General features: G+C 42.5%; 1 long non-coding RNA gene and 2 other non-coding genes across 4 annotated transcripts; 2 read left to right on the top strand and 1 right to left on the bottom strand.

Moving 5' to 3' along the window:
- Positions 1-13541: 13541 nt before the first annotated feature.
- LOC121983501 lies at positions 13542-13647 on the top strand. The gene has a single exon (XR_006112550.1). It is a non-coding gene; the product is annotated as a small nucleolar RNA R71 (small nucleolar RNA).
- Positions 13648-19933: 6286 nt separating this feature from the next.
- On the bottom strand, positions 19934-20039 carry LOC121983577. Its single transcript, XR_006112613.1, has one exon. It is a non-coding gene; the product is annotated as a small nucleolar RNA R71 (small nucleolar RNA).
- Positions 20040-36414: 16375 nt separating this feature from the next.
- Positions 36415-105122, top strand: LOC121982886. 2 transcript variants are annotated; one of them, XR_006112312.1, is made up of 3 exons: positions 36415-36428; positions 38372-38434; positions 104876-105122. It is a non-coding gene; the product is annotated as an uncharacterized LOC121982886 (long non-coding RNA). The 2 variants fall into 2 exon arrangements; XR_006112311.1 differs by lacking the exon at positions 36415-36428 and having other exon boundaries at positions 38302-38434.
- The last annotated feature ends 39057 nt before the right edge of the window (positions 105123-144179 follow it).

Raw genomic sequence — 144179 nt, 5'->3', positions numbered from 1 at the left:
CTAACAATAGTGTAGGAAGCTAACGATTTGGGGGTGCCGTCTATCCAACCCCCCTTCAAGCCGGCCACCGATCCTCCAACACATTGGACTATCGTAAAGCATATATTAAAGTACCTAAAAAGGACTATAAATTATATGCTAGTTTACCAGGTAGATGATTTGCTCCCTGTGAGTTACACAGATTCTGACTTCCAATAAGATAGGGACGATAGTAAGTCAACCTCAGTGTATGTGTTTACTTTGGGAGGTGGAGCCATAACATGGAGGAGTGTTAAGCAAAAATGCTTTTCGGACTCCACCATGGAAGCTGAGTATGTGGCAGCTTCTGAGCCAGCCAAAGAAGCTGTATGACTTAGAAACTTCTTGATGGACTTAGATGTGATTCCTGATTTACCCAAAATTATCACAATTTATTGTGATAATAGTGGTGCAGTAGCAAACTCGAAGGAACCACGAGCCCATAAGGCAAGTAAACACATTGAGCGCAAGTACCACCTGATACGAGACATCGTAAAGCGAGGAGAAGTTGTTGTCGCCAAGATTACTTCAACAGATAACTTGGAAAATCCTTTCACTAAGGCCTTTCCAGCGAGAGCTTTTGATGGGCATGTTAAGGGGATGAGAATTAAATGTATGGCAGCATATATGGCTGAATAGTCTTTTAGTATAAGTGGGAGATTGTTGGGATGTATACTATAAGCCTAGCTTTTGTATGAACATCTGTTTTTAAGATATTTTGAAATGAGAATCATTTTGATCAAATGTCTGCATTTTATATTTATATATATGTCAATGCAGTTGTCCATTTAATTTATATTGTAGATAACATGGTGAGTGGTGCCACACAGAAAATCATGTTATCGGTTCCTTATAAATTATAAATAGTAGCTCACAACCAAGATGGATAGGGACAAACCATTGGAAAAGTTGTAGTGTAATTTGGTATTAGTTTGTCTTGACTATATAATTACACTAGTACACTATGTGTGTATTGAGCAGGACCATTTGAGGTTGTTTGATTTATACTTGTTGAGTCCTACTCAGAATTTTGTTCTATTTTCCCTGTACAAAAATTTGTATATGTACAGAACTTTTCCTAGCAACCCATGTACTCTATAGAAGTTAAACTTGGATTGCAAATGAAACTTAATATTTTTAATCCAAGTTATTCTTCAAAAGTTAAACTTGGATTAGAAACGGAACTTAACATTTTTACTCCAAGTTCAATCCATGTGTTCTTCAGAAATTAAACTATATTACAGAAGTTGATTAAATATCTATTTAAAAGATTGGCTTCCAGGTTAAACATAGCGAGCCACTCGACCTTCTTGGGTATGGGATTAACCACCACTTCGTAGACAAAGTCTTTCAAAGAAATTGGATATTTACACTTCTTACAGCAACCTTAGGTTTAACTATAGAGACCATAATAGAAACACAAAATCGAAACACAAAATCGATAGCCTCTTGTGTTGGTATTTCAGGATCCATACAAAGAAAAACTAAACTAGTTCGTAGCAGAATAAATAATTAGTTGTACCTTTCCTTGTCGCTAAAGACCTCTTGATCTTCTGCTGTATTCCTCTCCTCCTCTTGGACGTCGTGTGGGCGATGTTCTACCAAGACGAAGACACCCGACCTTCTCTTTCTTTTCAAAGCTTTCAGCCACCAAAAAATACAAAGTGAAGAGGCCTCCTTCTTCTTCTTCTTCTCCTCTATGCAACCGCCCACAAGGTGAAGGTTCTTCTCCAAGTACCGCCGGCCCTTATGAAGAGGAAAGGGAAAAGAGGGAAGAGCCGGCCACAAGAAATTAGAAAAGGAGCATTGGTTGTATTTAGAGAGCATCCCCTCCTCCTCTTTTATAATCTTTGCTAGCGGCTAATAAGGAAAGCTTTTAATAAAATTTCTTTTTATTTGCTATTGTAGATGGTTACAAAAAAGGAAAGATTTTAACAAAATTAAAATCTCTCTTTTAAACCATTGTAAATAGCTTTAAAAGAAAAGATTATAACAAAATTTTATTTTAAACAAAATCTTCCTTTTATTCCTATAATGGTTTTCTCTTCTTGTATGGCTGGCCCCATTCTTGGCCACCAAGCATGGCTTGGCTGGCCCATATCTTGGGCACCAAGAGGGCTTGGTCGGCCCCTTGCTTGGGCACCAAGCAAGGATGTGGCCGGCCCCTCATTTGGGTAAGAAGGAAAATCAAAACAGGTGAACGCAAGGCTTTATAGAGGCTACAGTAGGGACCAAGAGGAGGAATTGGTTTTGGCCTCCCGATGAGCTTAAGTTTCCTGTATTCAACCTGAACACCCAACTCAAGTTCATCAATAATAACTCATACCACTAAAGAGCTATTATTGAACTACCACACAAATCCCATATTACATTATGGGCTCCTTCTTATCATGAGTGCATTAATCTCCCTGTCTTTAAGATATCGAATGCCCATTAATTAAATGAGTTACTGACAACTCATTTAATTAATATCTTGCTTCAAAAGTAGTACCACTCAACTTCATTTTCATGTCAGACTAAGTCCACCTGCTATTTACATGACAATCCTTATGAGCTCCTCGAGAGGACATCATCAACCGAGATAACTAGGACACAGTTTTCTTCTATAATCAACAACACACCATATAAATAATATTATTTTCCAACTTATCGGGCCTATTGATTTAACGAATAAATCTCACCCATTGATAAATTAAAGAAATAAATACTAAGTATATGCGTTTGTTATTATATCAGGATTAAGAGTACGCACATCCATAATAACAGAGGTTATGTTCTTTTATGCAGTCAGTATAAAAGAAACAACCTCAAATGGTCCTGCTCAATATACACATAGTGTACTAGTGTAATTTTATAGTTAAGATAAACTAGCACAAAATTATACTACAACCATTCCAATGGTTTATCCCAATCCATCTTGGTTGTGAGCTACTATTTATAATTTATAAGGAACTGATAACATGATCTTTTGTGTGACACCACACACCATGTTATCTACAATATAAATTAAATGGACAACTGTATTTTACCAAATTCAGACATTTAACCAATGTTATTCTCATTTCAAAATAAATGTTCATATAAAAAGCTAGGCTTTTAGTATACATCCTAACAATCTCCCACTTATACTAAAAGACTATGCTGCCATATATGTTGCTATACATCTGATTCCCATCCCCTCAACATGCCCATCAAAACTCTCGCCTGAAAGGCCTAAGTGAAAGGATCCAGGTTATTTGCTGATGCAATCTTGGCGATAACAACTTATCCTCATTTTACTATATCTCGTATTAGGTGGTACTTGCGCTCAATGGATTTACTTGCTTTATGGGCTAGTGGTTCCTTCAAGTTTGCTACTGCACCAATGTTATCACAATAAATTGTGATAATTTTGGGCAAACCAAGAATCACATCTAAGTCTATCAAGATGTTTCTAAGCCATACAACTTCTTTGGCTGCCTTAGAGGCTGTCACATACTCATCTTTCATGGTAGAGTCTGAAACGCATTTCTGCTCAACACTCCTCCATGCTATAGCTCCACCTCCCAAAGTAAACACATACCCCGAGGTTGGTATACTATTGTCCCTATCTGATTAGAAGTCAAACTTCGTGTAACCCAAAGGGAGCAAATCATCTTCCTGGTAAACTAGCATATAATCTCTATTCCTTCTCAGGTATTTTAATATATGTTTTATGGTAGTCCAATGTCCCTATACTGGATTACTTTGATATCTGCTAACCATGCCCACGGTAAAACAGATATACGGTCTCGTACATAGCATTGCATACATTATGCTTCCTACAGTCAAAGCATAAGGAACTGTCTTCATGTCCTCTATCTCCTTTGATGTTTTAGGACACATCTCTTTAGATAAAGGTACTCCATGTCGAAAAAGGTAGAAAACCTTTCTTGGAGTTTTGCATGCAAAAACAAGCTAGGATAATATCGATGTATGAAGCTTGGGATAAGCACAACATTCTTTTCTTGCGATCCCTTATTACTTTGATCCCAAGAATATGTCAACATTCTCCCAAATCCTTCATATCAAACTGCTTGGACAACCATACCCTTACTGTAAGCTAGAGCTCTAGAGCCAATCATTTGATGATTGTATTTTGGACTGGTTGTATCATATTCTATATAAATAAAGGCATTTATTTTTGGTTATTATACTTACTTGTATTTGTGCCAAATAAACTAAGTATAATAACGTCCTTGAGTAGAAGGTTCTTACCTATATCAATCGATTGGTTGAATCGATAGTGAGATGATATAGGGAACACTACTCTAAATCATTCCTAGTTAAGTATTAACATTCAGGGACAATGTTAATGCAATAAGACTAGCATGTAGGACAACTCGATGACTTGATCTCACAAGTCATGGATATAGAGATATCAAGTTGACACATGGGTATACATTAGAGAATGTATACTGAATGACCGCCATGAGAAAGTATCATGGATCGTTATATAAGTGTCATATACTTTCTCATGTGGCTATTAGTATGACTACTAGTCCTTAGACCTGAAGTCACCATGGTTCCCTATATAAGGAATTATGTATTTTAGTTTCGTCAAACGTCACCCGTAACTGCGTGGACTATAAAGGCGATTACTGGGTATGTAACAAATTATGCGGAGGGATGTGAGTGATGTAGATGAGATCTATTCCTCCTATATGACGGAAGAGACATCGGTATTCTTGATAGAGTGAGACCACGAAGTGCATGGCCATGCCCAAATGAGTCAATATAGGATATTGAGCTCATTTGATTTAGTGAGTCTACTTGGAGTTCAAGATTTAGATTGATTAGAGGATGACACGGTCTATGCCTCACATTGATTAATCTAGATGTCTAGGATAGAAGGACACTTGTCATATATTGTGAGGAGTCACAATTAGTAGTCACAAGGTGATGTTGGATCTCAACATTTCTTGTAACTTGGGTAGCAATGATGTATTGCTAGATGCCGCTCATTGCTTATGTTTCTAAAGGAGTTTAGAAACATTGCCAACGTTACAAGAACCTATTGGGTCACACACAAAGAACAAGTGGATGGAGATTGGGTTCATATGATGAACCAATTGGATTAGGTTCATATGATGCACCAAAGATTGGATTCAAATTAGACTTATTAAGTTAGACTCAATTAGATTCAATTGTTGAATGAGTCTAATTTAAATTTGATTCATTGAGTCAATTTATATTAATGAATTGAGATTCATTAAATTAAAATTGACTTGAATCAAAGGTTGAATTTAACTCAACAAGGAAGAAAATTGGTCAATTTTTACTTGACCAAATGGAAGTTGAAACATCAAGTTTGACTTGATGCATTGCCACATCATGAAGGTTGACTCATCCTACATGCCATGACTAACATTGCCACATCATCTCCACCTCATGAGGTATGCCACCTAATGGAGGTTACACATCTCATGCCATTTAATGTGGCCGGCCACATTAATGAGGGAGGTTACATGGTGTGGCCGGCCACACTAATGTAGTGTGGAAGTTTTTGTTTTTGTGCATTGATATGTGCATTCATTCTATGATCTTCTTCCTTGGCCTTTCTTCCTTCTTTCTGTGGTTGCCGTGAGCTTTCATAAAAGGAGAAGGTGGTTGAGTGAGTCCAAAAGAATAAGGAAGGGTGAAGGTCACAAAGGAGGATACTACTTCTTGAGTGTATGAGATTTCTTATGCATCCTCTCTTTTTCTTCCTTTCAAATCCTACTCGAGAGCCCTAGAAAGTGATAGCACACTTGGGGTGCTCTCTTCTCCATCCTTGAGTGTTAGAGAACACTTCTTGTTCGTGTGGATATCACTAGAGAGTTGTCTACGTTGGCAACTTCGAGATCCGGCGTACCTTGGACTTGCGGGATTTGCGAGGGCACGCTTCAAAGGTATAAAATGTTTTCCCTTTGTAGATCTACTGTAGATCAAAGTTTAATACTCATACTCATATTTTCGAAAGTTTTTCTTCGCACGAGATCCAGTGGCATGGGTGATTCGGGGTTTCCGCGACGCGAAAAACGGTTTTCGTGGCCCGAAAAACCCAACAGTGGTATCAGAGTCACGTGCGAAAACTTGTACGAGTTTAATTAATATTTTTATGAAAAATATGCATACTGTAATATTCTGTGAATTTCCTAATTTTTATGATTTTATGGGTATTTTTCTCGTAGAAGCGAAGCACAAGTGTTTTTACACTTGTAGGCTTCGACTTCCGAGAAGAATTTTCCGAAACGGCAATGTTTCGACCCAAATCATTTTGGGACAGCGGACTTAGGCGCTATAGGATCGCTTAAGAGCAACTCGCGATGGTTAGATCACGGGTAGGGGTACTGCTCCTAACCCCGCAAGGGGATTTGCTCCGTGATTGCGTCCGAAATCGCTAATCGGGACCGCCGGGAAAAATTTACTCATAAAATCTGTAAAATTATGAAAAAATTACAGAAAATTATGAAAAATATATAATTTTGAATTATATATTAATTTTGTGATATTCATGGCCCAAATGACCCAAATTAGATTTGGAAATTGTGTTGTAATTCATAATACGGCCTGCGTGCCGTTATGTGATATGCGTGCTATATTTATCTTATTTTTATTTATTTTATTTTTCGCGACCTGCGCGTCGTGCCTCCTTTTTATTCTGGTTGTAAATTAGATTTAGACTCGAATGTAACTCGAGTTTCAAAATTGTAATGTAAATTTTGAAGCGGTGGAAGGTCCACACGAGACGGAGTTACGAGGAGGGCGCGAGCAACACAAGGTGGTCAAACGAAGAAACTTGAGAAGCTGTTGACCTTAGGCTGACCATCCGATCTTCTCATTGGCTTGAGAAGATCGTAGTAGGGCCATGACATAATCACAAAAATATTTGATTAATTATTTAGTTAATTGTTTTGTGTGTATGTAATGCATGCTAGTTAATTAAGTAATTAATTAGTGCCTTACGATTAGATTAGATCTAAGTCGTGCACATGATGCACCCTTCGATTAGATTAGATCTATCGAGTATATGATACACATCATCGTTTAGATTAGATCTAAATCACGTCAACTCGTAATGCCTACCATGCCGTGATACCTACCACTACCTCGATCGCATGTTGTTGTTGAATCTGCCAAAGCAGAGCAACACATACTATCTTGGTAGGGTACGGAGGGACAATCTTGGTCCCGCCTATCAACGCATGGGTGAGTACAACTCAATTAGATTGAGTATTCCTAGTTAACTCAGTTGGATCGAGTAAAACTATAGGCATTCTTTCAACAGTTGGAAAGATAGGTCAAAATCACATATATATTAACTCTCGGGCGTATTAGCCAAAGCTAACTCGAGTTTTAATATAAATGCGGATATTGATCCTATAAACAAGAGTTGCATAGAGATGTAATTGGTAATCGTTACCTACCGATCATACTAAGTCTTGGGCGTATTAGCCAAAGCTAATTCAAGGGTTAGTATGATGTGGATCTTGTCCCACATGAATTATAGAATTCAATGGGAGCATCATTTAGTTAAAGGCCTAATTAAATGATTAAGAATATGATACTTATTTCTGCATTTATTTCTGTTGTAGAATTGCCATGACATCAAACATGAACATCTTCTCTCTGCGTTCTGTCCTTAAGAAGGACAAGCTCAACGGAGCAAATTTCCTGGACTGGTACAGGAATCTAAGAATAGTTCTCACTCAGGAACGTAAACTGTACGTTCTGGAGCAGCCCATTCCGGAGGCTCCTCCTGCCACTGCCACGCGAGCAGACCGAGATGCATACAAGATGCATCAAGATGACGCATTAGATGTGTCCTGTCTTATGCTCGCGACCATGAACTCTGAGCTTCAGAAGTAACATGAGTTGATGGGCGCTTACGATATGGTTGAACATCTTTGTCACCTATATCAAGGACAAGCAAGGCACTGGAAGAGGAACTCCAAAGAATACCTGGAAGATCTTAAGAGAAAGAGAAATAAGATTTCTACTTCAGGTATACATGTTATAGAAGTCAACCTCTCTATTTCTTCATCGTGGGTATTAGATACCGGATGTGCTTCGCACATTTGTACTAATGTACAAGCGCTGAGGAATAGCAGGGCATTGATGAAGGGTGAGATAGACCTACGAGTAGTCAATGGAGCACGGGTTGCTGCTATTGCTGTAGGAACTTACCATCTATCTCTTCCCTCTGGGCTTGTACTAGAATTAGATGATTGTTGTTATGTTCCTGCCTTGACTAAGAACATAATTTCAGTTTCTTGTTTGGACAAGAAAGGATTTTCGTTTATAATAAAGAACAAATGTTGTTCCGTCTATTTAAACGATATGTTCTATTATAGTGCACCTCTGATAAACGGACTCTATATTCTAGATCTTGAGAGCCCTATCTATAACATAAATACTAAGAGGTTCAAGTCAAACGACATGAACCAAACCTACCTCTGGCACTGTCGCTTAGGTCATATAAATGACAAGCGCTTATCCCAGCTCCATAAGGATGGGTTGCTGGACTCATTTGATTTAGAATCATATGAGATATGCGAGTCATGCCTACGAGGCAAGATGACCAAGACTCCCTTTAGTAGGCACAGTGAGAGAGCGACTGATTTGTTAGGACTCATACATAGTGATGTATGTGGCCCTTTCAATGTCGCTGCTAGAGGTGGTTATAGTACTTCATCACATTTACTGATGACTTCAGTAGATATGGTTATGTGTACTTGATGACACATAAGTCTGAATCCTTTGAAAAGTTCAAAGAATTCAAGAATGAAGTACAGAACCAGTTTGGCAAGAGTATTAAGATACTTCGATCCGATCGAGGTAGAGAATACCTTAGCCATGAGTTTCGTGACTATCTAGCTGAGTGTGGGATTTTATCCCAACTCACTCCTCCTGGAACACCACAGTGGAATGGTGTATCCGAAAGGAGGAATCGTACCCTATTAGATATGGTGCGATCTATGATGAGTCACACAGATCTTCTGACATACCATTGGGGCTATGCTCTAGACACGACAGCTTTTATACTCAACCGAGTTCCATCCAAGGTCGTGATAAATACACCATATAGGATATGGACTGGGAGAGAGGCCCAGGTGTCTTTCATGAGGATTTGGGGTTGTGAGGCTTACGTTCGACGTCAAGTCTCAGACAAATTAGGACTCAAATCCGACAAGTGCTATTTTATTGGATATCCCAAGGAAACTAAGGGATATTACTTCTACATTCCCAGTCAGCACAAGGTAGTTGTGGCAAAGACTGGGGTCTTTCTAGAAAGGGACTTTGTTTCTAGAAAGACTAGTGGGAGCATGTTCGATCTTGAAGAAGTTCAAGATCCGAACAATAGCACTGATGCCTCGATGGAAATTGAACTGGAACCACAAAGTGTTGTGGATGATGTTGTCCCACAAGGAGTTGAGGAACAACAACCAGTTCATGTAGACATACCTCTTCGTAGGTCTGATAAGGTACGTCGTCAGCCTGAGAGATACTCATTTCTCTTGTCTGACCATGATGACGTTATGCTCGTAGAGGATGAGCCTACCACCTATCAGGAAGCTGTGATGAGACCAGATTCCGAGAAATGGCAAGAGGCCATGAGATCCGAGATGGAATCCATGTACACCAACCAAGTTTGGACTTTGGTTGATCCACCTGAAGGGGTAAAACCCATAGAGTGCAAGTGGGTCTTTAAGAGAAAGACTGACATGGATGCACTTTTCTATAAGGGTCGCTTAGTAGCTAAAGGTTTCAAGTAGATTCATGGTATTGACTATGATGAAACCTTTTCTCCAGTAGCGATGTTTAAGTCCATTCGGATCATGCTTGCTATTGTAGCCTATCATGACTATGAGATATGACAGATGGATGTCAAAACCGTGTTTCTGAATGGAAACCTACTCGAGGATGTGTACATGACACAACCTGAGGGTTTTGTAGATCCACAGCATACTAGCAGAGTATGCAAGCTGCATAGGTCCATTTATGGACTAAAGCAGTCTTCTCGGAGCTGGAATCTTCGATTCGATGATGCAATCAAACAGTTTGGTTTCATCAAGAATGAAGATGAACCTTGTGTCTACAAGAAGGTTGTAGGGGATATAGTTGTCTTCCTCATATTGTATGTGGATGGCATACTACTCATTGGGAAGGACATCCCTATGCTTCAGTCTGTCAAGACCTGGCTAGGGAGTTGCTTCTCAATGAAGGACTTAGGTGAGGCATCCCGCATTCTAGGGATACAGATCTATAGAGATAGATCTAAGAGATTGCTTGGCCTAAGTCAGAGTACATACATTGACAAGGTACTCCTACGGTTTGCCATGCAGAACTCCAAAAAGGGATTTCTGCCGATGTCACATGGCGTGAGTCTTTCGAAGACTCAAGGACCCTCTTCTAGAGAGGAGAGAGACCGCATGAATCAGATCCCTTATGTCTCAGCCATAGGATCGATCATGTACGCCATGCTATGTAGTCGACCTGATGTCTCGTATGCTTTGAGCATGACGAGCAGATACCAGTCAGATCCAGGTGAAAGTCACTGGATAGCGGTCAAGAATATTCTTAAGTACTTAAGAAGGACTAAAGAATATTTCTTGATATATGGAGGCAATGATGAGCTAGCTGTAAAGGGTTACAGTGATGTTAGCTTCCAGACCGACCAGGATGACTATAGATCGCAGTCGGGGTTCGTGTTTTACATTAATGGTGGTGCTGTGAGCTGAAAGAGTTCGAAGCAGGACATAGTAGCTGATTCTACAACAGAAGCCGAGTACATTGCTGCATCAGAGGCAGCAAAGGAGGCAGTTTGGATCCGTAAGTTCATCACTGAACTTGGGGTGGTTCCTAGCATTGCTAACCCCATTGAGCTCTATTGTGACAACAATGGAGCTATAGCACAGGCGAAGGAACCTCGCTCACACCAGCAGACCAAACACATACTACGGCGCTTCCATCTCATTTGAGAGATTATCGAGAGAGGAGATGTGAAGATTTGCAGAGTACCTACAGAGGCTAACATCGCAGATCCCTTGACCAAGGCTTTAGCACAGAGGAAGCATGATGGTCACACTAGGTCATTGGGGCTCAGAGCCTACACTGATTGGCACTAGTGCTAGTGGGAGATTGTTAGCTAGAGCCCTAAAGCCAATCATTTGATGATTGTATTTTGGGTTTGTTGTATCATATTCTATATAAATAAAGGCAAATGGTTTTGGTTATTATACTTACTTGTATTTGTGCCAAATAAACTAAGTATAATAACGTCCTTGAGTAGAAGGTTCTTACCTATATCAATTAATTGGTTGAATCGATAGTGAGATGATATAGGGAACACTACTCTAAATCATTCCTAGTCGAGTATTAACATTCAGGGACAATGTTAATGCAATAAGACTAGCATGTAGGTCAACTCGATGACTTGATCTCACAAGTCATGGATATAGAGATATCAAGTTGACACATGGGTATACATTAGAGAATGTATACTGAATGACCCGCCATGAGAAAGTATCATGGATCGTTATATGAGTGTCATATACTTTCACATGTGGCTATTAGTATGACTACTAGCCCTTAGACCTAAAGTCACCATGGTTCCCTATATAAGGAATTATGTATTTTAGTTTCGTCAAACGTCACCCGTAACTGGGTGGACTATAAAGGCGATTACTGGGTATGTAACAAATTATGCAGAGGGATGTGAGTGATGTAGATGGGATCTATCCCTCCTATATGACGGGAGAGACATCGATATTCTTGATAGAGTGAGACCACGAAGTGCATGGCCATGCCCAAATGAGTCAATATAGGATATTGAGCTCATTTGATTTAGTGAGTCTACTTAGAGTTCAAGATTTAGATTGATTAGAGGATGACACGGTCTATGCCTCACATTGATTAATCTAATTGTCTAGGATAGAAGGACACTTGTCATATATTGTGAGGAGTCACAATTAGTAGTCACAAGGTGATGTTGGATCTCAACATTTCTTGTAACTTGGGTAGCAATGATGTATTGCTAGATGTCGCTCATTGCTTATGTTTCTAAAGGAGTTTAGAAACATTGCCAACGTTACAAGAACCTATTGGGTCACACACAAAGAACAAGTGGATGGAGATTGGGTTCATATGATGAACCAATTGGATTAGGTTCATATGATGCACCAAAGATTGGATTCAAATTAGACTTATTGAGTTAGACTCAATTAGATTCAATTGTTGAATGAGTCTATTTTAAATTTGATTCATTGAGTCAATTTATATTAATGAATTGAGATTCATTAAATTAAAATTGACTTGAATCAAAGGTTGGATTTAACTCAACAAGGAAGAAAATTGGCCAATTTTGACTTGACCAAATGGAAGTTGAAACATCAAGTTTGACTTGATGCATTGCCACATCATGAAGGTTGACTCATCCTACATGGCATGACTAACATTGCCACATCATCTCCACCTCATGAGGTATGCCACCTAATGGAGGTTACACATCTCATGCCATTTAATATGGCCGGCCACATTAATGAGGGAGGTTACATGGTGTGGCCGGCCACACTAATGTAGTGTGGAAGTTTTTGTTTTTGTGCATTGATGTGTGCATTCATTCTATAATCTTCTTCCTTGGCCTTTCTTCCTTCTTGCTGTGGTTGCCGTGAGCTTTCATAAAAGGAGAAGGTGGTTAAGTGAGTCCAAAAGAATAAGGAAGGGTGAAGGTCACAAAGGAGGATACTACTTCTTGAGTGTATGAGATTTCTTATGCATCCTCTCTTTTTCTTCCTTTCAAATCCTACTCGAGAGCCCTAGAAAGTGATAGCACACTTGGGGTGCTCTCTTCTCCATCCTTAAGTGTTAGAGAACACTTCTTGTTCGTGTGGATATCACTAGAGAGTTGTCTACGTTGACAACTTCGAGATCCGGCGTACCTTGGACTTGCGGGATTTGCGATGGCACGCTTCAAAGGTATAAAATGTTTTCCCTTTGTAGATCTACTGTAGATCAAAGTTTAATACTCGTACTCATATTTTCAAAAGTTTTTCTTCGCACGAGATCCAGTAGCATGGGTGATTCGGGGTTTCCGCGACGCGAAAAACGATTTCCGCGACCCGAAAAACCCAACACTTACGTCTGACAACACACTAGACACTGTCTGTGTAAGAGGAGGATCTTTTTTGAACCATTTTGAAACAATGCTATCAATCTTGGCCACCAAATGTTTGAACTCCTCATTCTGTGACTTGTGGATTTCAAAACTCTTAGATGATTGAATTGTATTTTGTTTGACAGTCTCTCTTGCATTTATGGCTTGCACTTCTTAAATTTTTGAAGGAGATTCCATCCAACTTTTTCTTGACCATTCATGGAGGTTCAATGCTACTTGATCAATCAATGTATATGCTTCATCTACACTCTTGTCCATAAAAGAACCTCCAGCTGATGAATATAAGAAACACTTATTTGAGAAAGAAATTCCCCTATAGAATATGTGCAAGGTCAGTCATTTCTCTAAACCATGATGAGGGCACTATCTTTGAAGACTCTTAAATCTATGTCATGCTTCAAATAATGATTCCCCATATACCTGAGCAAAATTTGTGATACAATTCCTCATGTAAATTGTTCTACTTGGAGGGAAAAATGATTCAAAAATTGCTTCTCCAATTATTCCCAACTTGTGATGCTTTGAGGATTGAGAGAAAATAACCAAGTCCTTGCTTTATCCTTGATACTAAAAGGAAATGCCATCAACTGAACTACATCTGCTGACACTCCTTCACAATTCACCATATCACAAAGCTCTAGAAATGTCTCGAGGTGCAGATAAGGACTTTCTGATACTTCTCCTCTAAATTTGTGACCTTGTATCATAAAAATTAACTCTGGGTCTAGTTAGAAATTTTATGCTTCAATATGAGGTTGCACAATGGGAGACATAAATCTTGCAGAAATAGGTGCCGAGAAATCCCTTAAGGGTTTGCTTGACATGTTAGTGCTCATCGATATTCAAGAAAAAAAAATTTTGAGTAAACAAAAATGAAGAATTAAAGTTAAGAAATAAAATTCTATATGAAAAACAAGAAACAAAATGCAATATTTTTTTTGAATTATGAAAATGGAAAAACAAAAACTATTCACAACTCTAGATTAACTAAATTTCTAATCTACTAATGTTAATGCAAACAGTCCCCAGCAACGACACCAAAAACTTGTTACATTTTCGCAAGTGCATGGATTCGTCGTCAGTAATAAAGATTATCGATCCCACAAGGACTGATTATAAGCACTAGCAATGGTTCACTTAGGATTAGCTAAAATATCGATGGTTGTAAGTTATCTAAGGAAAAGAGATTGGGAAGCAGAAACGAGAACTAGTGAAAAGAGAGTAATTAACTTGGTTTATGAAGAGTTCTAGGAGTGCGGTTTCATTATGGTGGTATTGATGTATCACATTCTATCCTTTACTCATTGTCCATTAACATGCATTCGCCGAAAGCTAAAGAACCTATCCTTAAGTACTAAATAGAGAAGATCTCTATGAAATCTTGTTACGGTTAATCCTTATCACTAGGGCGCCTCGGTAGATCACAAGAACGCAACTCTAATTGGTGACATTAACGATAGAAATAAGGGCTTGGTTTGGTCTCTTACTTGTGGAGAAGTTGCCTATCCTTCAAGGAAATACCCTAGATGCATGTGATGTTAGCTAGAGCCAATCATTTGATGATTATATTTTAGACTTATTGTATCATATTCTATATAAATAAAGGCATTTGGATTTTGGTTATTATTACTTACTTGTATTGGTGCCAAATAAACTAAGTATAATAATGTCCTTTAGTAGACGGTTCTCACCTATATCAATTGGTTAGTTGAACCGATAGTGAGATGATATAGGGAACACTACTCTTAATCATTCCTAGTCGAGTATTAACATTCAGGGACAATGTTAATGCAATAAGACTAGCATGTAGGTCAACTCGATGACTTGATCTCACAAGTCATGGATATAGAGATATCAAGTTGACACATGGGTATACATTAGAGAATGTATACTGAATGACCCGCCATGAGAAAGTATCATGGATCGTTATATGAGTGTCATATACTTTCTCATGTGACTATTAGTATGACTACTAGTCCTTAGACCTGAAGTCACCATAGATCCCTACATAAGGAGTTATGTACTTTGGTTTCGTCAACCGTCACCCGTAACTGGGTGGACTATAAAGGCAATTTCTGGGTATATAACAAATTATGCAGAGGGATGTGAGTGATGTAGATGGGATCTATCCCTCCTATATGACGGGAGAGACATCGGTATTCTTGATAGAGTGAGACCACGAAGTGCATGGCCATGCCCAAATGAGTCAATATAGGATATTGAGCTCATTTGATTTAGTGAGTCTACTTGGAGTTTAAGATTTAGATTGGTCAGAGGATGACACGGTCTATGCCTCACATTGACCAATCTAGATGTCTAGGATAGAAGGACACTTGTCATATATTGTGAGGAGTCACAATTAGTAGTCACAAGGTGATGTTAGATCTCAACATTCTTGTAACATTGGGTAGTAATGATGTGTTGCTAGATACCGCTCATTACTTATGTTCCTAAATGGGTTTAGGGGCATTGCCAACGTTACAAGAACCTATAGGGTCACACACTAAGGATAATTAGATGGAGATTAGGTTCATATGATGAACCAAGAGGATTAGATTCATTTGATGAATCAAATTGGATTAAGAGTAATCCTAATTGGGCTAACTTGAGTTGGACTCAAGTTGATTCATGTGTTCAATGAGTTTAATTTAGATTATGACTCATTGAATCAATTTAATTAAATGAATTAGATTCATTACATTAAATTGGCTTGAATTAAATGGTTGGATTAGATCAACCATGAGAGAGATTAAGTCAAGTTTGACTTGACTTGTGAGGAAGAGGAAGAGTTAAGTTTGACTTGACTTTATGCCACATCATATGTGACTTGGCATTAAGTGGCCAATGATGAAGTGCCACATCATCAAGGCACATGTGTGTGCCACCTCATGGAGGTTACATATTCCCTCTTTGATGGCCACTTAATGCATTAATGAGGGGAGTTACACAAATGATAGTGGCCGGCCACTTGATGGGAGAATGAGGAGTTTTTCATTGGGTGAGTAATTCACATTCACTCCTTCTTCTTCCTTGAGTTCTTCTTGCTCTCTCCCTCTCCTCTTCTTGTCGTGGCCTATCAAGGTGCTAGCACACCTTTGTTTAGGTCTTCTCCACCTAAGTTGTTCGTGTGGATACTTCTAGAGGACCGTACGCTTGACGGTCTAGAGATCCGGCATTTTGGACGAGCGGGATTCGTGTAGGGCGCGCATCAAGGGTATATACATCTTAGCCTTTGTAGATTTAGTGTAAATCGAAGTTTTCTAACTCGTACTCGAAATTTTTCGAATTTTTCGAGTTTAGTGTAGATTTTTCTTTTTCGAAGTTTGGTCTCTTACTTCCTTGTGAAGAAATTGTCTCTCCTTTCAAGGAAATACCCTAAATGTCTGTGAACGGGTTACCCCTGTCACTAGAGCTCCTCGGGTATATGATCTAGGATACTCTCTCTATGAGGTTAGCAATTTCTACACAATCAATTAATACGATATGGAAATCTAGAAACAAGTCTCATGCATAGTAGTTGAAACAAAGCAAGCGAAATCATCTAATGAATAAAGGCATAAATATGAGTCTTACATCAAAACCAATCCACAACTACTCCCTAATTCTAGAACAAGGAATCTACTCCATAGACGCCAGAGAAAAACCCAAAGACATGATGTAATCAAGCATATAATCCTCAAATAAGAAGAGAGAAAGAGAAAGGATGCTTATCCAACGACAACGAACGATCTTCGGATCCAATCCTTTGCTTCTGGAATTGATGTGTTAATGAAGGATCGCTGGATGGAGGTCCTGGATGGCGTGGAACGGCACTAAGGCAATTCTCCCTTTAACGGCTCGCCTCCCCCCAAGGAGAAGGGTTAGAACCTTTTTTATATGCTAGGGCAAGGCGCCGCGGCACGACCGTATAGATGTGGCACGACCGTGCCTTCTTTTGTCTCTGGCCGCACTTATGGTCGTGCCAATTGGCACGACCGTGTGGATCTGGGGCTCTGCTCCTGGGACACGACTGTGCAAGATCGCACGACCGTGTATGGCTTGGCTGCTGGTCGTGGGGGGCTACGACCGTGCAGGTTTACACGACCATGTATGGATCCACCTCTATTTGGCCGCACGACCGTGCTAGAGTTGCATGGCCGTGCACTGTCCTTCCTTTGTTTGGCCACACGGCCGTGAGAAGTTGCACGACCGTGTTCTCTGCCTCGTTCCGGTGCGTTGAAAATCGTTGTTTTTGCTCCAAAAGTTGTCCCTGTCAATACAAAACCAAACAAAGAACAGATCTCCGAACAAAAGAGTATTTATGATGAGTATATAATAAAAGAGACGATCATGCAAAGAATATATACGCATAAAGCAAGTGTATGTGCATTAAAACATGCATAAATGATCTTAATATTTACGCACATCATTTGGAACCTGATGTGCGTAGATTATATACTCTTTTATGCATGTTTTTACGCACATTTACATACTTTGAGCATGCTTGATCTATGCACTTTTATACTTCCAGCTTTCCTTTTAGCATATTTACTCTTTTGGTTCGGAGATCTGCTTTTTGTGCATTTTCTGTACACAGGAGTCGAAATTGGTGAAGATTATGCGTCCTCGGGCAAGCTTGGAAGGAATTGAAGGGAGAGAGCATCAGGCCGTGTACCACACACGGCCGTGTAGTTTTAACAGGAAGGGAAGAGGACATGGCCGTGTGAATCTCACACGGCCATGTCTTGATTTGAAGAAATTAGAGCAGATGCCTTACATGGCCGTGTGAGGTTTCCAGAGGCCAAGCAGGTGGTGGCCGTGTGCACCACACGGCCGTGTAGCATTTCCAGAGAACAGAAGGGTCCTGGCCGTGTGAGTCACACGGTCGTGCAGCTTTGGCAGAGAAGGAACTGGACATGGCCGTGTGAATCTCACACGGCCGTGTCACGGGGCCGTGTGGCGCCCGATTTCCTCCTCTATTTAAACCCTCCTTCATGAATTGAAAGGGGATCTCTCCCCCTTTGGGAGAAGGCAAGATTTGGTGGTTTCCTCCCATTCTTGGGAGGATTTCTGGGCGATTCGAGGGGAGTTCTTGACGATTTCGACTCCGGAGCGAGGATTGGATCCGAAGACGAGGCTTCTTCGTAGATAAGTTTTCTCTTTCCCCCTTTTCTTGGTTTCTTGGATTGGGGATTTAAGAAATACTTGTAATCTTTATTTCTTCGGGTATTCTTCCTCGATTCATGGAGTAGATCTTGTATTCTAGGATTAAGGAAGTATTTGTATGATGGATTGATGTAATCTCTTATGGATTTGCCATTTTCTTGTTTCAATGACATTGTCTTACTTGTATCAATTAGATCTTGAATGATTAATGGTGATTTGTGCTTAATTCTCATTCTTGATTGATTGTTTGGATTTCTTGTGGACTTTGTAAAGATAAACTCCTAATCGATCATCCGAGGGATCCACGTGACAGGTGCAAGTCCGTGTAAGGACGTTTGAGAGATAATCTTGAAGAGGAAATAGGAATATTCAAGAGAGTAGGATGGATCTTGTGATTAGTTTCTTGTATCTTGATAGATTAATAAGTTGTGGGCTTCTATGTTGATATCCGAGGAAGGTATAGTAATAAGTGCGCTTCTGTGTAAGGACAACGTAGGTTCACGTCTAATTGATCATATTTAGATACATTTCTCAGTCCTTAGCCGGTTATCTATTGCAAGAGAGAACCGGTAACTTTCTACAAGTGTTTGGCAATTGAGGGATAAGAATTGGTGAACCATTTACATTCAAGAAATCTTACAAAGAAATCGAAACTCCTAGAATCTCCCTTTATCATAACCCAAAACACTAAACTCTTGTTTGTTGATCTTTAATATTAGATTTGTTTACCTTCACTTTGCATTTGAAACAATTGGATAATTGTTTAGCTAATTCGCATTGAGACATTTCTAGTGCTTATTCCAGTCCCTGTGGATACGATAATCTTTTATATTACTTGCGACATTTCCGTACACTTGCGGAGCGTAACAAGTTTTTGGCGCCGTTGCCGGGGACTGCGTTATAACATTAGGAATTATCAATTGAGTTAGACTAAACATAACATTTGTTTTCCTTTCATATTGCATAGTTGTAACTAATCATTAGATTTCTGTTTTTACTTTCTTGTATAACTTTTACTTCTTGTTAATTCTTTTTGTACAAATTCAATTCTACATTTTTGATTCTTTTATTCTTTTCTTTTTCTGTTGAATTGTCATTTGCTATCTTGTTCTTGTGTATGCGAAGATCTAACTTTGCAGAATTTTGACCCTGAGATTGACAGAACTTTCCATAAAAGAAGAATTCTGCAAAGGCAAATTGAAGAACAGGAACATTTGAACATGGCGAATAGACCACTCAAGGATTATGCAGCACCTTATGCAAGAGGTTTTCGATCTAGTATTTCAAGACCTTCAGTGGAAGCTAATAACTTTGAGATCAAACCCGCAATTATATCTATGGTGCAGCAGAACCAATTTGGTGGAGGACCTCATGAAGACCCCAATCAACACTTAGAGGTCTTTTATGAAATATGTGGTACCATGAAAATGAATGGAGTTCCTTCAGAAGCAGTTAGATTATTATTATTTGGGTTTTCTTTAAGAGATAGGGCAAAGCAATGGCTGAATTCTTTGGCCCCTAATAGCATCACCACTTGGGAGCAGTGTGAGCAACAGTTTCTTGATAAATTCTATCCACCAAGCAAAACAGCTCATATGAGGAATTTAATTGCAAGCTTCAAGCAAACTGACTCAGAATCTCTTTTTGAAGCATGGGATAGATATAATAGTATGCTCAGACAATGCCCACATCATGGGTTGGAAAGATGGTTAGTGTTGCACACTTTTTATAATGGTATCAACTATCATACTAAAGTGTCCCTTGATTCAGCTGCTGGAGGGGCACTTATGAATAAAAGTTTAGATGAAGCTGAAGAAATTATTGACAGTGTAGCACAAAATCATCATCAATGGGCAAATGAAAGAAGTGGTGGCTATTCTTCTGTAAACCCAACAATTAAAGCATCAGGGAAGTTTGATGTAGATGCAGTCACTCTTTTGTCTGCAAAATTGGACGCTCTTACAAAGAAATTTGAGAATATGGGGACTAGTGCTAATATGGTCAATGCTATTAGTACATCTTGTGAAGTATGTGGGAGTTCAGAGCACTCAAATGACTCATGTCCATTGGGAGCTATCACTGCACAAATCAATCAACTGGAACAATGTGATGCAATCATGAGTTACAATCAAAGGCAGAACAACCCATACTCAAATACTTATAACCCTGGATGGAAGAGTCATCCCAATTTTTCTTACAGAAATAATCAAGATCAAGGACCATCTATGGGGGCAAGACCAAATTTTCAAGCTGGGCAACAAAATTTTCAACATCTATCTTCTCAAGGCTTACCAAAGTCAAATATTGAAAAGATGCTTGAAGAAATTATCTCAAGTCAGAATGAAATGAAGCAAGATTTAGCAAAGCTCATTCAGAGAATGGATAATTCTGAAAAGCATCAAAAGATCCAGGATAGTCAAATTGCCCAACTAGCTTCCTCATCATCCAGAGCACAAGGACAACTTCCAGGAAAACCTGATGTGAATCCTATGGAGCATTGCAATAGAATTGAGCTTAGGAGCGGACGGACCTTGGGAGACTCCCAAGGGATACAAAAAGAAGAAGAGCTCTCTCCTCTTATACCAAATCAGATTCAAGCTAATGAGGAGAGTACCATTGAGGTTGAAGAGACTCTTCCACTGAACCATCAGAGCAAAGCTGTCCCTTTTCCTCAGAGACTTACAATGCTCAAGAAAGATGAAGAATTTGGCAAGTTTTTAGAAAAAGTTAAGGAAATTTGTGTAGAGGTACCTCTTATTGATGCTATTCTTCAAATGCCTAGATTTGCCAAATTCCTGAAGGATCTCATGTCAAACAAGAGAAGAAGAGGAGAGGTTGAGACCATTGCGCTTAGTGAGGAATGTAGTGCTATTTTGGAGAAGAACACTTCCCCAAAACTAAAGGACCCAGGGAGCTTTTATATTCCTTGCAACATAGGAAAAGAATTTTTTGAAAAAGCTTTTTGTGATTTGGGGGCAAGTGTTAGCCTCATTCCCTATTCAATTTGTAATAAATTAGGTCTCAAAAACATTAAACTTACTACTATGGCACTTCAACTTGCCGATCATTCCTGCAGGTACCCTTTGGGTATTATAGAAGATGTGCCAGTAGAGGTGGATGGGAATGTTATTCCCACAGATTTTGTCGTGTTGGACATGGAAGAGGACCCCAGGATTCCTATCATATTAGGAAGACCTTTCCTTGCTACAGCTGGAGCTATAATTGATGTCAAAAATCATAAGCTTTCTTTGGTAATTGGTAAGGATAGGTTGGAATATGATTTATCTAATATCTCTAACCATGTCTCGTCTCTTTTAAATGCTTGTAGCAGGACAAGCATTTATAAACTTGAGGAATGGAATTTCCATCCTCATGGAAGGCCACCAAACGAAGGAGACAATGTGGTGGAAGATGTTGGGAGAAGATCTCCCAACAAAAACGAAAAGTATATCTGTCCTCCAAGGGCGAGGAAAAGAAGTGAATAATCAAGTTTGGTCGAGCTAAAGACCTTAAACAAGCGCTTCTTGGGAGGCAACCCAAGGGTTCTTTTAGTTAGTTTTGATTTGTATTTTAATTTCTTTTAGTTTGATGCATTCTTTTGATTTTGTTTTCAGGTTAGGTGCAAAACAGAGCCCAGCCGTGTGCTATACACGGCCAGGCAAAGGTTGCAGAGAAGGGAAGTGTTTGGGCCGTGTCATCTAGACACGGCCGTGTAAGATATCCCGAGGAGAAAAAGGTCTAGGCCGTGTCCCAGACACGGCCGTGCGAAGAAACCCGTGAAAGAAGAGGTTTAGGCCGTGTCCCAGACACGGCCCGTGTCCGGAATCCAGAGAAGAAAGAGAAGGGGGCCGTGCACAGACACGACCGTGCGATGAGAAATGAATATGGTCGTGTGATATCACACGGCCTGATCCACATCTTTTTAGGGAATTAGGGAACGGGGTGTGGGCGGCACACGGCCGTGTACCGCCGCTCATTCCTCTTTCCTATTTTCCCATTTCTAAAGGTTTAAACTACTTCTTCTAATTTTTCTTTCTCATTCTTCTTAAGGAGATTTGATTTTCTTCCATGGAAAACGTGATTGAGGAGATTTCGGCCACAAGAAAAGGGAAGGAGAAGGTTGTTGCAAGAAAGGAGAGGAATGTTTGCTTTAAAGGTATTTCTAATGACTTTGGTATTGTTTTCTCTAGTGATGAGCAACGGTATAGATATTCTTCTTTATGTAAACGACCTCTTTTAGGCACTAGGTTTCTTGATGTTGAAACTTTAGAAACTTTGGGGTTTAAGGATGATTTAGTTTGGTTATTTGAAATGATAGGATGGAGTGGTTTAGTGAACATAAAATATCTTACTTATCCTAGAATTATTTTTGAATTTTTAAGCTCAATAGAGGTTGATAATGTTCAAGGTGGGGGAAAGTTTAAATTTCGTTTGTTTAATGAAAGTTATGAATGGACATTGGGAGATTTTAATACTTGTTATGAATTGCCAAAGAATGATGTGTGTGTGATTTTGCCCCAATTTGAGAATTCACATTTTTAGCAATGAAAATGATCATTTTTCTTCCCTGATTTTCCTGATTTTCCACCTCCTCCACCATATTGATTTCATCGGGACGATGAAAAGTTTAAGTCTGGGGGGGTGTCATGTGCTGTTTAGTTTGGTTTTCAGTTTTTAGTTTTTGTTAGTTTTTCATGTTGGTTCTTATTTTCATTGCTTGTTGCTTTATTTTGCTTGTTTTTGAAATAATCATGGCAAAAAAAAAATATTTTGAGAACATCAAATCTTCACTTATATGCTTTCTTGGATTCAAGTGAAATGTTAGCACGATTATTGTCTTGATTCATGATGTTCGAATGATGCTAGTAGTAAACTTTGTGTAGTTCTTTTTTCTATCTTGGGAAGCATTAATAAGCTAAAAATCTTATGGTGGTGAGTTTTAGTTTTGGTTCAACCTTAAGGATTTTATCTTCACTACACTTGTGCTTGATGCTTGAATAGTTGATGTCATTGAAATAGTCATGATTCATCTTGTTTGCTTAGTACTTGGTTTCCATGGTGATTTCTCAACTTTCATTTTGGTTACTGGATGAGGCTCAAATCATTAAAGCTCATTTGGAAAAACCAAAATATCCCAACATGTGTGCTAAAAGTACATTTGTGAATAAGTTTTGCACAATGCAAACACTTATAAAAAAAATAATAATAATAAGGGATATAAAAAACAGTTGTCATGAGTGGAATCTAGCAAGTCACCCCTTTGAGAATGAGTTAGGTTACTGGGGAAATGACTGCTTAGCTTCCCTTGAGATTGAGCACACCTTTGAGACCTTGGGTTAGTTGAGAAATATGAACCAAGTGAATGGTGAGTAAGTGCCTATCACTGGTTACTTGTCTTTCACTGGAAACACTAGGAATTCAAATTTGATGACGACTTGACTAGGACATGGATTGAAACTTGAAGGGTGTTGAGTTACTTTTACACTGTGCACAAGATTCTTATGCTTGAACCATACTTTACTTGTTTCCATGATCACGCTTGTTAATGAAACTTTTTGATAGAGTTAGGAAAGTGCACTAGGTTTTATGAATGTGTTGTAGAACATATGAATTTAGACTGCATCATTTTGCATGAGGACAAGCAAAGGTTTAAGTCTGGGGGTGTGATGTGCGTAGATTATATACTCTTTTATGCATGTTTTTACGCACATTTACATACTTTGAGCATGCTTGATCTATGCACTTTTATACTTCCAGCTTTCCTTTTAGCATATTTACTCTTTTGGTTCGGAGATCTGCTTTTTGTGCATTTTCTGTACACAGGAGTCGAAATTGGTGAAGATTATGCGTCCTCGGGCAAGCTTGGAAGGAATTGAAGGGAGAGAGCATCAGGCCGTGTACCACACACGGCCGTGTAGTTTTAACAGGAAGGGAAGAGGACATGGCCGTGTGAATCTCACACGGTCGTGTCTTGATTTGAAGAAATTAGAGTAGATGCCTTACATGGCCGTGTAGATCTACACGACCGTGTGAGGTTTTCAGAGGCCAAGCAGGTGGTGGACGTGTGCACCACACGGCCGTGTAGCATTTCCAGAGAACAAAAGGGTCCTGGCCGTGTGAGTCACACGGCTGTGCAGCTATGGCAGAGAAGGAACTGGACATGGCCGTGTGAATCTCACATGGCCGTGTCATTGTAACAACCCAATTTTTCCTATTTCGAGTTTCAAATGTCCATAAAAATATTTGGAAATGCTTTTAAAATATTCTAGAGATTTTTAAAAAATTTTAGAGTATTTTTATGTAATTTTTGGAGTTCGTTTGGTATTTTTACCAAGATGAAGAAGTTTTAAAAAAAAAGAAGAAATATGTTGAAGCCAGGTTTTGAACCCACAACCTCAACCCGAGCCGAACCTCAGCCGAAACCAGCCCAACAAGTAGAGCTACACGATTTTTGTTAACCTTATATGGAGCGAAATATATATATGCAGTAGCTGGAACGTTTGAAATAAATTGGAGAAAAAGGGGCGCGGCTGAGAATCGAAGCACAGACCTGTGGCATCGAGCAAAACCCAACGGACCAACTGCGCCAGCAGTCAGTGTTAATCAAATATGTAGCGACAAATATATAAGCTATAGTTGTAATAGGAAACTTAGTTTTAAAAAGACCTAAATTTTCTTCCCGAGCCCTAAACCTCTCCTCTTCTCACGCGACGGCGCGACTCCTTTTCGGGCGGAACCGCAGCAACTTTGGAGCTTCTCTCCGGCGGCTGGCGAAGGCTTCTTCCGGCGAATCTTGTTCATCCGAGCTCTCCTCATCATGGAGAACACGCAGAAAGGAAGGGATCGCCGAGATCTCCACCTTCTCCAAACCCTAGAAGCTTTAGAGTTCTCTTTTCCCGTCGGTTGTAAGTCCAAGCAAATCACGGTGAGTTGCTACTCACCTGCAGTAGGATAGCTCCGAGATTTGTTTTCCTTGCTGCCGTGATTTAAGGATTTTGGTTTTATGCAATTGCCGTGAGTTTGATTTTGGAAAGCATGCTGTGAAATCGCTTGTGTGTTTGCTGCTGTGACTTTCAAAGAAGGGAAACAAATTGCATAGTGTAGGCATATGGTCTGAGTTTTCCCTGCCGTGGCACTGGGTATACAAAATAGTTAGGTTTTTGGTTCCTTGCCACAGTACTAAGCAGAAGTGTGTTAGTCTTTTTGGTATATTCAGTAGACGATCAACATGAGATAGCTTGGGATAAATTTTGAGCTTGTAGTTGTTTTCCTTCTCACTGTTAGCATTCGGTTAGAACCTTTAATAGAGTAATTAGTTAGTAGAGTAATTAGACCTGCAGTTTCATTTCTGTTGCTTTATAAAAGTACAATCTTGAACCAGTTTTACATAGGTTTGTTTAAGATTCCAGCAAGCTTCACAAAGGCTTAAATTCCAACAAGTTTCAAATTAGTTTGTGCCACAAAAGGGGACATGAACAGCCTTGGAGTTTACTGTTTTGGTTTTAGTTATGTTTAGTATTCCAGTTTTAGTTTTGTTTGGCATTGCAGTTTTTCAATTGTATTGCAGTTTTAAATTTAAAGCATTCAGTTTAGTTTGTCATAGATTTATTAAGCATTTTAGCGCAGATTTGTATTAGTCTTATATGCAGATTTTCTAGTTTTCATTTGCTATTATTGAGCATGTGCAGTTTTAATTGCTATGAGTTAAGCATGATCAGTTTTCTTTATTACTAGATACACATGAGCAGTTTCTTTGGTTTTATTTGCTATTTTGATAAGCATGAACAACCATGTATTCTAGTGGGAAAATAAGAGCTCTATCAAATTCTTTTAGAAGCATTAACAAGTAAAAAGAAAGAAAAAGAAAAGAAAGAAAAGGCCAAGGCCTTAAGTAAATCTCAAAGTCAAGACTTTAGAGATTTTGGCACACAAGATGCTATTAAAATGCCAAGGCATTTAAAGAAGAAGTAATTAAGTTAATAAGTATTTTACTTTTAAGAAGAGGCTAGTACCCGACTTCCAAGGTTGTCGTTAAACAAATTCAGGTGTCCAATTCCAAGGTCTTGGCCCTGGTAGACCAAGGTCTGCTCTTTTAGGATTGGTGGCTCGCTACCCCAACCTATTAGGGAACGCACATAAGATGGTACTAAGCCTGGGCCCAAGAGAAGTTGATTATTATTTTCAAGTATTAAAGTATAAATTTTAAACAAGTGAAATAAAAGAATAAGATTAGAGTAAATGAAGTAAGTTTCACTTTGTTTTAAAGATCAGCAAGTTTAGCTTTCTTTTATGCTAGCAGCTTTTACATGTTTAGTTTCTTACATGTTATTTATTTGCTAGTTGATGAGCATGTTTTGCTTTATATGTTAGCATTCCAGTCAGTTTGCTTTCTTTATTAGTTTATGAGCATGAGTAGTTATACATGTTATCTTTTCTGTTAGTTGATTTCTTTGCTATTTATGAGCATGAGTAGCTTTACATATTAGCATTCAGTTTTAGCATGTTTTTATTTGTATACATGCATATCGAGTTTTTGTGAGTTAGATAGCGATCACTAAGCTTTATGCTTATAGACTGCACTTTCTCCTACTGCAGATAAAGAAAAAGGAAAGTTAATATGAAGGAAGGCGACAAGGAGATGCAAGAGGGGTGTGTGATATCTGCACTATGGAAGTCCTAAGGATCCTTGCGAATAAAATAAATTATGATTTGTTCTTTCTGTTAAATAAGTCTTTATGTGTTAGGAAAATTTGATAACTGTTTATAAGGACACTTGATACTGTGTTTGCTATTTAGTTGTGGTTGTGGATTAGTTTTTCTTTATTGTTGCTGAGTTAGATTTATTATACTGCGTGGTTGATTGTTATGTGTTCCAGCCGCTTGTGGCTGAGTATATATACTACATGTATTGTTGAATATGGTCACCGGTACAGGGGAGACTCTGCCGAAATTTTTCGGTAGGGTTTTCATGTGGTTTTTAATCACACCGGTTAAGTAGAGTTAGTAGTTAAGTAACGGTCATCCTTAGAGAATAGTAGTAGTAAGAAGGGTGGTCGTTACAGTTGGTATCAGAGCAGTGATCCATTCTCCAGCATCACACACACATCAGCATCATTCTTGCCGTCTTCAAGTAAGAAAGTATTTAAGTTTTCTTTCTTATGTTTTCTTTATTATTAACTGCAGTATAGAGTAGTTGTTTCTGAATGCTTAAGTAAGATAGAAGATTTTGTTTCCCTTTTCTATATTCATATATAAGTATGATTAGAAGGGTTAGAGAAGCTATCAAACCTTTTCCTCTGCATAATTAGATGTCAAGAAGAGGACGTCCCCGTACCGTTCATACTGAGGACTGAGTTTAGGAGAGCGAAGAGCCCAGAACCCTGGGCCTATTCTCTCTGAAGTTGTTACTCAACTTCAGAGACAAGTAGCGAGCAGCAGCAAGTGATTGTCAATCTAATGACCAATCAGAAGTCAGCTCCTCCCACTCCCCCAACCATTAATGTGGAGACCCCAGTGGTGACTGAAGTCCTATCGGTAGTCCTAGAAGTCGCCACAACACCTAGAAGACAAGAAGCATACCTCATCCAATGGCTGAAGCTGAAACCAGAAAGATTCTCAGGCATGACTGAGCCCTGGGATGCCCAGGCTTGGTTCAAGACATTTGAGAGCACAATGGAGCTTCTTGACTGACCAGAAGTCGAGAAGGTTGATACCATTAAGTGTGCCTCTTTCTGCCTATCTGGAGATGCTTGTATGTAGTGGGAGCAAGTTAAGAGTAAGAGAGCAGTCAACCAGATGAGCTGGGTTGACTTTGAGATACAGTTTTACTAAGAGTTTTTCCGCCAACGGATCACCAATAAACATTATGAGCAGTTTATAGAATTTAGACCAAGTGACCTACTAGTAGAAGAAGCGGTTAAAAGATTTAACAGGCTAGCTCACCTTTGCCTAGAGTTAGTAAGTACAGTGAAAGAACGAGTCAGACTGATGCTCCTATTGCTGAGACCAGAAATAACACCTAATGTGAGTAGTGAAACTCACCGACCATAGATTGGTGAAGAGCTGGTCAGCAGGGCATTAGTGAGCACTATCTGAACAGCAACAAGGCACAACAAACGCAACACAAGCTAGTCAAGATAGAAGACAAGACAGGGGGGAACAGAGAACCCAATCAAGTAATCAGAACTGGAAGGACAAAGATAACAAGAAAGACCCAAGCAGGAAGACGTTCGGGGAGTCTGTGAATATCCAGAGGTATTTTTAGAAGAACTACCTGGACTATCTCCCAACAGAGAAGTAAAGTTTGAAATTGAGTTGTTTCCTGACACCAGCCTAATTTCAAAAGCTCTGTATTGAATTTCTCTAGTAGAGCTAAGAAAGTTACAAGAACAAATTCAGGAGCTACTTGACAAGGGTTTCATCCGCCCTAGTCATTCACCTCGGGGAGCTCCAAAGTTGTTCATTAAGGAGAAAGACAGATCTATGCGGATGTGCATAGATTTTAGAGCGCTGAGCAAAGTAGCAGTTAAGGACAAGTACCCTCTTCCCAGAATAGATGATCTATTGGATCAGCTAAAGAGGGCAATAATGTTCTCTAAAACAGACCTGCGTTTTGGGGAACCATCAGTTGAAAGTGAAAGGAAGTAATGCACCCAGAATAGTTTCCAGGACCAGAAATGGACACTACGAATTTGTAGTCATGCCTTTTGGTGTCACTAATGTACCTGCAGTTTTCATGGACCTGAAGAACAGAGTGTTCAGAGAATACCTTGACAAATTTGTCATTATATTCATCGACGACATTCTAATCTATTCCAGAACCCCAGAGGAGCATGACACACATTTAAGGATAGTACTGCAGACTCTTTAGCAAAAGCAACATTACGCTAAGTTCTCAAAGTGCGAGTTCTGGTTAGATCAGGTGGCATTTCTAGATCACATAATTTCTAAAGAAGGCATTCAAGTGGATCCAGCCAAAATAGAAGCAGTCAACAACTGGAGTAGACCCAAGAACGCCAGGGAGATTAGAAGCTTCCTTGGTTTAGCTGGGTACTACAGGAAATTTGTGGAGGACTTTTCCAGGATAGCCTCTCCACTAACAGCCCTCACCAGAAAGAACAAGAAGTTTGAATGGTCAGATAAATGTGAGCAGAGTTTCCAAGAGCTCAAGAAGAGACTGACCAGTGCGCCTATTCTGATTGTTCCAGAAAGTGACAGGAGTTTTGACATCTACAGTGATGCTTCCAAGATGGGCTTAGGAGCTGTACTCATGCAGGAAGGAAAAGTGATAGCTTATGCTTCCAGACAACTCAAAGATTATGAAAAGAACTACCCCACTCATGATCTTGAGCTAGCAGCTGTGGTCTTTGCACTAAAACTCTGGCGACATTATTTGTATGGCGTTCAGTGCAGAATTTTCACAGACCATCAGAGTCTTAAGTACTTCTTCACTCAGAAGGACTTAAACATGAGACAACGTAGGTGGCTAGAGTTGGTCAAAGATTATGACTGTGAAATCCTCTACCATCCAGGCAAAGCTAATAAAGTGGCAGATGCACTAAGCAGAAAATCCAGTGCATCCCTGATGTCTTTGTCATCATTAGCCCTACCACTGCAGAAGGAGTTGTCAGATTTTGGAATGGAAATTATTTATGGGCAACTCTCTACATTGACCTTAGAATCAACCTTGCTTGAAGATATACAGAAGAAGCAAAGTGAAGATCCAGATATCCAAAAGATCAAGCAAGGGATACAAGAAGAAGGAAATTCAGAATTTCGAGTATCAGACAATGGAATTCTTTATCAAGGAAGTCGCCTGTGTGTTCCCAATGATGAAGAGCTGAGAAAGAAAATTTTAGAAGAAGCTCATAGTACACCTTACTCCATGCATCCTGGTTCTACCAAGATGTATCAAGACGTGAAACAGAGATTCTGGTGGTTTGGACTCAAAAGAGATGTAGCTAAATATGTCAGTACCTGCCTGACATGTCAGAGGGTCAAAGCAGAACACCAGAGACCAGGAGGAGTTCTACAGCCTCTTCCTATACCAGAGTGGAAGTGGGAAGACATATCCATGGACTTCATAACAGGTCTCCCAAGAACCACAAATGGATATGATGCGATATGGGTGATAGTGGACAGATTGACCAAGTCTGCTCATTTTCTAGCCATCAAGGTGTCCCACTCTATAGAGCAGTTGGCACAGCTGTATGTTAAAGAGGTGATCAGACTTCACGGAGTTCCTAAATCTATTGTTTCTGATAGAGATGGGCGCTTCACCTCTCCCTTCTGGGAGTGTGTTCAGACTGCACTAGGCACCAAACTCAAGTTCAGCACAGCCTTCCATCCTCAGACTGATGGACAGACAGAGCGAGTAAATCAGATTCTAGAAGATATGCTCAGAACTTGTGCACTAGATTTCAAGGGAAGTTGGTGCAAGTACCTATGCTTAGCTGAATTTGCCTACAACAATAGCTATCAAGCCACTATCAAGATGGCACCTTATGAGGCGTTGTATGGCAGGAAATGCAGATCACCCATTTGCTGGCAAGAAGCAGGTGAAAGAAGAGAGATGGAAGTGGAACTGGCATTCAGACAGAGCTGATAGATGAGACTACTCAGGCTATCCAGAAGATCAGACAGAGGATTGAGACTGCCCAGAGTAGATAGAAGAGTTATGCTGACACACGCCGTAGGCCACTTGAATTTCAAGTAGGGGATTCAGTGTTTCTCAAGGTCGCTCCTATGAAGGGAGTGATGAGATTTGGCAAGAAGGGCAAATTAAGTCCTCGTTATGTAGGACCTTACCTGATCACAGAAAGGATTGGGAAAGTAGCTTACAAGCTGGACTTACCACAAGACATGTCAGCAATACATAATGTATTTCATGTCTCCATTCTAAAGAAGTGTCTTCACGACCCGAGCCAAGTGATTAAGCCTCAGTCAGTGCAGATCCAAGAGGATCTTAGTTATGAGAGCAGACCTACACAGATAGTGGACAGAGCAGTCAAGAGATTGAAAAATAAAGAAGTACCACTAGTGAAGGTTGTCTGGCAGAACCAGAAGCACGAGGAAATCACTTGGGAGCGGGAGGACAGTATGAGACAGAAGTATCTAGAGTTATTCTAAGTTCGAGGATGAACTTTTTATAAGGTATGGGGGATTGTAATGACCCAATTTTTCCTATTTCGAGTTCCAAATATCCATAAAAATATTTGGAAATACTTTTAAAATATTCTAGAGATTTTTAGAAAATTTTAGAGTATTTTTATGTAATTTTTGGAGTTCGTTTGGTATTTTTACCAAGAGGAAGAAGTTTAAAAAAAAAAAAGAAATATGTTGAAGCCAGGTTTTGAACCCACAACCTCAACCTGAACCAAACCTCAGCCGAAACCAGCCCAACCAGCAGAGCTACACGATTTTTGTTAACCTTATATGGAGCGAAATATATATATGCAGTAGCTGGAACGTTTGAAATAAATTGGAGAAAAAGGGGTGCGGCTGAGAATCGAAGCACAGACTTGTGGCTTCGAGCAAAACCCAACGGACCAACTGTGCCAGCGGTCAGTGTTAATCAAATATGTAGCGACAAATATATAAGCTATAGTTGCAATAGGAAACCTAGTTTTAAAAAGACCTAAATTTTCTTCCCGAGCCCTAAACCTCTCCTCTTCTCACGCGACGGCGCGACTCCTTTTCGGGCGGAACCGCAGCAACTTTGGAGCTTCTCTCCGGCGGCCGGCGAAGGCTTCTTCCGGCGAATCTTGCGCATCCGAGCTCTCCTCGTCAAGGAGAACATGCGGAAAGGAAGGGATCGCCGAGATCTCCACCTTCTCCGAACCCTAGAAGCTTTAGAGTTCTCTTTTCCCGTCGGTTGTAAGTCCAAGCAAATCACGGTGAGTTGCTACTCACCTGCAGTAGGATAGCTCCGAGATTTGTTTTCCTTGCTGCCGTGATTTAAGGATTTTGGTTTTATGCTATTGCCGTGAGTTTGATTTTGGAAAGCATGTTGTGAAATCGCTCGTGTGTTTGCTGCTGTGACTTTCAAAGAAGGGAAACGAATTGCATAGTGTAGGCATATGGTCTGAGTTTTCCCTGCCGTGGCACTGGGTATACAGAATAGTTAGGTTTTTGGTTCCTTGCCACAGTACTTAGCAGAAGTGTGTTAGTCTTATTGGTATATGCAGTAGACGATGAACATGAGATAGCTTGGGATAAATTTTGAGCTTGTAGTTGTTTTCCTCCTCACTGTTAGCATTCGGTTAGACCCTTTAATAGAGTAATTAGTTAGTAGAGTAATTAGACCTGCAGTTTCGTTTCTGTTGCTTTATAAAAGTACATGCTTGAACCAGTTTTACATAGGTTTGTTTAAGATTACAGCAAGCTTCACAAAGGCTTAAATTCCAACAAGTTTCAAATTAGTTTGTGCCACAAAAGGGGACATGAACAGCCTTGGAGTTTACTGTTTTGGTTTTAGTTATGTTTAGTATTCCAGTTTTAGTTTTGTTTGACATTGCAATTTTTCAATTGTATTGCAGTTTTAGATTTAAAACATTCAGTTTAGTTTGTCATAGATTTATTAAGCATTTTAGCGCAAATTTGTATTAGTCTTATATGCAGATTTTCTAGTTTTCATTTGCCATTATTGAGCATGTGCAGTTTTAATTGCTATGAGTTAAGCATGATCAGTTTTCTTTATTACTAGATACACATGAGTAGTTTCTTTGGTTTTATTTGCTATTTTGATAAGCATGAACAACCATGTATTCTAGTGGGAAAATAAGAGCTCTATCAAATTCTTTAGAAGCATTAACAAGTAAAAAGAAAGAAAAAGAAAAGAAAGAAAAGGCCAAGGCCTTAAGAAAATCTCAAAGTCAAGACTTTAGGGATTTTGGCACACAAGATGCTATTAAAATGCCAAGGCATTTAAAGAAGAAGTAATTAAGTTAATAAGTATTTTACTTTTAAGAAGAGGCTAGTACCCGACTTCCAAGGTTGTCGTTAAACAAATCCAGGTGTCCAATTCCAAGGTCTTGGCCCTGGTAGACCAAGGTCTGCTCTTTTAGGATTGGTGGCTCGCTACCCCAACCTATTAGGGAACGCGCATAAGATGGTACTAAGCCTGGGCCCAAGAGAAGTTGATTATTATTTTCAAGTATTAAAGTATAAATTTTAAACAAGTGAAATAAAAGAATAAGATTAGAGTAAATGAAGTAAGTTTCACTTTGTTTTAAAGATCAGCAAGTTTAGTTTTCTTTTATGCTAGCAACTTTTACATGTTTAGTTTCTTACATGTTATTTATTTGCTAGTTGATGAGCATGTTTTGCTTTATATGTTAGCATTCCAGTCAGTTTGCTTTCTTTATTAGTTTATGAGCATGAGTAGTTATACATGTTATCTTTTCTGTTAGTTGATTTCTTTGCTATTTATGAGCATGAGTAGCTTTACATATTAGCATTCAGTTTTAGCATGTTTTTATTTGTATACATGCATATCGAGTTTTTGTGAGTTAGATAGCGCTCACTAAGCTTTATGCTTATAGACTGCACTTTCTCCTACTGCAGATAAAGAAAAAGGAAAGTTAATATGAAGGAAGGCGACAAGGAGATGCAAGAGGGGTGTGTGATGTCTGCACTATGGAAGTCCTAAGGATCCTTGCGAATAAAATAAATTATGATTTGTTCTTTGAGTTAAATAAGTCTTTATGTGTTAGGAAAATTTGATAACTGTTTATAAGGACACTTGATACTGTGTTTTCTATTCAGTTGTGGTTGTGGATTAGTTTTTCTTTATTGTTGCTGAGTTAGATTTATTATACTGCGTGGTTGATTATTATGTGTTCCAGCCGCTTGTGGCTGAGTATATATACTGCATGTATTGTTGAATATGGTCACCGGTACAGGGGAGACTCTGCCGAAATTTTTCGGTAGGGTTTTCATGTGATTTTTAATCACACCGGTTAAGTAGAGTTAGTAGTTAAGTAACGGTCATCCTTAGAGAATAGTAGTAGTAAGAAGGGTGGTCGTTACAGTCATGGGGCCGTGTGGCACCCGATTTCCTCCTCTATTTAAACCCTCCTTCATGAATTGAAAGGGGATCTCTCCCCCTTTGGGAGACGGCAAGATTTGGTGGTTTCCTCCCATTCTTGGGAGGATTTCTGGGCGATTCGAGGGGAGTTCTTGACTATTTCGACTCCGGAGCGATGATTGGATCCGAAGACGAGGCTTCTTCGTAGATAAGTTTTCTCTTTCCCCCTTTTCTTGGTTTCTTGGATTGGGGATTTAAGAAATGCTTGTAATCTTTATTTCTTCGGGTATTCTTCCTCGATTCATGGAGTAGATCTTGTATTCTAGGATTAAGGAAGTATTTGTATGATGGATTGATGTAATCTCTTATGGATTTGCCATTTTCTTGTTTCAATGACATTGTCTTGCTTGTATCAATTAGATCTTGAATGATTAATGGTGATTTGTGCTTAATTCTCATTCATTATTGATTGTTTGGATTTCTTGTGGACTTTGTAAAGATAAACTCTCACTCGATCATCCGAGGGATCCACGTGACAGGTGCAAGCCCGTGTAAGGACGTTTGAGAGATAATCTTGAAGAGGAAATAGGAATATTCAAGAGAGTAGGATGAATCTTGTGATTAGTTTCTTGTATCTTGATAGATTAATAAGTTGTGCGCTTCTATGTTGATATCCGAGGAAGGCATAGTAATAGGTGCGCTTCTGTGTAAGGACAACGTAGGTTCACGTTTAATTGATCATATTTAGATACATTTCTCAGTCCTTAGCCGGTTATCTATTGCAAGAGAGAACCGGCAACTTTCTACAAGTATTTGGCAATTGAGGGATAACAATTGGTGAACCATTTACATTCAAGAAATCTTACAAAGAAACCGAAACTCCTAGAATCTCCCTTTATCATAACCCAAAACACTAAACTCTTGTTTGTTGATCTTTAATATTAGATTTGTTTACCTTCACTTTGCATTTGAAACAATTGGATAATTGTTTAGCTAATTCGCATTGAGACATTTCTAGTGCTTATTCCAGTCCCTGTGGATACGATAATCTTTTATATTACTTGCGACATTTCCGTACACTTGCGGAGCGTAACAGAACCCTAGTGAACGCCGAAGAGCTTGAGTCTATCAAGAAGCTTCCTCATTCCATGTAATTCCCTCGCCTTGATAATACTATCTCTATTTTTCTATTAATATGCAATCTCTAAGTCAGTGCCCTGTCATTTTCTTCAAATATGCCACATTCGGTATGACTCTAAAAAAGATGTATCATCGCCACATTTGATATGAACTCTAAAAAAGATGTATTATCTCTTAGACTACTTGCATAGAATGGGATTTATTGCTCCCAATCTAACGAGTATTGTGAGAAGTCAGAAATATCAGCGCCTTATTTTCATGAATTTTGCTCTAATTTGTTGCAAGATATCTCTAGAATTTTATTAGAATATAATTTGGTGTTGTTTTTATTGTTAAATCTCTTTAATTTGGTACCTGTATAACATATTTATTACAATTTTTTTACCTTGCTTGGTGCTTATGATGCAAATCGTGATGTTGCTATTGTGGTAAACATACTGACGATGATGAAACATATTTTTGGATTATAATTTAAAAATATAATTAGAAACTAGAGAGATCAGATTCAGGAGGAAGTTGGAGGGACATTCTCCTTCATATCATATATCCACTACGTAAACATTATGTTAAAATTCAGTATGTTTTTTTGTAACATTTCATATTTATTTAAAAATATTATTGCTCTAATACAAGAAGAACCCCTTTTCAGCATGAGCGCCGTCAGCGATAAGTCCAGTGAGGGTTCTGAGCATCATCGACTCCTTTGTTGTGTGAACTGCACGCGGGAGATACCCTCTCTCTACATCCAATACTCATCCGGCAACATCCATTTGATGAAATGTGTAAGCAAAGCATACGATAAGATCGTAGCCACCCACTTCATGGAAATCATTCCCATGACGTTGTCTTTCCTTTTTTATTTCTTTCTCACAGGAATACTGCAGGGCCATTGCTGATCCCTACATCGAATGTGAATTTATGGTAGGCGGATATCTACTTCTAATTAGCATCATACCAACAAACTGTTCGAAGTGTTGCTTTTTAAGAACCTGTGTGAACTTAGATGCTTTCCCTGTTCCCCTTATTATCTCATTGTCTTGCTGATCCACATTATTGCCAAGCAGCAAGTCTTCTTTTTTGTTTGTGATTTCTCTTATATTCTATTTAATCTCTCTCATTTGAAGAAGATGGGGATTGCACACCATAAAATCATTCCATTGATATTTGTTAGATTTGTTATGTTGTCTATGTTACACCAAATTTGGTACATCCCAATAATGACTGTTAGAAAGTATCATCAATACTTTGGATTTTTGATATGATAGCTTTATAGGATGTTACTTCTGCATTCTGGTTTGTAACTGTAGCCTTTTAATGTAGATAATTCTGATAGATTTGATCCTTTATAAGAGGATAACCTATTTGCATTTGCTGTTTAACATACTGAACTTATGTGGTGATGATAAGGTAAATCATTTTGTATGTTTGTTTGTTTGAATTGGATAAATTTCCATCATTTACTGCTCTATACTTCTTACATAGCAGCATGCATGCTGCATCTTTAATTAGTTTCATCGCATCCTCCCAGTGTCATCATCTAACATTGTTTTTTAGAAAAATGCATGTTCCTGGATCCGCCACTGGTGGTTATTGTAGGTTTATTCATCCACCTTTTGCCCTAGAAAGTAGAACTAGAAGGTTTATAGTTAACATTTGGCTAAATGTAAGTTGCTGACGTCAAACACTTATCTACCAAATATCATTGTGTTTGTATCCTCTTTTTGTTAGCAAACTACCTGTCCATTTCTGTAGTTGTATATTTTTACTGTAGATCTAACAAAACCCATGACTGACTAATGCCAATGGTGAAACTTCATTTTCCATAACCTTGCTTCTTGGTAATAATAATAAAGTATATCATTTCTAAATGACTTTCACTTGGCTGCAAAAGGAACATATAGATGTTGAAAAACTTGGAATCTGTATCAATTTATAGGTTTCGACTTCCAAGTATAATTTATTGTACAAAGGAAAAAACAGACCTTTTACTTCCTGTATATCCATCATAGACCAGAATGCACATGGTTTCATGGGTTTGATACCTTTGTTCCAGTACAAATATTGGAGTCGTCTATCCAAGTTTTTTGAAACTATTGAAGCAATAATTTTCATTATGTTTAATATAATTATTTTGATTCTTCATGTTGATAGTTTTGCTAAGACAGGTGAAATGCAGGAAAAGCTGTTGAACTAGTGATTGAATTACTTATATGGATGTGCATACAAAATTTAACTGGTCTACCGAAGACCTTGACAATAAAAGGCAGGCATTATCTCTTAAAGAGTAGTGAAGCTTTTTTAGATTCATCCACACACATTATGATGTCAATTTTGACATGCGGAAAGGTGATAAATTCAGTTGTAGCAAATAATTTCAGTTAGTGTAAATTTTCACCAACTCTGTCATTGTTCTGGTTGCAGGTAATTATTGAATGTTATATTGGGAAATTTGGTATTTATGTCTGTTATTTTTCTGGGAACTAGGTTTCTTCTTAAGTTATCATTTAACACAGTCAGGTTGGTTTTTATTAATCAATGCTTATATTAACAATTTTCCTTTACCCTTTCCTTCCAAGTTGTATTGTGCTTTATTAGTTTGTTTGCATTTATTTCCTATATAATATAACTGCATTTATATTAGTCATATTGTTGTTTGGTAATCCATTCTTATTAGGTTTTCTTGTTCTTATAATCCCAATATTCAAATGTGAAAATCATTTATCTGTTTATGCCTTTGGCAATCCATTCTTATGGGATTTCTTTGTTCCTATAATCCCAATATCCAGATGTGAAATCATTTATCTGTTATGCCTTCACATTCGTGAATATTTGCATGTACTCAAAAATGTTATTCTTCTCTTCAGCTACAGACAAATCCTTCTGGCAGTTCTTATCTCCACTTCAGGTTGTATTTGATCGCAATGTTGGTGAGTATGAGTACAGCTCTGCTTCCCTGAACTTGCATAGTAAACTATTTGTAGAAAGATATTTTTGTTATATGAGTTGCATTTGTATTTCTTACCTATTCTGATGTTCTGTAGCGGTCTGGGAATTCACGTCTTCTGTTCTTTACATTATTGGCCTACTTGTTCTATCATCAAATGCACTGGCTTTGGGAGGTCTGCAATCTAACACTAAACATAAAAAAAACTTGATTTCTACTTTCTTCATTCTGATTTGTGTATTTTGGTGATGAATGATTTCATGACATAAAACATCGTATACCTGATGATCCCGTTCGGAAACTGAGTCGGATGAAGGCGGGCCATGGGGTACTGGAAGTTGACGGAAAGTCGCTGAAGCATTGGATCTACCTGGTACCCCCTAGGAAGGTTCGCACGGGCGGCTGACGAAGGAGGATGACCTGGACGATGACGCTATTGCTCTGCGCACACTCAGACGAGCCCACAAGTCGTTAGAGACCAGAAACCAGGGAAAAAGTCCCGGGTCAGGCCCTCCAACGCTCAAGTCAGGTACTTTTTCTCCAGAAATCACAGAGAAAAGACGAAAAGTAAAGACTAGTGAGAAATGACGAGTGAGCGTACCTGCATAAGGGACAAAACATCCCTTTTTATACTGCAACGGATGTCTCTGGGACTTGGCGAGTGTCAGGGAATGTCGGCTGTCAAGCTTTGTTTGGCAGTGATTGACACGTGGCTCTTCCTAATATTCCCTGACACATTGATTGTTCTCTGACATTCTCTGACAAGCGGTTACGATTCCTTGACTTGTTTGTCCTGTATTGCCTAAGCGCTAGGTCTGCGTCATGACCTGCTTCGATCCACTGCTATTCATGGCTTGTACTGTTAGGGTGTATACTAAAAGCCTAAGCTTTTGTAAACATTTGTTTTGAATAAATAATCACATTTGGTCAAATTATCTACATTTATTTGTAATTGTTCAATTAATTTATATTGTAGATAACACAGTATGTGGTGTCACATAAAGAAGATAATGTTATCAGTACCTTATAAATTATAAACAGAAGCTCACGACCAAAATGGAAAGGAACAAACCATTGGAAGGTCGTAGTGTAATTACGTATTAGTTTATCTTAACTATATAATTACACTAGTACACTTAAAGTGTATTGAGTAGGACCATCAGAGGTCGTTTCTTTTATACTGTCTTTATAAAGGAACAAAGATCTCAATTATTATGGAAGTATGTGCTCTTAATCCTAATATAATAACAAGCACATATATTTGAGATTTATTGCTTTAATTTATCAATGGATGAGATTTGGTTTGATAAATCAATAAGCCCGATAAGTTAGGAAATGATATCACTTATAGTGTGTGTTGTTGATTATAAAAGGAAACTGTGTCCTAATGATCTAGGTTGATAATGTCCCCAAGAGGAGCTCATAAGGATTGTCATGTTAAACCCTACAGGTGGACTTAGTCCGACATGACGATAAGGTTGAGTGGTACTACTCTTGGACTAAAATATTAATTAAATGAGTTGTCAGTAACTCACTTAATTAGTGGACATTCGACATCTTAAACACAGGGAGACTAACACACTCATAATAAGAAGGAGCCCAAAAATGTAATTTGGGATCGGTGCGGTAATTCAATAATAGTTCTCTAGTGGAATGAATTATTATTGATAAAATTAAGTTGTGTGTTCGGGGTGAACACAGGATGCTTAATTTTATCGGGAGACCAAAACCAATTCCTCCTCTCGGTCCCTATCGTAGCCTCTTAGTTATAGAGTACTATACTCACCTTCATACCTATGGTGTAGGGGCCAGCCAAGCTAGCTTGAGAACCAAGCTAGGGCCGGCCAAACCTTGGTCTATGGGTGGCCGGCCCTATTAAATTAAAAAAGAATTTTAATTTTAAAATTTTCTTATGTGGAAGATATAATTTATTGGAGAGATTAAAAATTAAAATATCTCTTTTATAAGTTTCTACAAAAGATTAAAGAAAGAGATTAAATCTCTTTCCTTATTTGTAGATTGGAAGGATATTTTATTTTTCTTCTTTGTAAATTATTCACATGTTAAAAAATTTAAATTATAGAAATATCTTTTTATCAACCATGAAGGGATTTTAAAAGGAGATTTTATTTTTTTTAAATTTCCGAAGACAAATAAGGAATTTTAATTGTTGATTGAAAATTGTCTTGTTTGCTCTCCATGAGGTGGCCGACCATGACATGATCTATTAGGAAATTTTATTTATTTTTTCTTAATTAATTCATGTCAAGGAAATTTTATTGTAATTAAATTTCCTTATTTGCCAAAGCTAAGGATTATAAAAGAGGGGGTTTTGGGTGCCTTCAAGGTGAACAACCTCTATTAATTTCTCCCTCTTTTCTTCCTTCGTGTGGCCGGCTCTTCCCTTTCTCTTCTCTCCATCCTTGTGGCCGAAACTCTCTTCTCTCTTGGAGATCAAGGTGTGGCCAGATTCTAGCTTGGAGAAGAAGGAGAGAAAGCTTGCATCCCTTCGAGCATTGGTGGTGGTTTCTCTTCATCCTTGGAGGTGCTCTTGTTGTGGTCGAACCTTGCAAGGAGGAGAAGAAGGTGCTTTGGTGGTTCCTCATCTCGGAAGATCATTGCCCACACAACGTTCGAGCTTAGAAGAGGAATACGGTAGACTACCTAGAGGTTTTTGTTTGCTAAAGAAAAGGTATGCTAGTATTTAATTTCCGCATCATACTAGTTTTTATTTCTTTGTAAAAATACCAAATACAAGAGGCAAGTGATTTTAGTATTTCGAATTAGTTTTCAATGTTGTGTTCTTTTGTTTTTCTTTTCTTTGTGATTTGATTGTTCCTTTTGGTTGACCTAAAGTTATTTAAGGAAATTAAATATTAGCTTTCCTTAAAAGGCTTTGTCTAGGCGGTGGTGGTTATTCCCATATCCAAGAAGGCCATGTGCCTCGCCATGCAGTCCTGGAAGCCAATTTTGGAAATTAATATTTAATAGAATTAATAACCTAGGTGATTTGGATCGAACGTGTTAAGTTCCGCAAGAGATCCAAGTCTAAACCTAAAAGAACAAATAAATTAAACTTAGGATCAAACGTGTTAAGTTCCGCAGGCGATCCGAGTTTAATTTAAAAGAACACATGGTAGCTAGGAAAAGGTTCAGACCTTTGTACAAAATTTTTGTACAGTGGAACCATTAGGTTTCCGAGTAGCAACCAACAATTGGTATCAGAGCTAGGGTTTTGCCTCTGTGTATTTGGTATTAGTTTAATTATGCACATGTCATACATAATTTAGGCAGGTTAATAGTAGGATGTGCTAACTTTGTGGATGCAGGATCCAACTATTATGACTTATAGTTTTTATGTGTGTGATTGGACCCTTGGACATGTCAAGGGCATTTATTATGTGTGCATGATTGTATTATAAAATACAGCAGGAGTTGTATTTAGTTTTATTAGGATTTTATTTTTTGATCTAGATACATGAATATTCCTTCGAGGAATATAGGATCAAAAAATGTAAAATTCTATTTATGTCGCAGATCGAATCTTGGAAGGCGTGGAACCTTTTGAGAACCAAAGGCGCAGCGGAATAAGGAGCAAGATAAATGCGACAACTAGACCCGGTGGCGGTGGCCAAAAATGGCAGTAGCTAGGGATGACAACACACGGAGGACAACTATAGATAAAAGTCATAATAGTTGAAAATTAGTTTTTCTATTTATTGCTTTTATACTATGTTGTGTGTGCATGTTAGTATACAGTTTTAGTAGGCTAGCATAGTCAAAATTCCTCATTTCAAATAACTAAGTGGGAGAGGGATTTTAAATAAATTCCACGGTCTCCATTACTCGTTTGTAAGTGATGCAAACAAACTTGCGCGTTGGCTTTGAGTGTCTTCCTCCATATCGGATGAGTTTGTTTGTGGATCACTAGAACAAACTTCTATTTTGGATGACTATAGGAAGTTAATTAAAAGTGTGTGACCTTCCCCATCGGAAGGGGCACAATCTTATTAATGGACTTAGTGTCAAGTAATGGTATACACTTAACATGTCTAATAGTATCCTCCCCATCAGAGTCACTGCTATTATTCGTGTGACCAAAGGAAACCAACTATTAATTTTATTTGTCAAAAAGTTAGGTTGACAAGATAATAAAATTAATGGGCTAAACCCTCCTTTTACAAATGTTGAATTTGTATACGTCCACACTATCGTGGCATACAAAATTCGCGGTGTTTTGAGGTGTTGGTTAATTTAAAATAATATTGTTTGAGGAATCAATATTATTCTAAATTTAGAGTTCTGACCAAATGTTATTTGTGATTCTTAGGATGACTTTCAACCCACTGGCCATCATACTAAAAGAGAATAGACTTACTGGTCCTAACTACATAGATTGGAAAAGGAACCTAGACATTGTTCTTACTACTGAAAGCTATAAGTTTGTACTGACTGAACCTTGCCCTGATACACCCAATGGTGAATCTACCCAAGAGGAGATTGAGGATCATAGGAAATGGGTAAAAGCAGATGAGATGGCGCGGTGTTACATTTTGGTTTCAATGTCAAATGTATTGCAACATCAGCATCAAGATTTACCAACAACCTATGATATTATGAACAGTCTCAAGGAACTCTTTGGTCACCAGGATCGGGCCTCTAGGCAAGAAGCCATGAGAAAGATAATGACGGCCACCATGCAAGAGGGTACTTCTGTGAGGGATCATATCCTAAAGATGATGGCTTATCTGAATGAAATATAAATCCTTGGAGGAGAAATTGATGGGGAAACCCAGATCGATATGATCCTCCAGACGCTACCTAGAAGTTTTGAGCAATTTCGCCTGAATTACAATATGAATAAAATGGTATATTCATTGGCGGAACTACTGACAGAACTTCAGGCAGCAGAAGGTTTGTTTCGTCACAATTCTCAGATTCACTATGCTGAAAATGGTTCTACTTCTAAACCGAAAGGAAAGAAGAAGAAGAAACAAGTTAGCTCAGCAAAGAAAGTGAATAAATCTCAGAGAACAGGACCTAAAGCTGGAGTGAAGAAGCCGAAGGGCAAGTGCTTCATCTGCAAGCAGTCAGGACATTGGAAGACGGACTGTCCTCGTAGGAATCAAAACAACAAAGGTATATCTCATACTCTGGTTGTTGAAACATATTTAACAGCGTTATCTACCAGCACCTGGTGTGTAGATATAGGAGCCACTGATCATGTCTGCAATTCTTTGCAGGGGTTCCAGGAAACCCGACGACTATATGAAGGGGAGATAACCGTCTACATGGGCAATGCTACCAAGGTGGCGGCTGTTGCAGTGGGAGACGTCTACTTATCTTTCGATAGAAATAGAAAGTTGGTTTTAAGAAATTGTCTTTATGTACCTAGTTTTAGAAAGAATTTAATTTCAGTTTCTAAACTATTTTTGGATGGATATTCTGTTTATTTTAATAACAATGTTGTTATAAAGAGAAATAAAGTGATTATCTGTTCTGGTGCATTAGTTGACAATTTATATACTTTAAATCCAATTTCTCCCGCAAAGCAAAATATGGAAATTTATAATACATCTTCTAACACTAATAAGAGAAAACAACCTTCGGAAATGAACCAAGCATATCTTTGGCATCTAAGGCTTGGTCATATTAACTTAAGTAGGATTCAAAGGCTTATAGCCGATGGACTCTTGGGTTCATTAGAGTTGGAAAATTTTCCAACTTGTGAATCTTGCTTGGAAGGTAAAATGACCAAGAGGCCTTTTAAGGCCAAGGGGTATAGAGCCAAAGAAGTGTTAGGATTGGTTCATTCTGATTTGTGTAGTCCTATGTCTATCCAGGAGAGAGGTGGTTTTGAATATTTTGTCTCTTTTATAGATAATTATTCAAGATACGGATACATTTACCTAATGCGCCGCAAGTCCGAGTGCTTTGATAAGTTCAAAGAGTACAAGGCTGATGTGGAGAAACGACTAGGTAAAAGTATCAAGACACTACGATCTGATCGTGGTGGCGAATACCTCTTAGGAGAGTTTAGGAATTACATATCAGAGGTCGGGATTCAATCCCAATTGTCCGCACCTGGTACACCCCAACAGAATGGTGTGGCAGAACGAAGGAATAGGACTTTTATGGAGATGGTTAGATCGACGATGAGTTATTCAGAATTACCAAATTCATTTTAGGGATACACTATGGAAACAGCAGCGCACATTCTGAACTTAGTACCTTCTAAATCAGTATCTTCTACTCCCACAGAATTGTGGAATGGACGAAAACCCAGTCTAAGACATATTCGGATTTGGGGTAGTCCAGCACATGTCCTAAAACCAGATGCTGATAAGTTAGAATCTCGTACAGAAGTTCGCGTGTTTGTGGGTTATCCCAGAGGAACGAAAGGTGGTTTATTTTATAGTCCTAAAAACCAGAAGGTCATTGTTAGCACCAATGCCTAGTTTTTAGAAGAAGATTATATAATGGATGACAAGCCCAGTAGCAAAGTTGTTCTAGAAGAACTTAGAGAGGACACGTCTACTTTAGTACCAACAGTACAAGATGAAGTACCACAAGAGACTGCAACACGTGTCACACATGATACACAACCACAGACGGTGCCTCGTCGTAGTGGGAGAGTTGTGAGGGAACCCGAGAGATTCATGTTTTTGGGAGAGTCTTCGGACTTGATCCCGGGTAAACATGAACCTGATCCCCGAACATATGACAAAGCACTCCAAGATATAGATGCAGCATCTTGGCAAAAGACAATGAATTCTGAAATAGAGTCTATGTACTCTAATAAGGTCTGGGAGCTTAAACACCAGTATGGTGTAAAGTCATGATCCAAGTGGATCTACAAAGGAAAAGAGGATGACGGGAAGGTAGAAACCTTCAAAGCTAGGCTTGTTGAAAAAGACTCAGAAAGAGGGAATCGATTATGAGGAGACCTTTTCACCGGTAAGCCATGCTTAAGTCTATCCGGATACTCTTATCCATTGCTGCTCATATGGATTATGATATTTGGCAAATAGATGGCAAGATAGCTTTCCTTAATGGAAGTCTTGAAGAGAACATCCATATAAAGCAACCAGAAGGGTTCATTGAAAAAGGCAAAGAGCATCTAGTGTGCAAGCTCAATCGGTCCATTTATGAACTGAAGCAAGCTTCAAGGTCTTGGAACATCCGGTTTAATGAAGTAATCCAGTCATATGGATTTATTCAGTGTCCGGATGAGTCTTGTGTATACAAGAAGTGTAACAGAAATTTGGTGGTATTTCTTGTACTATACGTAGATGATATTTTGTTAATTGGCAACAATGTCAAGGTATTATCGGACGTAAGGGTATGGTTGTCCAAACAATTTGATATGAAGGACTTAAGAGATTGTGCACATATTCTTGGGATCAAAGTTATAAGGGATCACAAGACAAGAATGTTGTGTCTATCCCAAGCTTCATATATAGATACAATCCTTGCTCGTTTTAGCATGCAGAATTCAAAGAAATGTTTCTTACCTTTTAGGCATGGAGTAGTGTTGGTTGCTACTCGGAAAACCTAATGGTTCCACTGTAAACAAATTTTGTACAAAGGTCTGAACCTTTTCCTAGCTACCATGTGTTCTTTTAAATTAAACTTAGATCGCCTGCTGAACTTAACACGTTTGATCCAAAGTTTAATCTATTTGTTCTTTTCGGTTTAGACTTGGATCTCCTGCAGAACTTAACACGTTCGATCCAAATCACCTAGGTTATTAATTCCATTAAATATTAATTTTCAAAATTGGCTTTCAGGACTGCATGGCGAGGCACATGGCCTTCTTGGATATGGGAACAACCACCACCGCCTAGACAAAGCCTTTTAAGGAAAGCTAATATTTAATTTCCTTAAATAACTTTAGGTCAACCGAAAAGAACAATTAAATCACAAGGAAAAGAAAAATAAAAGAACACAACATCGAAAACAAATTCGAAATACTAGAATCGCATGCCTCTTGTATTTGGTATTTTTACAAAGAAGTAAAACTAGTATGATGCGGAAATTAAATACTAGTATACCTTTTCTTTTGCACAAAAACCTCTAGGTCTTCTACCGTATTCCTCTTCTAACCTCGGACGTTGTGTGGGCAACGATCTTCCGAGATGAGAAACCACCAAAGCACCTTCTTCTCCTTTCTTCAAGTTTCGGCCAAGCACAATGCTTCCAAAAGATGAAGATCTTTTTCCACTAACCAAGCTCCAAGGGATGTAAGTTTTCTCTCCTTTTCTCCAAGCTAGAATCCGGCCACCACTTGATCTCCAAAGAGGATGTGAGGTTCGGCCACAAGGATGGAGAGAAGAGAAAAGGAAGAGGCCAACCACACCAAGGAAGAAAAGAGGGAGAAAATAATAGAGGTTGTTCACCTTGAAGGCTCCCAAAACCCCCTCTTTTATAATCCTTAGCTTTGGCAAATAAGGAAATTTAATTACAATAAAATTTCCTTAACTTTCCTTTACATGAATTAATTAATAAAAATAAAATAAAATTTTCCAATTAAACATGTCATGGCCGACCACCTCATGGAGAGCAAACAAGACAATTTTCAATCAACAATTAAAAATTCCTTATTTATCTTCGGAGATTTAAAAAAAAATAAAATTTCTCTTTAAAATCCCTTCATGGTTGATAAAAAGAAATTTCTATAATTTTAATTTTCCAACATGTGAATAATTTACAAAGAAGAAAAATAAAATATCTTTCCAATCTACAAATAAGGAAAGAGATTTAATCTCTCTCTTTAATCTTTTGTAGAAACTTATAAAAGAGATATTTTAATTTTGAATCTGTCCAATAAATTATATCTTCCACATAAGAAAATTTTAAATTTTAAATTCTTTTTTAATTTAATAAGGTCGGCCACCTAAGCTTGGGTTCAAGCTAGGGCCGGCCACCCATGAACCAATGGTTTGGTCGGCCCTAGCTTGACCCACAAGCTAGCTTGGCTGGCCCCTACACCATGGGTATGAAGGTGGGTATAGTACTCTATAAATAAGAGGCTACGATAGGGACCGAGAGGAGGAATTGGTTTTGGTCTCCCGATAAAATTAAGCATCTCGTGTTCGCCCCGAACACACAACTTAATTTTATCAATAATAATTCATTCCACTAGAGAACTATTATTGAACTACCGCACCAATCCCAAATTACATTTTTGGGCTCCTTCTTATTATGAGTGTGTTAGTCTCCCTGTGTTTAAGATGTCCACTAATTAAGTGAGTTACTGACAACTCATTTAATTAATATCTTAGTCCAAGAATAGTACCACTCAACCTTATCGTCATGTCGGACTAAGCCCACCTGCAGGGTTTAACATGACAATCCTTATGAGCTCTTCTTGGGGACATTATCAACCTAGATCACTAGGACACAGTTTCCTTCTATAATCAACAATACACACTATAAGTGATATCATTTCCCAACTTATCGGGCTTATTGATTTATCGAACTAAATCTCACCCATTGATAAATTAAAGAAATAAATATCAAATATATGTGCTTGTTCTTATATTAGGATTAAGAGCACACACTTCCATAATAACTGAGTCCTTTGATCCTTTATAAAGTCAGTATAAAAGAAACGACCTCTAATGGTCCTACTCAATACACTCTAAGTGTACTAGTGTAATTATTTAGTTAAGATAAACTAATTCCTAATTACACTATGACCTTCCAATGATTTGTTCCTTTCCATTTTGGTCGTGAACTACTGTTTATAATTTATAAGGTACTGATAACATCATCTTCTGTATGTGACACCACATACTATGTTATCTACAATATAAATTAATTGAACAACTACAAACAAATGTAGATAATTTGACCAAATGTGATTCTTTATTCAAGATAAATGTTTACAAAAGCTTAGACTTTCAGTATACACTCTAACAAGTAGCTCTATCTAAAGAAATGTCTCCGAAGACATCAAAGGAGATAGAGGACAAGAAAGTAATTCCTTATGCTTCGGCTGTAGGAAGCCTTATGTATGCAATGCTGTGTACGAGACCTGATATCTGTTTTACCGTGGGCATGGTTAGCAGATATCAGAGTAACCCTGGACAAGGACATTGGACTGCGGTAAAGAATATATTAAAGTATCTGAGAAGGACTAGAGATTATATGCTAGTTTACCAAGCAGACGATTTGCTCCCTATGGGATACACGGATTCAGATTTCCAATCAGATAGGGACAACAGTAAGTCTACATCAGGCTATGTGTTTACTTTAGGAGGTGGATCCATTGCATGGAGGAGTATTAAGCAGAAATGCGCTTCGGACTCAACCATGGAAGCTAAGTATGTAGCAGCCTCTGAGGCAGCTAAAGAAGCAGTATGACTCAGGAACTTTCTAATAGACTTAGATGTGATTCCTGGTTTGCCCAAAATCATCACAATTTATTGTGATAATAGCGGTGCAGTTGCAAACTCGAAGGAACCACGAGCCCATAAGGCAAGTAAACATATAAAGCGCAAGTACCACCTGATACGAGATATCGTAGAGCGAGGAGAAGTTGTCATCGCCAAGATTGCATCAGCAGATAACGTTGCAGATCCTTTCACTAAGGGCCTTCCAGCAAAAGCTTTCGATCGACATGTGGAGGGAATGGGAATCAGATGTATGGCAGAAGATATGACAGCTTAGTCATTAGTATAGTGGGAGATTGTTAGAGTGTATACTGAAAGCCTAAGCTTTTATAAACATTTGTTTTGAATAAAGAATCACATTTGGTCAAATAATCTACATTTGTTTGTAGTTGTTTAATTAATTTATATTGTAGATAACATAGTATGTGGTGTCACATATAGAAGATAATGTTATTAGAACCTTATAAATAATAAACAGAAGCTCACGACCAAAATGGAAAGGAACAAACCATTGGAAGGTCGTAGTGTAATTAGGTATTAGTTTATCTTAACTATATAATTACACTAGTACACTTAGAGTGTATTGAGTAGGACCATCAGAGGTCGTTTCTTTTATACTGACTTTATAAAGGAACAAAGATCTCAGTTATTATGAAAGTATGTGCTCTTAATCCTAATATAATAACAAGCACATATATTTGATATTTATTTCTTTAATTTATCAATGGGTGAGATTTAGTTCGATAAATCAATAAGCCCGATAAGTTGGGAAATGATATCACTTATAGTGTGTGTTGTTGATTATAAAAGGAAACTGTGTCCTAGTGATCTAGGTTGATAATGTCCCCAAGAGGAGCTCATAAGGATTGTCATGTTAAACCCTGTAGGTGGACTTAGTCCGACATGACGATAAGGTTGAGTGGTACTACTCTTGGACTAAAATATTAATTAAATGAGTTGTCAGTAACTCACTTAATTAGTGGACATTCGACATCTTAAACATAGGGAGACTAACACACTCATAATAAGAAGGAGCCCAAAAATGTAATTTGGGATTGGTGCGGTAGTTCAATAATAGTTCTCTAGTGGAATGAATTATTATTGATAAAATTAAGTTGTGTGTTCGGGGCGAACACGGGATGCTTAATTTTATCGGGAGACCAAAATCAATTCCTCCTCTCGGTCCCTATCATAGCCTCTTAGTTATAGATTACTATACCCACCTATACCCACCTTCATACCCATGGTGTAGGGGTCGGCTAAGCTAGCTTGAGAACCAAGCTAGGGCCGGCCAAACCTTGGTCCATGGGTGGCCGGCCCTAGCGTGAACCCAAGCTTAGGTGGTCGACCCTATTAAATTTAAAAAGAATTTAAATTTTAAAATTTTCTTATGTGTAAGATATAATTTATTGGAGAGATTAAAAATTAAAATATCTCTTTTATAAGTTTCTACAAAAGATTAAATAAAGAGATTAAATCTCTTTCCTTGTTTATAGATAGGAAGGATATTTTATTTTTCTTCTTTGTAAATTATTCACATGTTGAAAAATTAAAATTATAGAAATTTCTTTTTATCAACCATGAAGGGATTTTAAAAGGAAATTTTATTTTTTAAAAATTTCCGAAGACAAATAAGGAATTTTAATTATTGATTGAAAATTGCCTTGTTTGCTCTCCATGAGGTGGTCGGCCATGACATGATCTATTAGGAAATTTTATTTATTTTTTATTAATTAATTCATGTCAAGGAAAGTTAAGGAAATTTTATTATAATTAAATTTCCTTATTTGCCAAAGCTAAGGATTATAAAAGAGGGGGGTTTTGGGTGCCTTCAAGGTGAACAACCTCTATTAATTTCTTCCTCTTTTCTTCCTTGGTGTGGCCGACTCTTCCCTTTCTCTTCTCTCCATCCTTGTGGCCGAAACTCTCTTCTCTCTTGGAGATCAAGGAGTGGCCGGATTCTAGCTTGGAGAAGAAGGAGAGAAAGCTTGCATCCCTTCGAGCATTGGTGGTGGTTTCTCTTCATCCTTGGAGGTGCTCTTGTTGTGGCCGAACCTTGCAAGGAGGAGAAGAAGGTGCTTTGGTGGTTCCTCATCTCAGAAGATCGTTGCCCACACAACGTTCGAGGTTAGAAGAGGAATACGGTAGAAGACCTAGAGGTTTTTGTTTGCTAAAGAAAAGATATACTAGTATTTAATTTCCGCATCATTCTAGTTTTATTTCTTTGTAAAAATACCAAATACAAGAGGCAAGCGATTTTAGTATTTCGAATTAGTTTTTGATGTTGTATTCTTTTGTTTTTCTTTTCCTTGTGATTTGATTGTTCCTTTTGGTTGACCTAAAGTTATTTAAGAAAATTAATTATTAGCTTTCCTTAAAATGCTTTGTCTAGGCGGTGGTGGTTGTTCCCATATCCTAGAAGGCCATGTGCCTCGTCATGCAGTCCTGGAAGCCAATTTTGGAAATTAATATTTAATGGAATTAATAACCTAGGTGATTTGGATCGAACGTGTTAAGTTCTGCAGGAGATCCAAGTCTAAACCTAAAAGAACAAATAAATTAAACTTAGGATCAAACGTGTTAAATTCCGCATGCTATTCAAGTTTAATTTAAAAGAACACATGATAGCTAGGAAAAGGTTCAGACCTTTGTATAAAATTTTTGTACAGTGGAACCATTAGGTTTTCCGAATAGCAACCAACATGTACGCCCCGACCTGTACGTCAGATCTGTTTCCCGACCTGCTTCTCTTTACCGTTATCCTTGTCTCGTATGTCCTGATCTAAACGCTAGGTCTATTTCCCGACCTGCTTCCGTTTACTGCTATCCTTGGCCTGTATGTCCCGACCTGCACGTCAGGTCTATTTCCCGACCTGCTTCTATTTACCGTTATCCTTAGCTCGTATGTCCTAATCTGAACACCAGGTCTGTTTCCCGACCTTCTTCCGTTTACTATTAACCTTGGCTTGTACGTCCTGACTTGCACGTTAGGTCTGTTTCCCAACCTGCTTCCGTTTACTATTATCCTTGGCTTTTACGTCTCGACCTGCACGTCAAGTCTGTGTCCAGACCTGTTTACTGCTATCCATGGCTTGTACGTCCCGACCTGCACTCCCGGTCTGTGTCCAGACCTGTTTACTATTTATTGCTATCCACGGCTTGTACGTCCCGACCAGCATGCCCAGTCTGTGTTCAGACATGTTTACTGTTTATTTCTATCCACGACTTGTACGTCCCGACCTGCACGCCCGGTCTGTGTCCAGACCTATTTACTGTTTATTGCTATCCACGGCTTGTACGTCCCGACCTGCACGCCCGGTCTATGTCCAGACCTTTTTACGATTTACTGCTATCCATGGCTTGTACGTCCCGACCTGCACGCCCGGTCTGTTTATTCTACGCCCAGAACCTTCTTTCCTTTACCCTTGGCTTATGGGCTCCATCCTCAATTGTACCTGGCCTGTGGGCCTTGTCCTTGACCGCTATCAGGGCTGGCCCATGTCCGACTTAAACTCCCATCCTTGGACCACCCCACCAGTTGAGACTTGAACCCTGGTCCTGTAAACTTGACTTTTGACTAGCCACGGAGGCTAGACTTCTGACCTCCACATAAGCCTGACTTTTGACTTCCACGTAAGATTGACTTCTGACCTCCACGTAAGCTTGACTTCTGACCTCCAGGGAGGCTTGACCTTTGACCATCATGTGATCTTGACTCCTAACCACCTCACCTTACTGACCCCACGAACATGCACCGTATCACAAGCCTCCCCCTCAAGTCTAGTCGAAGGAGGCTCTAACCCGACTGACTAGACTCATCTTTGTGTTACCTGACCTGGCTCCCGCGTCCTCCTCAGACCTGTCTTTCATCTGTACTCTACCAAGCTTCCCCCCATCCTGGGATATGAACGGGCTCCTTCTATGAGTAAGCTGCCTCCTTAACTTCCGAGCGCACTCTCTTCTCATAAATGTCACACGGTTCCCCAAGCGTTGACTTCAGTTTTGAGAAAATCCCTTCACCTTCTCCTTCCTTATAAAAGTTTCGAGCCTCTCTTGCCTCAAATTATCCGCTTGCTAACATAGTGTCTTGCCTTCATGGAACCCCCGACAGAACCCAGCGAACTCGCTTCTTTACTTCGGCAAACTTCCCATCTACTGGAGTTATCAGCTCAGAAAGAAGAAGCCTCACTTTAATAGATTGCAGCCCTAACGGAATTACTGGCTCAGAAAGAAGAAATCTTGTTGGAGATGACTGCAAGCAGAGATCTCCAAGCGTCCCTTACTCATGAAATGGAAAATCTCTGGCTAGCCGCCAAATCCAGAACCCGAACTGAGGTTGCTCTTAAGCTGAAGGCTCAATCGGACTTCCAGAGCCAGGTGCACTATATTATTTATTTGAAGATGAAGCATGAAGATGAGGTGGCTCTCCTGAAAGAGGAAGGACGGATCAAAGATGAGACTATCGGGCAACTGAAATGCGCCATCGATCTTATTAAGGAAGATTTGACTAAAGTTCGGGCTCATCTGACTAGGAAGGATCAAGCCTCTGGCGCTGGTAGTCATGTGAACCTCTGAAAAATGTACCTCTGATTTAAAAAATGTACCTTTGATTTAATGGAATAAAACTTGTTTCCTACGTTCCACTCATGGCGTAGCCCCACACTCTATTGCTCGGGTATCATCATGCTTTTATAGAACACCTGCGTGTCTCTAATATTTCTAGCTATCAAAACTAGCAAAAATAATAAAGATATCTCGCTTACCCCATCTTCCTTTTACCTCGTAACATATGAGCCCTTGGCAAAAGCGAACGAGACGCTTGATGATGTACCTGCGAAATTTCATATTTAGCAAGAGCCCTTGAAATATGACTTACTGACCAGTCTGACACGATTACTTAGCTTGATGCATTCTGCGTTGGCGAACATAAGGAGTATTGACAGAGAAAATCATTGCACCGACCGAGAAAGTCGTTGGTCATGAGACCATGCTCACTTATAACTCGCACTAGGGCGAGAGTCTGGGACAGCCGACCTGGAAGGTCGTTGGGCGTGAGAGCCTTGCTCACTTATAACTCGCATTAGGGCGAGAGTCTGGGACAGTCGACCTGGAAGGTCGTTGCGCGTGAGAGCCTTACTCACATATAACTCGCACTAGGGCGAGTCTGGGACAGCCGACCTGGAAGGTCGTTGGGCGTGAGAGTCTTGCTCACTTATAACTCGCACTAGGCCAGAGTTTGGGATAGCCGACCTGGAAGGTCATTGGGCGTGAGAGCCTTGCTCACTTAATTCACACTGGGCGAGAGTCCAGGACAGCCGACCTGGAAGGTCGTTGGGCGTGAAAGTCTTGCTCACTTATAACTCGCACTAGGGCGAGAGTCTGGGACAGCCGACTTGGAAGGCCATTGGGCGTGAGATCCTTGCTCACTTATAACTCGCACTGGGGCGAGAATCTGGGACAGCCAACCTGGAAGGTCATTGGGCATGAGAGCCTTGATCACTTATAACTCTCACTGGGGCTAGAGTCTGGGACAGTCGACCTGGAAGGTCATTGGGCATGAGAGCCTTGCTCACTTATAACTCGTACTGAGGTGAGAGTCTGGGACAGCCGACCTGGAAGGTCGTTGGGCGTGAGAGCCTTGCTCATTCATAACTCGTACTGGGGCGAGAGTCTGGGACAGCCGACCTAGAAGGTGATTTCCCGACCATGCACTTCAAGGGAGGCTGCCCTTCTCCGAGCGTATTCTTTAGATATAAAATGCCAATCTTTTGCCATTCTAAAAACTATCAGTACAGAACTTAAGGAAGGCTTAGCGGCCTCTTCCCGGTCTGCCCCTTCTGCTTCACAGACGGTTCCGTCCGCACCACAACCTGCTCCACTGGGGGCAGCTTAGGAAGAAGCTTCTGTTGGTGCAGCGGGAATCGGCAAGAGGGGGTGAATTGCCTGGTTACAACCAAGAGGGTTGTTAATCCAGGACGATGAAAGGCTCAGTAAGAAAACTCCTTCTTTGAAGGCGGAGAAGCCTTTTACACTTTGAGAGCATAGAGGTTGCTTAAACAGAGATTACAAGAGTTGGTTTTTCGTATGAAATCGTTCGAATTCCTTGTACTGTAAAGCTGCTCGAGACCCTCTTTATATAGGGGTTCTAGAGCTTATCGGATGACCTGATCTTCGAGATCAGGTTTTTGACTCGAGAGGGATCAGTCGACCGATCCCCAGGTTCGGTCGACCGAACTTGCTGTATCTTCCCAGGTTTCCGTCCAAGTACAGTCTCTGTGGATCGAGCTTGGGTTCGGTCGACCGATCGACCAACGGTCTTCAGCTGAGTTGGCCCGATCAATCTGCTTGACTTAGTCTCTGGATAGACTTCGGTTCGATCGACCGATCAGAAGGTTCGGTCGACCGATCAGCTCCCCAATGGTTGGCTTCTTGACGTGGCTTTTGACGTGTCACCAACAACTGGCCTCGGATGCAGAAGGGTTCGGTCGACCGATCAGGGGTTCGGTCGACCGAACCATTGACAAGTCAACTTCCAGTTGACTTGTTCCGGTTCGGCTCCTTGGGTGATTGTAGCCTACCGGAATAGGGCTCACCCGAACCCAATTCTCGGCCTTCTCCTCGAGCAGGCTTCCTCCCCGTCTTTACGTCCCTCGAACGCCGCGCACCGTCCTTCGGACGCACCGAGCCCGTCGGCTCCCTTCCCGTGTCGTCCTTCTCGCCAGCTTCGTCTTCCGCTCGACTTCCTGTACTCCTAAGTTCCTGCACACTCAGACACAGGGATCAGACAAAACGCATGACCTAACCAACTTGGTTTATCACATCAAAACTACCACGGGGTTTAACAATCTCCCCCTTTTTGATGTGCATCAACCAAGTTCAAGTTAGGGGTAAACCAAACAAATAGTAATTTAAAGAAAATTACTAAACTAACAATTCAGGCATAAATTTGCAATTTTGAACTAAATTGCAACATTAAGATATATACAAAAAAAAATTTTAAATTCCCCCCAACTGAACTTTATCTTTTATTCTCCCCCTTTGATCACAGCAAAAACGGGGACAAAAACATTTTCAATGAAAATTTCCTATAAGTGTTCAATATCCAAGAAAAAAAATTTTCAATGTTAAACATTTTCTAAGTGTCAAAATATTTTTCAAAATGCAACTAAAAATTTTCTAAGTTAAAAAAAATTCTAAACAAATTTCTAAGTCCCAAACACTTTTTCTAAGCACTATTCAATTTTATTTTCAATGCTTTTATCAAAACGTTAATTAAACAGTTCATTTCTAAATTTGGCTTCCAGGTAGTGGTGAGGCACTAGGCCTTCTTGGTTATTGGAGCAACAATCACTTTCTAGTCAAAGCCGCATTAGGAAAATCAATGTTTAATTTTCTCTTTTGAAGCCTTTAATTTTAAAGGATTAATTAAGTATGGATTTTGGAACCTAATAAAGGTTCCTTCCTACTGGGTTAGTCAGATACTTAGGGGGTATATAATTTCTTAGTACTTTTCTAAGTTGACCCTGATGGTTTCTAATGTACCAATTTAATTTTCCATAAATCTTAATTTTTTAACTTGGAAATTTCTTTAAGCATGCATCACTTTTAAATTTTCCAATTTGATTTTTTAATTTTATATTTTCTAATTGTAAAATCTCATTTTCCAATTTTAAATTATCCAAACTTATTTTTAAATTGGCAATTTCTTTTTTTGATTTGAATAGATCTTTAGACAAAGCTTTAATAAACTCAAAAGACTGTTTAGGGTTTAGGGCACATACCTTACTTAACTGTTTGTCGGTAGCTCCCCCTTCATCGCAGCTTTCCTCTTCTGTCTCTCCCCCTTGATCAATGCTCATCTCTGAGTCTGAGTTATCTTCAAAGAGGTGGTTGGCAACCAATGCTAGTTCCGAGAATTTTTCGACTTCTGACTCGGAAGATGAAGAGTCGTCCCATGTCGCATTCAAATTTTTGTGCTTGGAGAAATTTGGTTTCTTGTAATTGGTCTTTGTCTTCTCCTTTTGTTTGCACTTCAATTTTGGGCAGTCCTCCTTGATGTGCCCTTCTTCGTTGCAATTGTAGCAACGGACTATCCTTCTCTTTTGACGATGTTTACTTGACTGCAATCTAAATTGGTTAGATTTAAAAAACTTGTTAAATCGTTTTACCATTAACGCAGCTTCGTTTTCGTCAATCGTCGCTTCGGAGTCGGGATCGTCCTTTTCAGCTTGTAGGGCAATGTTGATGTTCGACTTTTCTACTTGATTTTCTATAATTCGATATTCGTGAAGTTTGAAAGTTGAAAACAAATTTTCTAAACTACTTACCTCAAGATCCTTAGAGATGTAGTACGTATCTACTAAGGATGCCCATTCTGGAGTCCTCGGGAAGGCGTTGAGCGCGTATCGGATGGAATCCCAGATCGTTACTTCTTCTCCAAGGTTGGTTAGTTGCGTGATCAGTTCTTTGATCCTTGCTTGGAGCTGCGCTACCTTCTCACCTTGGTTCATCCGGAGGTTTGTCAACTGGTTTTGGAGGATGTCGCGCCTAGCTAGCTTCGCTTCGGATGTACCCTCGTGAAGCTCCAGGAATTTCTTCCAGAGATCTTTCGCGGAGTCGTAACTTCCGATCCGGCTTACCTCCTGAGGTGGCAGAACACTAAGGAGGTGGAATTCCGCTTTTCCATTGGCAACGAAGTCGGCTTGCTCCTTCTTGCTCCACGTGTTTTCTTCTTTGTCTTTAGGAGCTGCAAAACTATATTTCATAGTAATTAAAATATCAAAATCTGTTTTAAAGAATACCTCAATTTTTCGCTTCCATGTAGCGAAATCTCCGTCGAACTTCGGGGGATGGATGTTTGCGCCGGCCATTATTCTAATCTTTGTGCTTCAGATGGCGGTTAGTCCCTCTGAGGCTGTTGGGCTCTGATACCACTTGTTGGTGCAGCGGGAACCAGCAAGAGGGGGGTGAATTGCCTGGTTACAACCAAGAGGGTTGTTAATCCAGGACGATGAAAGGCTCAGTAAGAAAACTCCTTCTTTGAAGGTGGAGAAGCCTTTTACACTTTGAGAGCACAGAGGTTGCTTAAACAGAGATTACAAGAGTTGGTTTTTCGTATAAAATCATTCGAATTCCTTGTACTGTAAAGCTGCTCGAGACCCTCTTTATATAGGGGTTCTAGAGCTTATCGGATGACCTGATCTTCGGGATCAGGTTTTTGACTCAAGAGGGATCGGTCGACCGAACCTGCTGTATCTTCCCAGGTTTCCGTCCAAGTACAGTCTCTGTGGATCGAGCTTGGGTTCGGTCGACCGATCCTTTTGTTCGGTCGACCGATCGGCCAACGGTCTTCAGCTGAGTTGGCCCGATCAATCTGCTTGACTCAGTCTCTGGATAAATTTCGGTTCGGTCAACCGATCAGAAGGTTCGGTCGACCGATCAGCTCCCCAACGGTTGGCTGCTTGACGTGGCTTCTGACGTGTCACCAACAGCTGGCTTCAGATGCAGAAGGGTTCGGTCGACCAATCAAGGGGTTCGGTCGACCGAACCATTGACAAGTCAACTTCCAGTTGACTTGTTCCGGTTCGGCTCCTTGGGTGATTGCAGCCTACCGGAATAGGGCTCACTCGAACCCATTTCCCGGCGGCCATCTCCTCGAGCAGGCTTCCTCCCCGGCTTTACGTCCCTCGAACGCCGCGCACGTTCTTCTCGCCCACCGGGTGTACTCTTCTGCAGCTCTCCCGTCCTTCTGACGCACCGAGCCCGTCGGCTCCCTTCCCGTGCCGTCCTTCTCGCCAGCTGCGTCTTCCGCTCGACTTCCTGTGCTCCTAAGTTCCTGCACACTCAGACACAGGGATCAGACAAAACGCAGGACCTAACCAACTTGGTTGATCACATCAAAACTACCATGGGGTTCAACAGCTTCCTCAGTTCTTCCCCTAGACGTGGCTCCTGTAGAAGACCTAGCCACTGTGGAGCAGGTCGAAGAAGAGCGAGCCGCATCTCCTCCGCCCACCAAGCTCCTACGACTCCAACGCAAGAGGAAAAGGGTTACTCCGACAACTTCGACGTCACCTCCGCTTCCTTCTGGCCATCGCCCATCAACCGCCTCTCACTCTTTGGAGGCCAAGACCGCTACCCCCATCCGGGAGACAACCTTGGGATCAGAGGTTCCCATTATGTCGCCTCAAATATCAACCTTGACCCCCGGTCAGGATATAGCTCCCGATCAGGCCTCTTTTCCTGCTCAGGCCTCCTCTCCCGGGCAACTATCCCTTCCTCTAATGGACCAGCTTGGGAGTTCTGCAACTCAATCTGCTTCCCTTCCGTTAACTGCTCTGACCTCTACTTCTCGATCTAGGGGGAAAATTCACAAGAAGTATGCCTTTACTGTCTCTTGGCGCTTACTCTCTTCCACAGAGTCTGGCGCTGTCGAAGAAACTACAGGAGAGGCTCCTCCCCCTATTGCCCTGGTTGAACTAGAGGGCGATTTAGCAGCGTCCTGGCGATCTGGCAATTAGAAGTTTTGGAAGAATCCTCCGATGGAGGGGCTGGATCAAGCTGCTCGCCAGATAGTTTCCGTAAGTTTTCTTGTATCAAGGATCCTCTGCTGGAATCTCTTGTAATCCTTCTTCCTATATCTAACGCAGGCCTGCTCCGCCAATGTGAGTGCCATTCAATACGCCTCCCACTTGCAGAGGGAGAATGAAGTGTTAAAGGCTCATCTTGAGGAGTTAGAGTTGTCGCTAACTCTCCGCGATCCCCTCAACCCGACCGCTGGGGACTTAGTGCATTATCTTCGATTGATTGGGGAGTCTTCAGAGTCTGCCCGCAACATTTCTCATGCACCTTTTGACAAAATAAAGACTTTGAAAGCGGCTCTGCAGACAAGCGAGTCCAAATTGGCTTCTGAAGCAGAGAGGCATCGCTCTCTGGTGGTGGAGCTAGATGCAAAGGACGCCCGGTTGACGAGTCTGCAGGAAACCCGGGAGGCCCTTCAGAAGACTTTAACTGATGTCCATGGCCAACTGGCCTCCAGTTCAGACCAGGAGAAGGCCCTTCACAGCCAGTGGGAGGCCAGCCAAGCGACCCTTAAATCAATGCAGGCCGACCTTTTGAAAGCTCAAGAGAATATTTCCTAGGGTCAACAAGATTTGACTTTGGCCTGAGCTGATGTGGAGAAGGCCAGAGCTGATACGGAGAAGGTCTGGCCAAAGCTCCGAACAGGCACTTCAAGGGGTTCAGCTTCAACCCATATTGGCGGAGAGTCCTGCATGTTTCTTCTACATCCTTGATCAAGTTCACAGCTAACGGGGACTTGATGAGTATATCATCCACATAAACCTCCACATTGCGCACGATCTGCTCCCGGAAGATTTTGTCCATCATTCTTTGGTATGTGGCTCCGGCGTTCCTGAGACCAAAGGGCATAACAGTATAACAGAAAGTACCGTCAGCCGTAATGAAGCTAACCTTTTCTTGGTCCTCCATCGCTAAAGGTATCTGATGATACCCTTGATACGCATCCAGCATGCAGATCCTCTCGCAGCCTGCCGTGGAATCCACCATCTGATCAATCCGGGGCAGAGGATAGCAGTCCTTTGGACTAGCTCGGTTGAGGTCTCAGAAGTCTATACATACCCTTCATTTATTGTTGGGCTTCTTTACCAAAATCACATTGGAGAGCCAGGACGGGAATTATACTTCTCGAACATGGCCTGCCTTCCTGAGTTGGTCCACCTCAGCTCTGATTATTTTGTTCTAGTCGGCCGAGAAGTTTCTTTTCTTTTGTTTGACAGGATGGAAGTCTGGTAATAAATGTAACTTATGCTCGGCTACTTCCGCCCTAACCCCAGGCAACTCTTCTGTAGACCAGGCAAAAATGTCCTGGTTACGAATTAAGCATTGAACTAACTCTTCCTTGAGGGGAGAAGGAAGGTCGCTTGCCAAGCGGGTCACACTCTTAGGACACTCAGCGTATAGTTGCACCTCCTCCTAAGGGATGGGTTCTTCAACCATAGGCAAAGGCTCTTCTTGAACAGCATGAACGCCCCCATCCTGCATCCTTTGATTTTTCCGAGCCTCCACCAGGACCATATCAATATAACATCGGCGAGAGACCCTTTGCTCTCCTTTAACTTCGCCGACCTGCTCGCCAACGGGAAATTTGATTTACTGATGGAAGGTTGAAACAGCAGCCCTAAATTAATGCAGGGCGGGTCTTCCCAAAATGACATTATAAGAAGAAGAGGAGTCCACCACTATAAAAGTGCTCCTCCTTGTGCGCACCAATGGCTCGGTGCCCAAAGATATGGCCAGCTTAATCTGACCCATTGACTTCACCTCATTGCCTGTAAATCCATATAGAGATGTGGTACAGGCTAGAGTTCAGTAACATCAATCTGCATCTCCCCGAATGCAGTCCTGAATAGAATATTGACCGAGCTCCCAGTATCAACAAAAACCCGAGCCACTCGGCTATTGGCAATGATGGCTTTGATGATAAGAGCATCATCATGAGGTAGCTCCAGACCTTCCAGGTCTGCAGGCCCTAAGCTGATAACAGGCCCAGCAGCCTGCTCTTGACTGTATCCAACCGTATGCACTTCTAAGAGACGCACATGGGACTTACACGCTCTCCCCGAATCACCATCAGTTGGCCCCCAGATATCATGCCAATCTCTCTGACGGCGGCATTGCCTCTATTCTCAGCCTCCCGTGATCCTTCTGTCTTTTTCCCCCGACCAGGTTGATGCGTATTGGGTCCAGCTAAGTCAGGGCGGGATTGCCCAGCCGGTCCTGTTGCGGCTGCTTGTTCTTCCATCATCTTGATTACTTGAGGGGCTAGCTCGGGCGGCGGTAAGCCTAACTCTGTAGCCCACTTAGAGTCCCGAGAAAATTAGAAACAATGATTAGTATCATGAGTTCGAGAACGATGGTAAGTGCAATACCGATTGTTCCATAGCCCTGATCGGGGAGCATGCACGACTGCAACTTGGGGAGCTGGTCGGATCTCCGGCCTAGGATGGAAGGCAGGTTTGGCTTCCCGGGCGCGCGGCAAAGGTTGAGGAGGTGGTTGAGGCACTCTTCTTTCTGGCTTGTTGGTAGAGGGAGGTGGTCTTTCGGCTTTCCTCCGAGTCGCTTGTGCTTCTTCCACTTTGATGTAGCAGATAGCTTTTTCCACCATTTCATCAAAATTCCGAGCGGGATTTTTGATGAGGTCTCTGAAGAATTCACCTTCCCCTAATCTGTGAGAGAATGTGCTCATTAGAATCTCTGAAGTGGCAGTGGGGACATCCTGGGCCACTTGATTAAAGCGGTTGATATAACTTCTTAAGGACTCGGTCGACCCTTGCTTCAGAGCGAAAAGACAATGATCTGTCTTCTGGTACTTTTTACTACTAGCAAAACGATGCAGGAAGGCCGTCTTGAAGTCCAAAAAGTAGGTGATGGAACCTTGAGGTAGTCCATCAAACCACTTTAATGCCGAGCTAGCTAAAGTGTTCAAGAAAACTCGGCACTTAACGGCATGACTGTATTGGTGCAGCAGGGCTGCATTTTTAAATTTTCGTAAATGCTCTTCCGGGTCTTTGCTCCCGTTATACTCTCTGATGGACGGACCTGCCTGTCTTGCCAGAAACATCAAAATTTAACACATCGACCTATGACTCTTCTTAGAACATTTATAGTCTCATGTCCTTTTGATCAATGGGGCATGGATATTGTGGGACCATTTTCGATGGTACCAGGTCAAAGATGTTTCTTACTGGTGGTGGTAGATTATTTCTCTAAGTGGGTGGAAGCAGAGGCCTTGGCCAGAATCACAGAAGATGTCATCATCCAATTCCTATGGAGGAACATTCTTTGCAAATTTGGTATTTCTCACAAATTGGTGTCAGACAATGGAAGGCAATTTCAAGGGCAAAAAATCCAGGCCTAGTGCAAAGGGTTTGGCATAACACAGGCCTTCACATCAGTAGCATATCCACAAAGCAATGGTCAGACTGAGGTGGTCAACAGAGAAATAGTACGAGGTCTGAAGGTTAAGTTGGATCATGTGGGAGGCAACTGGGTGGAAGAGCTGTCAAGCATCCTATGGGCTTAATGTACAACACCTCAAGAAAGTACAGGTCTGATGCCATTCCATCTGGTTTATGGCAATGAAGCAGTCGTACCCATAGAAATCGGAGTGTCATCAGTAAGGAGGACATTATATGATGAAGGAAACACAAAGCGACAGTTGGCTGAGCTGGATCTCATTAGCGAAACCCGTGACAAAACATCGGCTCGGCTGGAGGCTTATCGACAAAGAATGAGGCAGAATTATAATAGAAGAGTGATTCCTCAATTCTTTGGAGAAGGAGATCTGGTCTGGAAACAAATCAAGTCTGTGGGGGACGTGGCCAAATTAGCACCCTAGTGGGATGGACCTTACAAAGTCATCAAAAAATTATTGTCCGGGGCTTATTACTTACAAGATGAACGGGGCAAGAAGCTAGAACGATCATGGAGCGCTAATTACTTGCGACCTTACAGAGTCTAAAGGAGCATGCAAAGAAGAGTAAGCCGGGTTGTAAACCAAGCTGTCACCTACCCGACAAACCAAGATAGCAGACCGGGGAAAAGCAAATCAGAAAGAACAGGGAGAGGATATGAAAGCGGAAATTGTCTGTCCTAATACTTTTTGTGGCAAAACTAAGCAATTTTAGCAAAAGTAAGCCTTGGAATGCAAGCGGAAAAATAGAAAAGTAATTTACAAGAAATTGTTAAGTCATTATACACATGTAGTCAAGGAGAATCATTTGAAAGGAGCAAAAATCTCATCCAGAATTTCCTTTAGTATCCGGTCGTGATCTAAAAATTCAGGAGGAGTTGATTTCAAATAGTCTTGTTCATAAAGTTGTCGTAGGGTCCCGACCGCACTATATATAACAGAGGTGGAGAAACATTGCCCAGCTTGTGTACAGAATTCCGGAGAATGAAGGTACAAAGCGCGGCTTTTTTGACAGCGGTCATTCTCTCCTTCTTTGTAAATGGCCAGGGCTGTCAATGCCCCTTCCGCAGTAGCCCGAGCCTGAGCAAGTTCATTTTGGGCGGCTAGTAGTTCTGCTGCTTGGGATGTCAATTGGGCCTCCTGGGATTTTAGCTTCTTGTCTTGCTCCTACGCTAAAGTCTCGGCGGCACGCAGCTTTTGAGCCAATTGGTCCATAGCTCGCTGATACTCCAAAGTTTGTTGGTCCATGAGTTGCTGGTGCACAACCTCAACTTGGCTTTTTTCTTCCTTGAGGTCCTTAAGCTTTTGGTCAGATATCGTCAAGGATACTTCCAGACTATTCTTCTTTTTGGTTAGAGCCTTTACATCAGATCACAGGGCGTGACTGGCCTGCGCAGGGTTATTCAATTGAAGCTCTAGTTCAGTTACCTTGTCCTGCAGCATCTTATTTTGACGATGAACAGCGTGGAAGGACTGATTTACTGTCAAAGACTCTGCACAGGCCTGGGACATAGGAGAAACATCTGATAAGGATGAGGAATATAATAGTTGTAGGAAATGATCGGGGAAGCTGACCTTGATATATAGCTCAGAAAATCTATCCATCTGGACGAAGGGCGGCAAAAGTTCCATTTGATGCCTACTTTCTTCCCACACAGTGGCCAGGCGACCTTTCATAGTCAAGGTACTGGTGGGAACATCACGCTAGGACTGTAGCCCAGCTAGAAGGAGAGGTGGTAAGATAATGAAGAGGAACAGGAGGCGGTGGTTGGGAAGGCCCCGCAGCTGATCCAAAAGGTCCAGTAGCCGACCCAGAAGGAGCTGAAGGGGGCACGGGAGATGGCTCCGGCGGTGAGGTAACTGGGGAGGAACAAGGCGATGGGTTGACCTTGGTGCTCTGAGGCTGCTGCGAGGTAGAAGGTTGAGCTGGCGGAGAAGGTGGAGCTGGCGGAGGCTCAACCGAAACTGTGGAAGGATCAGGAGAAGCAGCTGCTTGGCTTGGGACAGAAGTCGGGGCTGCAATGGGAGGCGAAGGAGAAGAGGCGGTTGCAACAGGGGGAGACGGAGAAGGGATAGCGGAAGGGCCTGAACCGGGCACCGAAGGAGGGGCTTGACGGTGAAATCTTTGAGCTAGCGGTTGGTCGTCCGAGTCAGAATCATCGGAAGGTAGCAGAGCCCTACGTCGAGAAGGAGGGACATCCTGATTCAAGCGGTCATTTATAGAGCGTGCTTGACGAGCCGTCTGAGAAGCCTCTCTAAAAGCAGGGCTGGCGTAGGGAACGTTGCCTGATCTTGGACCTAGGCCTAGACCAGGGATATAAGTAGCTCGGGGAGGATTGACCGATTGAAGAGGAGTCGGGGTAAGCGGTCGGGCTGTGCGTGGGGCCCGGGGGCGAACAGGGGTAGCCGGCCGGGGTGAGCGGGCAGTCCGAGGACGAGTGGGACGAGCAAAGGAAGCAGGGTGGACAGCAAAAGAAGCTTGGCGAGGAGGTCGGAGTCGAGGATTTGCTGGGGAAGCCCCACCGACCGAGGTCGAAGACGAGTAGGGGAGGGATCTTCTTTGTAAAATAGCTCGACCATGCCTCATGATTTCCATGTCACTCAAAGGAAGAGGCTGAACCTCTGAGGTACGGGTTGAGACTTCAGCTGCATAGGATAAAGTAGGAGGTCAGTTACAATAGGAAAAACGAAATGCTTAGGAAATGTTAACATAACTGAAAGGGAAGCTTATGTTGGGTTTTTCAGGCCGCGAAAACCGCTTTTTCGCGTCGCGGAAACCCCGAATCACCCTAGCCAACGGATCTCGTGTGAAAAAACTTTCGAAAATATGAGTACGAGTTTTAAACGTCGATCTACAGTAGATCTACAAAGGGAAAAAATATTTTATACCTTTGAAGCGTGCCCTCGCAAATCCCACAAGTCCAAGGTACGCCGGATCTCGAAGTTGTCAACGTAGACAACTCTCTAGTGATATCCACACGAACAAGAAGTGTTCTCTAACACTCAAGGATGGAGAAGAGAGCACCCCAAGTGTTCTAGCACTTTCTAGGGCTCTCGGGTAGGATTTGAAAGGAAGAAAAAGAGAGGATGCATAAGAAATCTCATACACTCAAGAAGTAGTATCCTCCTTTGTGACCTTCACCCTTCCTTATTCTTTTGGACTCACTCAACCACCTTCTCCTTTGTGAAAGCTCACGGCAACAGCAAGAGAAGGAGGAAGAAAAGACTAAGGAAGAAGATGAAGCAATTAACCACACTTAATTGCCACAAAATAAAAACCCACACCCAAGAAAAATGTGGCCGGCCACACATGTAACTCCCATTCCATTTAATGTGGCCGGCCACATTAAATGAAAATGGGATCTGTAACCTCCTTGACAACTTGGAGATGATGTGGCTACCATGTAGGATGAGTCATCTTCCATGAAGTGGCAATACATCAAGTCAAACTTGATGTTTCAACTTCCCATTTGGTCAAGTCAAAATTGACCAATTTTTCTTCCTTGTTGAGTTAAATCCAACCTTTGATTCAAGTCAATTTCAATCTAATGAATCTCAATCCATTAATATAAATTGACTCAATGAATCAAATTTAAATTAGACTCATTCAACAATTGAATCTAATTGAGTCTAACTCAATAAGTCTAATTTGAATTAATCCGAATCCAATCTTTGGTGCATCATATGAACCTAATCCAATTGGTTCATCATATGAACCTAATCTCCATCCACTTGTTCTTTGCGTGTGACCCAATAGGTTCTTATAACGTTGGCAATGTTTCTAAACTCCTTTAGAAACATAAGCAATGAGCGGCATCTAGCAATACATCATTGCTATCCAAGTTACAAGAAATGTTGAGATCCAACATCACCTTGTGACTACTAATTGTGACTCCTCACAATATATGACAAGTGTCCTTCTATCCTAGACATTTAGATTGGTCAATGTGAGGCATAGACCGTGTCATCCTCTGACCAATCTAAATCTTGAACTCCAAGTAGACTCACTAAATCAAATGAGCTCAATATCCTATATTGACTCATTTGGGCATGACCATGCACTTCGTGGTCTCACTCTATCAAGAATACCGATGTCACTCCCGTCATATAGGAGGGATAGATCCCATCTACATCACTCACATCCCTCCACATAATTTGTTACATACCCAGTAATCGCCTTTATAGTCCACCTAGTTACGGGTGACGTTTGACGAAACTAAAGTACATAACTCCTTATGTAGGGAACCATGGTGACTTCAGGTCTAAGGACTAGTAGTCATACTAATAGCCACATGAGAAAGTATATGACACTCATATAACGATCTATGATACTTTCTCATGGTGGGTCATTCAGTATACATTCTCTAATGCATACCCATGTGTCAACTTGATATCTCTATATCCATGACTTGTGAGATCAAGTCATCGAGTTGACCTACATGCTAGTCTTATTGCATTAACATTGTCCCTGAATGTTAATACTCGACTAGAAATGATTTAGAGTAGTGTTCCCTATATCATCTCACTATCGATTCAACCAATCGATTGATATAGGTAAGAACCTTCTACTCTAGGATGTTATTATACTTAGTTTATTTGGCACCAATACAAGTAAGTATAATAACCAAAAACCAAATGCCTTTATTTATATAGAATATGATACAACAAGTCCAAAATACATTCATCAAATGATTGGCTCTAGGGCTCTAGCTAACAATCTCCCACTAGCACTAGTGCCAATCAATGTAGGCTCTAAGCCCCAATGACCTAGTGTGACCATCATGCTTCCTCTGTGCCAAAGCCTTGGTCAAGGGATCTGCGATGTTAGCATCTGTAGGTACTCTGCAAATCTTCACATCTCCTCTCTCGATAATCTCTAGAATGAGATGGAAGCGCCGTAGTATGTGTTTGGTCCGCTGGTGTGAGCGAGGTTCCTTCGCCTGTGCTATAGCTCCATTGTTGTCACAATAGAGCTCAATGGGGTCAGAAATGCTGGGAACCACCCCAAGTTCAGTGATGAACTTGCGGATCCAATCGCCTCCTTCGCCTCGATGCAAGAATGTACTCGGCTCACTGTAGAATCACCATCGGTCCCGCTCAACTCTTCCACCACAGCACCACCATTAAAGCAAAACACGAACCCCGACTACGATCTATAGTCATCCTGGTCGGTTTGGAAGCTAGCATCACTGTAACCCTTTACAGCTAGCTCATCATTGCCTCCATATATCAAGAAATATTCTTTAGTCCTTCTTAAGTACTTAAGAATATTCTTGACCGCTATCCAGTGACTTTCACCGGATCTGACTGGTATCTGCTCGTGACATCAGGTCGAGTACATAGCATGGCGTACATGATAGATCCTATGGCTGAGGCATAAGGGATCTGATCCATACGGTCTCTCTCCTCTCTAGAAGAGGGACCTTGAGTCTTCGAAAGACTCACGCCATGTGACATCGGCAGAAATCCCTTCTTGGAGTTCTGCATGGCAAACCGTAGGAGTACCTTGTCAATGTATGTACTCTGACTTAGGCCAAGCAATCTCTTAGATTTATATCTATAGATCTGTATCCCTAGAATGCGGGCTGCCTCACCTAAGTCTTTCATTGAGAAGCAACTCCCTAGCCAGGTCTTGACAGACTGAAGTATAGGGATGTCCTTCCCAATGAGTAGTATGTCATCCATATACAATATGAGGAAGATAACTATATCCCCTACAACCTTCTAGTAGACATAAGGCTCATCTTCGTTCTTGATGAAACCAAACTATTTGATTGCATCATCGAATCGAAGATTCCATCTCCGAGAAGCTTGCTTTAGTCCATAAATGGACTTATGCAGCTTGCATACTCTGCTAGTATGCTGTGGATCTACAAAACCCTCAGGTTGTGTCATGTACACATCCTCGAGTAGGTTTCCATTCAAAAACGTGGTTTTGACATCCATCTGCAATATCTCATAGTCATGGTAGGCTGCAATAGCAAGCATGATCCGAATAGACTTAAACATTGCTACTGGAGAAAAGGTTTCATCATAGTCAATACCATGAATCTATTTGAAACCTTTAACTACCAAGCGACCCTTATAGATAAGTCCATCCATGTCAGTCTTTCTCTTAAAGACCCACTTACACCCAATGGGTTTTACCCCTTCAGGTGGATAAACCAAAGTCCATACTTGGTTGGTGTACATGGATTCCATTTCGGATCTCATGGCCTCTAGCCATTTCTCGAAATCTGGTCTCATCACAGCTTCCTGATAGGTGGTAGGCTCATCCTCTATGAGCATAACGTCATCATGGTCAGACAAGAGAAATGAGTATCTCTCAGGCTGACGACGTACCCTATCAGACCTGCGAAGAGGTATGTCTACTTGAACTGGTTGTTGTTCCTCAACTCTTTGTGGAACATCATCATCCACAACACTTTGTGGTTCCAGTTCAATTTCCATCGAGGCATCAGTGCTATTGTTCGCATCTTGAACTTCTTCAAGATCGAATGCGCTCCCACTAGTCTTTCTAGAAACAAAGTCCCTTTCTAGAAAGACCCCAGTCTTTGCCACAACTACCTTGTGCTGACTGGGAATGTAGAAGTAATATCCCTAGTTTCCTTGGGATATCCAATGAAAAAGCACTTGTCGGATTTGGGTCCTAATTTGTCTAAGACTTGACGTCTAACGTAAGCCTCACAACCCCAAATCCTCATGAAAGACACCTGGGCATCTCTCCCAGTCCATATCCTATATGGTGCCTTTATCACAGCCTTGGATGGAACTCGGTTGAGTATAAAAGTTGTCGTGTCTAGAGCATAACCACAAAGGTATGTCGGAAGATTTGTGTGACTCATCATAGATCGCACCATATCTAATAGGGTACGATTCCTCCTTTCGGATACACCATTCCACTGTAGTGTTCCAAGAGGAGTGAGTTGGGATAGAATCCCACACTCAGCTAGGTAGTCATGAAACTCATGGCTAAGGTATTCTCCACCTAGATCTGATCGAAGTATCTTAATACTCTTGCCAAGCTGGTTCTGTACTTCATTCTTGAATTCTTTGAACTTTTCAAAGGATTCAGACTTATGTGTCATCAAGTACACATAACCATATCTACTGAAGTCATCAGTAAATGTGATGAAATATCTATAACCGCCTCTAGCAGCAACATTGAAAGGGCCACATACATCACTATGTATGAGTCCTAACAAATCAGTTGCTCTCTCGCTATGCCCACTAAAGGGAGTCTTGGTCATCTTGCCTCGTAGGCATGACTCACATATCTCATATGATTCAAAATCAAATGAGTCCAACAAACCATCCTTATGGAGCTGGGATAAGCGCTTGTCATTTATATGACCTAAGCGACAGTGCCAGAGGTAGGTTTGGTTCATGTCATTTGACTTGAACCTCTTGGTATTTATGTTATAGATAGGGCTCTCAAGGTCTAGAATATAGAGTTCGTTTATCAGAGGTGCACTAAAATAGAACATATCGTTTAAATAGACAGAACAACATTTGTTCTTTATTGTAAACGAAAATCCTTTCTTGTCCAAACAAGAAACTGAAATTATGTTCTTAGTCAAGGCAGGCACATAACAACAATCATCTAATTCTAGTACAAGCCTAGAAGGTAGAGATAGATAGTAAGTTCCTACAGCAATAGCAGCAACCCGTGCTCCATTGCCTACTCGTAGGTCTATCTCACCCTTCGTCAATGCCCTGCTATTTCTCAGCGCTTGTACATTAGTACAAATGTGTGAAGCACATCCGGTATCTAATACCCACGATGAAGAAATAGAGAGGTTGACTTCTATAACATGTATACCTGAAGTAGAAATCTTATTTCTCTTCTTCGTAAGATCTTCCAGGTATTCTTTGGAGTTCCTCTTCCAGTGCCTTGCTTGTCCTTGATATAGGTGACAAAGATGTTCAACCATATCGTAAGCGCCCATCAACTCATGTTGCTTCTGAAGCTCAGAGTTCATGGTCGCGAGCATAAGACAGGACACATCTAATGCGTCATCTTGATGCTTCTTGTAAGCATCTATTGGCAGGAGGAGCCTCCGAAATGGGCTGCTCCAGAACGTACAGTTTACGTTCTTGGGTGAGAACTATTTTCAGGTTCCTGTACCAGTCTAGGAAATTTGCTCCGTTGAGCTTGTCCTTCTTAAGGACAGATCGCAGAGAGAAGGTGTTTGTATTCGACGTCATGGTAATCTACAACAGAAATAAATACAGAAATAAATATCATATTCTTAATCATTTAATTAGGCCTTTAACTAAATGATGCTCCCACTAAATTCTATAATTTTGTGGGACAAGATCCACATCATACTAACCCTTGAGTTAGGTTTGGCTAATACGCCCAAGACTTAGTATGATTGGTAGGTAACTAATTACCAATTACATCTCTATGCAACTCTTGTTTATAGGATAAAATCCGCATTTATATTAAAACTCGAGTTAGCTTTGGCTAATACGCCCAAGAGTTAATATAAATGTGATTTTGACCTATCTACCAACCATTGGATAATGCCTATAGTTAAACTTGATCCAATTGAGTTAACTAGTTACTCAATCTAATTGAGTTGTACTCACCCATGCGTTGATAGGCGGGACCAAGATTGTCCCTCCGTACCCTACCAAGATAGTATGTGTTGCTTGCTCTGCTTTGGCAGATTCAACAACAACATGCGATCGAGGTAGTGGTAGGTATCACGGCATGGTAGGCATTACGAGTTGATGTGATTTAGATCTAATCTAAACAATGATGTGTATCATATACTCGATAGATCTAATCTAATCGAAGGGTGCATCATGTGCACGACTTAGATCTAATCTAATCGTAAGGTACTAATTAATTACTTAATTAACTAGCATGCATCACATACACACAAAAGCAATTAATTAAATAATTTTGTGATTATGTCATGGCCCTACTACGATCTTCTCAAGCCAATGAGAAGATCGGATGGTCAACCTAAGGTCAACAGCTTCTCAAGCTCCTTCCTTTGACCACCTCGTGTTGCTCGCGCCCTCCTCATAACTCCGTCTCGAGTGGACCTTCCACCGCTTCAAAATTTACATTACATTTTGAAACTCGAGTTACATTCGAGTCTAAATCTAATTTACAACAAGAATAAAAGAGAAAGGCACGACGTGCAGGTCGCGAAAAATAAAAATACAACACGCACATCACATCACGGCACGCAGGTCGTATTATGTATTACAACATATTTCCAAATCCAATTTGGGTCGTTTGGGCCATGACTATCACAAAATTAATATATAATTCAAAATTATATATTTCTATAATTTTCTTTAATTTTTTTTATAATTTTACAGATTTTATGAGTAAATTTTTCCCGATGGTCCTGATTAGCGATTTCGGGCGCAATCGCGGAGCAAATCCCCTTGCGGGGTTAGGGGCAGTACCCCTACCCACGATCTAACCATCGCGAATTGCTCCTAAGCGATCCAAGAGAGCCTTATCCCGCTGTCCCAAAAATTTTTGGGGCGAAACTTTGCCGTTTTGGAAAATTCTTCTCGGTAGTTGAAACCTACAAGTGCCGAAACACTTGTGTTTCGCTTCTACGAGAAAAATACCCATAAAACTCTAAAAACAATAAAATTACAGAAAGATTACAGATCTATATTTTTCATAAAAATATGAATCTAAACTCGTACTCGCTTCGCACGTAGCTCTGATACCACTGTTGTGTTTTTCGGGCTACGAAAACCGCTTTTTCGCATCGCGGAAACCCCGAATCACCCTAGCCAACGGATCTCGTGTGAAAAAACTTTCGAAAATATGAGTACGAGTTTTAAACATCGATCTACAGTAGATCTACAAAGGAAAAAACATTTTATACCTTTGAAGCGTGCCCTCGCAAATCCCGCAAGTCCAAGGTACGCCGGATCTCGAAGTTGTCAACGTAGACAACTCTCTAGTGATATCCACACGAACAAGAAGTGTTCTCTAACACTCAAGGATGGAGAAGAGAGCACCCCAAGTGTGCTAGCACTTTCTAGGGCTCTCGGGTAGGATTTGAAAGGAAGAAAAAGAGAGGATGCATAAGAAATCTCATACACTCAAGAAGTAGTATCCTCCTTTGTGACCTTCACCCTTCCTTATTCTTTTGGACTCACTCAACCACCTTCTCCTTTGTGAAAGCTCACGGAAACAGCAAGAGAAGGAGGAAGAAAAGACTAAGGAAGAAGTTGAAGCAATTAACCACACTTAATTTCCACAAAATAAAAACCCACACCCAAGAAAAATGTGGCCGGCCACACATGTAACTCCCATTCCATTTAATGTGGCCGGCCACATTAAATGAAAATGGGATTTGTAACCTCCTTGACAACTTGGAGATGATGTGGCTGCCATGTAGGATGAGTCATCTTCCATGAAGTGGCAATACATCAAGTCAAACTTGATGTTTCAACTTCCCATTTGGTCAAGTCAAAATTGACCAATTTTTCTTCCTTGTTGAGTTAAATCCAACATTTGATTCAAGTCAATTTCAATCTAATGAATCTCAATCCATTAATATAAATTGACTCAATGAATCAAATTTAAATTAGACTCATTCAACAATTGAATCTAATTGAGTCTAACTCAATAAGTCTAATTTGAATTAATCCGAATCCAATCTTTGGTGCATCATATGAACCTAATCCAATTGGTTCATCATATGAACCTAATCTCCATCCACTTGTTCTTTGTGTGTGACCCAATAGGTTCTTGTAATGTTGACAATGTTTCTAAACTCCTTTAGAAACATAAGCAATGAGCGGCATCTAGCAATACATCATTGCTACCCAAGTTACAAGAAATGTTGAGATCCAACATCACCTTGTGACTACTAATTGTGACTCCTCACAATATATGACAAGTGTCCTTCTATCCTAGACATCTAGATTGGTCAATGTGAGGCATAGACCGTGTCATCCTATGACCAATCTAAATCTTGAACTCCAAGTAGACTCTCTAAATCAAATGAGCTCAATATCCTATATTGACTCATTTGGGCATGGCCATGCACTTCGTGGTCTCACTCTATCAAGAATACCGATATCACTCCCGTCATATAGGAGGGATAGATCTCATCTACATCACTCACATCCCTCCACATAATTTGTTACATACCCAGTAATCACCTTTATAGTCCACCCAGTTACGGGTGACGTTTGACGAAACTAAAGTACATAACTCCTTATGTAGGGAGCCATGGTGACTTCAGGTCTAAGGACTAGTAGTCATACTAATAGCCACATGAGAAAGTATATGACACTCATATAACGATCCATGATATTTTCTCATGGCGGGTCATTCAGTATACATTCTCTAATGCATACCCATGTGTCAACTTGATATCTCTATATCCATGACTTGTGAGATCAAGTCATCGAGTTGACCTACATGCTAGTCTTATTGCATTAACATTGTCCCTGAATGTTAATACTCGACTAGGAATGATTTAGAGTAGTGTTCCCTATATCATCTCACTATCGATTCAACCAATCGATTGATATAGGTAAGAACCTTCTACTCTAGGACGTTATTATACTTAGTTTATTTGGCACCAATACAAGTAACTATAATAACCAAAAACCAAATGCCTTAATTTATATAGAATATAATACAACAAGTCCAAAATACAATCATCAAATGATTGGCTCTAGGGCTCTAGCTAACAGCTTACCCAAGGAATGAGGCGTAGCTGGAGTGAGATAGCTCAGGCAGAAGTAGGCAAGCAACTCCTCGGACAATAAGCGGGTTAAATTTAATTGCCAGACCGCTAAGCGAGAGGAAGCCTCTATATAGGAGGTATCGAGATGAAAATCCTGCAGTGGCGGGCTCAGGGGAAGTAAGATTGCCATCGCATGGGCCACTCCACCTCCGGGGAAAATCAGATGAAGAAGAATTTGTTCCTCCAGCTCGGTTCAGAAGGCGACAGGGGCGAGAAAAAAGCAGTTTGAAGACGAGGCTGGAAGCGGAAGGTGTCTTCTTCCTGTTGTCGGAGGGTGAAAAAGCAATGGAACAAGTGGGCGGACCAAGACAACTCGCAAACGTCGCAGAGTACCACAAAGCCGCAGAGGATCTTTATAGCATTGGGCGTCAGTTGTCCTAGAGGAATCCTGAAATGGCGACACACATCCGAAAAGAAGGGGTGCAGAGGAGGATGAAGGCCGACTACAAATTGCTCCTTAAAGAAAGTGCAATATCCATAGGGAGGAGCAAAGAATTGGTGTATCCCGGTGGGGATGATCACATGGGCATTATCCCCGACTCCGTAGGTGTAGCACAGGTCATCCTGATCTAGTTCATCGAAAGTGGATGAACCAGGGTAGTACACCGCCGCCAAAGAAGGAAGAAAAGAGGGGGACGCCATGAGAGAGGTGACAGAAGGAAAAGAGATCGAGCGGGAAGCTATCAACGCAAAAGCAGAGATTTGGGAATGATACTTGATTCTAGCGGAAGGAAGAAGACGTGCAAAGTCTAGAGGCAAAGCTAGAGAAGATTATTTATAGCCGCAAGGCAGAGGGGCAATTTTGTCAGGCATCATCCACCGATGCACAATAATTGGCACAAACAAAGAGAACCGACGGATCTTCTTTGAAAATAACGCCCAATGGTATATTTGGAAAGGTACTAGCGTGAAGTATGAGGAGATGGATCTCGGGAAAAGACAATAGGTGTCTTATGGAAAAGTGCCCTCGCTTTCCCGGTCTTGGCTCGTATGTGCTGATCTGAACGCCAGGTTTGTTTCCCGACCTGCTTCTATTTACTGTTATCTTAGGCTCGTATGTCCTAATCTGAACACCAGGTCTGTTTCCCGACCTGCTTCCGTTTACTAATATCCTTGGCTTGTACATCCCGACCTGCACGTTAGGTCTGTTTCCCGATCTGCTTCCGTTTACTATTATCCTTGGCTTGTACGTCCCGACCTGCACGCCCGGTCTATGTCCATACATGTTTACTGTTTACTGCTATCCATGGCTTGTACGTCCCGACCTGCACTCCCGGTCTGTGTCCAGATCTGTTTACTGTTTATTGCTATCCACGGCTTGTACATCCCGATCTACACGCCCAGTCTGTGTCCAGACCTGTTTACTGTTTATTACTATCCACGGCTTGTACGCCCCGACCTGCACGCCCGGTCTGTGTCCAGACTTGTTTACTGTTTATTGCTATCCACGGCTTGTACGTCCCGACCTGCACGCCCAGTCTGTGTCCAGACCTGTTTACGGTTTACTGCTATCCATGGCTTGTACGCCCGACCTGCATGCCCGGTCTGTTTATTCTACGCCCAAAACCTAATTTCCGTTACCCTTGGCTTATGGGCTCCATCCTCAATTGTACCTGGCCTATGGGCCCTGTCCTTGACCGCTATCAAGGCTAGGCCATGCCCGACTTAAACTCCCATCCATGGACCGCTCCACCTACTGAGACTTGAACCCTAGTCCTGTAAACTTGACTTTTGACAAGCCACGGAGGCTAGACTTCTGACCTCCACATAAGCCTGACTTCTGACCTCCACGTAAACTTGACTTCTGACCTCCACGTAAGCTTGACTTCTGACCTCCAGGGAGGCTTGACTTTTGACCATCCTGTGGTCTTGACTCCTAACCACCTCACCTTACTGACCCCACGAACATGCACCGTATCACAAGCCTCCCCCTTAAGTCTAGTCGAAGGAGGCTCTAGCCCGACTAACTAGACTCATCTTTGTGTTACCTGACCTGGCTTCCGCGTCCTCCTCAGACCTGTCTTTCATCTGTACTCTGCCAAGTTTCCCCCCATCCTGGAAGATGAACGGGCTCCTTCTACGAGTAAGCTGCCTCCTCAACTTTCGAGTGCACTCTCTTCTCATAAATGTCACACGGTTCCCCAAGCATCGACTTCAGTTTCGAGAAAATCCCTTCACCTTCTCCTTCCTTATAAAAGTTTCGAGCCTCTCTTGCCTCAAATTATTCGCTTGCTAACACAGTGTCTTGCCTTCATGGAACCCCTGACAGAACCCAGCAAACTCGCTTCTTTACTTCGGCAAACTTCCCATCTACTAGAGTTATCAGCTCAGAAAGAGGAAGCATCACTTTAACATATTGCAGCCCTAACGAAATTACTTGCTCAGAAAGAAGAAATCCTTTTAGAGATGACCGCAAGCAGAGATCTCCAAGCGTCCCTTACTCATGAAATGGAAAATCTCTGGCTAGCCGCCAAATCCAAAACCCGGGCTGAGGTTGCTCTTAAGCTGAAGGCTCAATCGGACTTCCAGAGCCAGGTGCACTATATTATTTATTTGAAGATGAAGCAAGAAGATGAGGTGACTCTCCTGAAAGAGGAAGGACGGATCAAAGACGAGACTATCGGGCAACTAAAATGCGCAATCGATCTTATTAAGGAAGATTTGACTAAAGTTCGGGCTCATCTGACCAAGAAGGATCATGCCTCTGGCTCTGGTAGTCATGTGAACCTCTGAAAAATGTACCTCTGATTTAAAAAATGTACCTCTGATTTAACGGAATAAAACCTATTTCCTACGTTCCACTCATGGTGTAGCCCCACACTCTATTGCTCGGGTATCATCATGCTTTTATAGAACACCTGCGTGTCTCTAATATTTCTAGCTAGCAAAAATAGCAAAAATAATAAAGATATCTCGCTTTTCGCATCTTCCTTTTACCTCGTAACATATGAACCGTTGGCCAAAGCGAACGAGACGCTTGATGATGCACCTGTGAAATTTCATATTTAGCAAGAACCCTTGAAATATGGCTTACTGACCAGTCCGGCACGATAACTTGGCTTGCTGCATTTCGCGTTGGTGAACATAAGGAGTATTGATCGAGAAAATCATTGCAACGACCGAGAAGGTCGTTGGTTGTGAGAGCATGCTCACTTATAACTCGAACTGGGCCGAGAGTCTAGGACATCCGACCTGGAAGGTTGTTGAGCGTGAAAGTCATGCTCACTTATAACTCGCTTGGGTCGAGAGTCTGGGACAGCCGACCTGGAAGGTCGTTGGGCGTGAGAGCCTTATTCACTTATCACTCGCACTGGAGCGAGTCTGGGACAGCCGACCTGGTAGGTCATTGGGGGTGAGAGCCTTGCTCACTTATAACTCGCACTGGACGAGAGTCTGGGACAGCCGACCTAGAAGGTTGTTGGGCGTGAGAGCCTTGCTCACTTATAACTCGCACCGGGGTGAGAGTCTGGGACAGCCGACCTAGAAGGTCGTTGGGTGTGAGAGCCTTGCTCACTTATAACTTGGAAGGTCGTTGGGCATGAGAGCCTTGCTCGCTTATAACTCGTACTAGGGCGAGAGTCTGTGACAACCGACTTGGAATGTCGTTGGGCGTGAGAGCATTGCTCATTTATAACTCGCACTGGGGCGAGAGTCAGGGGCAGCCGACCTGGAAGGTCGTTGGGCATGAGTGCCTTGCTCACTTATAACTCGCACAGCGGCGAGAGTCTGGGACAGCCGACCTGGAAGGTCGTTGGGCGTGAGAGCCTTGCTCACTTATAACTCGCACTGAGGCGAGAGTCTGGGACAGCTGACCTGGAAGGTCATTGGGCGTGAGAGCCTTGCTCACTTATAACTCGCACTAGGACGAGAGTCTGGGACAGCCGACCTGGAAGGTCGTTGGGCGTGCGAGCCTTGCTCACTTATAACTCGCGCTAAGGCGAGAGTCTGGGACAGCCAACCTTGAAGGTCGTTGGGCGTGAGAGCCTTGCTCACTTATAACTCGCACTGGGGCGAGAGTCCGGGACAACCAACCTGGAAGTTCGTTGGGTGTGAGAGCCTTGCTCACTTATAACTCGCACTGAGTCGAGAGTCTGGGACAACCAACCAGGAAGGTCATTGGCCGTGAGAGCCTTGCTCTCTTACAACTCGCACTGGGGCGAGAGTCTGGGATAGTCGACCTGGAAGGTCGTTGGGCGTGAGAGCCTTGCTCACTTATAACTCGCATTGGGGCGAGAGTCTGGGACAGCCGACCTGGAAGGTCGTTGGGCGTGAGAGCCTTGCTCACTTATAACTCGCACTGGGGCGAGAGTCTGGGACAGCCGACCTGGAAGGTCGTTGGGCGTGAGAGCCTTGCTCACTAATAACTCGCACTTGGGCGAGATTCTGGGACAGCCGACCTGGAAGGTCGTTGGGTGTGATATTATAACTCGCACTGGGGAGAGAGTCTGGGACAGCCGACCTGGAAGGTCATTGGGCGTGAGAGCCTTGCTCACTTATAACTCGCACTAGGGCGAGAGTCTGGGACAGCCGACCTGGAAGGTCGTTGGGCGTAAGAGATTTGCTCACTTATAACTCGCACTGGGGCGAGAGTTTGGGACAGCCTCGCACTGGGGCGAGAGTCTGGGACAGCCGACTTGGAAGGTCGTTGGGCGTGATAGCCTTGCTCACTTATAACTCGCACTGGGGCGAGACTCTGGGACATCCGACCTGGAAGGTGATTTCCCGACCATGATAGATATTGCCGACCTGGGGGGTTATTCAACGACCAGGCATTACCCGAAGAGATTGCTTCAGTTTTGTCACATTCGAATTTCTTCCCGCCATTTTTCTTTGCCACTTCTCGAGAAAATCGCATGGTAAGCGTTTTCGTACACCCACTATATCTCATGATTTTCTTATCACGTCCTTCATTAATACGCTTCATAGGGGCTCGACACCTGTCCCACGCCTTTATTGCTTACACCGTATGATGCCGTCGACTTTACTCCTTTTTATACACTACCCCCAAGAAAAGCTTGTCGTTCTATGATTGGACGGCTTCGGGCGCTTTACCCAAAAATATACTCGACGCATCTTTTTCGATATTCCCTAGGAAAACCCTCTTTATAAGATCTAAAGGCAGTCCACCGTCGTTGCCTTGAGCACTTCGACTGCCTTCGTCTTCTTGTTGCTCTGCCTTGTCCAGTGCATCGGCATTTCTCTTTCTAGTCTCTTTACGTCTGATGCTCTTCTTCTTTTCGACTGACCTCTGTGTGTCCCGACCAGCACGCCCGGTTTGTTTATTCTACACCCAGAACCTTCTTTCCTTTAACCTTGGCTTATGGGCTCCTTCCTCAATTGTACCTGACCTGTGGGCCCTGTCCTTGACCGCTATCAGGGTTGGCCCGTGTCCGACTTAAACTCCCATCCTTGGACCACCCCACCAGCTGAGACTTCAATCTTGGTCCTGTAAACTTGACTTTTGACCAGCCACGGAGGCTAGACTTCTTACCCCCACATAAGCCCGACTTCTGACCTCCACGTAAGCTTGATTTCTGACCTCCATGTAAGCTTGACTTCTGACCTCTAGGGAGGCTTGACTTTTGACCATCCTGTGGTCTTGACTCCTAACCACCTCACCTTACTAACCCCACGAACATGCACCGTATCACAAGCCTCCCCCTCAAGTCTAGTCGAAGGAGGCTCTAGCCCGATTGACTAGACTCGTCTTTGTGTTACCTGACCTGGCTTCCGCGTCCTCCTCAGACCTGTCTTTCATCTGTACTCTGCCAAGTTTCCCCCTATCCTGGGAGATGAATGGGTTCCTTCTACGAGTAAGCTGCTTCCTCAACTTCCGAGTGCACTCTCTTCTCATAAATGTCACACGGTTCCCCAAGCATCGACTTCAGTTTCAAGAAAATCCCTTCAGCTTCTCCTTCCTTATAAAAGTTTCGAGCTTCTCTTGCCTCAAATTATCCGCTTGCTAACACAGTGTCTTGCCTTCATGGAACCCCCGACAGAACCCAGTGAACTCGCTTCTTTACTTCGGTAAACTTCCCATCTTTTGGAGTTATCAGCTCAGAAAGAGGAAGCCTCACTTAACAGATTGCAGCCCTAACGGAATTACTGTCTCAGAAAGAAGAAATCCTGTTGGAGATGACCGCAAGCAGAGATCTCCAAGCGTCCCTTACTCATGAAATGGAAAATCTCTGGCTAGCCGCCAAATCCAAAACCCGGGCTGAGGTTGCTCTTAAGCTGAAGGCTCAATCGGACTTCCAGAGCCAGGTGCACTATATTATTTATTTGAAGATGAAGCATGAAGATGAGGTGACTCTCCTGAAAGAGGAAGGACGGATCAAAGACGAGACTATCAGGTAACTGAAACGCGCCATCGATCTTATTAAGGAATATTTGACTAAAGTTCAGGCTCATCTGACCAGGAAGGATCAAGCCTCTGGTTTTGGTAGTCATGTGAACCTCTGAAAAATGTACCTCTGATTTAAAAAATGTACCTCTGATTTAACGGAATAAAACCTGTTTCCTGTGTTCCACTCATGGTGTAGCCCCACACTCTATTGACCGGGTGTCATCATGCTTTTATAGAACACCTGCGTGTCTCTAGTATTTCTAGCTAGCAAAAATAGCAAAATAATAAAGATATCTCGCTTACCCCATCTTCCTTTTACCTCGTAACATATGAACCCCTGGCCAAAGAGAACGAGACGCTTGATGATGCACCTGCGAAATTTCATATTTAGCAAGAACCCTTGAAATATGGCTTACTGACCAGTCCGACACGATAACTTGGCTTGCTGCATTCCACGTTGGCGAACATAAGGAGTATTGACCGAGAAAATCATTGCACCGACCGAGAAGGTCGTTGGTCGTGAGAGCATGCCCACTTATAACTCGCATTGGGGCGAGAGTCTGGGACAGCCGACCTGGAAGGTTGTTGGGCGTGAGAGCCTTGCTCACTTATAACTCGCACTGGGGCGAGAGTCTTGGACAGCCGACCTAGAAGGTCGTTGGGCATGAGAGACTTGTTCAATTATCACTCGCACTGGGGCGAGTCTAGGACAGCCGACCTGGTAGATTGTTGGGCGTGAGAGTCTTGCTCACTTATAACTCGCACTGGGGTGAGAGTCTAGGATAGCCGGTCTAGAAGGTCATTGGGTATGAAAGCCTTACTCACTTATAACTAGCATAGGGTTGAGAGTCTGGGACAGCCGACCTGGAAGGTCGTTAGGTGTGAGAGTCTTGCTCACTTATAACTCGCACTGGGGCGAGAGTCTGGTACAGCCGACCTGGAAGGTCGTTGGACGTGAGAGCCTTGCTCACTTATAACTCGCACTGGGGCGAGTGTCTGGCACCCGACTTGGAAGGTCGTTGGGCGTGAGAGCCTTGCTCACTTATAACTCGCACTAGGGCGAGAGTCTGGGACAACCGACCAGGAAGGTCGTTGGGCATGAGAGCCTTGCTCACTTATAACTCGCACTGGGGCGAGAGTCCGAGACAGCCGACCTGGAAGGTCATTGGGCGTGAGAGCCTTGCTCACTTATAACTCGCACTGGGAGAGAGTCTGGGACAGCCGACCTGGAAGGTCGTTGGGTGTGAGAGCCTTGCTCACTTATAACTCGTACTAGGGCGAGAGTCTGGGAAAGCCAACCTGGAAGGTCGTTAGTCGTGAGAGCCTTGCTCACTTATAACTCGCACTAGGGCGAGAGTCTAGGACAGCCGACCTAGAAGGTTGTTGGGCGTGAGAGCCTTGCTCACTTATAACTCGACCTGGATGAGAGTCTGAGACAGCCGACCTAGAAGGTCGTTGGGTGTAAGAGCCTTGCTCACTTATAACTCGCACTACGACGAGAGTCTAGGACAGCCGACCTGGAAGGTCGTTGGGCGTGAGAGCTTTGCTCACTTATAACTCGCACTAGGGCGAGAGTCTGGGACAGCCGACCTGGAAGGTCGTTGGGCGTGAGAGCCTTGCTCACTTATAACTCGCACTGGGGTGAGAGTCTGGGACAGCCGACCTGGAAGGTCGTTGGGCGTGAGACCCTTGCTCACTTATAACTCGCGCTGGGGCGAGAGTCTGGGACAGTCGACCTGGAAGGTCGTAGGGCGTGAGAGCCTTGCTCACTTATAACTCGCACTGGGGCGAGAGTCTGGGAACCGACCTGGACGATCGTTGGGTGTGAGAGCCTTGCTCACTTATAATTCGCACTGGGGCGAGAGTTTGGGACCCGACCTAGACGGTCGTTGGGCGTGAGAGCCTTGCTCACTTATAACTCGCACTGGGGTGAGAGTCTGGGACAACCGACCTGGAAGGTCGTTGGGCGTGAGAGCCTTGCTCACTTATAACTCGCACTGGGGCGCAAGTCTGTGACAGCCGACCTGGAAGATCGTTGGGCGTGAGAGCCTTGATCACTTATAACTCGCACTGGGGCTTGAGTCCAGGGCAGCCGACCTGAATGGTCGTTGGGTGTGAGAGCCTTGCTCACTTATAACTCGCACTGGGGCGAGAGTTTGGGATAGCCAACTAGGAAGGTCGTTGAGCATGAGAACCTTGATCACTTATAACTCGCACTGGGGTGAGAGTCTGGGACAGCTGACCTGGAAGGTCGTTGGGTGTGAGATTATAACTCACACTGGGGCGAGAGTCTGGGACAGCTGACCTGGAAGGTCGTTGGGCGTGAGAGCCTTGCTTACTTATAATTCGCACTGGGGCGAGAGTCTGGGACAGCCGACCTGGAAGGTCGTTGGGCGTAAGAGCCTTGCTCACTTATAACTCTCACTGGGGCGAGAGTCTGGGACAGCCGACCTGGAAGGTCATTGGGCGTGAGAGCCTTGCTCACTTATAACTCGCACTGGGGCGAGAGTCTTGGACAACCGACTTGGAAAGTCGTTGGGAGTGAGAGCCTTGCTCACTTATAACTCGCACTGGGGTGAGAGTCTAGGACAGCCGACCTGGAAGGTCGTTGGGCGTGATAGCCTTGCTCACTTATAACTCGCACTGGGGCGAGAGTCTGCGACAGCCGACTTGGAAGGTGATTTCCCGACCATGACAGATATTGCCGACCTGGGGGGTTATTCTTCGACTAGGCATTACTCGAAGAGATTGCTTCAGCTTTGTCACATTCGAATTTCTTCCCGCCATTTTTCTTTGCCACTTCCCGAGAAAATCGCGTGGTAAGCGTTTCCGTACACCCGCTATATCTCATGATTTTCTTATCACGTCCATCATTAATACGCTTCATAGGTGCTTGACACCTGTCCCACGCCTTTATTGCTTACGCCGTATGACGCCGTCAACTTCACTCCTTTTTGTACACGACCCCCCAGAAAAGCCTGTCGTTCTTTGATCGGACGGCTTCGGGCACTTTACCCAAAAATATACTCGACGCATCTTTTTCGATATTCCTTAGGAAAACCATCTTTATAAGCTCTAAAGGCAGTCCGCCGTCATTGCCTTGAGCCCTTCGACTGACTTCGTCTTCTTGTTGCTCCACCATCTCCAGCGCATCGGCCCTTCTCTTTCTAGCCTCTTTACGTCTGGTGCTCTTCTTCTTCTCGACTAACCTCTTCTCCAACCTCTCTCACCCCGATAATGGCTGACGGTAAGGCCACCCTTTGGTACTCTTGCTTCATTTCTGACATAGATGATCATGACCCAGCTGTGATTCGGTCTGATCTGCGACTTAGTGATGCCTATGAACTTAGAGTTCCTACACCCCATGAACACCCCGCGAACCCTCCTGAAGGCTTCATGACCATTTTTAGAGACCAGCTTTTAGGAGGCCTTCGATTTCCTATACCTCCCTTTATCTCTTCCCTGATCCGCTACTTTGGCATTTGCCCCTTTCAATTTGCTCCCAACTTTTTTAGAGTGGTATGTGGCACAGTCATCCTATGTCGCGTATACTAAATTCCTCTAACTGTTCAGCTCTTCCATCATTTTTACTCTTTCAAACGCTCAGAACCAAGAGTATTTATGGTACAGGCTAGGCCTGGCTTTAAGTTCTTTTCTGACATGCCCTCTTCTAACAAGGGGTGGAAGTCACGCTTTTTCTTTATTAGATTAACTACATCCACACCCTTGGTCGAACTGACCCCTTGGCGCCCAGATATTCCCTCCAACCTTCCTATACATTACTATCAGCCTTCCTGCGACGCCGCTTCCGAAATACTTCAAGGAGTGAGCGTTCGCTTGTCCATATTACTACTGGAAGGCTTTTTGTATTTGTTCGGGCTCAGCCCAGTTCAAGCGGATATAGGGGCTTCATTCGGTAAGAACCTGTTTTCCTCTTTGCTATTCTTCGGTAACTGAGGTATCTCCCTTTGCCTTTGCAGAGGTTGCCCTGCTCTGAGCGTATTCCTCAGATATAAAACGCCAATCTTTCGCCATTCTGAAAACTATCACTACGGAACTTAAGCAAGGCTTAGCGGCCTCTTCCCGGTCTGCCCCTACTGCCTCACAGACGGTTTTGCCCGCCCCACAACTTGCTCCACTGGCGCCAGCTCAGGAGGAAGCTTCCTCAGTTCTTCCCCTGGACGTGGCTCCTGTAGAAGACCTAGCCACTGTGGAGCAAGTCAAGGAAGAGTGAGCCATATCTGCTCAGCCCGCCTAGCGCCTACGGCTCCAACGCAAGAGGAAGAGGGTTACTCCAGCAACTCCGGCGTCACCGCCGCTTCCTTCTGGCCATCACCCATCAACCGCCTCTCACTCTTTGGAGGCCAAGACCGCTACCCTTGATCGGGAGACGACCTTGGGATCAGAGGTTCCCATTATGTCGCCTCAAATATCAGCCCCGACCCCCGGTCGGGCTATAGCTCCCAATCAGGCCTCTTTTCCTACTCTGGCCTCCTCTCCCGGGCAGCTACCCCTTCCTTTAATGGACCGGTCCGGGAGTTCTGCAACTCAATTTGCTTCCCTTCCGTCAACTACTCCAGCCTCTACTTCTCGATCTAGGGGGAAAATTCATAAGAAGTATGCCTTTACTGACTCTTGGCGCCTGCCCTCTTCCACAGAGTCCGGCGCTGCCGAAGAAACTACAGGAGAGGCTCCTCCCCCTATTGCTCTGGTTGAACTAGAGGGTAATTTAGCAGCGTTCTGGCGATCTGGCAATTGGAAGTTTTGGAAGAATCCTCCGATGGAGGGGCTGGATCAAGCTGCTCGCCAGATAGTTTCCGTAAGTTTTCTTGTATCAAGGCTCCTCTGCTGGAATCTCTTGTAATCCTTCTTCCTATATCTAACGCAGGCCAGCTCTGCCAATCTGAGAGCCATTCAGTACGCCTCCTACTTGTAGAGGGAGAATGAAGTGTTAAAGGCTCATCTTGAGGAGTTAGAGTTTTCGCTAACTCCCCGCGATCCCCTCAACCCAACCCCTGGGGACTTAACACATTATCTTTGATTGATTGGGGAGTCTGCAGAGTCTACCCGCAACATTTCTCATGCGACTTTTGACAAATTAAAGACTTTGGAAGTGGCTCTGCAGACAAGCGAGTCCAAATTGGCTTCTGAAGCGGAGTGGCGTCGCTCTCTGGTGGTGGAGCTGGATGCAAAGGACGCTCGGTTGACGAGTCTGGAGGAAACCCGGGAGGCCCTTTAGAAGACTTTAACTGATGTCCAGGGCCAACTGGCCTCCAGTTCAGACCGAGAGAAGGCCCTTCACAGCCAGTGGGAGGCCAGCCAAGCGACCCTTAAATCAATGCAGGTCGACCTTTTGAAAGCTCAAGAGAATATTTCCCAGGGTTAACAAGATTTGACTTTGGGCCGAGCTGATGTGGAGAAGGTCAGAGCTGATACGGAGAAGGTCCGGGCAGAGTTGGCAGATTACCAGGTGGGAGAAGTGGGTCGTCTACAGGCATATAGGTGAGCTTATGCCACCTCCCCCTTCTTTTTAAGGAAAATCGACGGTCTAATGAATCTCCTGCTATGCTGCGGTGCGGCCGGCAGAGCTCGACAAATGTTTGAGCAGGATCTGCTTCGCGCTGCTCCCTCAGAAGATTTCACCTCCTAATGAATGAGCTCCCGGACGGGTCACTCCCTTCTTTCAGAGATGATGATGACTTATTCCTTCTCCTTGAGCCTCCTGCTTACGCGACGCCTTGCCCCCCTGAGCCTCCTGTTGACCCTACTGACGATAATCCTTGAGATGACCCTATGTACTGCACTTTTAATGTAAAAAATGTAGTTGTCCAACTCTCGTTCAAACTATTTGCTTATAATTTTAAATTTGTCTTTTCTTTGGCATGCTTGACCTTCTTATGATACATCATGACCGCTGGCTTTCGATTTTCTCATATAGTATTTTAACCATCCTACCGTCCTATAGTATGTTCACCCTCTTGTCAGTTGCCTCGTATATTTCCTGACTCCTAACCGAAACGACCCATGGCTCGACGAATGTGTAATTCGGCCTTCTAGTTTAAGTCTTATTTGATCCCAGTCAGGAATTCCTTTTCTTTTTTTTACCCTGACTTGTTTTCCTTGCCTTTTTCTACTGACCGCTCCACTTATCTTAACAGAGCACTTTGGTCTGTGCTGATATCCCGACTTGCTTAGCTTGCCTTTTTCTACTGACCGCCATGGCTCAGCCATACCCCCTGGTTTGATTTTTTCCTCGTAATTCAGGTCAGGCTAAGCCCAGACCGGGAAATTGAGGGTTAAGCCCAGACCGGGAAAGCGAGGGCACTTTTCCATAAGACACCTGTTGTCTTTTCCCGAGATCCATCTCCTCGTACTTCGCACCGGTACCTTTCCAAATATACCCTTGGGCGTTATTTTCAAAGAAGATCCGTCGGTTCTCTTTGTTCCCGCCAATTATTGTGCACCGGTGGATGATGCCTGACAAAATTGTCCCTCTGCTTAGCGGCTATAAATAATCTTCTCTAGCTTTGCCTCCAGACTTTACACGTCTTCTTCTTCCTTCCGCTAGAATCAAATATCATTCCCAAATCTCTGCTTTTACGTTGATAGCTTCCCGCTCGATCTCTTTTCCTTCTGTCTCCTCTCTCATGGCATCCCCCTCTTTTCTTCCTTCTTTGGCGGCAGTGTACTACCCTGGTTCATCCACTTTCGATGAACTAGATCGGGATGACCTGCGCTACACCTATGGAGTCGGGGATAATGCCCATGTGATCATCCCCACCGGGATACACCAATTCTTTGCTCCTCCCCATGAATAATACACTTTCTTTAAGGAGCAATTTGTAGCCGGCCTTCGTCTTCCTCTGCACCCCTTCTTTTCGGATGTGTGCCACCATTTCAAGATTCCTCTTGGACAACTGACGTCGAATGCTATTAAGGATCCTCTGCGGCTTCGTGGTACTCTGCGACGTTTGCGAGTTGTCTTGGTCCGCCCACTTGTTCCATTGCTTTTTCACCCTCCGGCAACAGGAAGAAGGCACCTTCCGCTTCCAACCTCGTCTTCGGACTGCTTTTTTCTCGCCCCTGTCGCCTTCTGAACCGAGCTGGAGGAACAAATTCTTCTTTATCCGATTTTCCCCGGAGGTGGAGTGGCCCATGCGATGGCAATCTTCACTTCCCCCTAGCCCGCCACTGGAGGATTTTCATCTCGATACCTCCAATATAGAGGCTTCCTCTCGCTTAGCGGTCTGGCAATTAAATTTAACCCGCTTATTGTCCGAGGAGTTGCTTGCCTACTTCCGCCTGAGCTATCTCACTCCAGCTACGCCTCATTCCTTGGGTAAGCTTCCCTGTCAATTCTGTTACCATTTCCTAAGCATTATATCATTTTTCCTATTGTAACTGACCTCCTACTTTATCCGGTGCAGCTGAAGTCTTAACCCATGCCTCAGAGGTTCAGCCTCTTCCTTTGAGTGACATGGAAATCATGAGGCGTGGTCGAGTTATTTTACAAAGAAGATCCCTCCCCTACTCGTCTTCGACCTCGGTCGGTGGGGCTTCCCCAGCAAATCCTCGACCCCGACCTCCTCGCCAAGCTTCTCCTGCTGTCTGCCCTGCTTCCTTTGCTCGTCCCACTCGTCCTCGGACTGCCCGCTCACCCCGGCCGGCTACCCCTATTCGCCCCCGGGCCCCACGTACAGCCCGGCCGCTTACCCCGACTCCTCTTCAATTGTTCAATCCTCCCCGAGCTACTTATATCCCTAGTCTGGGCCTAGGTCGAAGATCAGACAACCTTCCCTACTCCAGCCCTGCTTTTAGAGAGGCTTCTCAGGCGGCTCGACAAGCACGCTCTATAAATGACCGCTTGAATCAGGATGCCCCTCCTTCTCGACGTAGGGCTCGGCTACCTTCCGATGATTCTGACTCAGATGACCAACCGTTAGCTCAAAGACTTCGCCGCTGAGCCCCTCCTTCGGTGCCCAGTTCGGGTCCTTCCGCTATCCCTTCTCTGTCTCCCCTTGTTGCAACCGCCTCTCCTCCTTCGCCTCCCATTGCAGCCCCAACTTCTATCCCAAGCCAAGCAGCTGCTTCTCCTGATCCTTCCACAGTTCTAGTTGAGCCTCCGCCAGCTCCACCTTCTCCGCCAGCTCAACCTTCTACCTTGCAGCAGCCTCAGAGCACCGAGGTCGGTCCATTGCCTCGTTCCTCCCCAGTTACCTCACCGCCGGAGCCGTCTCCCGTGCCCCCTTCAGCTCCTTCTGGGTCAGCTGCTAGACCTTCCGGATCAGCTGCGTGGCCTTCCCAACCACCGCCACATGTTCCTCTTCATTATCATACCACCGCTCCTTCTGAAGTTGGCTACAATCCTAGCGTGATGTTCCCACCAGCACCTTGACTATGAAAGGTCGCCTGACCACTGTGTGGGAAGAAAGTAGGCATCAGATGGAACTTTTGCTGCCCTTCGCCCAGATGGATAGATTTTCTGAGCTATATATCAAGGTCAACTTCCCCGATCGTTTACTGCAACTATTATATTCCTCATCCTTATCAAATGTTTCTCCTATGTCCCAGGCTTGTACAGAGTCTTTGACAGTAAATCAGTCCTTCCACGCTATTCATCGTCAAAATAAGATGATGCAGGACAAGGTAACTGAACAAGAGCTTCAATTGAATAACCCTCCGCAGGCCAGTCACACCCTAAGAGCTGAAGTAAAGGCTCTAACCAAAAAGAAGAATAGTCTGGAAGTATCCTTGATGATATCTGACCAAAAGCTTAAGGACCTCAAGGAAGAAAAAAGCCAAGTTGAGGTTGTGCACCAGCAACTCATGGACCAACAAGCTTTGGAGCATCAGCGATCTATGGACCAATTGGCTCAAAAGTTGCGTGCCGCCGAGACTTTAGTGCAGGAGCAAGACAAGAAGCTAAAATCCCAGGAGGCCCAATTGACATCCCAAGCAGTAGAACTACTAGCCGCCCAAAATGAACTGGCTCAGGCTCGGGCTACTGCAGAAGGGCCATCGACAACCCTAGCCATTTACAAAGATGGAGAGAATGATCGCTGTCAACAGAGTCGCGCTTTGTACCTTCGTTCTCTGGAATTCTGTACACAAGCTGGGTCGTTTCTCCACCTCTGTTATATATGATGCGGCCGGGGCCCTACGACAACTTTATGAACAAGACTATTTAAAATCAGCTCCTCCTCCTAAATTTTTAGATCACGACCGGATACTGAAGGAAATTCCGGATGAGATTTTTGCTCCTTTCAAATGATTCTCCTTGACTACTTGTGTATAATGACTTAACAATTTCTTGTAAATTACTTTGCTATTTTTGCGCTTGCATTCCAAGGCTTACTTTTGCTAAAATTGCTTAGTTTTGCCACAAAAAGTATTAAGACATACAATTTCTGCTTTCATATCCTCTCTCTGTTCTTTTCGATCTGCTTTTCCCCGGTCTGCTATCCTGGTTTGTCGGGTAGGTGACAGCTTGGTTTACAACCCGGCTTACTCTTCTTTGCATGCTCCTTTAGACTCTATAAGGTCGCAAGTAATTAGCGCTCTATGGTCGGTCTAGCTTCTTGCCCCATTCATCTTGTAAGTAATAAGCCCCGAACAATAATTTTTTGATGACTTTGTAAGGTCCATCCCACTGGGGTGCTAATTTGGCCATGTCCCCCACGGGCTTGATTTGTTTCTAGACCAGATTTTCTTCTCCAAAGAATCGAGGAATCACTCTTCAATTATATTCTGCCTCATTCTTTGTTGATAAGCCTCTAGCCTAGCCGCCGTTCTGTCATGGGTTTCGCTAATGAGATCCAACTCAGCCAACTGCTGCAATGTGTTTCCTTCATCATATAATGTTCTCCTTACTGATGGCACTCCAATTTCTATGGGTACGACTACTTCATTGCCATAAACAAGATGAAATGGTGTCAGACCTGTACTTTCTCGAGGTGTTGTACGATAAGCCCATAGGATGCTTGACAGTTCTTCCACCCAGTTGCCTCCCACATGATCCAACTTAACCTTCAGACCTCGTACTATTTCTCTGTTGACTACCTCAGTCTGACCATTGCTTTGTGGATATGCTACTGATGTGGAGGCCTGCGTTATGCTAAACCCTTTGCACCAGGACTAGATTTTCTGCCCTTGAAATTATCTTCCATTGTCTGACACCAGTTTGTGAGGAATACCAAATCTGCAAGGAATGTTCCTCCATAGGAATTGGATGATGGCATCTTCTGTGATTCTGGCCAAGGCCTCTGCTTCCACCCATTTAGAGAAATAATCTACCACCACCAGTAAGAAACGTCTTTGACCTAGCGCCATCGGTAATGGCCCCACAATATCCATGCCCCATTGATCAAAAGGATATGAGACTATAGACGTTCTTAGTAGAGTCGTAGGTCGATGTGTTAAATTATGATGTTTCTGGCAAGACAGGCAGGTATTTACCAACTTGTGAGCATCCCTCTGCAAGATGGCCCAGAAATACCCGGCCAGGAGTACCTTGTGAGATAATGTCTGACCGCCTACGTGATTGCCACAACATCCAAGATGTATTTGTCGCAAGGCCTGGTCGGCTTCCTCCATGCCCAAGCATTTGAGTAAAGGTCTAGAGAAGGACCTCTTGTAGAGTTAATCCCCGATCTTGACATAAACATGGGCTTGCTTCCTAATCAGCCGTGATTCTTCTGGGTCGGTTGGTAAGATACCCTACCTAATATAGTTGATCATGGGCGCTCGCCAATCAATAGTTGCTTCTCTATTGTTTTGCAGATCTATCTGAGCTATAAGGAAAGTTTGTGTCGTTGACTGATCCAACACCCAAGTGGTTAAGGAACTGGCCATCTTTGTTAGCTCATCTGCCTTCTCATTTTCCGACCTGGGGATTTTGGTTACTGTGACCTCTGCAAATTCCTCTTTCATCTTCTCAAAAGCTTCCTGGTATACTTGTAATTTATCACAATTTATCATAAAGTTCCCAGCTACTTGTTGAGCTACTAGCTGGGAATCTGAATAAATGATTACCCGGGCTGCTCCTACATGCCGGGCTGCTTGCAGTCCTGCCAACAAAGCCTCGTATTTTGCCTCATTGTTGGCGGCTCTGAAATTCAATCGAACCGCCAATTGGAGTGTGTCCCCTTGAGAAGATATTAATAAGATCCCAACCCCACTTCCTTGGTGATTAGCCGATCCATCCACATAGACCTTCCAAGTTTCTTCAGAGTTGGTTTGATGAATTTATGTTAAGAAATCTGCTAAAGCCTGTGCTTTAATGGCTGTGCGCCGCTGATACTGTATATCGTATTCCCCCAACTCCGTCGCCCACTTGATAAGATGACATGCTACTTCTACATTAGTTAAAGCTCTCCCCATAGTGCTGTTGGTCAAAACTGTGATGGGATGTGCTAAGAAGTACGGTCTTAACTGTTAGGACCAAAAGTAGCTAGAGGGGAGGGTGAATAGCTCTTCGCGTGCCCGTTGCTCGGCGTTGCTTGTTGCTTCAAGAATATGCAGCGGAAAATACAGAAACAACTCACACAACGCTAACACGGTTGGTTTACTTGGTATCCACCTCCAAAGGAGATGACTAGTCCAAGGATCCACACCACACACGCACCCTCCACTATGAAAACACTCCTTTTCGGTAACTACCGAGGGCAGAGAAGCCCTACAAGACTCTCGGTACAAGAAGAAGGAAAGGGAAACAAAATACAAGCACAAAGCTTACAATGAATGCAGAAAACCCTAATCCTAGCTTCTCTTCTTGCCTTTGATCCGCCTCTTGACTCGGAGAGCTTCCAAGATCCTTCAAGAACTGGCGATCTGAGCTTTGTGAGTGCTGTGGAGGAGCTGGCGAGAAATCTGGAGTGAATCGGAGAAGCGATGCCGCAGCCATCACACGCCTGCAGCTATAAACGACGCCAACGGTCGGATCCCGATCGATTCGAATATTCCCAATCGATCGGGGAGGCTTTGGATCGATCCACGGATCGATCCGAGGCGCCTGCTCGGAAAGCGCTGATCGATCCACGGATCGATCCGGCGCTATCGCAGGCCGGCGTGGCCCCAATCGATCGCGATCGATTGGGACCTCTGAATCGATCCACGGATCGATCCGGAGGCTCGACCATTGACAGGTGCGGATCGATCCGATCGATCAGCCCGGAATCGATCCATCGACGATCCAGACTTGATTTTGTCCAAAACCAAGTCCCAAACCTCCCAAACCAACATCCGGTCAACCTTGACTGTTGGTATGTCATGCCTAGCATCTAGTCACTCCCTTGACCGCTAGGACTCCCTACCAAGTGTCCGGTCAATCCTTTGACCCACTTGGACTTTTCTCTCATGCCAAGTATCCGGTCAATCCCTTTGACCTACCTGGATTTCCTCATGCCAAGTATCCAGTCAATCCTTTGACCTACTTGGACTTCCCAGCACCAGATGTCCGATCATCCTTGATCCATCTGGATTTTCCCTTGCCTGGCTTCACTCACCAGGACTTTCACCTAGCTTCACTCACTAGGGTTTTCCATCTGCCTAGCTTCACTCACTAGGACTTTCACCTGGCTTCACTCACCAGGATTTTCCATCTGCCTAGCTTCACTCACTAGGACTTTCACCTGGCTTCACTCACCAGGATTTCCATCTGCCTAGCTTCACTCACTAGGACTTTCACCTGGCTTCACTCACCAGGATTTCCATATGCCTAGCTTCACTCACTAGGACTTCCTTCTGCCTGGCTTCACTCACCAGGACTTCCTTCTGCCTGGCTTCACTCACCAGGACTTCCTTCTGCCTGGCTTCACTCACCAGGACTTTCATACTTCCTAGCTTCACTCACTAGGTCTTTCATTTTGCCTAACATCCCAGTTAGGACTTCCCGGTCAAGTATCCAGTCAACCTTGACCTACTTGACTCTTCTTCAATCAATATCTTATTGTCAAACATCTAAACCCAAACCAAGACTCAGCTTGGTTACCCAGGTCAACCTTGACCTGAGGGATATTGCACCAACAATCTCCCCCTTTTTGATGTTTGACAATACCACAATAACACTTACAATCCCATATGTAAGTTAGGCTAATCCCATAGCCTCCTTCTTCATGCCACTAGGTAATGAAAGTATAAATTAAGCTCTTCATTCTCCCCCTAAGAGGGCAAACTCCCTCTAGGTAATGAAAGCCTAACTTACTCCCTTTCATGAGTCCTTTCATTCTCCCCCTATGACCTTCCCATAGGTAATGAAGGACTAAGCTTAACCATACATTCTCCCCCTATTGGCACACATCAACCCATCATTGGACACACATCAACCTATGCTCCAATTCTGGGCACACTTCAACAAATCCATTTGTTGAAGACTCTCCCCGAGTTGCTCGTTGTTCACAACATCACTCGTTGTGATCAACACGATAATGAAGGTCCCATACCCTTCATTTATCCTTAACTTCTCCCTCAATGTAGACAAATACCCAACCTTGAGCATTTTCAACCACTTGAGTTTCCACTTGAAATAATGAGGATATCCACTCCCCATTTCTCCCCATTTCAAGTTTAAATGCTCAACTTTGAGCAAGTTCACAACAGAAGGTTAACCACCTCCCAAGGTTCATGAAAAATAATTTTCATGTCTTTAAAGAGTCCCTCCCCCTAAAGACATGGTGGTAACTTCTGTCATTGCACCAACAATGACTTGGAATCCCTAAAACATTAGGAAACCCAAATTTTGAAGTTTTGAGGTTCAAATATTCAAAATTTGAAACAACCTCCACTTAAACTTCTACTTAGTCTTCGTTAACCAATCCATCCTTGTTTTCGCATGAAAACACCCTTTTTATGGATACAAATGTATTTTTAGGGGTTTGGAATGGTTACCTAGACTCAAAGAGGTTCAAAGATGCTGAAATCAAACCTTCCCAGCCAAAATCAGCAACTTGGATCGATTAGAGTTGGGTTCCAATCGATTGAACCTTTCTGAATCGATCCACTAATCGATTCGACGATCGGCTGAACGATCCAGCGAGCTTCTGCTCGCGGGAATTGCCGTTTGAATCGATCCATGGATCGATTCAGGAACTCCAATCGATCCATGGATCGATCGGAGCTCTGATAGTTGCTGAAATTTCATTTCAGTCAACTTCAGAAACCCCTAGAAAATTCTACAAAAATCCGAAAATTATGAAATTTCGTGTAGACATTATTTAGGGCGTTTACTATCAAGGAAAAATAGTTTTCTATGAAAATACTTCATATTTTCAAAGATTGACACAAACTTGAAAACTTGCAAAAACTTTAGTGTTTTCTTCAAATTTGTGTCTAACTATTCAATGGTGATTACTATCAAAAGATAGCCTTCACCAAGGTTTTCCAAAATCATTTTGAAAACATTTTCAAAACCAATATCCCATCATGTTCCTTGGGCATAATGCACATGACTTGTACATTAGCTTTCCCAATGATGGGAAAAACACATAACTATGTGTTTTGATGAATTTAAAACTCAAAGGAATGCACTAAATCAACATCTTGAGTTTTGTTCATCATCCTAACATCTCACTTGTATCTAATGTGCACTAAAACACATACAAGTCACCTTATAGTCTTTGTGAGATGTAGATTTTGGTTTTGCCCTAATCTAGGGATCATGCATATCTATCTAGGCATTTTAGAGATATTAGACATCCACCTATGATGTCACTTGTTAATAAGTGTTGTTAAATGCCATTTGTCCTTAATTACAAGGAATTAAACTAATGCATGATAATGTTATGGCATACATCAAAATAAAATAACTTTCAAAAGAAAGATTCCTATAACTACATGATGTATGAATGTCATGACATGGTATTTTTGAGTTTTTCATAGTAAAACATGAATGCAAAAATAGACATGATGTCATGGCATGTGATAGGCAAACAATCATGACAAAATTTAGCATTAATAAAATATACCTAGATTAACTATCTAAGTATCCTTAAAGTCTTAGCTAAACTTACAACTTAAACCTAGATTGCCCTAAAGTGCTTCAAGAGAATGCCAAAACCTAAATTGGCATTTCTAATTTCCTTGATTAATGTATGCCAATTGAAAATAAATATGTCCTCAAATGTTGGCATATTCCATTTTTCCACAAGAGTAGCACATAAATCAAGGCCCGGATTGCCTTAAATTTCCAAGAGAATACCAATATCCCAACTTGGTATTTCTCAAGGTTTTCCAAATTTGTGCCATTTAAGATTAAAATCAATTCTTCCACCATTAGGCACATTTTACTCTTTCAAGGAGTAATTAATAATTCCATTTCATTTTCAAAGGTTAACAAAAACCTTGAAAATGCTCCTTGAGTGTCAATTTCCTCAAAGTTGGGTTAACTACCCTTCTAATAGGAGTTGACACTCTCTAACCCATTTATGGGGTAGAGAAGATGCTCCTAGGAACCCAACACCTATTGGTGCTCCTTGGATGCTCTAGGTACTCACTAGGGATAACTTCCCTAGATACCTTCCTAGTGACCTTGTTGGGCTTCTTAGAAGCCTTGGTCACATTTTCTAGGTCAACTCTAGGGATAACCTCCCTTGTGACCTTGTTTGTGACTTTCTTAGACTTCTTAGAAGTCTTAGTCACATTTGTTGTAAAAATACTCTTAAGGATGACTTCCCTAGTATTTTTGGCTTGACCACTAGACCTAGGGTTTGTTCCATAACTATATGGAACTCTATGGTAAGAGGGCACATCCTTCTTAGCCTTTGGTTTGTATCCCAAACCTCTATGGCCATTGGATGGCTTTTGTACCCCTAAACCTAGGTTATGCTCATTTTGCCCTAATAGGATATTTTCCATCATTTTTAGGGTCTTCTCCATTTTATCAAATCTTGACCTCAAGACTTGATTTTCTCTCACTAAGTCCTTAGTATTTGTTCCATGAGCATTTTTGTTTCTAGGCTTGTATCTTAAATCCTTAGAGTTATCGCCTAGGTTTTTACCTACATTCCTAGCCTTAGGGATAGTAGTTTTGGCATGTAGGGCCACATGCTTTTCCTTAAAGCCCTCATGCTTCCTATTCTTATGGTAAATCGCATTAAAATGATAAAAATTTGACCTAGCATGCTTTTTACCATTTTGCAAGGGAATAGGCTCAATGAAAGTTACCTTCCTTTTTACCTTGGAGGCTCCCCCTTGACTAGTGCCTCCTTGAGCCTTGACCATCTTCTTCCCCTTGAGGCATTGACTCCGGTAATGCCCCTTTTGATTGCAAGAGAAGTATATGATATGCTCCTTGCTCTTCTTTGTTCCGGGAATGGTCTCCTCGGGCTTCTCCTTGCCCTTTTGCATCACTTGACCCTTCTTCTTGGCCAAGTTGGGACACTTGCTCTTGTAGTGCCCACTTTTCCTACACTCAAAACATATTATATGATTTTTATTTTTAATTGAAACATTTATACCTTCTTGTGTAGGGATGGCACTTGCTCCTCCATTTGCTATTTCTTGAATTTCGGAGGTGGCACCATCTTCTTCTTCTTCACTTGACCCGGATGTAGAAGCTTCTCCTTCTTCTTGATCCGGCGTCACCAAGGATTGCTCCCCCTCAATCCTAGAGGTGGAGGCTTCATCATCTTGAACATGAAACAAGGAGTATGCTCCCTCCTTGTTCCCTTCGTTGCACTCCCTTGAGGATGAAGCTTCTTGGATTTCCTCTTCTTCGGAGGTTGAGCATCTCTCAACCTCGGAGTCCTCCTCTTGGTCTTGCTCTAAAGAGTCACCCTCTCTGGATTCTTCATGATCTTGTACAGTGGAGGGGATCTCTTCATGAAGCTTGGCCAATTTGCTCCATAGTTCCTTTGCATCTTCAAATTCTCCAATTTTGCAAAGGATGGTGCTTGGCAATAAATTGACCAAGAGCTTGGTCACTTTGTCATTGACCTCGCACCTTTGGACTTGCTCTTGGCTCCACTTGCTCCTCTTGAGAACTTTACCCTTTGAATTTCTTGGAGCCTTGAAGCCTTCCATTAGAGCAAACCATTGCTCTATCTCCATCATAAGAAAATTTTCGATTCTTGATTTCCAAGAATCGAAACTCGTAGAAGTGTATGGTGGAGCCACCCTTGTGTCAAATCCAAGTCCATCTTGGAATTGCATCTTAAAGTTGATCTTGATAAAGTCTTGAACTTGAAGAATTTGCTCCAACTTCTTCACCCTCTAGCTTTTCTTGTTATACTTGACCCTTCCGGCAATGATTCCGGTGAAGAGCGGTCTGGCTCTGATACCAGTTGTTAGGACCAAAAGTAGCTAGAGGGGGGGGGGGGTGAATAGCTCTTCGCGTGCCCGTTGCTCGGCATTGCTTGTTGCTTCAAGAATATGCAGCGGAAAATACAGAAACAACTCACACAACGCTAACACGGTTGGTTTACTTGGTATCCACCTCCAAAGGAGATGACTAGTCCAAGGATCCACACCACACACGCACCCTCCACTATGAAAACACTCCTTTTCGGTAACTACCGAGGGCAGAGAAGCCCTACAAGACTCTCGGTACAAGAAGAAGGAAAGGGAAACAAAATACAAGCACAAAGCTTACAATGAATGCAGAAAACCCTAACCCTAGCTTCTCTTCTTGCCTTTGATCCGCCTCTTGACTCGGAGAGCTTCCAAGATCCTTCAAGAACTGGCGATCTGAGCTTTGTGAGTGCTGTGGAGGAGCTGGCGAGAAATCTGGAGTGAATCGGAGAAGCGATGCCGCAGCCATCACACGCCTGCAGCTATAAACGACGCCAACGGTCGGATCCCGATCGATTCGAATATTCCCAATCGATCGGGGAGGCTTTGGATCGATCCACGGATCGATCCAGAGTGCCTCTGTGCTCTGGAAAAGCGCTTGGATCGATCCACGCCAATCGATCAATTTGATCGACCAATCGATTCCCAGCCTTACTGTGCTTCCCGAAAAGCATTTTAGTCTATTGGCCCAATTGATTTCCCTTGGGATAATCGATTACCTAATCCTAAGCTTTGAACTCGAGTTTAGAGTTCCTTTGCCCAACTCTCTCAAGTCATCTGTGATTCGTTGGGACTTTCTGTTGCCTAGCATCTAGTAAACCTTGACATGTTAGGATTTTTACAATAAGTGTCCAATCAACCTTTGACCCACTTGAACTTTTTATCTTATACCAACTTCCTATTAGACTTTCGATCACTAAGTGTCCAGTCAACCTTTGACCTACTTGGATTTTTCCTTGCCTAGCTCCACTAGAACTTTCACTGCCTAGTTCCTAACTAGGTTTTCACTACCTAGCTCTGCTAGGACTTTCACTCCCTAATTCCTAACTAGGCCTTCATTGCCTAGTCTCACTAGGTCTTCCTTTGCCTAGCTTCACTCACCAGGACTTCCTTCTGCCTGGCTTCACTCACCAGGACTTTCATACTGCCTAGCTTCACTCACTAGGTCTTTCATTTTGCCTAACATCCCAGTTAGGACTTCCCGGTCAAGTATCCGGTCAACCTTGACCTACTTGACTCTTTTTCAATCAATATCTTATTGTCAAACATCTAAACCCAAACCAAGACTCAGCTTGGTTACCCAGGTCAACCTTGACCTAAGGGATATTGCACCAACATTAACCGCCGAGCCATAAGGACCAATCCATAAACCAACTTCTCGAGGGTCGTGTATCGAACCTCGGCTCCTTTTAATAGATGACTGAAGAAATATACTAGCCATTGTATATTGTTGTGTTCCTTAACAAGCACAGCCCCTACGGCCTCGGGGGTGGCAGATAAGTAGACCCATAAGGGTTCCCCAATAACTGGCTTAAATAAAGATGGCAAAGTCTTCAAGTACTTCTTTAGCTCCTCAAAAGCTCGGGTACAATCTTCATCCCACTAGAATTTGAAGGCCTTCCTGAGCACTTTGAAGAAAGGAGTGGCTCGGTCTGCCGACCTGGAAATGAATCTTGACAAGGCTGTTATTCTGCCGACCAGCTTCTGAGTTTCCTTCAAATTTTGAGGAGGCTACATATCCCGTAATGCCCGAACTTTTTCTGGATTAGCTTCTATCCCCCACTCAATCACCAAATAGCCCAAGAATTTTCCTCCTTTAGCTCCGAACAGGCACTTCAAGGGGTTCAGCTTCAGCCCATATTGCCGGAGAGTCCTGCATGTTTCTTCTACATCCTTGATCAAGTTCACGGCTAACGGGGACTTGATGAGTATATCATCCACATAAACCTCCACATTGCGCCTGATCTGCTCCCGGAAGATTTTGTCCATCATCCTTTGGTATGTGGCTCTGGCGTTCCTGAGACCAAAGGGCATGACAGTATAACAGAAAGTACCGTCAGCCGTAATGAAGCTAACCTTTTCTTAGTCCTCCACCGCTAAAGGCATCTGATGATACCCTTGGTACGTATCCAGCATGCAGATCCTCTCGCAGCCGGCCGTGGAATCCACCATCTGATCAATCCGGGGCAGAGGATAGCAGTCCTTTGGACTAGCTCGATTGAGGTCTCGGAAGTCTATACATACCCTCCATTTATTGTTGGGCTTCTTTACCAAAACCACATTGGAAAGCCAGGATGGGAACTGTACTTCTCGAACATAGCCTGCCTTCCTGAGTTGGTCCACCTCGGCTCTGATTATTTTGTTCTGGTCATCCGAGAAGTTTCTTTTCTTTTGTTTGACAGGCCGAAAGTCTGGTAATAAATATAACTTATGCTCGGCTACTTCCAACCTAACCCCAGACAACTCTTCTATAGACCAGGCAAAGACATCCCGGTTACGAATTAAGCATTGAACTAACTCTTCCTTAAGGGGAGAAGAAAGGTCGCTTGCCAAGCGGGTCACACTCTCAGGATGCTCAGCGTATAGTTGCACCTCCTCCTAAGGGATGGGTTCTTCAGCCATAGGCAAAGGCTCTTCTTGAATAGCATAAACACCCCCATCCTGCATCCTTTGATTTTTATGAGCCTCCACCCGGACTATATCAATATAACATCGGCGAGAGACCCTTTGCTCTCCTTTAACTTCACCGACCTGCTCACCAACGGAAAATTTGATTTTCTGATGGAAGGTTGAAACAGCAGCCCTAAATTCATGCAGGGCGAGTCTTCCCAAAATGACATTATAAGAAGAAGGGGAGTCCACCACTATAAAAGTGCTCCTCCTTGTGCGCACCAACGGCTCGGTGCCCAAAGATATGGCCAGCTTAATCTGACCCATTGGCTTCACCTTATTGCTTGTAAATCCATATAGAGATGTGGCTATAGGCTGGAGTTCAGTAGCATCAATCTGCATCTCCTCGAATGCAGTCCTGAATATAATATTGACCGAGCTCCCAGTATCAACAAAAACCCGAGCCACTCGGCTATTGGCAATGATGGCTTTGATGATAAGAGCATTATCATAAGGTAGCTCTAGACCATCCAGGTCTACAGGCCCTAAGCTGATAACAGGGCCAGCAGCCTGCTGTTGACTGCATCCAACAGTATGCACTTCTAAGCAACGCACATGGGACTTGCACGCTCTCCCCCAATCACCATCAGTTGGCCCCCCAGATATCATGCCAATCTCTCTGACGGCGGCATTGCCTCTATTCTCAGCCTCCTATGATCCTTCTGGCTCTTTCCCTCGATCGAGTTGATGTGTATTGGGTCCAGCTAAGTCGGGGCGGGATTGCCTAGTCGGTCCGGCTGCGGCTGCTTGTTCTTCCATCATCTTGATTACTTGAGGGGCTAGCTCGGGCGACGGTAAGCCTAACTCTGCAGCCTGCTTGGAGTCCCGAGTAAACTGGAAGCAATGATTAGTATAATGAGTTCAAGAATGATGGTAAGTGCAATACCAATTGTTCCATGGCCCTGATCGGGGAGCATGCACGACTGTAACTCGGGGAGCTGGTCGGATCTCCGGTCCGAGATGGAAGGCAGGTCTGGCTTCCCGAGCGCGCGACAAAGGTTGAGGAGGTGGTTAAGGCACTCTTCTTTCTAGCTTGTTGGTAGAGGGAGGTGGTCTTTCGGCTTTCCTCCGAGCCGCTTGTGCTTCTTCCACTTTGATGTAGCAAGCAGCTTTTTCCACCATTTCATCAAAATTCCGAGCGGGATTTTTGATGAGGTCTCTGAAGAATTCGCCTTCCCCTAATCCGTGAGAGAATGCGCACATTAGAATCTCTGAAGTGGCGGTGGGGACATCCTGGGCCACTTGATTAAAGCGGTTGATATAACTTCTTAAGGGCTCGGTTGATATAACTTCTTAAGGTTCGCACGGGTGGCTGACGAAGGAGGATGACCTGGACGATGACGTTGTTGCTCTGCGCACACTCAGATGAGCCCACAAGTCGTTAGAGACCAGAAACCAGGGAAAAAGTCCACGGGTCAGGCCCTCCGACGCTCAAGTCAGGTACTTTTTTCCCAGAAATCATAGAGAAAAGACGAAAAGTAAAGACTAGTGAGAAATGACGAGTGAGCGTACCTGCATAAGGGATAAAGCATCCCTTTTTATACTGCAACGGATGTCTCTGGGACCTGGCGAGTGTCAGGGAATGTCGGCTGTGAGGCTTTGTCTGGCGGTGACTGACACGTGGCTCTTCTTAATAGGTTGTCGGCAAAACCAAAGGCGTAGCGAGCCCCAACTGTTAGAATATTCCCTGACACATTGATTGTTCTCTGACATTCTCTGACAAGCGATTACGATTCCTTGGCTTGTTTGTCGTGTAGTGCCTAAGCGCTAGGTCTGCGTCATGACCTGCTTCGATCCACTGCTACTCATGGCTTGTACGTCCCGACCTGCACGTCAGGTCTGTTTCCCGACCTACTTCTATTTACTGTTATCCTTGGCTCGTATGTCCTGATCTGAACACCGGGTCTGTTTCCTGACCTGCTTCCGTTTACTGCTATCCTTGGCCTGTACGTCCCGACCTGCACGTCAGGTCTGTTTCCCGACCTGCTTCTATTTACCGTTATCTTTGGCTAGTATGTCCTAATCTGAACGCCAGGTATGTTTCCCGACCTGCTTCCATTTACTATTATCCTTGGCTTGTACATCCCGACTTGCACGTTATGTCTGTTTCCCGACCTGCTTCCGTTTACTATTATCCTTGAGTTGTACGTCCCGACCTATACACCCGGTCTGTGTCCATACCTGTTTACTGCTATCCATGGCTTGTACGTCCCGACCTGCACTCCCGGTCTGTGTCCAGCCCTGTTTACTGTTTATTGCTATCCACGGCTTGTACGTCCCGACCTGCATACCCAGTCTGTGTCCAGACCTGTTTATTGTTTATTGCTATCCACGGCTTGTATGTTCCGACCTGCACGCCCGGTCTGTGTCCAGACCTGTTTACGGTTTACTGCTATCCATGTCTTGTACGTCCTGACCTGCATGCCCGGTCTGTTTATTCTACGCCCAGAACCTTATTTCCTTTACCCTTGGCTTATGGGCTCCATCCTCAATTGTACCTGGCCTGTGGGCCCTGTCCTTGACCGCTATCAGGGCTGGCCCGTGTCCGACTTAAACTCCCATCCTTGGACCGCCCCACCAGCTGAGACTTGAACCCTGGTCCTGTAAACTTGAGTTTTGACCAGCCACAGAGGCTAGACTTCTAACCTCCACATAAGCCTGACTTTTGACCTCCACGTAAGCTTGACTTCTGACCTCCAGGGAGGCTTGACCTTTGACCATCCTGTGGTCTTGACTTCTAACCACCTCACCTTACTGACCCCACGAACATGCACCGTATCACCTGACAAAAGTTGATTTCAACTTATTATTGAACTTAAAATTTTAGGTTTCCTTCTTATTCAGGCTACGTTTAGGTAAAGATCTATCACCATACATTGTTTGCTCCTCTCTCATTGATCTGTTGGATACATACTACACTCCATAATATTTATCCCATTGGATTCCTAGGGCATCCTTGTGATACAGTATGATATCAAACCTAAAATGACATAGAAAATTGAGATAAAATTGATGAAGCAAAGGGGATAAATTTTCTTCGCACCAAGCAAAGAAGCACACACACACGAGAGAAATCTCACAATAAAATTTACCAAATTAAAAGATATGTATTAAACTACTAACGAATTAAACACTACAAATACCAAGTCAAATTTAAATCAAAATCGTTGATTTTCTCTTATTCCTTGTGTGCTTAATTCAAGACCATAAGAAAATAACTGAATGCTATATTACAGTAGTTACCTCTGTAATATTTCATAACATCATCTCTCATATGTTCGATAATTTCCAAGGCTATTGCTAATATTTCATATGTTCAATAACTGAATGCTTTGTCGCTGGTAGTCGATAATTATAGTTCTTAATATTTGGATGCACCATATGGCTATTGCTCATCCTATTATACTGCATGTGCTAAATTTGATAATGCTCCATTATTTACTGTGGTAGGTTCTTAATATTTTGATGCACCATATGGCTATTGCTCATCCTATTATATTGCATGTGCTAAATTTGATAATGCTCCATTATTTACAGTGGTAGCAGAGTCGCATACTGCTGGATGTCTCATAGTGTGCTTTAGTGCGCATATAGCTAAATTCTTAAATAATTATTGGCTACTTCATGTACTAGCTGGCTCATCTTAGTTATCTTTTGAGGCTTTAATTGCTGTGACTTTGATCGCTGCAAGAATTATGTTATTGTATTACGGCCTCCCTATAATTTTGCATTAGCTACATGGTGTTGATTGTTCAGTATGCATGAGACTATTAAATGTAGGCAAACGCCAAGGTGATCAAGGATCTCTACATGAATACAAGTACTAGATGCAGTCTTTTATTTATGAATTTGGAACTTTAAAAAGGGTAAAAAGCTTAAGCTTGTTTTCCATTTTGGCAAAGTCAAGATTTAAAATCTAACCAAGATTCTGAATTGTGCACGATTTTTGTGAATATATATATAATCTCCAAAATCTTTTTTTCAGTTATGCAGATGCCTATCCTAACTGCAAATCTGAGTCCTCTGGTGTTCCCCTACTATTCTGCACATCTTTATTTCCTCTTTGGGAATTCTGAAAGTGGGATGCCCTTTATGAGAATTCTACAAGTATAAGTGCACCATTTGGTCAATTGCCGTATTTTCAATGTGCTAAAAACAAAAATGATATTTCATATTTCCATTGTGCAAACTTTTCAAACCCATTTTATAATATATGTTGTATTTATTTCATAGATCACTTTGATAAATTTTTATTGTAATGCCAGAAGGTCACATAACAATGATAGTATTGAAAAAATATAAATAAAATAAGTAGTAGCACAACACATTATTACAGACAATTTAACATTGCTAGACATCCTCTGTGTTCCTAGTCCAATCTATGATCCTTCAAGTGGATCTTTTATAAATCCTCTTTCTTCTCTTTGGTTATATGCTAAAGGTTGAGCGGTCTCTTCTAGATGGTGGGAAACTTTTATGAGAGTCGGATTGGTATCTTTACGAGAGGAGTCGATTTAAAAATTGGATATCTAAATTAATAATTAAAAAAATTCAAGGATAGCTCGAGTGGCTTACAACAAAATCCTCAAGTTTTACAATGTGGATCAACAAGATAACAACAGCAATCAATCTTTTTTTTAAACAATATCTAACTTAAGCCTTTTATGCAAATTTCAAAACTCAAGCACACTAGACCACTGAGGAATCAATGGTTCCAGCATATAATGACAAACTCCTTTGTGTATTCTTCAACAGAAGAACTCTCTTCAGTCAGCTAATAAAGGTTGAGGTAATTGTCTTACGAATAATTCTTGGTAAGAAATCCTTGACTTCATTCTTAATTTTATCCCATAGGCTTCTCATTGGCTTGCCTGCTCTTTGACACTTAAGATGTTTCCACTAAATAATGTTTAGTAAGTTTGCCCCCAACAAGTTTTACCCTTAATCATCAAACACATCCTTATAATCAAAGAATCATTCAACACAATTGAACTACTACATGAATAGTGATAAAATCCCTGGCGATGTTTTGATGTGTTGTCGAATAAGTTTTAATTTAGTCCTTATTGTGTTTTAATATGTGTGTAAGTGTATAGGGACTTACAAGGACACACATTTACACGATGACTAATGGTCAATTTACTTCCGATGACTAATGGTTAATTTACTTAGAAGCGTCGATAACGAAAAGGACAGATTAAACAAGAATCGATATCCCTTGTCCTATTTACATGCAAACTGACAACTAATCACGCCCTCTTTGCAGCCGTCGTGAGTTCACGACGTCGTGACTATGAACGCGAGCTCGAGCATGAGTGTCAAGTTGCAGATTATTGAAGGATTCCTTTCCCTTCCCCTTTGCGCAACCATCGTGAGTTAACGGCGTCGTGACCATGAACTTGAGCTCGAGCACGGGTGGCAAGTTGTGGACTGTCGAAGGATTACTTCTCCTCTCCCTCTATAGTTTCTTTCATAATATCTATTTTCCTTCACCTTCCCCTTCCCTTCTCTAGAGGATAGTTTTCCACCATTAATCCTTTTTCATTCTTCATTCGCACTTTAGTGTAAAAAAAAGTAGGAGCATCGACATTAATAGAAGATGCAGGCCAGTGAGAAGGATTGCACCATCAAGAAGCCGATGGACTTGGTGCATCTGAGGTATGAGGAGTCACAGAAGATTACTCCAGAGGATTGAGAAGGACGTACAGGAGTGAGTTGGAAGGACTCGGTACATCCAAGAGACGGGAAGCTAGAACAAAGACTGCTCAAGGCAACTAAGAGAAATTCCAGACAACTACATATCCGAGCGACCATATAAGGCAAAATTAATGAATGGTCAAGTACAAAGGTTGACCATTCTCTAGCCGACAGAAAGCCAACCGCTAGTCATCCAAAACTATTGTCGAAATGGATTAGAACGGTCACGCCAGTAGCCTTCAAATGAATGGAGAACCTCTAGGCGACCATAAGGGGCGGAGTCATTTAGACCTATTATCAAATCATTGTCGAAGAAGATAAAGATTGAAGCCATGTTAACAAAGATCTAATCGGCCAAAAGGCTTCTGGGCTACCAAAGGTACCATGTCAACACAATGGTTAGATTGAGATGGAATCTATAAAAGGACTGAAGCTCGAAAAACTAGAAGACAACACACTCTCAAATTCATTTTGTACTTTAGTAGTTGTATTGCTCTTATTCTTAACCTTTGTAAGAGGCATCTCCGTTTCCGAGTTATTTCCGAAGAATGAGAGGATAGTGGAGCTTTCATAGTTCTTGGACTAACTGCTACATTATCAAAAGTACACAAAAATGCTATTAGTAATATTAAAAATTGTTGATTTCATAGGAATTGTTGATTAAGCACTAGGGATGTCACAAAGTAAGTTATCTAGATGATCGAAAATTGACTTTGGCGCTTACGAACTAACGAGAGAGATTGAAGAGAAGGAGAGAAGGTTGAGAGAAAGAGAGAGAGAAGAGAGAGAGAGAATTGATTTTAAGAGAGGATGAGTTTAGGGAGATGGTTTCTAGAATTTCGGTTTTATTATAATGTCAATTAATGTCTCTATGTATTATTTATCTCATATCTCTATGCTTACACTCTTGTAGGAATTTTAATTAAATTACCAATGCAACCTCGCGACGGTCTCACCGGAGCATTGTCCCCATTGATATTCAGTGCTACTAAATAGAAAAGGTAATGTAGAAGGTTCGGTTAAATGGTTACCCTTTGTCACTGAGGGCCCCCCGGTCACATGATCTAGATTACACAAATCACTTTCTAGCAAGAAATTCGTGAAAACTCATTAAGCTCTAATTAGTTAATCACTTATGGAGGATTAGCTCCCAATTCAAGGTGATACTCCAGAAAGTCCGATTAAAGAGTTACCCTCTATTACTAGACCCCTAGTCATACAATATCCAAAGTACCTCCTCTACATGATAACTAATCCCTTACATCAACATGTTTACACCATTCACATATTTCAACAAATAATTATAAGGCATAAGACATATAGAATATGACATAAACACTTCATTGAATAAGAAAATGACATATATATAGTAAAATACCGAAAAATGGCGAGTAATGATAGGGGAATTTTTCAGAATTTTTAGAAATTTTTCTAGAATTTTTCGGAGACAGTATGGACGAGTTTACGGGGATAAAAATAGGCTCCGGGAAAGCCTGTTTAGGCTATCCATTTTAGCGAGGAAATGTTTGATTTTCCTTTTTATTTCCTTTTCTTTTCTTTTTATTTTTATTTTATTCCTTCGTTTCTTTTTCCCCCGCCGAACCCACGTCCCCGATGCCTCTCCTCGCGCCGAGCCGCCGTCGATTTCCTTGCCCTAACCGCACATGGCGGTTCCCTACTTCTCCCTCGTCGATCCCCTTCCTTCTCCTCTTCCCCTTCTTCTGTGCCCTAGCCGTTGTGAGGTCTGAGTCGACCAATAGATCCAATGCCGCCGGCGACCCTTGAGCCACCGTCGACTAATTCTTCCCTTCCTCCTCCGACAACCACTTCTCGCCACTGCCCGAACCCCTCCTCTGCCCGTCGCCCCTGGCCGTGGAGATCCCAGCGCCGACGCCCTTCCTCTCTTCTGATCTGCGCGTCGAGGCCGATCGTTGTGCCCTAGTCTTCCTTCTCGTCGTGAGCCACAGTGTTGAGCGCCTCCCCTCTGCTCTAGGTCGCCAACCCCGACGACCTCGTCACGCCTACTAGCACTATCGCTGGCCACCAGGTCCGACCCAGCGCCGCCGTTGACCTTGTGCCCTAGCGTCATGCCCTAGATTTCTTCTTGTTGCCGGATCCAAACAAGACAACAGTAAGGTGAGCAACTTATCTTTGTTGTTTCTGTGTATTAGATCACTGGTTGTAGTACTCTTTCGATTTGAGGTTGGGTTACAGATTCAATCAGTAGCACTTGAACCTCTTGGATCACGGCAAGTGTTGATTTTTGGGTATTTTGATTTAGGGATCAGTAATTCTAGGTAGTTGTGACCAGAAATTTTGGCAGTAGGTTCCTCAGGATTGGAGCAGTTGCTTACCTTGAAATTCAGCAGCAAACAACCCTTCACCAGCAGCAAGAACGGCTGTGAATTGAGGACTTTGACGCGAGATGAGCATCTCGACGTCGGATTTGGACTGGATTGGATTTTTCGATTGGAGGCGGGTACCTTGACTTATCTTTGATAATGTCATGTTGATATATTTAGCAGGTTATAGCCTTTAGTAATAATTATATTCATCCTTGTTTCGGTATATCACTACCGGATACCTATTACATACTTGTTTGCTCATCTATTATGCATTTTATGTCAGCACTCACATGATTATATAAATGCTCATAGAGTGTAACACCCGAAAATTGTTAAAACTATTTTAGAAATATTCTATGATTTTTCTGGAATTTTAGAATATTTTTATGGAATTTTTAGAATAACGGAAGTAGCAAAAATAAATAGAAAATGAAAATGGCCTAGGCGGGAATTGAACCCGAGACCTATTGGATCCTATGCCTTATGGTGAACCATGGTAACCAAGTGAACCCAGCAGGGCCGTGCTAAAAGGAAAGGGAAACAATTTTATTTAAGTTGGAGCTGGGCCGGAATTACCACTTAATATAAATAAGAAATTATTAAGTGAGGGTTTTATTTTTAATCGTGATTTCCTTCTCCTCAAACCCTCACCGACGCCACCTCTCCCTCTCCTCCCTCTCTCGGCGCCAACCACTAGCAAGGCTAGGGTTCCGTCCCAAGGGTCCCAAGGGCACATTCCGGCGACGACTTCGACACGAGGACGCTCCTCTCCGCGAGAGGAACGAGTAGACGCGAGAAGATCGTTGAAAGGATCGTCTCCTCCGGAGATCTAGCGATTAGATTTGTAAGAAATTTAGCACAGGAGGTAAGAAACCCCTCACCTACAGTATAAGTAGCTTCTGTGTGAATTCCATGTATTAGTTTAGTAATATGTAGACTATCGACACAAAGAATGAGATTTAGCGCATACTAAGTGTTCGATTAAATGATTTAGCACAGAAGAATGCAACTTAGGCATTTTAGCAGCTTAGATAAATGCAATAGAAGCATTTTATAGTTTATGTAGTCTTGCTTTAGCTTTTACAGGATTAGATGTCCGATGGGTGGGCTCCCACAGTCACCTCTAGGTTTAGATAACCTAGTTCTAGGTTCAGATAACCTAGTTCTAGGTTCAGATAACCTAGTAAAAGCAAGATAAATTAGTTAGCTATGATTTAGTATTTTATTTTCAGTAGGGGCACTCTACAGGATTAGATATCCATTGGGCTGGGCTCCCATAGTCGGTCCCTAGGTTTAGATAACCTAGTAAACCTTACTAAATTTGAGATTTGCAACCCCAGGTTTAGTTAAGGATGCGCGCATAGTATGTACAGTTGCCGGGCCCATCAGCAATATGATTATGTATTTTAATCTATTATGTTATTAGTTTTTTTTCAAAACTCACAAGGATTAGTTATGATAGTTGAGTTTGAATTCAGTTCCAGCTTAGCCCAGTTCATATTCAGTTCAGTTTTCTTTATTGATACTCATGATAGTTTATGATTAGTTTGTATGCCATGATTTAGTGTTTATGTTCAGTGATTGCAGTATGCCATGTTTTCGCAAGTTTAGCATATGTGTAATAACATGTTTTTAAAAGCATAAATGCATCGTATGCATGTTTTAGTAGATGGTTTCTTACTAAGCGAAAGCTTATAGATACTTTCTTTTCCTTATACTGCTGATAAAGGTAAAGGGAAGATGGACTAGCGGAGGCTGGAGGGCAATGCTCTGAAGATGTGTGTGGGCAGGAACTTGGAATAGAGATCTTGGGGAACCTTAGCAAGCTTTGCTTCAAACATGAGAACTTTTCAGTGTTTTTATCATTTTGCACTTTAGTATGTTAATCGCTATGAATTAGTTAGCCATGCACTTTATTATGCTTAGAACACCTCTTTTATATTGTTAGAGTGTTAGTTGTTGTCGTTAGAGTGTTTCTTAGTCATTTTAGCATTTGTAATGTGATTGAGGCACGAAACAGTGCTGAAATCAGAACTTAACTGCAAAATCAGAAACCCCAATCGATCGGTGGATCGATTGGGGGTTCCCAATCGATCAGCTGATCGATTGGGCAATCTGTTCTGCGAACAGTAGGCTTCTGGATCGATCCAGCCATTTCTGTCGCGAACAGAGAGCTCTGGGATCGATCAATGGATCGATTGACCAGCCTGGATCGATCAGCCGATCGATCCAAATTATTGTCCTGAGCACAGTAGCGTACTAGATCGATCACTGGATCGATCTGACATTCAATCGATCCATGGATCGATTGGGAGGTCTGATAACAGCGGGAAAATGTCTAAGTTCAGTTTCTTGACCATGGGGAAGGTAAAACATGTCATGAATAGTTAGTTTACCTACCTTAGCATGTATAGAACCAAGAAATGTTAACAGTTTAGCAAAATTTTAAATTAGTACAGCTTCCGCATCTAGATTCAATGGTGGTCAGGGAATAATTTAGCACAGTATAATGTGACGATCGGGCTTACAGCCTAGTTAGTAGAAGGCGGGTCGTTACAGAGTGGTATTAGAGCAGTTTCCATACTTCCTACACACACATCAGCATTGAACCTGCAGCTTCCAAGTAAGAAACGTCTCTCACTTTATTATGTCCTTTCTTTCATGTTTATAGATACTGTAGCATGTCGATTAATGATAGTACCTAACATGTTAGTGATTGTAGTTACATAAACATGATTGTATTAGTTATGTATGTCCTCTATGTCTTTAGAAATGGCACGAGGACGCCCAGCTAGAAGGGCACCAGCCACTGAGCCCCAGCATGAGGCAGGCAGTTCAGTGCCTCCCCTAGCTGAACAGCAACAGGAAATAGCCACCTTAAAGGCTAGTCAGCAGAACACTCCCACTGTCACCCCGGAGCCTAACTTAGCGACACCAGTGGTTTTAGAGGTTCCACCAGCCCAGCCTACGACACCAGTAGCCCCAGCAGCAGGAACGCAGAGAGAAGCCTATCTGATCCAGTGGCAGAGAGTCAAGCCAGAGAATTTCTCAGGCAGCAGTGAACCATGGGATGCTCAGGCATGGTTCAAAACACTGGAAAGTACGATGGAGCTTCTGGACTGGCCAGAACACGAGAAAGTGAAGTGCGCCTCCTTCTGCTTGACAGGAGATGCACGTATGTGGTGGGAGAGAATCAGAGCGAAGCGCCCAGTAAATCAAATGACATGGCAGACTTCGAGAAAGAATTCGTTGAGTAGTTCTTTCACACGCGGGTCACAAACCGCCATTACGACGAGTTCACCGAGTTTCGCCAGGGCAACCTCTCAGTGGAGGAAGCCGTGAAGAAATTCAACAGATTGGCTCGTCTATGCCTTGAATTAGTCGGCACAGAAAGGGAACGAGTCCGATTGATGCTCAAGATACTGAGGCCGAAAATAGCAATGAACGTGGCTGGTGGCGTTCATAGGCCACAAACCACAGAGGAGTTAGTGAGCAGCGCTCTAATCACTGAGCAGAATAGCATCAAGCAGCAGAAGCAAGTCCTCTCGAAGCTAAAGGTCAAGGAGGCTCGGCACTCGAAGCAGCAGGGCCATCATGGCTCTAACTGGAAAGGGAACTCTAGCAACAAGCGCAAACCAGGAGTTATCAAAAGGAGGACCAGCCGATGGCGTGATTATCCAAAGTGTGCTACTTGGGAAATTCCATCACAGGTTTGTCGTAAGGGCACACGAGGATGCTGAATCTGACAGGAAGGGCATATGGCCAGCGGTGTCAAACAAGATCGGTCTTTCTACGTATTCGGTATGGAGGCGGCCAGCTCGATTACATCGATGCGAGCCGCTTTAGATGGTCACATATCGATCGGGCAGTTAGAAGCCCCTCCGGCTACAACCAATGCGAGGATCTACTCACTCACGGAGAAGCGCAAGCGCCTCGGCGGTTGTTACGGTCGATTAATATTTCTGACAAAGTACAAGCTGTCTTATTCAATCTTGGGGCAACCCATTCATACATATCCGGGCATTTCGAGAAGTTAGCGGTACCTCGAAGTACTCGTGGAGTTCCTTACGACGTTACCCTCAGGAGAAATCATGGCGTCTACGCACTGGCTCAGAGCAGTACCGGTCACTATAGCAGACAGAGAGCTCTTTTGCGATCTGATAGTGATTAATATGACCGACTATGACGTTATCTTTGGGATGGACTTCTTGATCAAATACGGTGCCTCCATCGAGTGCCATAAACAGAAAGTCATATTCCAACCTGAAGCGGAAGCACAGTTCGAATTCATCGGAGAACCCAGGAGAAAGGCCAAGAAGTTTCTCTCAGCTATGAAGGATTCAGGATGTACGGGGTTCTTAGCACACGTAGTCAGTACCAGTCAGGACAAGGACCAACAGCTAGCAGAGGTCCGAGTCGTATGTGACTACCCAGCAGTCTTCCCTGAAGAGTTACCAGGACTAGCACCAGACAGGGAGATCGAATTTGAGATAGAGCTCATCCCCGGTACAAATCCTATCTCCAAAGCACCTTACCGCATGGCTCCAGCAGAACTAAAAGAACTTCATGAGCAACTACAGGAGCTGCTTGACAAAGGCTTCATACGCCCTAGTCACTCACCATGGGGAGCGCCTGTATTGTTCGTGAAGAAGAAGGACGGAAGCATGCGCCTGTGCATAGACTACAGAGCGTTGAACCAAGTCACCATCAAGAACAGGTATCCTCTTCCCAGAATCGATGACCTGTTCGATCAGCTAAAGGGAGCAGCAGTGTTCTCTAAGATAGACCTCCGATCAGGTTATCATCAGGTGAAAGTCAAGGAAGGGGATATACCCAAGACAACATTCAGGACTAGATACAGACACTATGAGTTCGTAGTCATGCCCTTCGGTGTGACAAATGCTCCAGCTACTTTCATGGATCTTATGAACAGGGTATTCAGGGAATATTTAGATAAGTTCATTATCGTGTTCATCGATGACATTCTTATCTATTCCAGAACTCAGGAAGAACATGCAGAGCACCTGAAAATAGTATTGCAGACCCTTCAGCAGAACCAGCTGTATGCCAAGTTCACGAAATGTGAATTTTGGTTAGATCAGGTGTCCTTCCTGGGTCACATCATCTCAAAGGATGGTATCATGGTAGACCCTAGTAAAATAGAAGCTGTGAGTAACTGGAAAAGACCCAAGAACGCTAGTGAGATCAGAAGCTTTCTGGGATTAGCGGACTTCTCCAGGATAGCCTCCCCACTGACAGCTCTTACCAGAAAGAACAGAAAATTTCAGTGGACAGAGGACTGTGAGAACAGTTTCAGCGAGCTGAAAAAGAGATTGACCAGTGCACCTATTCTAGCTCTACCAGAGAACACAGACAGCTTCGACATTTATAGTGATGCCTCGAAGTTAGGACTAGGAGCAGTGCTGATGCAAGATGGCAAGGTAATCGCCTACGCCTCCAGACAACTCAAGGATTATGAGAGGAATTACCCCACTCATGACCTTGAGCCTGCAGCAGTGGTGTTCGCTCTCAAGATTTGGAGACATTACTTGTATGGAGCTCAGTGCAGAGTGTATACAGATCATCAGAGTCTGAAGTACTTCTTCACTCAGAAGGATCTGAATATGCGACAGCGCAGATGGCTAGAGCTGGTCAAAGACTACGATATAGACATCCTCTACCACCAAGGAAAAGCAAACAGGGTAGCAGACGCCCTCAGCAGGAAGTCCAGCGCCGCCCTATTATCTCTAGCAGCCATGTCACTGCCTCTACAGAGAGAGATCACAGATTTCGATCTCGAACTCATAGTCGGACAGCTCTCTGCCATGACATTAGAGTCTACCTTGCTTGGTGACATCCAGACAGCTCAGGAGCAGGATCCTGAAATTCAGAGAATCAAGTAAGGTTTAGCAGGATCAGAAAGTGGAGAGTTCAGAATATTAGATAGCGGGGTGTTGTATTTTGGTGACAGGCTATGTGTTCCAGATCAGGAGGAACTCAAAAAGAAGGTTTTAGATGAGGCTCACAAGACTCCCTATGCGATGCATCCTGGCTCCACCAAAATGTACCAGGACTTGAAGAAACATTTTTGGTTGCCTGGGATGAAGAGAGACATCGCTCGATATGTTAGCACCTGCCTAACCTGTCAGAGGGTTAAGGCAGAACACCAGAGACCAGGAGGAGTCTTGCAGCCCATCCAGATCCCAGAATGAAAGTGGGAAGACATTTCTATGGATTTTATAGTGGGATTACCCAGAACCACGAATGATTTTGATACCATCTGGGTAATAGTCGACAGATTGACTAAATCAGCCCACTTCTTAGCTATCAGGATATCCTACTCCATGGAACAGCTAGCTCAGTTGTATCTCAAGGAGATCGTTAGATTACATGGAGTCCCACGAACCATCATCTCAGACAAAGACAGTAGATTCACATCACACTTGGGAGTGTGCAATCGACTTTGGGCACGGTTAAAATTGGCCTGACCTTCCATCCTCAGACGGATGGTCAGACGGAATCAGGTACTCGAAGATATGCTCAGAGCATGTGCCTAGATTTCAAAGGAAGTTGGTGCAAATATCTGAGTTTAGCGAATTTGCACAACAACAACTATCGAGCCACTATCGGTATGGCACCTTATAAGGCTCTCTATGGGCGGTGTAGATCTCAATCTGCGGTATGAGTGGTGAGCAGAAAGCTAGAACTTGAGACGGATGTAGTGGCAGATACCATAGCACTATCTGACCGGATCCGCTAGAGGATAGAGCATTCAGGCCTTGAGAAAAGTTATCTTGATATCTGGTGAGACCTTTAGAGTTTTCAGTTAGGGATTCAGTGTTCCTTAGAGTAGCTCCCATGAAGGGAGTAATGCGTTTTGGGAAGAAGGGCTAGCTAAGTCCTATATATGTGGGACCATACCTTATCAGCAGAAGAGTGGGCAAAGTAGCATATGAGCTAGAGCTACCCCAGGAAATGTCAGCTGTCCACAACGTATTTCATGTCTCTATGCTGAAGAAGAATACCCCAGATGCCACCCAGGTGATTGAGCCCCAGTCGGTACAGATCCGCGAAGACCTCAGTTATGACAGTCGGCCTATTAAGATAATAGACCGAGTAGTTAAGAAATTGCGGAACAAGGAAGTACCATTAGTCAAAGTCATTTGGCACAGTCACGCAGCAGAAGAGGCAACCTGGGAGACAGAAGCCAGCATTAGACAGAAGTACCCAGAGTTATTCTAAGTTCGAGGACGAACTTTTTATAAGGTATGGGGGATTGTAACACCTGAAAATTCTCAAAACTATTTTAGAAATATTCTATGATTTTTCTGGAATTTTAGAATATTTTTATGGAATTTTTAGAATAACGGAAGTAGCAAAAATAAATAGAAAATGAAAATGGCCTAGGCGGGAATTGAACCCGAGACCTATTGGATCCTATGCATTATGGTGAACCATGGTAACCAAGTGAACCCAGCAGGGCCGTGCTGAAAGGAAAGGGAAACAATTTTATTTAAGTTGGAGCTGGGCCGGAATTACCACTTAATATAAATAAGAAATTATTAAGTGAGGGTTTTATTTTTAATCGTGATTTCCTTCTCCTCAAACCCTCACCGACGCCACCTCTCCCTCTCCTCCCTCTCTCGGCGCCAACCACTAGCAAGGCTAGGGTTCCGTCCCAAGGGTCCCAAGGGCACATTCCGGCGACGACTTCGACACGAGGACGCTCCCCTCCGCGAGAGGAACGAGTAGACGCGAGAAGATCGTCGAAAGGATCGTCTCCTCCGGAGATCTAGCGATTAGATTTGTAAGAAATCTAGCACAGGAGGTAAGAAACCCCTCACCTGCAGTATAAGTAGCTTCCGTGTGAATTCCAGGTATTAGTTTGGTAATATGTAGACTATCGACACAAAGAATGCGATTTAGCGCATACTAAGTGTTCGATTGAATGATTTAGCACAGAAGAATGCAACTTAGGAATTTTAGCAGCTTAGATAAATGCAATAGAAGCATTTTATAGTTTATGTAGTCTTGCTTTAGCTTTTACAGGACTGGATGTCCGATGGGTGGGCTCCCACAGTCGCCTCTAGGTTTAGATAACCTAGTTATAGGTTCAGATAACCTAGTAAAAGCAAGATAAATTAGTTAGCTATGATTCAGTATTTTATTTTCAGTAGGGGCACTGTACAGAATTAGATATCCATTGGGCTGGGCTCCCATAGTCGGTCCCTAGGTTTAGATAACCTAGTAAATCTTACTAAATTTGGGATTTGCAACCCCGGGTTTAGTTAAGGATGCGCGCATAGCATGTATAGTTGCCGGGCCCATCAGCAATATGATTATGTATTTTAATCTATTATGTTATTAGTTTTTTTCAAAACTCACAAGGATTAGTTATGCTAGTTGAGTTTGAATTCAGTTCCAGCTTAACCCAGTTCATATTCAGTTCAGTTTTCTTTATTGATACTCATGATAGTTTATGATTAGTTTGTATGCCATGATTTAGTGTTTATGTTCAGTGATTGCAGTATGCCATGTTTTCGCAAGTTTAGCATATGTGTAATAACATGTTTGTAAAAGCATAAATGCATCGTATGCATGTTTTAGTGAGGTAGATGGTTTCTTACTAAGCGAAAGCTTATAGATACTTTCTTTTCCTTATACTGCAGATAAAGGTAATGGGAAGATGGACTAGCGGAGGCTGGAGGGCAATGCTCTGAAGATGTGTGTGGGCAGGAACTTGGAATAGAGTTCTTGGGGAACCTTAGCAAGCTTTGCTTCAAACATGAGAACTTTTCAGTGTTTTTATCATTTTGCACTTTAGTATGTTAATCGCTATGAATTAGTTAGCCATGCACTTTATTATGCTTAGAACACCTCTTTTATGTTGTTAGAGTGTTAGTTGGTGTCGTTAGAGTGTTTCTTAGTCATTTTAGCATTTGTAATGTGATTGAGGCACGAAACAGTGCTGAAATCAGAACTTAACTGCAAAATCAGAAACCCCAATCGATTGGTGGATCGATTAGGGGTTCCCAATCGATCAGCTGATCGATTGGGCAATCTGTTCCGCGAATAGTAGGCTTCTGGATCGATCAACCGATCGATCCAGCCATTTCTGTCGCGAACAGAGAGCTTTGGGATCGATCAATGGATCGATTGACCAGCCTGGATCGATCAGTCGATCGATCCAAATTATTGTCCTGAGCACAGTAGCGTGCTGGATCGATCACTGGATCGATCCGACATTCCAATCGATCTATGGATTGATTGGGAGGTCTGATAACAGCGGGAAAATGTCTAAGTTCAGTTCCTTGACCATGGGGAAGGTAAAACATGTCATGAATAGTTAGTTTACCTACCTTAGCATGTATAGAACCAAGAAATGTTAACAGTTTAGCAAAATTTTAAATTAGTACAGCTTCCGCATCTAGATTCAATAGTGGTCAGGGAATAGTTTAGCACAGTATAATGTGACGATCGGCCTTACAGCCTAGTTAGTAGAAGGCGGGTCGTTACATAGAGGTAGTGATATATCATGCCTTATTATGTTCAGGACCTAGGTTTTTATTTATACCATACCTGACTTGTGTGTCTTAGATCTTCGGATCTGACCATTGATGCTAGGGTACACATTTTATTTATATATATGGATAGGCTCAAAATATTACTATATTTAGTGTCATGCATCATCTCGCATGATTGCATGTTGTGCGTTAGTCTGCTCCATTATTGTGGAGCACATCGCTAGTTACATGGATCTACACACACCATCACTCATGGGTTAGTGGTATATTCAGGCAGGGTGTGTTGCTGTAAAATACCGAAAATAGGCGAATATTAATAAGGGAATTTTCCGAAATTTTTGGATATTTTTCAGGAATTTTTCGGAGCTCGTACGGACGAGTTAACGGGGATAAAAACGGGGCCCGGAAAAGCCTGTTTAGGCTACCCCGTTTTAAAGAGGAAATGTTTATTTATTTTATGTTTTCTTTTCTCTTTTCTTTATTTTTCCTTTTCCCTCACCCGTTGCCGACTCCCCTGACCCGCAGCGCCGTTTCTTCCTCCCCGCTCACCCGACGCCACTCCTCTTAAGCCGAACCCAAGCCCTAACTGCTCCACGGTTCTTTCTCCTCTTCCCTTATTCTTCTCCTTCCCTTCCTCTCGGCGCCGATCACTTTATTGGCTCCTACACCCGATGACGCTGCTTGTGACGCCTCCACACTTTCTCTGGCATCGGCTGCCGCCACTATGTCGGTGCCAACACTTCACTTTTTCCTGCATCGCCTCTGGTCACCGCGATCGACACCGTCGTCATTGCCCGTCGCCGTTCATCCTCGCGAGCAGCCGACACCGAAGGGGGGTTGTTCACAGCCGACCCTATCCGTGCCCTAGCGCCGACGCAAATCCAGCACACCCTCTGCCCTAGCTCCGGCCAATCTTTCCTCTGCCCTAGCTGCGATCTTGGAGAGCATTTCGTTTCTATGTGGTGATCTTGAAGGTGAGTGTTGATCTCAGTTATGATTTGGGCTTAGATATTCCTCTATGCTCACTGTCCTGCACTTGTGCCCTAGATTTCTACCTTCAGCTCTGATCAATTGTTCCAGCAGCAAAAACACGGCTGTATATTGAGGTAAGGTTCGGGTATCAGAAGTTTTCTTGCTGTAATTCAGTTGTTTGGACTGATTCAAAGAGGAACGTATGTTTTGTTGTTCTTTAGGTAGAAGTCGACAGAAGCTTTAGGGCGGTGAGGTGGATTTCTAGCAGGCCACATTGTTTATAGCTGTGAGTTTGAGGTATGTTGTGGGCATTGGACTATGTGTTATAGTGGATAATGGATTGATTTAGGTATGATTTAATTTCATGATTTTGTGTAGGTTTGAATTGGAGGTTGTAATTAGTTGTCAAATGTGAATTAGGTTTATGTTCATGTGTTAATTAGGGTTTTGCCCTAATTCAGGGTTAGAGATTTTTATTTAGCTATTTATTAGAATTGTAGCTAAATAAAATGTATGTTTGATATCACAGGACCTTGACGCGAGACAGATATCTCGATTATCTGATTGGACCATTTCTTACTGGAGGCAGGTACTTTTGACTTTATGTCGTTTGATATACATAATAGTGAATTTAACAAATTGCATTAATTATGTTCCTCATTCTGTTTCGGTTAATCACTACCCAAAACTTGTTACATGCTTGATTGATTTCTTGGTTTGCATCTCATGTATACTTTACCTGTTTATACATGCTTGTAGGGGTAGTGATATACCATGCTTCACCATGTTCAGGACCTAGATTGTATACCTTATCTGATTTGTGTACCGTTGTTTTGATTCATTGACTTATGGTGCACTTTCTATATATATACATGGTTTAGCTCAGGATATTTTGTGGTTAGTGTTATGCACCATTTGCATGATTGCATGCTGTGCGATAGTCCGCTCCATTATTGTTGAGCACATCGCCAGTTACATGGATCTGCACACACCACTACTCATGGGTTAGTGGTCGATTCAGGCAGTGTGTGTTGCAGCAGAGATTTTGTTTAGCTCCGTTGGTCCGCTCATGGGTAGCGTGATGCAACGTGTTAGCCGGCAGGGATTCCTTCCCGTCATCGTGTACCGGGAGTTGAAAGCATTGCGCTCCCCCATTTATGATTTGGGGTAGGAGGATAGGTGTACTCCGACAGCATCCCGTCCACTCGGTCACTCATCAGGAGTAGTGACGTCAGAGTGCACGGTTGTCACAGCCCTACCCACTCGGCCTCACTATTGGGTGTGAGATGATCAACTGGCGTCAGGGGTGACCAGGACGCATCATTGGCATCATATGCATGATGCATTTATTGCTTGTGTTTGTGTTTGCTGCATTTATATGCTGCATATTGTTTGGATACCTATGTTTGACATGCATACAGGATTTCCATATCACTCGGACTGTTTGTCCTTATACCCAGGTCCTGGTTAGTACAGTTTCTCTCCTGTTTACTTCAGATGCATTTTTATCTTTCTTATATCAGGAGACTGTACGCATGATTAGTGCTAGGTGTTATTTCCCTACTTTGTATATCAGTTGTACCTGCTGAGTGTTGGACTCACCCCGTCTCCATTGTTGTTATTTTTCAGGTTGATGTTGTCAGGAGAGAGTTCTAGTTGCTAGTCCCTGCAAACCTCGAGGATATTATTGGTCTTTTGGTTTTCTTACATAAACTATGCTAAATTTGTTTTGTTTGATGGTATGGATATGGTATGGATTTTGTGATGTCGATGGATGTGGTTTGGTTTTGCTTTTACTACATGTCTGCCTAGACGACAGAAGAGGTAAATTGATTTTATCGTCGGATTTGTGTTTTATGAGTGTAGTTGAGTAAGGTGGATTTTAAGTCTTCTTATCATTGCTTATTAAATTGCGTAGAATGTCTGTGTGTTGTATTTTATTTCTGTTATTATTCCAACTGCATGTGGCTGAGGTATATGGAGATGTAGAAAGTTTCAGATTGTCCACCGTATAGGGGAGATGTTGCCGAAATTTTTTTGGACAGGGACTCCTCTGGGGCGTGACAGTTGCAGCAGGTGCACGGTGGTGCTCCGCTGGGACGCTCATGGGTAGTGTGACTGCAGCGTGGTAGCACGCCGGGATCCCTCCCCGTCATCGTGTACTGAGAGATGAGAGCATTGTGCTCCCCCACTTATGATTTGGGGGTAGGAGAATAGATATATTCTGACAGCATCCCGTCCACTCGGTCACTCATCAGGAGCAGTGATAACAGAGTGCATGGTTGTCACAACCCTACTCACTCAGTCTCACCATCGTGTGTGAGATGGCTGACTGGCGGTAGGGGTGACCAGGACATGTCATTGGCATCATACGCATTTATGCATTTACTGATTGTGTTTGCTGCACTTATATGCTACATTTGGATGGATGCATATGTTTGACATGCATACAGGATTTATGACACACTCGGTCTAACGACCTGACTATTCTGATAGGAGGCCCTGGTGAGTACATTTCTCTTCATCCTTTTCTATTATGCATTTCAAGCTTTTGTCGAGGAGACTGTACTCCATAGTTATTACTATTTGTTATAGTTACTATACATGTCAACTGGTATCTGCTGAGTGTTGGACTCACCTTGTTGATATATATATTTTCATATATCAGGTAGAGGCATGTGGAGTTGCTTGGAGTATCCTGTTTGCCGGTTCCCACGTCACATCAGAAGACTTACCGTTCTCATTTATGTTTTATTTGTTTTATGTATCAGAGTACTTAGCATTGTATATTCCAATTTTGTCTCTGGAGTGTTGTTATATAGTATTTTGTGTTGTTTATTGTGTTGTGTAAGCCTAGCCGGCTAGCAGTCTTCGTTTTTAGTTTGTATTTGTTGTCCATTATATTTTCGCTGTGTCTGGTTTTGGTACAGCCGAGTGGGTTGTTAGATTTACATATAACTGCGTGGTTGTGTGTTTTATGGAATCAGCCGAGTAGGCTGCATATAAACTGCGTGTTTGTGTGTATATTCCAGCTGCCTGTGGGTGAGGTATATTGTGTATGTAGAAATGGTTCAGATTGTCACCCGTACAGAGGAGATGCTGCCAAAATTTTCTCTGGCAGGGACTCCCCCGGGACGTGATAATTTATTTGGTATCAGAGCCAGGTTGGCGATACTTGTTTATTTTTCGTGTTACACATTTTCGAGATTTATCTGATACTAATTTATGGGTATCAAAGCCAGGTTTATGAATCTTATTTCCTGTATTTCGGATTGCATGTTTTTGTTTTCTCGATGTGACTTTTTCGAATTTTGGGAACAGACAGTGGTAGGACATCTCCAAGTTATAGGAGGTATGTTGATATATTGTTATCATATATATCTGTTAGTATATGCACTATTGACTATGATAGTTATGGCATGTATTAGGACTTTATATTTAGTACCTGTCTGGTTGTTGTATCACATATTACATGTGATGGGTTAGCCACTAAGCATGGTCGACTCTAATAGAGATCAAGGACTACAGTCTCTGATGATTTTTCATATCATACCCCCAGTAGTTTTAGCATATGTTACTACTAATTGGTTAGGAGATGGAGGCACATACCAGCATTTGCTATTATTAGCTGGGTAGTGGATGGTACCTACATATTCTTGTTGACTTACCCAGTAGTATACCATTTTATCTTAGTTAATTTCATGAGTAGATAATTGATTTACTCTTGTTAGATCGGTCAGTAGAAGACTGATTTACGTTTGTCGACTTGGGTAGTCGTAGATCGATTTACCTTAGATGCTTGCGGAGGATTAACGTACATTTGTTAGATTTAGATAGTCGATTATCGATTCATTTTTGGTTGGTCCGATCAGCAGGGGATCGACTTACTCTATTTTATAAAGATGCGTATCTTTGGGTTATTCGTGCTTAGTTGGATATCTTGAACACATTGGGTACATGACTTGTACTGATGTGGGAAAGGACTTAATTCACCGTATACCATTGTCGGTTTGGTCAGTCTATAGAGGATCGATGTATCCTATTCCATGGGTATTTTAATTTTAGACTGTATGTACCTAGTTGGATAACTTAGAAGATAGCATAGGGAATGTCAGGTTGATTGGGTTAAATATGTTGATTTTTCATATTTATGTTGCGTGTATATATGATTGTTATGTGTTGTAGGAGTCCTGTGTAGATTGTCCATTTGCAGGTAGTATTTGTATACATGTTCCGATATGGTTATTGTAGGTTCCTTGTGAATTATAGCTATATAGTTAGGTGTACGTGTCTGATTATATTATTGAAGGTATCATGTCGATTAAATCTGTGTTTGGGTATGTGTACATGTGTTTGGTGTTTTATGAGAGGTATCTTGTTAATTATAATTGTTCCGAGTGTACACTCGTGTCTATTATGATTTGTTGAAAGTATTACGTTGATTATACTCTTGGCATAGGTGTATATATATGTTAGGTGAATGTTGTTTGAGGTGTATTGTCGATTATACCTACGTTGATTTATGCACACGGGTTCGGTATGTATTGTTGGGGGTGTCACACTGATTTATACCTGTGTTATGAGTGTGTTGGGTGTGTACTAACTGGAGGATTATGTCGATCATACCTATGTTGTGTGTGCACGTGCGCCAGATGTATTGTTGGTTGCATCATGATGATTCTACCTATGTTGAATGTAGAATGTTAAGTGTCTACATTATGTCAATTGTTGTATTACCCTGTCAACTAATTCTCCTATTGGTGGATGACCCATTAGGATGTTGATAGAGTTGACGAAGGATTTGAGTTGCTTACTAGGTTGTTATACACTTGGCTGCCCACAGTGATATGTGGTTGAGTGATCTCGTGCAGTCTTTAGTTGGATAGTTAGAGGTCTTTTTCACTTATGGAATGTTTTGGTGGAGCGTTGCTCCCATATATTTTGGATTGCTTGTGGTGGAGTGTTGCTCCCATATATTATGGATTGTTTGTGGTGGAGCGTTGCTCCAATATATTTTGGATTATTTATGGTGGAGCGTTGCTCCCACATATTTTGAATTGTTGTGGAGGAGCGTTCTCCCACATGTTATGGATTGTCTATGGTAGAGCACTGCTTCCACATGTTATGGATTGTCTGTGGTGGAGCGTTGCGCCTACATATTTTGTATTGTGGTGGTGGAGTGCTGTTCCCATATAGGTTGCCTTGTTGGTGGTAGAGCATTGCTCCCACATATCTAGTATTTTTTGTGATGGAGCATTTCTCTCACATTAGATGATCTATTCTTGATGATTTTGGTATTCCTAGGATGTTTGGATCGGTTTCCATTGTCTTTGTTGACAATGTTTTGATCTATTTCAGATCCGAGGTGAATCACTTACACTATTTTTGAATAGTTCTAGAGCTGACGATGAGAACATATGTATGTGAAGTTCAGTAGTGCATTTTGGGATTGACTTCTGTGAGATTTTTGGGACACATGGTTACCAATAGGGAATACCGTGGATCCACAGGAGATAGAGTTTGTTACCAGTAGGTAGTAGTCATAGTCTATACAGGAGACTTGCAACTTCCTTGGTCTGGCTCGATATTACAGACGGTTCGTCGAGAGTTCTCTCACATAGCTATGCCACTGACATGCCTGACCAGGAAAGACGTGAAGTTCATGTGGTCCGAGGACTACGAGACCAGTTTCCAGGAGCTGAAGCGGAGATTAGTGTCAACTCCAGTTTTGGTTTTACCTTCTGGAGAGGATGGATTCGTACACTACACCGACGCTTCTCTACAAGGTTTGGGTGGTGTTTTGATGCAGCACGGCAAGGTAGTCTCCTATGCTTCTCGGCAGTTGAAGGCGCATGAGGAGAACTACCCAGTACATGATTGGAGCTAGCCGCTATCATCTTTGCTTTGAAGATTTGGTGGCATTATCTGTACGGCATTACCTTTGAGATTCTCACGGATCATAGAGTCTCAAATATATTTTCACCCAGAAGAAACTTAATCTTCGATAGAGGAGATGGATAGAATTCCTGAAGGATTATGACTGTACCATTAGCTACCACCCGAGGAAAGCAAATGTGATTGCCGATGCACTCAACAGGAAGTCCAGAGCGGCTTTGGCTTGCCACCGAGTTTCAGTTACAGACCTGGTTCAGGGTTTCTCCGAGTTGGGCCTTCAGAAGTAGGGACAGACAAAGCAGGGTATTCTGGTTACCATGGTTGCTCAGTCGTCGATCAGGATGAGGATCCGAGAGGCCTAGGCCGGTGATCAGCATTTGCAGTTTATTGGCAGCCAGATAGCTTCCGGGCAGTAGACCGAGTTCACACGAGATGAGGAGGGTATTATATACTTTTGAGGCAGATTATGTGTACCTCAGTCTCACCCAGTCTTACAGGAGCTACTTCAGGAGGCTTATCGCTCTCGATTTGCGATCCATCCAGGTGGGACCCGCATGTATTGAGATCAATTTACCTTAGTTGCTTGCGGAGGATTAACATAAATTTGTTAGATTTAGATAGTCGATTACCGATTCATTTTTAGTTGGTCCGATTAACAGGGGATCGACTTACTCTATTTTATAAAGATGCTGATCTTTGGGTTATTCATGCTTAGTTGGATATCTTGAGCACATTGGGTACATGACTTGTACTGACGTGGGAAAGGACTGAATTACTCGTATACCATTGTCGGTTTGGTCAGTTTATAGAGGATCGATGTATCCTATTCCATGGGTACTTTAATTTTAGACTGTATGTACCTAGTTGGATAACTTTGAAGGTTGCATAGGGAATGTCAGGTTGATTGGGTTAAATATGCTGATTTTTCATATCTATGTTGCGTGTACATATGATTATTATGTGTTCTGGGAGTCCTGTGTAGATTGTCCATTTGCAGGTAGTATTTGTATACATGTTCTGATATGGTTATTGTAGGTTCCTTGTGAATTATAGCTATGTAGTTAGGTATATGTGTCTGATTATATTATTGAAGGTATCATGTCAATTAAATATGTGTTAGGGTATGTGTACATGTGTTTGATGCTTTATGGGAGGTATCTTGTTGATTATTATTATTCCGAGTGTACACTCGTGTCTATTATGATTTGTTGAAAGTATTACGTTGATTATAGTCTTGGCATAGGTGTATATATATGTTAGGTGAATGTTGTTTAAGGTGTATTGTCGATTATACCTACGTTGATTTATGCACACGGGTTCATTATATATTGTTGGGGGTATCACACTGATTTATACCTGTGTTATGAGTGTGTTGGGTGTATACTAACTGGACGATTATGTTGATCATACCTATGTTATGTGTGCACGTGTGCCTGATGTATTGTTGGTAGCATCATAATGATTCTACCAATGTTGAATATAGAATGTTAAGTGTCTATATTATGTCAATTGTTGTATTACCCTGTCAACTAATGCTCCTATTAGTGGGTGACCCATTAGGATGTTGATAGAGTTGACGATGGATTTGAGTTGCTTACTAGGTTGTTATACCACACTAGTAAGTAGAGTAGTAGTTAGGTAACGGTCGCCCTTAGAGAGTAGTAGTAAGAAGAGTGGGTTGTTACATCCGAAGACTCACAACCAGCTCCAGATGCCCATGTAGGTCTCCATGTGTAGCATGACCCTCCATCAGCTGACTCGACAAAAGTAGCCACTCCATAGAGAGATGTCCATGTAGCCCTCCATGTATAGCATGACCCTAAATCAGTTGAGTCGAGAAAGGTATCCACTCCATAGATGAGAACCATAAGATATGCAGCAGTCTCTGATGTGGTACATAAAGATGTCACTGTTCAACATGCGTAGAGTCCCAAAAAATGCACTTCTTTTTTTTTTTTTTTGATCAGTTCATTATTGTATTCATAGATGATATTTTGATCTATTCGACGAGCAGGGAGAAGGATGGTCAACACTTGAGGACAGCTTTGCAGATATTGCAAGATCGAAAACTATTTGCGAAGTTTATGAAGTGCGAGTTCTGGTTAGAGAAAGTGGCATTCTTGGGCCACGTTATTTCGAAGGATGGGGTGGAAGTAGATCCTGCTAAAGTCGAGGCAGTCAAAGGGTGGTCGGTGCCTAAAAATGCAATCGAGATACGTAGCTTCCTTGGTTTGGCAGGCTACTATTAGAAATTCATCAAGGGCTTTCATCCATTATAGTGCCCTTGACCACCCTGACGAAGAAAAATGCCAAGTTTACATGGGGAGTTAATTGTCAAGATAGTTTTGAAGGGTTGAAGCAAGCACTTACCATGACGCCAGTTTTAGCCGTGCCATCTAAACAGGGAGAGTATGTGATATATACGAATGCTTCAAAGCTAGGTTTGGGAGCGGTTCTTATGCAGCGTGATCGAGTCATTGCATATGCATCCCGACAACTAAAAGTGCATGAAAAGAATTATCCAACCCATGCTCTTGAACTAGCAGCGGTGGTGTTCGCTCTGAAGATATGGAGACGCTACTTGTATGGGGAGAAGTACAAAATCTTTACTGATCACAAAAGCCTAAAGTATTTCTTTATCTAGAAAGAGTTAAATATGAGATAAAGAAGATGGCTAGAGCTTGTGAACGACTACGACTATGATATTGGCTACCACCCCGGAAAAGCTAATGTGGTTGTTGATGCTTTGAGTAGGAAAATGGTAGTCGTTGCACAGCTAACAGTACAGAGACCTCTTCAGACAGAAATTCAGGGATTTAATCTCGAGATGTATCCATAGGGCCCGACTCCTAGCTTAACCACTCTGACAGTACAACCTACCTTGAGGGACAAAATTCAGATAGGACAAGCTATTGATGAGCAGCTACAAAGGTGGAAACAGAAGGATGAGTCTAAGGGTTTGGGTTTATATTCGGTCGACGATGGTACTGTCAAATATCAAGGTCAACTTTGGGTTCCTGGTGTTGACTCGCTTAGGGTCGAGATTTTGACAGAAGCTCATAATACTCCATATTCTGTCCATCTAGGGAGTACGAAGATGTACAAGGACCTACAATTACTTTATTGGTGGTCAGGTATGAAATGAGACATTTCACATTTTGTTTCTGAATGCCTAACTTGTCAACAGTTCAAAACAGAACATCAGAGGCTAGCAGGGATGCTTAAGCCACTTCCAATTCTGGAGTGGAAATGGGAGAACATCACCATGGATTTTGTAGTAGGTTTGTCAAAGACGGCGAAAGGCTTTAATGCTATCTGGGTAATAGTAGATCATCTCACTAAGTCGGCGCACTTCCTACTAGTGAAGACGACCTTCTCTGTGACTCAGTATGTAGAGTTGTACATTCGGGAGATAGTTAGATTGCATGGGATTCCCATTTCCATAGTATCGGACAGAGATCCAAGGTTCACCTCGGCTTTCTGGAAAGGTTTGCATTCGGCTTTGGGAACTAAATTATTATTTACTATAGCATTTCATCCCCACATAGATGGTCAGTCGGAAAGGGTGATATAGATTTTGGAAGACTTACTACGAGCGTGTGTGATTGATTTCCAAGGAAGCTGGGAATCGAAGCTACCACTCGTGGAGTTCACTTACAACAACAGTTATCAGTCATCCATAAGCATGGCTCCTTATGAGGCACTTTATGGACGGAAATGCAAATCCCCTATCCATTAGAATGAAGTGGGGGAAAGGGGCAGAGGTGGGCCCAGAAATCATGAGACATACGGCAGACCTAGTAGCTAGAGTTCGTGATAGGATGAAAACCACTCAAAGTCGACAAAAGAGTTATGCTAACAGAAGAAGAAGGGACTTGGAGTTTGCAGCTGGGGATCATGTTTTCATGAAAATAGCACCGATGAGATTTGGTAAGAAAGGTAAGCTCAGTCTGAGATTCATTGGGCCCTTCGAGATTCTAGACAGGGTCGAAGCAATTGTAAAATACCGAAAATAGGCGAATATTAATAAGGGAATTTTCCGGAATTTTTGGAAATTTTTCGGGAATTTTTCGGAGCTCGTATGGACGAGTTAACGGGAACAAGAACGGGGTCCGGAAAAGCTTGTTTAGGCTACCCAATTTAAGCGAGGAAAAGATTATATTTATATATCCTTTTCCTTTTTATTTCTTTATTTCTTTCCCTTTGCTTTTGTCGCCGAACCCGAGCCGTCCCCGCATCCTTTTCTTCTTCTCCCCGACGCCGCGCACCTTCTCCTTCGGTGCCCTAACCGCCGGCCACAGCGGTTCCTCCCCTTTATCTTCTCCTCTTCTCGGTGAAAGCCGATCGCCACCTCAGCCGACGACCTCAAACGCCGGTGCCTTAGCTTCTGCCCCGACGCCAGCGACGCCGGCCTTCTCCTTCCCGACGCTGTCTCCCCCTGCCCTAACTGCTCGAGGCAGTTCTTCTCTTCTCCTCTCCTCTGCCGCCACCACAGAGCCGACGCCGACCATAGAGCCGACGCCGACCACAGAGGCCGAAGCTTTCCTCAGCCCTAGCAGTTGAGCCTTTGCCGATCTCCTTTGTGTCGGCCTCCTCCACTGTGCTGTGCCCTAGATCGCTGGAATTCAGAGGTTTGAGAAGGTTTTTAGTTGGGAGCAGCAACCCTAGCCTTGGTGTGTTCGTCCGTGCCCTAATTCCACTGTTGTGTCTTTCTTCAGCCACCTCCTACAGTGAAGTCTCGGCAGAGGAAGCAACAGGCAGTCACCTTCTAGTGGCGGATAGCCCAATTCGACCACGAGTCTTGATCCAGCAGCAACAAGGTAAGGATTTGGTGATTCTAGGTAGCTGTCGTGGAAGTTTTTATAAGGTTGCAAGCTTTGCGTAACAATTGTGGGATTGCTTTTGGTTTCCAGCAGCTACTTCATCCTGTAGCAATCAACTTTGACTGTGAATTGAGGTAAGATTTAGGGATTTGATGCATGATGTAGAGGATGGTTAGATTGGTAAATACATTGAATTAGGTTGGAATTGGATTATTATGATGATGGATATGAAATAGGTTTATGGGTTGATATTGGAATTAAGGATGAACTTATTATTTAATTGGATTAGAATTTAGTTTGGCTAATTGTTGTATGATAGAATTAGCTAAACTAGACATTATGTTGGATACAGGACTTTGACACGAGACGAGTATCTCGACGTCGTGTTCGGACCGGATTGGACCTTTCTATTTTCGGAGGCGGGTACTTTTGACTTATGTCATTTGATATGCTTAGTAATTAAATTAACATGTTGTATTAATTGTGTTTCTTATCTGTTTCGGTTAATCACTACCCAAATCTTACATGCTTGATTGATTGATTGGTTTTGCATCTCAGGTATATTTTACCTGTTTATACATGCTTATAGGGGTAGTGATATGCCATGCTTGACCATGTTCAGGACCTAGGTTTTATACCTTCTGTATACCTTTGGATTGTTTTGGATTCATTGACCTATAATGCATTTTTATATATATGTGGATTAAGTCAGGATATTCTTGTGGTTAGTACCATGCACCATCTGCATGATTGCATGCTGAGCGATAGTCCGCTCCATTATTGTTGAGCACATCGCCAGTTACATGGATCTGCACACACCACCACTCATGGGTTAGTGGTCGATTTAGGCTGAGTGTGTTGCAGCAGGGACTCTGTTAGGCACCGTTGGTCCGCTCATGGGTAGTGTGACACAACGTGTTATCCGGCAGGGATTCCTCCCCGTCTTTAAGTACCGGGAGTTGAGAGCATTGCGCTCCCCCATCTATGATTTGGGGTAGGAGGATAGGTGTACTCTGACAGCATCCCGCCCACTCAGTCACTCATCAGGAGTAGTGATGACAGAGTGCACGGTTGTCACAGCCCTACCCACTCGGCCTCACTTTTGTATGAGGTGATTGACTGGCGTCAGGGGTGACCAGGACGCATCATTGGCATCATATGCATGATGCATTTATTGCTTGTGTTTGTGTTTGCTGCATTTATATGTTGCATATTGTTTGGATACCTATGTTTGACATGCATACAGGATTTTCCTTATCCCTCGGACTGTTTGACCTTATACTCAGGACCTGGTTAGTACAGTATTCTCCTGTTTATTTCAGATGCATTTATCTTTATTATCGGAGACTGTATGCATGATTAGTGCTAGATGTTGTTTCTTTACTTTGCATATCAACTGTACCTGCTGAGTGTTGGACTCACCCGCCTCCATTCTTGATTTGATGTTGTCAGGAGGGAGTTCCAGTCGCTAGTCCTCACTGCACGTAGTGCTGGTCCTGCAGACCTCCAGGATATGTTTGGTTTTCTTTGGTTTCTTTCTGTTCTAGACTGTTTGAACTCGTTATGTTCTGGATTTATTTGCTTATGGACATGATATAGATTTTATTATATCGATGGATTTGGATTTGGTTTTTATTCTACTACATGCCTGCCTGGTTGGCAGAAGAGGTGAGTTCGTCGGTTTTGAGCTTTACGAGTGTAGTTGAGTAGGGTGGTTTTTGAGTCAGAGTATTATTACTGCGTGGTTGTGTCAGCCAGAGGCTGAATATATATATATAAACTGCGTGGTGATTGATTTTTATTATTGTTATGATTCCAGCCGCCTGTGGCTGAGTATTTAGTGCTTGTAGAAAATTTTTGATTGTCCGCCGTACAGGGGAGATGCTGCCGAAATTTTCTCGGACAGGGACTCTTCTGGGGGCGTGACAATTTAGTGGTATCAGAGCACAGTTTTACGATCTTTTGTTTCGTATTTTGGATTTTCGGGATTTATCTGATACCAATTTATTTGGTATCAGAGCGGGTTATGATACCTACTTTTGGTATTCTGGATATTTGGGTTAGCCAGGTTTGCGAGTCAAACTGGGCATTATCGGATTTTCGATATGGTTATGTTTCGGATTTAGTTTCGGATATTATTTGGATTTTGATGTCAAATTGGGGACTGGATAGCGACGGAACATCTCCAGACGGCAAATAGGTATGTTGTTATTTTATGTTGGTTATATTGGTATTGATATCTGTAATTTAATTTAACAGATATGAGACGATCTACTCGTATTGCTGCGAGACGTGGTGCTGGACGACCACGTGCGAGGACCACGGGATCTCTGGATATGCCAGAGATGCCCACTGTTAGTGAGCCTGTCAGTCAGGGACAGACTCAGGATGCAGCGGGAGCATCGGGCTCTCAAATCCTAATAGCTCCTGTAGAGATACCTACTTTGGCCACACCGACGGTATCCACTCCTACCGTATTTACGGTACCATCAAGGGTACCATTGGTGTACCCGACATCTGCTCCAGCGCAGTCTACGGCGTATTCAGTGCCACCACCACTTGGATCTACAGTGTATCCTATACCAGTGGCATCTGTGCCCCCAGTGCCTATAATAGCAGCAGCTGCACCATATCGGGTACCTTTTCCTACCGTACCTCCAGTTGCCACCACTTTTGTTCCCCAGGCAGTACCACCGACGGCTTATGCTCCGGTATATACAGCAGCACCGGGAGTTCCTCCTCCGGTTTATTCCGCGGTACCACCTGTAGTATCAGCTCCAGTGTTTCCGCCAGTTCCTGCAGTCGTCCCGACACAGCTCACTGATATTGTCGCTGCACGAGCTAGGATTCCAGCACTGGCTGAGTCGATGAAGACTCGTTTCACTCTTTTCCGCGGAGATCTCGATCCGAGTATGGCTCTGTCATGGATAGAGACTATGGAGCAGACTTTCTTCTATATGGCTTGCTCCGAGTGGGAGAAAGCAGAGCTGGCTGCTTACCATTTATGGGATGAAGCTAATGCCGTGGGTTACTCGATTCTATTATTGGTGGCGATGTCACATAGACCGAGTTGAGAGAGGCTTTTGAGAGCCGTTTCTTTCCATTGTCCTATCGGATGTCTGTGAGATTTTATGAGTCGGCGGGAATAATCACTCGGTGGCCAAGTATATCTGAATTCCTCCGGTTGGCTCGGTTTTGTCCAGAGTTAGTTGCGGATGACGAACTCGCATGATGCAGTTTATACAGGGATTGGATGGTTATCTGCATATACGACTTGCCGGATTAGGGATTTCATCTTACTCGATGCATTGAATCGAGCTTTGATGATAGAGTTAGCTCGGCGAAGGCATATCGGACGGAAAAAGCATCTGGTCGGACTTGAGGCGGTCCAGCGAACCGAGGCAGGCAGACGACTCGGTAGTCCTGACGGTCAGTCGAGTAGGCGTCTCATAGGTCTCGAAATCGAGGCGGTCTTCTTGGGGCGTTCGGTTTTCGATGAAACCGGCAACCACCTTGTGATACTCATTGTTTGGATGTGGATCGAGATCACCTCACCCGGCTTGCTCTGGGGCGATCGGTTTGCTTTTATTCAGCTGCTAGGAGCCTGATGAATTGTCGGTGAAGGCTCGGCCTGCAGCTTGGAGGTCGGTCGGTGGGGCAGTCTAGTCGAGACAGGGGCATATCGAGGAGGCGGCCCAATCTTCCTGCGTCGGCGAGGCGCTCCTCGCGTGACATTTGGCATGCTTGGACGGAGTACTCGGTGCTACATGCACCCGAGTTTTGCTCGGACCTTATTATCCAACTCGAGGCGTGCGGACTTCGGTACCGGCCAGGTTGCCTGATGCTCGATCACCATCCTCTCGGTCTTATCGGCACATAGTCCGGCTCGATGGCGAGCTTACGCCGCGGCGGGCGGCTTACCACCTCCTCCTCGCGGGGCGGTCGTGTTCATGCTATTACCAGAGAGGATGCTCAGCGGGCCGACGGATCCGTTTTCCGCGGTACGATTTCTATTTATGTATTTACTGCTGATATTTTGATTGATACTGGTAGTTCGCACTCTTTTATGTCCCGTACCTTTATGCGGGAGATTGGTAGATTACCTACTGTTAGGTTACGGCGATTGACTGTCTCCCTACCGTCCGATGATACTTTAGACGTCACCCAGGAGATCAGAGGTTGCCCGTTAGACTTTAGCAACATGATACTTACGGTAGATCTTCTAGTGTTGGAGATGGTTGAGTTTGATATCATTCTTGGTATGGATTGGCTATCAGTATATCATGCTACCGTTGATTGCCAGACGAGGGTGGTCACCTTCCGGCCTCCGAACCAACCCTCGTGGAGTTTCAGCATCGAGGCGCATCTCGATTATTTGGCGATTCGGTATGAACTGTATCTCACGGTATCATGGTTTTGTTATCGTTGATCGATCGGGACGGTAGTGTTGCGCGACTCTCGCGTTCTGTTGTCAGAATACCGGATGTATTTCGGAGGAGCTGCGAGTTTGCCTCGAGGCCGGTGGAGTTCGCTATTGGTGATTCGGAATCGCGCCGACATCAAGCTCCGTATCGTATGGCACCAAAAGAGTTAAGCAGCTGAAGGTTCAACTCCGGGAGCTTTTAGACAGGTTATTCGCCTAGTGTTTCACCATGGGGTTCTCCGGTTTATTTGTCAAGAAAAGGATGGTACTATGAGGTTGTGTATTGACTACAGGCGGCTGAATGTTACCATCGAAATAAATATCCATTACCACGGATTGAGGATTTGTTTGATCAGCTCGGATACTTCATGTATTCTAAGATTGATCTGCGATCCGGATATCATCGATTGAGAGTCGAGATTACGATATCCGAAATGCGACTTTCCACGGATCGGTCATTATGAGTTTTGGTAATGCCATTTGGGCTACCAATGCTCAGCGGTGTTTATGGACTTGATGAACCGCATCTTTCGGAGTATCTGGATCAGTTTGTTATCGTTTTCATTGATGACATATTGGTCTACTCTCAAAGGAGGAGCATGCTGCAGCATCTTCATACCGATCTTGGAGATTCTTGACGACATGTCTGCTGAAGTTCGGCAAGTGTGCATTGCTATCCTCGGTTGGGTTTAGGACACGTGGTTTCTAGCGGTATTTCATTGATCCTCGAAGATCGAGGTCATCACCGGGTTGGGAATGAAGTCGATTCAGAGATCCTGATTTTAGGATTGGCGGATATTACCGACGCGTTTTGTCGAGGATTCGCGTATTGCTATGCGGTGACACGTCTTACCCGGAAGCGTGAAGTTCATATGGTCCGAGGATTGCGAGACCAGCTTCTGGAGCGGAGATTAGTGTCGGCTCAGTTTTGGTTTTACCTTCTAGAGATGATGGATTTGTACTTTACACCTCTCTGGGGTTGGGCGCTGTTCGATGCAGACGGCGAGTAGTCTCTTATGCTTCTCGTCGGTGAAGGAGCATGAGAAGAACTACCAGTTCATGACGGAGTTAGTTGCCATCATCTTTGCTCTGAAGCTATGGCGATATCATTTATACGGTATCACATTTGAGATTCTCCGATCATAAGAGTCTCAAATATATTTTCACTCAGGAGCTAAATCTTGACGGAGGAGATGGATGGAGTTCTGAAGGACTACGATTGTACCATTAGCTACCACCGGGAAAGCTAATGTGGTTGCGAATACTCGGCGGGAAGTCCAGAGGACTTTAGTTTGCCACCGGATTTGATCCGGATTTGATTCGAGTTTTTCCGAGTTAGACACGGAGGCGAGGGACCGAAGAGGCGGGGTATTCTTGTTACCATGGTTGCTCGATCGTCGATCATGACGAGGATCCAGAGGCCAGTGGTGATCGGCATTTGCGATTCATTAGCGATCGGATAGCTTAGGCGGACCGAGTTTACGAGACGAGGAGGGTATCATATATTTCCGAGGCAGATTATGCGTACCTCGGTCTCATCCGATCTTACAGGAGTTATTACAGGCACACAGTTCTCGATTTGCGATCCATCCAAGGAGGACCCATATGTATCGAGACTTGAGACGTTCCTATTGGTGGAACGGTATGAAGAAAGACATCATGGATTTAGTAGCTAGATGTCTGTCTGTCAGCAAGTGAAGGCTGAACACTAGACTGCAGGATTACTTCAGCGATTCCTATTCACGAGTGGAAGTGGGATCACATTACCATGGACTTTGTGGTAGGGTTGCCGAGGACACGACGAGGCCATGACGCGATTTGGGTAATCGTTGATCGATTAACCAAATCAGCGCACTTCTTAGCGATCCGGTGATTCCCTGGATCGATTGGCAGATCTGTATTGCCGAGAGATTATCGGACTACATGGTGTTCCATTGAGTATCATTTCGGATAGAGATCCACGGTTCACGTCGTTTATGGCGATCTGCAGCAGGCCTTGGGCACAGCTCCGTTTGATCAACTTTCCATCCACAGACGGATGGACATCAGAGCGGACCATTCGGACTTTAGAGGACCTGCTGAGGTCATGTGTATTGGATTTTGGAGGCGGTTGGGAGGACCATCTGCCGTTAGTAGAGTTTACCTACAACAGCTTCCATTCGGCTATCCAGATGGCACCGTTTGAGGCGTTGTATGGTAGACCTTATCGGACACCCGTCCTTTGGGATGAGGTTGGAGAGGCTCAGTTGTTGGGACCTCATAGAGTTCAGCAGGGATGCGAGTTGGTCCGTACTATCGACGGAGGATGTCGAGGCGCGGAGATCGCCAGAAGAGTTATCTTGATCGGAGACGGAGACCACTAGAGTTCTCTTGGCGACCATGTATTTCTCGAGTTTCACCCACGAAAGGGGTGAAGAGATTTGACCTCGAGGTAAGCTAGCTCCATGATACATTGGTCCCTTGAGATCTTGGAGGATCGGGCGAGGCTTACCGGCACTACCACCGTCCACGTCGGCGTGCGATGTATTTCATGTATCCATGCTGAGGAGATATGTACGATCCGGCGCATGTCCGGCGAATATCCGGTTCGATTGGCCACTGACATTACCTGAGGAGGTTCGATGCGGATTCTCGACCGGAAGGAGCGTCAGTTGCGGAACAAGACCATCCGGCTGGTTAAAGTCGGATGGCAGCATCATTCGGATGAGGAGGCTACTTGGGAGCTCGAGGACACTATCCGAGCTCGATATCCCCATCTTTTCACTTGAGGTATGTGATTCAGTTTACCGTTCAGCATTTATACTTTCTATATCTGTTGTTAGTACTTGCTGATGGTAGATAACGAAATTTGGGGACCAAATTTTTATTAGTGGGGGAGAATGTAAAATACCGAAAATAGGCGAATATTAATAAGGGAATTTTCTGAAATTTTTCAGGAATTTTTCGGAGCTCGTATGGACGAGTTAACGGGAACAAGAACGGGGTCCGGAAAAGCCTGTTTAGGCTACCCGATTTAAGCGAGGAAAAGATTATATTTATATATCCTTTTCCTTTTTATTTCTTTATTTCTTTCCCTTTGCTTTTGTCGCCGAACCCGAGCCGTCCCCGCATCCTTTTCTTCTTCTCCCCGACGCCGCGCACCTTCTCCTTCGGTGCCCTAACCGCCAGCCACAGCGGTTCCTCCCCTTTATCTTCTCCTCTTCTCGGTGAAAGTCGATCGCCACCTCAGCCGACGACCTCACCCGGCCGCTGCCTTCTTCTTCGCCCGACGCTGTCTCCCCCTGCCCTAACTGCTCGAGGCAGTTCTTCTCTTCTCCTCTCCTCTGCCGCCACCACAGAGCCGACGCCGACCATAGAGCCGACGCCGACCATAGAGCCGACGCCGACCACAGAGGCCGAAGCTTTCCTCAGCCCTAGCAGTTGAGCCTTTGCCGATCTCCTTTGTGTCGGCCTCCTCCACTGTGCTGTGCCCTAGATCGCTGGAATTCAGAGGTTTGAGAAGGTTTTTAGTTGGGAGCAGCAACCCTAGCCTTGGTGTGTTCGTCCGTGCCCTAATTCCACTGTTGTGTCTTTCTTCAGCCACCTCCTACAGTGAAGTCTCGGCAGAGGAAGCAACAGGCAGTCACCTTCTAGTGGCGGACAGCCCAATTCGACCACGAGTCTTGATCCAGCAGCAACAAGGTAAGGATTTGGTGATTCTAGGTAGCTGTCAGTGGAAGTTTTTATAAGGTGCAAGCTTTGCGTAACAATTGTGGGATTGCTTTTGGTTTCCAGCAGCTACTTCATCCTATAGCAATCAACTTTGACTGTGAATTGAGGTAAGATTTAGGGATTTGATGCATGATGTAGAGGATGGTTAGATTGGTAAATACATTGAATTAGGTTGGAATTGGATTATTATGATGATGGATATGAAATAGGTTTATGGGTTGATATTGGAATTAAGGATGAACTTATTATTTAATTGGATTAGAATTTAGTTTGGCTAATTATTGTATGATAGAATTAGCTAAACTAGACATTATGTTGGATACAGGACTTTGACACGAGACGAGTATCTCGACGTCGTGTTCGGACCGGATTGGACCTTTCTATTTTCGGAGGCGGGTACTTTTGACTTATGTCATTTGATATGCTTAGTAATTAAATTAACATGTTGTATTAATTGTGTTTCTTATCTGTTTCGGTTAATCACTACCCAAATCTTACATGCTTGATTGATTGATTGGTTTTGCATCTCAGGTATATTTTACCTGTTTATACATGCTTATAGGGGTAGTGATATGTCATGCTTGACCATGTTCAGGACCTAGGTTTTATACCTTCTGTATACCTTTGGATTGTTTTGGATTCGTTGACCTATAATGCATTTTTATATATATGTGGATTAGGTCAGGATATTCTTGTGGTTAGTGTCATGCATCATTTGCATGATTGCATGCTGAGCGATAGTCCGCTCCATTATTGTTGAGCACATCGCCAGTTACATGGATCTGCACACACCACCACTCATGGGTTAGTGGTCGATTCAGGCTGAGTGTGTTGCAGCAGGGACTCTGTTAGGCACCGTTGGTCCGCTCATGGGTAGTGTGACACAACGTGTTATCCGGCAGGGATTCCTCCCCGTCTTTAAGTACCGGGAGTTGAGAGCATTGCGCTCCCCCATCTATGATTTGGGGTAGGAGGATAGGTGTACTCCGACAGCATCCCGCCCACTCGGTCACTCATCAGGAGTAGTGACGACAGAATGCACGGTTGTTACAACCCTACCCACTCGGCCTCACTTTTGTATGAGGTGATCGACTGGCGTCAGGGGTGACCAGGACGCATCATTGGCATCATATGCATGATGCATTTATTGCTTGTGTTTGTGTTTGCTGCATTTATATGCTGCATATTGTTTGGATACCTATGTTTGACATGCATACAGGATTTTATCTATTTTGGTCTGACCTTATACTCGGGACTGGTTAGTACGATATTCTCTGTTTATTTCGATGCATTCTTATCTATCTTATCAAGAGTGCGCATGATTAGTGCTAGATGTTGTTTCTTTACTTTGCATATCAACTGTACTGCTGAGTGTTGGACTCACCCGCCTCATTGTTGATATTTTCGAGTTGATCTTGTCGGAGGGAGTTCGATCGCTAGTCCTCACTTGCGTAGTCTGGTCCTGCACCTCCGGGATATGTTTGGTTTTCTTTGGTTTCTTTCTGTTCTAGACTGTTTGAACTCGTTATGTTCTGGATTTATTTGCTTATGGACATGATATAGATTTTATTATATCGATGGATTTGGATTTGGTTTTTATTCTACTACATGCCTGCCTGGTTGGCAGAAGAGGTGAGTTCGTCGGTTTTGAGCTTTACGAGTGTAGTTGAGTAGGGTGGTTTTTGAGTCAGAGTATTATTACTGCGTGGTTGTGTCAGCCAGAGGCTGAATATATATATATAAACTGCGTGGTGATTGATTTTTATTATTGTTATGATTCCAGCCGCCTGTGGCTGAGTATTTAGTGCTTGTAGAAATTTTTGATTGTCCGCCGTACAGGGGAGATGCTGCCGAAATTTTCTCGGACAGGGACTCTTCTGGGGGCGTGACAGCAATGGCTTACTGGGTGGCCTTGCCACCTAATCTTGCAGGGGTGCATAATGTGTTCCACATCTCGATGTTGCGTAAGTACATGTCGAATCCCTCTCACGTGTTGAATTTCGAATCACTACAGCTTACCCCAGATTTGTTCTATGAGGAGAGGCCCATACAGATACTGGACCGACAGGAGAGGAAGTTGCGAAGCAGGACGATCAGGATGGTCAAGGTTAAGTGGTTGAATCATGCTGATGAGGAAGCCACCTGGGAGACGGAAGCTAACATGAGGGACCACTACCCGCAATTAATTGGTAAGTTTTATATTTCAAGGATGAAATTCATCTTGGGGGGGGGGAGGATTCGTAAGGTCCGATTTTTTTTTTAAAAAAAAAGGAAAATTCAAAGGGGGGAAAAGATAATAAACTTTCTTTCAAAATAATTATGAAAGAAAGGGGGGGGGGGATAAATCGTTATTTAGCAATTAAGGGACTTATGGACTCAACGCAATGCATGGATTAAACCCTTGGATTTAGTTGTTTATAAGAGGGATAGGCGCCGGAAAAAAAAAGAGGAGTCTCGGCGGCAACAAGAAGAAGGAAGGGAGAAGGGACTTCGACCTTGGAGGGAAGAACGAGCCAACACCAAGACTCCAAGCACCAAGGCACCTCTTAAAACCCTTTCCTTTCCACTTGTTTAGGTCTATTTCACAGTAGATTTCTATTCTTTTCCCTCAAAATTTCTTTTGGCGTTGGGGTTTCTGCTCGTTTTCCTTGTTTTGCTTTGGATTCGAGAGATGGTGATCAGATTTCTGTGGTTTGTTTTGCCTCCTTGTTGGTTTATGTTTTCCTTTGTTTCTGCCGAATATTTCTGGATAGATTGTAGATGGATAATGCTCTTATTTGCTCCTTTTTGTATTCAAAAAGTTGGGTTATATTGTGGGTAAGTGAAGCCTTGATGGTTACTTTGTGTTACTGGAATTTCGGAACAATTTTGGGTATGTCGAACTGATTTTGAAGCTGAGTTGGTTTTCTTGTGTTACTGGAATTTTAGGGCAGTTTTGGAAACATTGTGTTGATTTTTCTACTGTGAGGGTTTTCTTACGTTGCTAGAATTTTAGGGCAGTTTGGAAACGTTGTGTTGATTTTTTCTGCTTTGAGGGTTTTCCTATGTTGTTGGAATTTTAGGGCAGTTTTGGAAACGTTATGTTGCTTTTTCTGTTATAAGGGTTTTCTTACGTTGTTGGAATTTTAGGGCAGTTTTGGAAATATTGTGTTGATTTTTCTGTTGAGAGGGTTTTCTTGTGTTGTTGGAATTGAGGACAGATTTGGTTATGATGCTTTGAATTTGATTTAGCAATGGATTGGTTTCCCTTGCATTGCTAGAATTTCGGGTACAAGTCTTAGAAAATGGAATCTAGGATGGTTAAAATAGTAGTACTTTTATGATTTTTCTTACGATTTAAAGATTTTATTTGCACTATTGTAGCTCTATGCACAACTTGATACGCATGTGTTAGGATTACACTCTGGTATGAATGCTTAACTAGTTTTATGTAGTACATGATAATCATGCTCATTTAGCTTAATTTAGTTAAAGCTCACCCTGCTTACCGAACTCATGTATGTAATGGTATTATTGCTTAATCAGTTTATGTAGTAAATGATAATTCATGCTCATTTAGTTTTATCTAGTTAATGATAGCTACGCTTAACGGGCTCAAGTGGTTACGATATACGTGCCTATGGGAGTCTGAATTAATTAAATGGTATGAATGCTTATTTAATGATAAAAAAAATAACTACAATGATGATGAGGACTAATGGTAATTTCTGTGAGGGCCAAGGCCCCAGAGGGACCCCAATACTAGATTTCCATATTTTGTCATGATCCAATGACGAGAGTTGCTGACGCCCCGTCACCTGATATCATGGTTATACGGTTTGATCAACCGAATAAAGGATAAAGGATATATATATTGTAAAAAGATAATGCTATATAACAAGATGATTTTCTATAAAGGAATACGTGAATTGTTGGGTTGAAAGCTGACGCTTCATAGTAGATGCCTATGTATTATTTCTTTTTTTATTCCCCTTTTTCTTTGTTTAATTTACTTGCATTACCATATGAAATTTCAATTAAGGGTAGGTTCAACGATGCATGCGATGATATATGAAATTTTCTCTATTACAATTTAGAGGTGATGAGTTAGACTCACGAGGTTTTATGTTATGGCAGGTGAAGGAACTGATGATATTGGAGGCTCGGATCCTTGATCGAACTGGGCTGGGCAGTACATTCCCGGGGACCTTACAATTCCGCATTAGGAATGAATAAACAATGATTATGATCAAGAAGGAATTAAGTAGAATCGAATTTAGCCTTTATAGGATGACTGTCTAAGTTTATGCACTTTTCTTCTTTCATGGTATCTGTAATGGATTTGAGTATAGGGGTATTGTTTATTAATTACATACAATATTTTCTTATTTTTGTTGGATATGTTATGAAAAAAAATTGTGTCATTTCATATCTATTCAAATGGTTTTTGAGGAAATTAAAAAATAATGTTCGTAACAAAACAAGAGTTGAGGGATTAATATATAATGCTTATCTGGTTAAAGAAGCATATTCTTTTTGCTCCTATTATTTTATTGATAGTGTGCAAACAAGACATCGTAAGTGTCCTAGAAATTCTGATGATGTTCCTCAGCCAATAGACCCATCGATGCTTTCTATTTTCAAGTTTCCCGGTAAGTCAATGGGTGCATCACTTTCTAGATGATTAACCAAAGAAAAATATTATAATGAATGTGTGGTAAGTATACTTAATATACTTTTTATTCTATAATATATTTATTCTTTATTATACTAAAGCTTTAATTCAACTTAAAATTGCATAAAGGATTACATGGGAGAAAGGTAAAGAGCAACAATTTAAAGATATTTGGAATAGCTATTGTTCCAAATTTTACAAAGACCTTCTTTATTATATGAGAAAGAAGGCATCAGGCCGGCGTATGTGTCAGCCGAGATATGGAGTGCATGGACGACCACTTGGTCTGAAGAAAGGTATAAACAAATGTTGAAAAGGCTTAGAAAAAATAGAAATATAGAGTCAGGTGGCTCGAGCACCTAAACGGCTCGACATATATCAGGTTCTAGATCTATTATTGGCCATGCAATAGATCTGGTGAGTTTAATTTAAAGTTAAATAAGTAAATTTTGTATTTATTATTAAATTTGTATAATTTTATACCAAATTATTTGTGTATGCAGGAATATGACCTAGCCTGGCAACCTACTTGTATAGAGGTCTTTCTTAAAACCCACAAGAAGAAAGATGACACATTTGTCGGTACTAGATCTAAGGTCATACACGTAAGATTATTTATTTATTACATTTGATTGTTTCTATCTTGATTAACTTTAGTAATTATGATTAAATTTAATGTTTGTTTCTACTATGGATTGTGAAATGTATTTGTATTGTGAAAATATGTTTGATGTGTCGATTGTGAAATGTGAATATATGGATGAATGTGAAATATATTTGTGTAGATTGTAAATGTCATCATTTGTGATAGTTTTACTTGCATATGAAAATTATAAACAAGGCATAGCCTAATTTAGGTATGCAGGGTTCATCTTTTTTTCCAATATTGATGAAATACCAAAGGAATATGTATTCCGTGGATAAATATTGAAAAATTTACTCACGGGATCACCTATTTCATCAATAAATATCGAAGGGTTTACCGACGGAATCACCTATTCAGTCGATAAATATCAAAGGGTTTATTGACATAATAGGTGATTCTGTTAGTGATTAGTAATCCCTTAATAGATTATCGACGGAATCACCTATTCTGTTGGTGGCAACAGACGAAATATGTAATTCTGTCGATAAGTCTTTTATAAATATACCGACGGAACATATTATTCTGTCGGTGATATTTGATATGGAAAATAAATTCCCGTCGATAAACACCAATGATATTTATTTTCTGTCGGTAAAGTA

Source organism: Zingiber officinale, chromosome 5A, assembly GCF_018446385.1.
Source record: "Zingiber officinale cultivar Zhangliang chromosome 5A, Zo_v1.1, whole genome shotgun sequence".
Classification (NCBI taxonomy): Eukaryota; Viridiplantae; Streptophyta; class Magnoliopsida; order Zingiberales; family Zingiberaceae; genus Zingiber; species Zingiber officinale.
This window is presented reverse-complemented; position numbering and strand designations above follow the sequence as displayed.